This window comes from Cryptomeria japonica, chromosome 9, assembly GCF_030272615.1.
Source record: "Cryptomeria japonica chromosome 9, Sugi_1.0, whole genome shotgun sequence".
Classification (NCBI taxonomy): Eukaryota; Viridiplantae; Streptophyta; class Pinopsida; order Cupressales; family Cupressaceae; genus Cryptomeria; species Cryptomeria japonica.
In genome coordinates, this window is record NC_081413.1 from 515518312 (window position 1) to 515662490 (window position 144179).

A 144179-nucleotide genomic window follows, 5' to 3' on the forward strand; every position below is an offset into this window, starting at 1 on the left:
CAAATGTATTCATGGTGAAAACTATGAATAACGTGTGCTGATTAGTTCATACCGACACTATGTCTCCCCATAAACCCGTTTGATCAAATTTATTTGATCATTTGTAGGGCGTAACCCCTACCGGCTGGGAGCCTTCTGTATTTACAGAGCTGAAAGTGCCGCATGTATGGCCACACGAGCGGATGCCCTTACTAGTACCTCATTGTTTTAGATGCCCAAATCCTTCTAGTTGTTGAGGCAGGAGGTCGGACCTCTGGTAGCGGCCCACACACATACGGTTCTTAGTAGAGATACAAAGTTCGCCATGGGGAGTTTTCATGGGGACTGATGCTTGGCTGACCCGAGAAGTGAGTGCCGAGGGTGGAGCCAGTGAGGTCAAGCATCTAAGTATCCGCTCTGAATAGCGTAGCCTCGGGGGTAAAACCCCATGTGGGATCAACAATTATTGTCCTGGCCAGCCATAAGAATTGTGCTTGACTTATGATAAACATTCAAACAATCAAGACAAAACAGCAAAACATTGTGTCTTTTGTGTCTTCAAGTGTATGCAAAAACTTTTTACATCAAACAACACACTTTTTAGAGTCTAAACAGTCTGCAAACATTGGGTCATCAACACTGTGTCCTCTTGTCACGAAAAACAGTCAAAAAATCAGATTTGGTCACAGCAAAACAAATTCACAGATAGGAAAGATTGCACTAAGGTTACAGAAACGCGTCTGTGTCTGTTAAAACCGCGTCTGTGTCTGATAAACGCGTCTGTGAAGTACAGAATAGCGTCTGTGTTTTTATCAGCGTCTGTGTCGAACAGAGACACGTCTGTGTCTGGAAATCGCGTCTGTGAAGTATACAGGCGCGTCTGTGTCCACAATTGCAAAAAAAAAAAAACTGTTACAGTCTTAGCAAACATCAACAGGAAATCTCAGAATCACGTTTGTGTCAAACAGAATAGCGTCTGTGTCTTCAAACCGCGTCTGTGAAGTATACAGAGGCGTCTGTGTCAGGATTTGAGAAAAGTTTAACAGTCAAGCAAACAAAGAAATCAGTTTCGGCACACTTGAGCTTCCTAGGTTATCTCTTCAGGTTTTATCTAGCATTCAGCCTGTTCTAAGGTCTTACACAGTCCATCATTGCTTCATACCTCATTTTACATTCATACTTGTCTAAACTTGAGTCAAAAGGTCACTTGCTTGTCCTCACTATACTTTGTCAACACACTACATACTACAACACTTTGCTAAGTGGTCCCTCATCAAGGTTTCTTACCTTTGGGTCTCATTTGGTCTTACTTAGAGTCAAGGTCAGCTTACCTCATCAAGAGAAACTATCCTCTCTTTGGAAGTCACACCTACTCTACAACATACATACTTGGTCTTACACTTTGGACATTGCAAGTAAACTTCAGATTCATTTACACTCCATACAACTCTTGGTCTTACATACTCTTGTCATTTTCGTCTAAGTCTCTCACATATTGGTCTAACACCTAGTTCATGGTTGAAACCCGTCTTCAAAAATCTAGGAGAAAAGCTAAAGAAGCTCAAGGGCCCGTAAACATGAGTTCTTATGAGTATGACAATGATGTCTTCTACAATCCTGAGCACACTACATTACCAGACATGAATGTTTATAGACACAATCCAAATATGGAAAGCGCAAACGCTATACACAACGCTACACACAATGATAATGTGGACAATTCTTCAATACTATCAGCAGACATACAAGAATCTATAATGGACCCTCAATTCAATAGATTGGTTGAAGAGATAATGAGGAGAGATCGTCAATACTTTCTAAACATGATGGCACAAAGTGGAGCTAAAATACCACATGATTTTGACTTATCTCAACTTATGGAAAGTAGACCTTCACAACAAACTCAACCTAATAGTGGAGGACCAAATAATATGATGCCAGAGTCACCATCAGTTTTGCTTCAGAAACCAGCAATCCCACATACACAAGCTCAAATGCATGATACTTACACTCAAAGACCATCATGGAGGCCTTATGTTCAAACACATGCTCAAGATATGGGTCAACCAAGACAAATGGATACTCAAGGACTTCCTCAAAATTTTGACACAAGAAGACCTCATGCCAAAATTGGGGGCAACACAATGGAAAATGAAAGGCCCATTGAATATGGTTTATATACACAAAACAGATATGGGGTCCCTCAACAAGAAATTATGCCAAGTGCTCCATACATGTCGCAACAATATCGACCTCCATATGGACATGTCTACGATCAGTATCATCCATATATGCAACAAGCTCCTCCTCAAATGGGTGTTTCAAACATGGGATATGCTACAAGAAATCCATCTCCTCCCAAAAATAATTTGGAGCAACAAATTAGAGATCTACAAAAGAAAGTGGAAGACATGGGCACATCAAAACCCACATATACTATGAGAGATATATGCCCTTATCCCTTTGATAAGAGCATTCCAATGCCTCCGTTTCCTCCGCACTTTGCAACACCGAAATTTGACAAATATAGAGGGAGAGGAGATCCCAAGGCACACATAAGACAATTCTTCACAGCTTGCATTGAGGTAGCGGCAGAAGAAACATACTTGATGAGGTTGTTCCCACAGAGCTTAGGAGATCAAGCGATGGAATGGTTTTCTCAATTACCTCCTGGTATTAAGTCATGGGGCGACTTAGCAGAGGCATTCATTCAGCATTTCTCTTACAACATTGAAACAGATGTCTCAGTTACTACCTTGTGCAATATGAAACAAAAAGAAGGAGAATCTTTTGCGTCATTTTTACAAAGATGGAGAAACTTAGCTAGCAGATGCTCTTGTGAAATCCCGCAAAAACAAATGGTGGAAATGTTCACACAAAATGTTAACAAGGCTATTGGTTATGATCTCAGAAAAGCTTGTTTGTCTACATTTAAGGATGTCATTGAAAAGGGCCTAGCAACAGAAAAGGTCTTGATTGAACAAGGAGTTATCAAACTATTCAAAGAAAACAAAGAGGACTTTAAGGGAAAGGACAAACCAAAGTTTTGGAACAAGAACAAGAACACAGTTAATAATGGTGTTGTTGATGCCAACACAGTGAGACCAAAGTTCATCTTTTCTGGATCAAATTCTACCAACAATCAAGTGAACAATCAAACGGCTGCTAAACCACGAAGGAAGTACACTCCATTGGGAGAACCACTTGAATCAGTATTCAAAAAGCTTGTAGCAAACAAAGTGATCACGGTCCCAGATTTTCCTCCATATGAACCAAAGGTAAAACCGAATTGGTGGAATGATGATGAATATTGTGAATTTCATAAAAGCAAGGGTCACAAGACAAGTAATTGCCATCGATTGAAAAACATTGTACAAGATCTCATTGACAGAGGAGATATTGAGATTGAGGGACATTCATCTAACCAAGAGCATGAGGTGTTTAAGGAACCATTCCCGAAACATGACAAGGGAAAAGGCAAAGTCACAGATGATCAAGCCAATTACACCAGAGCATCTTATAATTATGATTCCACTATTAATCACATCTCAATGGACAATCATATTTCTACCATTACTATCAAAAATAAAAATCCTGAGAATCCTCCTCAGCGACCTAAAATTATCCTAAAAGGTGTGGGATCTTCATTCAAAGCTACCTCTGAATGTCATGTCACAACCCGTCGAGGTAAGATCACATTGCCAAGAACCTCTTCTAAGAATACCAATCTTCCGTCGACTAAGCCTGAGTACGATCTTGTAGAGCAATTAGGGAAAACACCCGCACTCATCTCTATTCTTGAGCTCTTACGCATATCTCCTGCACATAAAGCTGTCCTTGACAAAACCTTGAGAGATACTGCTGTCCCTACTGATCTAAACGTGGACCAGTTTCAAGCCATGGTGGGATACCTATCCGTTCCACACTCCCTCACATTCACAGAAGCCGATGACGCCTCCATAAGTCAGCCTCACAATGCACCTCTACATATTGAAGCCTTCATACATAAACACCGAATAAAACGAGTCCTGATAGATGGAGGAGCAGGTCTTAATATTTGTACATTGAGCACCATCAGACAATTGGGATATTCTGACAAAGCTGTGAATGCTACAAACCAAATCACTATTAAGGCTTATGATGATGAAGAGCGTTCGTCCAAGGGCACAGTCATCTTACCACTAAGAATAGGGCCAGTCACAAAGGACGTGATTTGTCAAGTCCTAGATCTAGACCTCACGTATAACATATTGCTAGGACGTCCGTGGATTCATGAAATGAGAGCGGTCCCATCAACATACCATCAGTGCATAAAATTTCCTCATAATGGAGTCGAGGTAACGGTCAGTGGTGATCCAAATCCATTCATATATTGCAATAACTTAAGATCACATACTGAGATTATTATTCCCAGCAATCGTGAGGCTACTCCTTCTTCAGCATATATTGATCCTGAGTCATTAAATCCCTCGACATCCAAACAAGGTGAACTTAGAGCCAAGTTTCAAGACAAAGGCATGGGAGAATACACTCTGAATCAAACAATGTTCTTACGACAAGTCATGAACTCCCCCAAGGAATATGGGAGACCACATCCTAATAAGCAAATCTCCATCATGCTCCTCAAATGGGATCCTACCGTCTTTCAAAAATGGGGCGAACTAGAGGAAGAAAGTTTATATAAAATGCTATATAAGGACGCTGAAGATGATACACATGATCAAATTATAATACCCTGTGAAAACTATGGTAAAGGTTTCAAAATTCTGCAGAGATTCGGGTATGATGGAAAAAGTCCTCTCGGACTACGCAAAGAAGGTGTCATGGAGCCTCTACAACCTGAGCTAACTACAAGAAGGGAACGCTCTAAGGGGCTTGGTTTTCTAAATCCCAAGATTCAAAACAAGAGAACAAAACAGATATGGCGAGTCAAAGTGGCTGAAGTTCAACAAGAGGATAATTATTCCACAGACTCCAATGAGTGGGAATGGGGTTCAGACAAATCCTCCAGCGACTATGAACTCAATGAGACATTTAGAGAGCCAGATGAACCTACAGAGGAGGAGGAGTTTTACAAGAAATTCAGAGTTGGTCAAGAACCGACCCATAAGGATCCCGCACAAGCTTCGTTTCAGGGCCCTAGGTCAGGATCACATAGGATGAGGACACCTGTCCCTGAGGGTGCTACTAGTGATGATAATTTGGACTCACTCACGATCGACACTGATGAGGAGAGTGCCATTGACGACCTCGATGACTACCTTGACATACCTGAATATAACCACATCTTCACTATTAGCCTTGCGGACTCTAAAAACACTAAAGACCTTCCCCTCGTTCACCCCCAACTCATTGACTGGGATCAGGATGGACCACCACAGATTGATACATTTCAAAATGACGAAGCTATTGTTGATTATCTTGGCATTCGCGATGATCTTCCTCTTGGAGACCATAAAGCAGGATACGCCATAGAGCTAAATAACATGGCATACTTTGGTGAGGGTGTCGGGCCTTCTAGTCGCAAAAATGTGAAAATAAAGACAAAACAAGGGTCTTATGGCGAAAACCACACTGTGGCGCTCTCTGACTCTAAAAAAGTAAAAAGAAAGGACGTATCTGAGGGTGAAAACCTCTCTGAGGCGCCCGAAGATGGAAGGCTTGACATTCTCCCAGCATCATACGAGGAAAAATCATCCATGTTGGTAGAGGAGACTATAAAGACAAACATTGGTACAGCAGAGGTTCCACACAACATATTTTTGGCTCAATCATTGACAGAGGCCGAGAGAGCAAAGTTCATAAGCTTCTTTAAGGAACGACAAGTCAACTTCGCATGGTCTTATGCTGATATGCCTGGACTAGACCCCGACTTAGTAATGCATCATTTAACAGTCAAACTGGGGGCAAAACCAGTAAAACAGAAATTGAGAAAAATGCATCCACAGGTGGCATTGCTAGTCAAGGCAGAGCTGGAGAAATTACTAGATGTCGGATTCATACGCCCAATTGATTATCCTGAATGGATTTCCAACTTAGTGCCTGTTAGCAAACCAGATCGCAGCATCCGAATATGTACAGACTTCAGGGATATCAACAAGGCTTGCCCGAAGGACGATTTCCCATTACCAAACATTGATTTAATTGTTGATCTCACAGCGGGCCATGAGATGTTATCTTTAATGGACGGATTCTCTGGATATAATCAGATCAGGATTGCACCTGAAGATCAACATAAAACATCATTCACTTGTCCATGGGGAACCTTCTGCTGGAATGTCATGCCCTTTGGGCTGAAAAATGCAGGTGCCACGTATCAACGAGCCATGACTACTATCTTCCATGATCTCATGCATGTAAAGGTGGAAGATTATGTCGACGACCTTTTGGTTAAATCAATAGACAGAAATACACACTTGGACATACTTTCAGTTGCTTTTGATAGGCTGGAAAAATACAAGGTAAGATTAAATCCAAAGAAATGTGTCTTTGGAGTAACCTCCGGGAAGCTCCTAGGATTCATTGTGTCTAAAAGAGGAATAGAAGCGGATCCAGCAAAAGTCAAGGCTATCTTGGACATGCCACCACCCAAGAATATCAGTCAACTTCGGTCTTTACAAGGGAGACTCCAGTCCATACGAAGATTCATAGCACAACTTGCAGATAAGTGTAATCCTTTCCAGCACCTGCTACACAAAAACATTAAGTTCAAATGGGATGAGAACTGTCAACAAGCTTTTCAGGCACTTAAAGACTATCTTTTGAACCCGCCAGTTTTGATGCCACCAATTCCGAATCAACCATTGCTACTTTACATATCAGCTACTCCAACAGCACTGGGGGCACTACTAGCACAGCAAATACCTGACGGCAAGGAAAAAGCAGTCTACTATATCAGTCGCACATTGGTGGGATATGAGCTGAACTACACACCAATTGAGCGTGCATGTCTCGTTGTGGTCTTCGCTTCACAAAAATTACGACATTATATGCTTACTAACAAAACCAAGTTGATTGCCAGAATTGATCCACTAAAATATCTACTCAACAAAGCTACACTTACTGGGCGACTGGCCAAGTGGGTAATGATTTTGAGTGAATTCGACATTGAATACGTAGACAGAAAAGCTATAAAAGGACAAGCAATTGCAGATCAACTGGCAGATGCTCCCATGATAGATGATGCTCCTCTACAGTCAGAATTTCCAGATGAGTCCATTCTAACAGTATCACCTGCAAAGCCATGGCAATTATATTTTGACGGCTCATACACACAGCACGGGGCAGGAGCGGGTATACTCTTTATAACTCCCCAAGGCGATTCTATACCAAAGTCATACCGCTTATCATTTCCTTGTACCAACAATATAGCGGAATACGAGGCATTAACAACTGGGTTAAGAATTGCAGTTCAGTGGAAGATCCAGGAACTTCGTGTTTTTGGCGATTCTCAACTTGTCATCCGTCAAGCAACTGATGATTATCAAACAAAAGATGAAAAGCTAATGCCTTACAAACAACTGGTAGATGATCTGAAACAACACTTTGCAAAGATAGAGTTTGAGCAGATACCAAGAGAACAGAATCGTGTTGCTGATGCCATGGCTACAATTGCTTCACTCATTGACCTACCGCAAAATGAGACCTGTTATGAGTTCCTGGTTGACAACCTGCTGATTCCGTCATATGAGATCACTCTTACGGAAATGATATGTGTTGTTGGTCCTGAATCCCAGTTATATGGTTCCATATTCACATACCTTCGCGACAACATCTTACCTCCCGATTTATCGAACAACCAACGCCGCACTTTCATCAGCCAATCCTCCCGATACGTTATCCTAGCTGATATCCTATACCGACGAGGTCTAGATGGCACCCTCCTTAGATGTTTAGAGAGTGACGAAGCTCAGATTGCGTTACGAGAAGTGCACGAAGGGATATGTGGTCCGCATACTAGTGGTCCTACCTTGGCCAAGAAACTCATCAGGACTGGATACTACTGGCCTACTATGGAAAAAGATGCATATCAGTTTGTCAAGAAGTGTAAGCAGTGTCAAATTCATGGAGATCTCATACACGCACCAGCACAAGAACTACAGCCACTTGCATCTCCTTGGCCCTTTTGTCAGTGGGGACTCGATCTCATAGGCAAGATTCACCCTCCTTCTTCCAATGGACATAAATTCATTATCACAGCCACAGAGTATTTCACAAAGTGGATTGAAGCCGTGCCTCTCACGCAAGTTACTGGGAAACAAATCGCTACTTTCATTCTGAACTACATCATTTGCCGATACGGGATTCCTACTTCCATTATCACTGACAACGGGCGTCCTTTCAAGAATCAGGATGTTCGTGAACTCTGTGAGCGATTCCATATCTCTCATCGTTTCTCCACACCATATTACCCCCAAGGTAATGGCCAAGCTGAGGCGTCTAACAAAACAATTCTCAAAATACTTAAAAAGACAGTCGACGACGCTGGCCGTAACTGGCATGTCCAACTCAATCCTGCACTTTGGGCCTATCGTACCAGTGTCCGCACACCTACAGGGGCTACACCTTACTCACTTGTCTACGGTGCTGAAGCCATCTTGCCTATTGAGGTCGAGTTGCCTTCTTTACGGGTCTCCTTGAGAAACATAATCAACGATGAAGACTACAGGGTCTCTCGCTTACAAGAACTAGAACTGCTGGAGGAACGACGACACACTGCTTTTAATCATCTCAAGGCTTACCAACAACGAATGAGTCGCAGTTACAATCACAAGGTCAAGCCTCGCACATTTGAGGTAGGTGACTTAGTCCTCAGAGAGAACCCCAAGAATCAGCAAGATAGAGAAAAGAAGGGCAAATTTGAACCCAACTGGCTTGGTCCTTACATCGTCACAGCAGCATATGGATCTGGGGCATATCAACTCTCAACTACAGAAGGGGAATCTTTGGAGGATCCTATCAATAGCATGCACCTTCGCAGGTTCTACACATAAGCTCTTTTTGAGTATCCTAATGCAAAATACAAAAAAATCAAAAAAATTCAAAAATACAAAAAAAAAAAATTATAAAACAAAAAAACCGTTACTTGGTGAAAACCTGGCAAACAGGCGCCTTGTGACAACAAAAAAATTGCAAAATCCAAAAAAGTAAAGAGAAATAATTTCGTCCAACGGTGAAAACCACTTCGGTGGCGCCCTGGGCAAGTACCATGGTGAAAACTGGGTCACCAGCGCCATGCGTAGGGACTTTGCTCCTCCCTCCTTCAGGATTCCCTTTCATTCTTTCACTTCGCACACACTCACGACCAATTCACTCACAATAAACTTACCCATTCCCATCATGGCTTGTTATTGATCTACCCAAGATTGGTTAGCCATTCATAATAAACCCTCCCTTTTCACTCTCTTTCCATCCATAATAAATCAGATCCTATCTGTGACTACGGCCAATTCCTACGTCTAGTAATGGGTGTGGAACTGAGAACATCACATGTTTCGAGGAGTACAGTTTCTTCTAGTTTCCTTCAAGTCTATCCGCGCGCAATCCGCAATAAAGCAACATTTTGCATCGTAGATCCGCAATAAAGTTCCATCTTCTCCACAATAAAGTATCAGTTTCATGGATTCAGTCAGTTTCCAAGGAGACACAGCAGCAACAATGGGCTTCAACAAAATCAAATCTTTCAACAGACTCAGACAACATATGGTTCAGTGCTATCTATCCTTTTTGTGAAAGTGAACATTGTGACCACAATCAAAATTTGACTTAAACAAGTGACAAGAGACACAAACTTGAGGACTACAGTGGATGTTGGTGTCGAGTCTTGGTTTTCTTTTGATTTTATCTTTTTGGTGACATGTCTTTTAGCTTTTCCGGGATGTCTTTGACTAGAGATTCTATCTCCAGGATGTCTTTGACTAGAAAGGCGAGGATGGGGTATCGTCACCTACTTGCATTTGCTGTCTGTGGATTGTCTTTTAGTAATGCTATGACTTGTCCAAGGATATGAGGACACTGTGAGTCTAGTATGAACTGGGGCATTCCTTGTTTGTGATTGTCTTATCTCCATGCAAACAGGTACAATGACTTTCTGGGCCGAACATATGCCTCGATTGTCATAACCTATTCTGCCATAATAAAGCTCAATGATGATAACGCACAAGAAGCTCTTTCACGTTCATATCTTCTGTCTTCCATCCCCCTTTCTTGATTGACTTTCATTGTCCTTCTCGAGTCCGCGTAGCCCGCTATCACATGACTGAGTATACTGACACACCAAAAACATTTGCATTTCATATAGTTGCACCTGCATCACCACATATAAGCATTTCATACATATAGATATTATAATTGCATCACATCCTGCATACAACACATGTTAGCACATCTCACATTTTCATTATGTAAATAATCATTTGCATTATCATATTCATTTGCATCACATACATTTTCATTTGTATCATGCATCACATATACAACATAAAAGAACAAAAATATATGGCATTGCATCATATAAGCATCCATATCATAAAACATGCATCACATAAGAACATCTCATCACATAAGGTACACATGCATATAGCTGCCGCAAAAGATGAATCATCTCATATATATAATCAAATGTGTCATAATACAATGATGTCAAAAGAATCATATGGCTACAAAAGAATCACCCGCAGGTGTCTACAATACAACAATGATACATCTACTGATACAATGGGAACCCACTATAGCTATGAGGAACTCCCTCCCTCGGAGCCACCGCGCCTCGACGGAGTCTGAGCTATAGATGGACCTGCCCCAGGATCCCCCTGTCCCTCTGGTGGTGGTGGAGGCCCCATAACCCCACCGCTGGATGCCTGTCTCCTGCGGCTCCCTCCCGTAGCCGTCACTGTGTGCGACGATCTCTGGAAGCTCCTAGCCCGCTGCTCTGCTGGCACGGCTGCATAATATAGATCCCTCCAGTAGGCGATCTCCTCTCCGGCTCGCAAAACATATGCGTAGCCTGCCCCTGCATCCTCTGCTGCTTGCCTCCCTGCCCTCAGAGCTGTCTCGGCCTCGGTATATCTCTGGATGGCCTGATCCCTCTCCCGCTCTGTGTCTCGGACCCTGATCCTGAGGTGGTTCCTCTCTCGAACCAAATCCTCAATCTCATCTGCCTGGCCCTGGCAGATCTCCCGCAGCCTAAGCACCTCATCCTCCTCAGAGTCTCCACTCTCCGTCCCTGCCTGTGGCTCCTCCTCTACAGGTGCCTGTCCCTGTGCCTCTGCCTGCACCTGTCCCTGTGCCTGTATAGGTACCTGTGGCTGTACCTGTCTCTGTCCCTCTGGTTGCACCTGTCTCTGTCCCTCTCTGGGACCCTGTGCTGCTGGCACCTGTAGGGGCAGTCCACCCCGTCCTCTCACCACTGGAGCTGCTCTCTCCTGACCTCCCTCCCTCCGAGGTGCTACCCGTCTCTCTCCCACCACTCCCCTCCGCCTCCGCCGGCCCCTACCTGCATCCCCTCCTCCATCATCATCATCTCCTCCACCCTCTCCATCCACTGGCTCTGCCGGATCTGTCAACCTCGGAAATGGATGCTCTGCCCAGTACGCAGAGTACTCTGCGTCCATCCCTGCATCATCTACCTCTGGCCACATGTCCCAGGGCATCGGCATCATCTCCGCTAGCTGCATCACTGCCTGATCATAGGATAGCAGTGGGCCAAACTGCACCTGATCTCTAACCGTACGGGCATACATGCCCGAGCCTCGGGGCATCCTCTGAATCCTGCCATACTGCCTACATACCCTATCCACCAGCTGTCTCTCTAATATATAGGGCGTCCGCCCAATCAGGTACCTGCTCCGGAAGGTGTAGGGCAGCTCCAGTGCATCGTCCCCCCACTCCTCGCACCCCAGGTACGGCCTCCAGATCACCATGTCAATATCGTCAATGACTCTCCTCCAGTGCTCCAATCTCCCAATCCGAGGCTGGGATGTAATCATCGCATATAGGTGCACAAAACTCTGTCCCTGTCCTCTGCCTCTGAAATGAATAGGCCGTGTGATGGGAAGGTGCTCATAGGCCCACACCTGCAAGAGAGTCACACCGCAGCCCAAACCCACTGATCCATGGTATACAAACTGATGCAGCTCATAATACAAATGTGCTAGGACACATGGCCCCCATGCATACCTAGTGTGCTCTGCCATCAGCGTCTCCAAGGCCCCTCCCCAGCCCACTGCCAATCCTCGTGTGGCCCTGTCTGGACACAAGTATCCACTGATAACTCCCCCAACAACTGCCGGCAATGCTAATCCTGTGGCAGTCATGGTGTCCCAGGCTACATGGCCTGCTCGCATCTCCAACTCAGGATCCTGAAAGACCCGTCTCAAGGCCTCCCTGTCACCGTCACGGTCGTAGGGGATCAACTCTCCATCAATGGGAACATGTAATATCCTGTATACATCCTCCAGTGTCACTGTCATCTCACCCATCGGCAGGTGAAACGTGCATGTCTCTGAGTGCCATCTCTCGGCCAACGCAGTCAGCAACCCCATGTTTGCCCGAAACTCGGGCACATAGAGCATATATGTGAGACCCATCTCCTCAATGGAAATCATGTCCTGGATCGACAACTCTGGTCGCAGTCTCTGTGTCGACGGGAATCTCTCCCGTGACTCCAACATCGGCAAATACTCCTGCAGTCAAGCAAATCAATCTTGTCAGTTATCGTGGCATTCACTGTTTATCACAAAATGCTACTTGCTACCTAAATGCATATGGCTATCTACCCTAGTGACACTCACTGTTCATCACAAAGTGTTGCTATTTATCCTAGTAGTGCTCACTGTTCATCACAAAGTACTACGTGTGTGACATTCCCTGTTCATCACAAAGTGTCACTCACATTCGCACTCCCTGTTCATCACAAAGTGCTGCATATCCTGGTGCTCCCTGTTCATCACAAAGTGCCTTGATCTATCCTAATCTTCCTAGAGGACCTGCTTGAGTGTATCCTCTCAGCAGCTTATCCAATCGACAGCGTATGTTCATCACAGAACTGCCGATTTGACCTAAAGGACTAAAACCATGCATTTAAACACACAAACGCACTGTTTCAACACACACGCGCTTTTAACTCATAAACGCGCTTATAGACTGCATAAACGCGCCTCTGAAACACAGACGCGTTTTATGAACACAAACGTGCCTATGCCAGACACAAACGCGATCAGGGAACACAGACGTCCCTGCATTACATAAACGCTTTTATAAAACACAGACGCTGCTACATTTCACAAACGCGTCCGCATTCAACACAAACGCGGTTCCAGGCACAGACGCGCCTGGACCCAACACAGACGCGCCTGTTGGACACAGACGCGCCTGGCGCTGACACAGACGCGGTTGCGCGTTTTTGCACTTTTAAACTATCCTATTCCTAGCGCATTTATTACTACCTAGCATGCATTAATGACAAAACTTGAAATGCGTGAAAGTACGAGGAGGTTTTGCGGTATTTACCGGCTCTACTGCATCTGCTGGTCGCTGGAATCGGCGGACACGGTCGAATCTATGAACGAATGCCATCGCTGCTGACTGCTGCTGCTCTTTTCTCGCTCTGCACTGTGATCTCGTAAGGGTGTGGATGACAATGAGGATGTCTTTTGCCCGTGGTCTATCTTATAGCCTACCCTAGCCCTCGCCCTCATTTCCTGAGTCAGTCTTCCTCATCCCGTGACTTTGTCACTTTATCCAATCAGTCCATTCTATCCCATTTTTCTTATCGAGAGATTGTCTGCAATCTTTCCAGACTTTTTCATCCAATCTCTCGAGGGGGCATATTATTCCCATCCTGGGGCAACTCTGTATCAGTTCATCTTATTTTCTTTGAAACAACGCGACAAGCCGCATTGTCTCAAAGAGGGGCAAAATGTAGACACTCAAAATTGTCATGTCTAATTAAATAAATATTTTATTTATTTAATTATCTAAGCCTAATTCTTCTATTAATTAAATAAATTTTTATTTATTTAATTAATTCATTTATCCTCTTCTAGCCTTATTTCTCATTTAAATAAATACATTTATTTATTTAAATTATCCCTTTCCTAAATTAAATAAATATTTTATTTATTTAATTGTCCTACTTCTTCTATTAATTAAATAAATCTTTATTTATTTAATTAATTCATTAACCTTTTCTACACATGACACATGTCATTCATCTCTTATTTCCTACACTACCTACCTCTTTCATTATTTTGGTATTTCTTATACCTACCCTCTAATCCTAGCCGACCTCTCTTTTTACACCTCTCAATCTTAACCCTCCATTTCTTATTGTGTCTTCTATTTAAGGAGATGCTTTCTTCATTGACAAACCCTAATGACTAATTTTGGAGGACTTAGCTACACTACAATTCTACTTGCAACCACATTCCGTTCTTTATTGAGCTCTTGTGCACATAAAAATCTGAGAGCAAACATATCAAACAAGATCAATGGAGATAGGAAGAATGGAGATCAAAACCCTAGTGGACATGTGATGGTATAATCTTTGTGATTTTTGAGTTATTTTGCATTGTCTTAGGTTATCTTCATATGTTATGGTGGATCTTTGTTCATTGTTAGGCTAGGGTTTGGTGGTTGAATCCATTTTAGTCTTTCAATATTATTGCTTATTGCTATCCATTTTCACCATATACAAGTTTTATGTCCAAAGTCATTCTATATATACTATAGTCGGTTACTACTACCGAAATATTCAGTCGGTAAGCACAGAGCAATCGGTTATAGAAGAAAGTAGTCATAGAGCCTAGTATACACCGAGTTGTCTACCGAGTAACACTCTATGTCTACCGAGCAGAAAAAATGATATACCGAGTGAACACACACCGAGTGAAACGTGTTACCAGATTCATTGAACCTAGACACACATGGGAAACATGTTACAAGATCGAGGAGCAGGGAATCATTATCACTTAAGAAATTGCACCTTAAAGATTTTGTATGATCTTGAGGTCATCTATCCAATGAGATATTTTGTATGGTTATTCATTCGATAAATCATGTTTGTAAGATCGAAGCAATGAACCAGATCACTGACATAAGAGATCTATTTATAAAGCATGAATTGGGATCAGATAAAAAAAAGAGAGGTGTATGAAGCAAGACATGTGTAATAGATAAGGAAGCACTGAGTATTGTGACTGTCAGAGACACAGAGGTCACCGAGAAGGATTTCAGAGAACAGTCAAGGAACAAAGTAAACATAAGGGTTTACTAAGTTATTTTATGGATTACCGAGGTATTCTATAAGCAAGGTCATCTCATTTTGAGCACATAGAATCTGCTATAACATTTCAGATGTAAAGTTGCAGATATTTGTAAATATTTTATTGTAATATTTTGAGTTGTAAGAGAAACCTTTAACAGGGTAAAAGACTCTAACAAAGTCTATAAATTGTAAAACCTTTAACCAGGTGCAACATTTAGAATAAGTGTTGTAAAATCCTTTAGCAAGGTAGATCTAACAATCTTGATACTCCTAACAGGGTAAGCTATCAGAAATAGCTAAACATGTAGCTCTAACCGAGCACCCTTTATTATTGCAGTAGTGAAGTTGTGGGTGCCATCCCCACAACAGTTTTTCTCTCTAACCAAGAGTTTCTGTGTAACCAAAATATATGTGTTATGGAGCGAATCATGTATGATTGTTATTTATTTGTTTTAGCTTTATGTTATGTTACAACAGTTTTTGGTTTATGCATTACAGTAAAGTTATTGTTGAAAAAAGGATTTGAAGTATTGATTCACCCCTCCCCTCTCAGTACATTAGCTTTCCATATTGGGCCTAACAAATACACCTAGAAGAAATTACACACCATTTGGAGAACCCATTGAGTCAACACTCAAGAAACTAATACAAACAAATGTCATTGCTCCTAACCGAGCATATTTGTAAGACCTTAACCGGTCAGAGATTTCTATTATGCAAATAGTGAATCTTGTGGGTACTAACTCCCACCGTGGTTTTTCCCTTTTGGGTTTCCACGTATAAATCATTGTGTTATGGTTGGCATGTTTTATGTAGTGTTTGCTTATGTGATTATTTTCCTTGCATGCCTATTGATTTTAAATTTGTTAAGAGGTGTAATCAGATTCTTAAGGTTTTTGGTTGCACTGATTCACACCCCCCCTCTTAGTGCCTTATAAGTTTATCAATTGGTATCAAAGCCAAACTTCCTTGAGGCTTAATCACTTGGGAAAGATCCCTAAGGCTATCATGGGGGATGTGAGTTACAGAGAGATGTCTAATAAACTTGCAAAAACTGAGGAAGCCCTAGAAACATTGAGAGGCAAGTATAAAGCTTCTCTTGCTAAGAGAAAAGAGCTAACTGAATAATTGTTCGAGGTTTCTGAAAGCAGTTCTTCTGATGAAGCAAACATAGATGCATTGGTTGATAAAGTGGAGAAACTGAATGATGAGAAGGCTAACTTGAGGAGAGAGATAGAAGCCCTAACCATCAGAATGAGTCAAGAACTTGAAGCAAGGAGGTCAACAAAAGACAAGATCAAAGAGAAAGAACATGAGATCTTTAAGTTGAATTAGGAAGTCGATACCCTGTATGCTCATTGGCATGAGGAAAAAGAAGAAAAAGAAGAAATAAAGGCAGAATTGGATATGGTAATGTCTCTTAGAGAGACCCTTATGAAAAGGAACGAATATCTTACAAAGGAACTTGTTGATGCTAATGAAAAACTTGCTAAGTTCAACAGAAGTTCTACCGTGCTTGATGAACAGATTCAATCACAAAGGATGAACGGTGACACAACTAGATTGGGTTATACTACATTTGAGAAAGGTGAGTCTTCCGATACAAAGGACAACATGGAAGAAGGTAAATCTGCACCTAAAATTTAGAAATCCACTGGTAAGAAACCTTATAAACCTATATGTTTCAATTGTCATAAGCCAGTACATACTGCTAATGTTTGCAAAGCCAAATCTAATGTTACTAATGGTTATAGACCTAATTCATATCAAGGATATAAGCCTAGAACTTTTAATGGATATTGTTACACTTGCAATATGCATGGGCATAGAGCTGTTGAGTGTAGGTATGGAGCAAATATTCCAGCACCTCACATGAGTCAGAGCTCTGGTGGTGGTTGGCCAAGAATCTTTAATGACCAAAGAATTCCTAATTGGCGGAGACCCTATGCTAACTGGTCTAGCCCTTATGAGATGGAAAAGAGGATGAATGTGGTTTGCACAATCTGTCATAACTATGGTCATGTAGCTATGAACTACATAAGGACTAGTAGAGGCAATGTTGGACCTTGGAGAGCATCTGGTATGGTTTGTTATCATTGTCATCAACCGAGACATATTGCAAAGTTTTGTAGAGCAAAGATGAATCAACCGATAAATCAATCTAATGAATGAAAAGGGAAGATAAGAATTGTTGTGGAGGTGACCAGAGCTAAAATGAACAAAATTTGGAAAAAGAAGGATGATGAGAAACCATTTGAAGATCCTAACTCTTCACTTAGTGTGGAGAACCCTTCACCGACAAACTAAGCTGTTAAAAAAGCTTAGGGGGAGCTTAATGTTAGATCTATTTCAGAACCCCCTGAAGGACCATGAGGTAAGTTCAATCTACATACTTTGATGCATTATGATATTGAGAAGTGATTTTATGATCAAACTGGTAGGTTTGATTTGTTAAGAGAACTGGTAGTATGTTAAAAGATATATTAGGGTTTTACCTGTAATAACATTTAATGCAAAAGATAGTGGGAAAATAAAAAGAACTTTGTGAATGCCATTTGTCACTTTGGATTCTTGTGAGCACTCAGAGAGCGAGAAGAGCAAAGAAAATTTTGTGTTTGTAGCATCTAACCAGATTGAAAGATATTTGAGGAGATTTGAAATGATCCACGATTATCAATCGACGAGTAAACATTGTCAGTGTTGAAACCCTAGTTGTGAAAGCAGTAAAAGTTGTTTATCTGACAAATCCTATTTTTTGTATCTGAAGTCTAAATCTTTGAGAATGGATACCCTGCATCTAGTAGATGTTACAGACAGACCTCATCCTAAATTTAAAAGGCACTTGTTTAAGTCTGTTGAAACTGATCCCCCTGGAGCCCTATCCAGAGTTCCCTATGGAGTGTTACGTGTAGAAGATGTTAGATCTTTTTATCATTGCAAATTGAAGGACCTTGGTATTTCTGCAATCTTTTACCAATATAAATTACTATGTGGTGAGAAGAGAGTGTTAAAGGAACAATTTAAGAAGGTTATCGAGAAAGGTTTTCACCATGCACTAAATTCCATTGATGATTTTGATGGTGAACATGTTAGATATGTTCTTAGCAGGATTCACGACCAATTTATGTGGCTCAACAGACCACATAAAATTACAAAAGAAGCTATTCATGCAGTAACCAGACTTTGTGCCGCCGGTGAGGTTCCAGTATTGAGATCCGTTCCTAAGAATGACGTTGAAAGGCTGACTAATTCAAGATGGGATGGAAGAGCAATGACAGTGAATAATATTAATGATCTGATAGTTAAATATGCTTCAATGGTTATTGGTTACCGGATATATCATTCTAGCAGGATGAACAACATCCCTACTCCAACCATTCATACCACATACTAGATGATAAAGGAAGATGTTGATTATGATTTGTCTGAGGCATTGCGAAGTCAACTAATGTTGAATCTTGAGTCCATCGAGAAGGATAAGATGTTGAAGTTTAAATTTGGACAGTTGATCATTGGTTTATTTTTCTACTTTTAGAACTGTTTTCCCGGTATTGGTGATGTTCAGTGGTCTAATGACACACCAACACTATTACAGATGAAGAACAACATTAGAATGTTGGGTAATGGTTTTGATAAGATTGTTTGGGGTTATTTTATAGATTTTCAGAAGAAGATGCATGCAAGAGAAAGGTTACCAAAGAGTATTGTCAAGAAACATGAGAATACAATTTGTTTCATGGTTGATATAGATACCTATATGATGGAGGCAGTTGATCCCAGGACAACTTGGGTGATGTCTATGGGTTATGAAGTCAAGGCATATCTTTTGGTGGCATATGCAGATCACTTGTTAACTCAACTGGTAGATACAACTGCAGAAATATTTGGCACCTACAAGGATAAATCTTTATAGGTGCACTTTGAATTAAGTAGACCGATAATTGCTAAGAAAGTGAGAAAGGAAGTGGAGGTATTTGTTGAACAACAAGCTTTTACAAAGGAAGCCATTGTAGAAGCGAGAGCAAGACATGTAACACAACAAGCAGGAGCATCTAGTGCCCCAACTGGTACCTCCATTGGTATGAAAACAAGAAGTGAAGATGCAACGATTAAGAAAGAAATACCTGCTACAGCTAAAAAGGAGAAGCCTTCCAAGATATGATTCAAGAGAAAAGGCAAAATCGTTGACCACCCTGCACCTAAAGCACCCAAGGTGAAAGAAGATTATAGGAAGAGGAAAAAAGAGAAAGAAAAGAGACTGACAGCTGATCAAGAAGAAACTGAATCAGAAGGTGAAAAGAAAGCTTTGAGAGCTAGTGGTGAAAAGTCAAAGGTTGTAGGAGTGTCTATTTTCAAATCCATCAAGAAACCAGTAACTAAGTTTACAGTTTTTGAAAAGATGTTTACAAGGAATATGGAATTCTCAAGGGCTTGGATAAACTGTATGATAAGTTTAGTGAGGATGGACAAAGGCAGATAGAAGATGCAATTGTTTTTATGATGAATAAATATAGTAAAGACCTAATTGAATTGCAAGGGCGTATTCCAAATTATTTGTATGATAAGATTGATGCAAGATGGTAGCCTGCTATGAAACATGATAGAGAATTTATTGAATATATTCTTAAAAATCTGCAACCTAAAGCTACAAGAGATGAGATAGATGAAATTCTTGTAAAGGCTAAATCATCTTTAAGATCAAAGAAAAGGTTGACAAGATTGTTAATTTGTGAGACCCAATTAGTTCACATGGAAACTGAGCTGATATTGAAGAGATTACTGGGTTTGATTCCTTATGAGGAAGAGAAACTAGAGAAGTTTGAGACAGAAGATATTCTGGACAATGTTGATATTAGTGACTTTCAACCTGATGAAATTGTAATGGGAGACCAACTGGTAGATGATCAACCAGTCAACACACAGGCAAAGATAGTTGTCATTGCTAATGATGACACCAATACTAATGATGTTGATGCAACTGATAATGTAAATGTGCAATTTGATGATGTGCAAATGTCTGAACAACAACAGGGACATGAAGAGAAGAAAGAGAAAGAAAACAAGAGTTCTGAAGAGCCGCCAGTACATACACAGAAAGTTGGTACTCATCTGCCACCAGTAAATGATAGTGAAAAGAATAAGGAAGAAGAAAAGACAGAGGATAAACTTGAAGAGCAGAAAAAGGAAAAAGAGAAGAAAACAAAGAAATCTGAACCTAAAGTGACACCTCTATCCTTTACTTCTAAGAAGAAAATAGATGATGATAAGGACAATGATGCATTGAGTATACAAGGACCCATTAATATGGATATGTTGAGTTCTACAAAATTAATGAAGATTGCCACTGCAATGCAATCTAGAGCAAAGAAGAAGAGAATGAGGGAACAATAGAAAGAATCTGAGACAATCAAATATGCAGTTGAAATTTTGTCAAGCTTATTACTGGAGACTGATACAAACAATATTGCTACACCAATTGATAAGCTAGGTCAATTGGTTAATGATGCAGGCGAATAGATGAAATCATTTGAGGATGCGACATATGTTTGTGTAGAAAAGGAGTATAAGAAGCAAAGGATAGAGAAAATAATGAAAGATATAGATAAAGCTAAAGTTTCTTTAACTATTAATAACGACCACTTGATGGAAGCATTGGAGACTGGTGGTAAGAATCTTTCTACTGTGGAAAATTTTTCTTTATTTTATGATGATTTGGTAAAGAAGAAGGAAGAAGTAGAAAAAGAACTTGAAGTTCTAAGTGATTCATTTAAGCCCCTGAATGATTCTGCAATATACTATGGACGGTCGGTTGTTGAACTTCAACATAAGCTGAAAGCTTATGAAAATGAACAAGTAAAGAGAACAACATCCCTACAGGAACTACAAACATAGTTGATACCAAAGGTTGAGATCTTGCAAAGAGGATATAAAGAGTCAGAAGCTATCCTTGCTACCCCAAAGATGAGCACTATAGATTCCATGGAGGAGCTTGCTGGGAAGATGAGGACACATGTGGAGATAACTGACATTATTTTGGAGACCTGGCATAACGATGTGAAGCAATTGAAATCTCATTTTAGTAATGCTTTTTCTAAAATTGCATTGTAAAAATATTTTGAACTCCTATATTTATATATGCTATGCAATTTTGATGTAAATGTATTTATCTTTTCATGCATTTACTGTCCTTTGTCATTGTTGTCAAAGGGGGAGCAGTTGTTGAAAAGAGTCAGTCAAAATTTTGTTAAGGAGTAGTAGTATGAGTCTTGTAATGGTTTAAATTTTTGTAAGAGCATGCAATTGATGGACTTGTAAAGCACTCAAGCGGTGAATCAGTGACACAAAAAAAAACTACTTTAAACACTGATCGGTAGAAATACTTAACAAGTTTGTTAAATAATATGCATGTAATCCAAAATGATATAACAACATCCACAATAAGTAAAACATCCACCATAACACAAGTGCCTATACGTGGAAAACCCAAATAGGTAAAAAAACATGGTGAGATGGGACACACAAGTTAATTATCTGCAGTAATAGATAACTGATCGGTTAAGGTCTACAAAGTGCTCTGCTAGGAGTGAATCCTGTCAAAGATCCCAAAGCTTAGTTAAAAGGTAGTACCTTGTAAAAGGTAGTACCCTGTAAGGAGTAACCTCGGTGGAGGATTTCTGAATCCAAACTAATGGGTCACCTGGTTAGAGGATTTGTATAATGAAGCTTGTTAGAGCTTACCCGATTAGGGGATTTTACTGTTGCAGTGATTAGAAAACAATAGGTGGTGTGATCTAGTAGTAGCACAACTTGCTTGTATAGATCCTCTTCTACGCACATAACATATCTCCTTCGCTCATGGAAAATAATTCATTGTGATGTCAATATATAGACATTTAGATTTCATGTCGGCCTCTAGAAATCATATCACAATTACTTAGGTGCATTATGTCTAGTCAAACAATCATAACACATCACAAAAATACCACCAAAAATTGTCGGTAAGGATAACTCATCATGACTACTGATAACTCATCACATAATCAATGAATACCAGTTGGAACAATCAATATCGGTTAAAGTTAAACATATAAATCATTTATCCTTTGATGCTCCTTTGATAATCTCCACTGGATCTTCATGTTGATGTCGAATTATGTATAATCACTAGTTGTCACCATGTACCGGTTAGATATAAACCTCTAGTATACCAGTTGTAATATAAACAACTTTGAAGTCACACCGATAAACAATATGAACAAATGTGTGTGTATGTGTTTCATCAATGACAACATATGATGAAGTTAATCATTACAATCATCATCAAGCCAACAATAATTGCTAAGCGGGAGTATGTGTCATGAATTGAGTCAATTTTTGTATTGCACACTTAGACAAAAAAAAATCTTAAGTGTTGCCATCAATGCCAAAGGGGGAGATTGTTGGCTTGATGTTGATGTCTTTATGTAAAGAATTGATTGGTGACTTGTTTTATGTTGTCATTGATGGCAACTATGTTTTTATAGTCACATATGTCTTGTAAGCCAACCGGTAAAGCTTAACCGATAGAGAAGACAGTTTTATAGTAAACTGACAAATAAGTCCTCAGCTAGTTAATTGGAACAAAGTTGCATTCAAGCAACTGATATAGGTGATTGATGAAGAGTTGGATGATGCGGTTTTGTAAGAGTGATGGAGACAAGTATTTGGTGCTATATTCACAACTGCATTAGCAAATTTAACAGGATGATCAAGATTTGATATATAGAGCAGGTTATTTGGAAGAACACTTAACCGGTAGTGATAAAGTCACTAAGATCGGTAAACCAGTATAGTTTTATTTTATTTTTGGTTTGTTATGTCGGTGGCTGACATAAGTTCAGCGTGTAATGTTAGTTTGTCTAGATTCATTGAACTTGGGAAATTGTTCCAAGGTTATGAGCCAACTAAGTTGATGTCTATAAAAAGTGCGATGAGTTATGAATGCATGTATGAGATTGAAGGCAAATATTAAGATTATGATTGTGTGGTGATTAGTGAATCTATGTATTGATGTGTTGTTGAAGTTTTGGAGGAACTGAAGCGAATCTTATCAGACACAAAAGTGTTATATGAAGATCATTGAATTGTTGTTATCCTAACAGTTACAACAAAAAAATCCCTTAATTGGGTAGGTCCTGACAGGCCTTAATATGTAAATCCCCTAACAGGGTAGCTCAATATCTTAGTTTAAATCCTCTTGCGAGGTTGCTCTTGTAGACACCTAAAAGTTGCACAATGAATTAAGTGAATTTTTTTCATTTAATTATTCTTAATTCTTCCAATTAATTAAATTAAGATTTAATGAGTACCCATATTCTTCTAAGCCATTTAATTAAATTCACATTTATTAAACACTCCCCCTCTTCTAGCCATTTTAATTAAATTCACATTTTATTAAAAATATCAATTTATCCCCTTTCCCATTTTAATTAAATCTACATTTAATTAAAATCTCTTTTGCATTTAAATAAATCTAAATTTATTTAAAAATCCCCCCACTTGCATTTTCCTACATCTCCCACTTGCCTCCTAAACCCCTTCTAGATTCTTCCAATCACTTCCAATTTAGCCTAATTCATCTCCTAATTATTGTCACATTCCTAAGTAAAGAGAAGTCACTTCTCAAAGCCTCCAAAGTCTTTGAAATGCATTAAAGGCTTTATGTCCTCAACAAGTTAACCCTCAAAGTCTTCCTAACCATTAATGGTTAACTCAACCTTCTTGCATGATTAGAGAATTTCTTTCTAACTCAACCCTCATCTAACCCAAGAGTCTCATCAAGAATTCATGGGTTTAACCTTGGTTATCCTATTAACCCTTGCACAAGAGTTTACCCCTTAGGTAAAACCTCTATCCAATGGATAACCCCAACTTAACCATAACCTTACCTCCTAAGTTAACCTTCATGTCTCCTCAAGCATTTAATGCCTCTTACATCTCCTCTCAAGCAGTCTCTTGTTGACAATTGTCACAATTTCATTGGTGAGAATTGTAAACATGGATTGATTAACTTTCAATCCCGACCCTTGTTAAGATTATCCAACCTTGACCATCCATTGCCCTATTTTCCCTATAAATAGAGCTCTCATTCTTCATTTTAAATATAATCAAGTCTTTGTGCATCAAACTTATAGTCTCATAAGATTAAGCATATTATCTCTCTTTGATAGAATAGCATTTTAGATCATTTTGATGGCATTACAAACTTAGATATATCATGTTAGCTTCATCTTGGTATCATTTTCATACTAGTTTAAGCTTCATATCAATATCTTGCATCCTATCATCATCTAGTTTCATATCTAAATCATCACTAGGATCTTGGTTGCATTCTGTAGTCACATAAATCCGTCTATTTGATTAAATAAATATTTGCTATTTACTTGATTAAAAATCCACTAGCCATCAGTTAATTAAATTAATATTTAATTAATTCATCTTCAAACATTCTCCTATTAATTAAATAAATTATTCAATTTATTTTAATTAATTTATTCAACCAAATTCACACTCAATTAAATGAATAAATAGTATTTATTTAATTTAATCATCTTTCCTCTTTTAAATAAATGAAATAAAATATTTATTTAAATCATTATTCCCCCCCACTTGCATTTTCCTACAAATGCAAGTTGCAACCACAAGTTGAAATAAATTAATTTTATTTTAATTAAAATCCTATTTTCCCTCACCCACCAAACCCACTTGCATTCCTAAACCCCCTTCTAGATTCTTCTAAACCCTTCCTAATTAACCTAATCCACCCCCTAATTATTGTCACGTTCCTAAGCAACTTGGAGTCACTTCTCAAAGACTTCAAAGTCTTTGAAAAACATTTAATGCTTTGTGTGTTCAACAATTTAACCTCTAAAGTCTTCCAAACCACTTATGGCTCTTACATGATCATTTATGGTTAACCCCTAACTCAACCCTCATGTGACTCATGTGTCTCCTCAAGCATTTATTGCTTTGACTATGGTTATCCCTTTTACCTTTGCACAAGAGTTTGTCCATTGGATAAAAACTTTATTCTTTGTATAAAGAATTTATTCACTCAACCCAACCTTGACTTTAACTCCCAAGTTAACCTTCAGGTCATGTCAAGCATTTAATGCTTATTCCCTCTCCTCTCAACATATCTCACATTGACACTTGTCGTCCTGGGATTGGGTTGAAAGTCCTCACATGGATTGAATATCATTCAATCCCGACCCTTGTTGAGATTACTCAATCTCAACCATCCATTGCTCCATTTTACCTATAAATAGAGCTCATATTCCTCATTTTCAAATCCTCAAACATTTAGCATTCATAGCCATGATCCTAAAAACTTGTATGCATTTAATCTATAGTGAATTTTAGAGAGAGCATCTAGCATAAATCACATATATTGTCATTTTGGACTAAAATAAATCTTAGTTCATTTCATAATATATCTAATTAGTTTGTTTTACACTTGCATAGCATAGTTAATCATCCACAATCTTGAACCTCCATAAAGCATCCATAGTGCAAAAAGCTATTGAGAGCTACACTAATTTGGAACTTGGAGAGGAGAGGAACAAAGGAGAAAGAGCTAAGAGCATGTTAGAAGGCATTTGGAGATGCCTTGTGATATTTGTTTCCCTAGTTAAATACTTTAGCATGTTTTTAGTGACTCTTTTGATATGCCTGATTAGATTAGTTTTTGGTTGACTAGCACTAACTTTGATCCTTGTTTCTTGTTGTTTTTGTGTGTTATACGACCACAGGTTTTAATCTAACACTTGTCCATTTCGCAGAGCATCACATTCCATTTAGATCTTAGAATCATTTAAATCTCGTTCTTTAGGTTGTCATCTTAAAGAATCAAGTGCTCTTCCAAGCTGAGAGCCACCTTGAATCTTGAAGATCCTTGGAGATAGAGGAACATGGAACAATTTTAAAGAGTTTAGATTCATTTAACTTGTTTTGATTGATTTCTAACTCTAATGCATTGTTTCATGTGTGTGTTTGAATTGTTTTCTCCTCTTACAGGTTGATACCACATTCCAGGCATACAACTCCTAATAGGGCTCATCATATCAAATCCCTTCACCGGGTGACTCCTAACAGGGCCTGCTCCTAATTAGGCATATTTGCAAGACCTTAATCAGTCAACGATTTCTATTCTATAGATAGTGAATCTTGTGGGTACTGACTCCCACTGTGGTTTTTTCCTTTTGGGTTTCCACATATAAATCATTGTGTTGTGGTTGGCATGTTTTATGTAGTGTTTGCTTATGTGATTATTTTCCTTGCATGCACATTGATTTTAAATTTGTTAAGAGGTGTAATCAGATTCTTAAGATTTTTGCTTGCCCTGATTCACCCCCACTCTCAGTGCCTTATAAGTTTATCAATATAAATATCCAATGTAAGTAAAGACATGTATATATGTTAAATGCAACTCTAAAGAAGAGCTAATCTTCAAAGGGAAAAAGAGAGAACTAGGATGAAAGATCACATATTCTGCTTAAAGAAATAGATTAATCATAAAAGACATACCATTCCACGCAAGAAAGGATATCAAAACATGAAAAATGTAATCCTTAAAGGGAACAACGACACTTTAGATAGAGAAAAAGGAAAAGGATAAGATGCTTACCCCCCAAGTATAGAGGCAAGAATGAACCATGTTGCTGCCCCAAGATGTTTGGTATTGAAAAATCATCACCTCTTATAAAAAAGAGACCCAAATTAAGTTAACCACTAGTGTCATAGGGTGAGGAGCAACACTGAGGGTGAGAAGAGTGCTAAGGTACTACTTTCTCACCAAGAAAGAGAGCAATATCAGTTGAAAGATCTATTCGATCCCTATCAAATTGTTCTTGAACAAATTCCTTAAATGCTTACATTTTCCAAGAGAATGAGAACCACCATGATGAAAAATACAATTCTCACTACCTTCTTTATGCTTTTTGCTTAACTTTACAAAAGGAAAAACAACATTCTTATTATACTTTAATTTTCAAAAGATTCTAGTTGCTATTCTTTCTTGATCATCAATAGGATTAGGTCTTGTCTCTTATGATGTAAGACAAGGATTGTTAGAAGAAGGATTGTCATCTATGATTTTAACTATGCATCTATCAATGAGTCCTTGCATTCCATTTCGAAAATCAGGACAATCATTGGTAGTGTGATCATTAGTTTGGTGATATGAGCAGAAAGGAGTTTTTGAAGAAGAAGCACTTTTAGATGAACGATAAGTTTTTTCTCTTGCAAGATGATCCTTGGAGTCTTGAATCCTGATGAGATCATCCATAAAAGAATTATAACAATGTCCTAGGCCTTCTATGCTAGCTTGTGTAGAAGGGTTTATAGGGAATCTAATTCCTTGTTCAATTTTTTTCAAGTCCTTGTCCTCTAAAACCTTATTTTGATATTATGTTAAAGCCACTCCTATAAGAATCTCTTAATTGGAAAGGAGGGGGAACATTATAATAATTTATTTGAAATATGTAGTCTAAGTGTGTTTGGAAGGAATAAAGGGACAAGTAGATGAAAAAGGAATATCTTGTGGAGGAGGATTTTCCTTTCTATCATCATGCATATCCTCTTTGGTAGATTGGGAAGGAAGATCCTTGTCATCTAAGGCCTCAAATTTTCTTAATGTTATGTTGGGAGATAGATCATGAACAAAATTCTTAACATCACCTTCTCTATATATGTTTTGATGACTGAGATAGGCTTTAGGAGAATAAGGAGGACCTAGAGAGATAAAAACACCAATATTTTGATTTGCCCCCCTTGCGCTAGGGTATGTTTATGAGAAGAAGATGCTACCATGTTTCTCTTCAACTCCATTAGAGAGATCATTGATAGGAGTATTAACTTGTTCTTCATTCACATTAGATACCCGAGGATAGGTACAAGTATTAGGTTTTCCATTAGCATCTCTAGGATTGGAACTACAAAAGCTTTAATATCATCTAAATATGCAATGCATTCTCCTAAAAATATGTCAATAAAGAAGCATGCACTATAAATAAAAGCTTTGAGATCTAATTGATTGAAAGGAAGCAATTTGGAGATTCTAAAAATGCAATATGCCAAAGTGTTATGAATGAAAATAAGTAATGTGAAATGAAAGAAGCTACTATCCAACAAATGATTATGACAAATGTAAGTGAAAGGAAAAGTAATCATATGTGAAATATAAAATAAATCAGATTTATTAAGTGTCATTATTAATGTTTAAAATCATATTTAAAAATTAAAGTGATGAATTATGCAACCCATAAATCCAATTAACTAAAATAATTTTTTTTTTTATGAATTAAACCTCTAAATATATGTAATTTGATTAAAACAAGATCTATGAATGAAAATTTGAAATTTAAAATCTTTTTAAATCAAATCTAAAATAATTTATCCAAATTAGACAACCCACAAGCTCAATTTTAGAATTTGAAAATTAGGGTTTTTGAAGTTAACCTCTAAATTTTTGAAATTCAGTTGTAAATTAAAATTATAATTATAAATTTGAATTTTAAATTGCACAAACACTCAGATCTGAGAACATAAAACAGAAATAAGGGTGTAAGGAGTCTGGCTCACCAAAATGTAATGGTGAAAATATTAGGGTTTCCAGCATAAGGAGGATAAAAATCGATAATTTTTACTCAGGGACCATCACATTAGGGAAAGATAGGAATTAGATAGATCGAAACCTAATAGATCTAAATTCTGATCTAACTACAAGACATATTGAATGAGCCTCTTCTTTCCATTGAGTTGAATTGATTTGTCGAGGATGCTAAAATTAGGGCAAATGGGTTGTAATTGAAGTAATTATGCGTTAATAGTGAGCTACACTCGTCAGATCGAGCCACGAACCTGGATTTGAGGATTATAAGAGTATCTAGACCTGTTCCTAGAAGGAGCTCTTGATTTGTTAGGACTGTAGTGACAGTCACTCTAGTCCTTCACACTTTTCACACTCTAATGAGGGATTAATTCATCATTGTAAATAAAGCCAATTTTGAAGATCGCAGCTCCGTACCTGTTCATGCACATAGCAGAGAAGACAAATAGGTTGGGAATAGGGGTTTGCCTCGGTTTATGAATTAACCTTGAATGAAATATTGCAAATATTGAAATAAACAATGGAAAGATATACCTTAGATTTGTAATGACTAATAATGATGCTTTGCTTCTTGAATGTAATCACATATGTTGCATGAAATGGCATGAACATGATAAAACCCTAATCACACACACATTCTTGCATATGAATGATGTAATTTTCTCCATAATGGTTGAATGAAGGAAATGCAACCTTAAAGATCTCTGGAAATGCTTGATGATGAACGTTTCAATGCTTGAATGCTCGATCACTTGAATGAAATTGCTAGATATGAAATTAGGTTGATCGAATTATTTATATAGGGGATCCTAGGTCAGTTTATTGAGTAGGCTGACCTCTTATGGTCATATAGAGCCATCAATTTCATTTCCCACCGAAGAGATAAGTCACATCCTCCCCTTAAAAATTGGTCCCATTAAGGGGTACCAGGGCACTAACGCCTTGGTCCTCCTTAATCAGGGACCTCAAATTAGCCCCAACGAGAAGGACATAGCTCCAGAGGATCAATTGGCAAGTGTATGTGGCATAAAATTTGGAGTTAAGGCATTGGATGGACCCAAATAGGAGATGAGAAGGAGATGCGCTAAAGTACGAACACAAACATGAGATGTATATTGGCCTGGTGATAATTTACGACTCTACAAGTCTATGTTGTTTCATGATGTTTTTTATATGTTTAAATGTAGAAAAAAACAAAAAACAAACAAACTTTAAAACACTCTCTAAAAGCTAAATAATAAGGATTAATAAATGAAGAGCTAACAAAAAGTTCACCAAGGCAAAGAACAAAAATTAATCACAAAAAAAGTGAATTTCAAATTCAAAGAGCAATCCAAATATTGAGTGAACTCCTAACCAAGTAATGCCTCTTTGCCATTAGAAATTTAGTTTTTGTCGAGGAAATGGCTAATACATGAGGTTAGGGGTGCACTTGGGTTAAGGAAAGTTAGAGGCTCACCTTTGTAAAGAAGAGTTATTTTCAAAGAACAAAGTCAAAATTGCACTACCAAATGGGCCCTTGATAAGGTAGAATCAAGTTGACAAGTATCCACCTATATAAAGAGGAATGATTTGATTTTTCAAAAGGCATTGTGAGATGCACACTTGACAAGGAAAAATGATCACTCAAAGCTTGAATAATTATTTTATTGCCAAGTGTACTCCTCCCAAGGGAAAAGGGAAACTATATTTTAAGTTTGAAATCACATTGATAGGTATGCATTTGTATGAAAAAAATAAACAAAACAACTTTACATTGACCAGGGTGCACTCGTATTAAGAAAGAAAAGTCAAAATTCCCTTATCAAGTGCACACCTAAGTGAAAGGAAGTGGCAATTGGTTTGAAAAATCCAAATGCTTGTTGAAGTGTGCAACACTATAAAGGGAGTTTTATTGAAGTGTTTGAGATGCAAGGCCAAAGTTCAAGATGTGCCTTTAATAGACATGCATGTGTGGTAACACAAAATCAAGTCAAAAAGTCTATTGACATGGACATTATTTGTTAAAGAAGTTCAAATGAGGTCTACTACATATATACAATTGCACACTTAATAAGGATAAAATCAATAGTTGTAATTGTCTTATTGTTGTGCACACCTTGAAAAAGGATTTTGTCATAAAGTTTTAAAAATGTGTTTGTCATGTAGTCAAGTATGTTCACACAAGATTTAAAACTTTTAATTTGAAAAAAAAAATGTTTAACATAAGACCTAAAAGGGGTGAAAATAAAATCAAGAATCCCTACACCAAGGAATGTACTCAAATTGCAAATTCAAAGGAACTTGCCATAATTTTTGAAAAATGCTTTTGTCATGAGGTCAAGCCTGCATGCATGAGAAAAAAAATCTTAAATTAGATTTATCTTTGAAATCCCATTTGCAAAAATATTTGAAAGGAACAAACTTGATAATATTATCAACTAAAAATAAACCTTTGAAATGCCATTTGCATGACAAATTTAAAAAATTGCAAACTTAAATAACCTTGACCAGTAAGTCAAAATGACGCCCCAACAAAAGATTATAGTTCCCATTAATATTAAATGTGTTCATGAACATAAAATTTGGTACTATTCATAAACACCTTAGATTCATTTTTTGCATAGATTTAAAGAAACAAAAACCCTCACACATTCAACTTCAAGGCATAGAATATTGAAGAAAACCATAAACTAAAAAATTCATAAAAACATCATTAAAGAAGCACCCCAAAAACAAAACAACCTTCAAGCTAGGAAACAAAAAGTAGAGGTAAATAAGCAATTACAAAACCACAAATTAAATAAGCACCCACAATAGAGGGTCTTATGGTTCATTGTCCCAGTGAGGAAATAAATCCTCACCTAAGTCAAAAACGGCTTGATGATGACCTAGCAAACCAAGCAACGATAGAATCTATTTCATTATGCCAAAACTACAAAAAATGTTAAATGAAAAAGCATTCAATAGGGCCAAATGAGAAGTAGAGAAATGTATATCATAAAATTCAATAAGGAAGAAAAAAACTTCATACACCCCAGCAAACACCATCGTTGTGGAGAGGAAGAAGTAGCAATAACCCACCGTTGACAAGCATTGCTTTGGTGGAAGAGGTGTAGAATATGGTGCAAAGTTGAGCATGCATTGATGCTTATTGAAATGAATACACAACAGTGATGAACATGGATTGGTGCCTATTGAGACAAGCACTTGAGAAGATGCTTGTAGGCAGTGGGGTGTGGGTGAGTAAGATAAGCGAGATTGTGAAGCATTAAATGCTCAAATGCTTTAAAATTTGACACCATCAAAAATGAGTAAATGGGAAGGGATATGTAGTTAACTTGGTTGATCAGAAGGGATATAGTAAATGACACATGATAAATGTGAGGGAATGGGCGTTGTGAGTGGTGATTTCCTTGCTCACAACACAACATGGAAAACATAGATTAGTATTATGTCACACATGATGATGGGTGGTCCCAACCCAAAATTAGTTATCCATCCAAACAAACAACTATTTCACTCATTCAACCAATCACATATGTACATGTGAGATGTTGCATCCACATTAACTGAATGAAATTTTATGGATCCACCATTAAATTCCTAACTTGACAATTCTTATTTAACATCGAGAGGTGGCACCAAACTTTCTTATTCGTGTAAGAAAAAGAAAATATATCATAAGACTTATCTAATAAAAAATGACATCTTTCCTTATCCAATTGTGCACTAGCAATAAAATATTGCATGCAAATCTTAACTGATAATTTCCTCTATATTTCATATCAATTCTTTGATTTCCTCTTTCATTGTTTCAAAACCTACAGAGAATGAGACACATAATGCGATATAAAATTGGTATGACCCTATTTTTGTATGAATCAATTACAAGAATTGATGGTATTAGATGCTATTTGGTTGCACGATTATGGGAAATTAACTACGCCTTTTTCTCATCTCTGACAGTAACAATCAAATAAATCACTAATTTTTTTAAATTTTCTTTTGCCTATGATTTTGGGCTTTCTAATTGCTATTTTGAGCAAAATGATGTGCTCGAATTTTAGGTAAATATCTATGATTTTTGTCGAAACAATGCCTATAACTTTCAACAATTTCTATAAATTTGGTATTAACATACAAATATGTTATTTTGAAGAAGTCAACTTGAAATTGATTTATTTTGATACTTTTTATTTTAGAGGGATATGGAAGGAGGGTTCAACATCTCTTGTGGTAATATATTCTTTTGCAGTTGCGTGTTTTCATTTCTTGACTATTCAATCTTCTCTTCAATCCACAATTACCTTAAAAAGTCTCTACACTCAGTTCTCTATTTACAATTTTTCCATTCCTTGGTGGATGGGATTGGAAATGGACATTTTAGTTTTTTATTCTCTTAGTAGCATCAATAGTGCTATGATTGTTTATGAACTATTCATTATTTGATTTATTTGGAGCCATGAGATTCATACATCTCCATATTTCACCAAGTCTTTGCTTTCACCATACACATGATTGAGAAATTGACTCGAGAGGGTAACATCATTGTGTAGATTTTATCTATTATTTATAAAGAAATTGTGGAGATTAATTTATAGAAGGCGAAGGGTTGTCAGATCACAAAAACGAAAAAAAAGGATTCCTTTCCTTGTCCTCTGAATCATATATTTTTCTTTCCAACAAAAATCTCGAACCCTTACTAAATTTGTGTGTGCACAGTTCTTTGCTTCGCATGCCCATTAATGTTGGTCTAAGAATTTCTTCACGAGTGTGGATTTTTTGGCCATAGCTAATGACAAAAAAATAGGACATTTTAATACTAAGTAATAGTTGTTAAATTATAAAAAAAACAATAAATTTATTAAACTTGTTTTTAAGAACATTGATAAATGGATTGATAATGATAATAAAATATTATTAACTATATTTGCTTGTACATAAAAACTCAAATATAGTTTTGTTATCTTTTCAAATTTTCAAATTTTTATTTACATGATAAATATAGTATACAATCTTTTGTTATCTTCACCATTCTATTTATTATTGATCTTAAAAACAAATTAAAGTTTTTTTATTGATATTTCTATAATTTAACAATTTCTTTTATATCTCTCTCCAATGATAATGATAAGTATATTAGGAGAAAAAATACAATAGATCTATGAAACAATAAATAGAAACTATTATTTTTAAAACTCACAAAAAAATAGCAATCATTATTTATAAGAGGAACATTAAATAACATCCATTATTTATCAGAGGAACAATAAAAAGCAACCCTAAACTTGAACCTAATTAAACCCTGACCCCAATCCTAACCTGAACCCTAAATCAAAATGAAACCTAACCCTATTCCTAACTCGAACCCTAAAATAAAATGAAACATAACTCTAACCTAACATTAACTTTGAATTTTACTCATAGGGAAGCATATATATTATAGGAATTTATTAGCGAAACATGGAATTTTGTAAATGATTTCCATTAAATACATAAAAATAAGAATTTATAGGAATTTCTAAGAGGAACGTGGAATTTTGTAAATGGTTTTTGTTAAATACATAAACATGAGAACATGCATCTATTCAATAATTATTGGAGACAAAGATGTTAGAACATGCAATCGAGTAATAATTGTTTATTCATGTTCAAAATGTAATAATATTTTGCCCATGTTTTTATGACCTAAGTATAAATTCTACAAATGAAGCTCCTACAAGAGTTATTCATATTGCAGCATTGAATCCTTCCCAGGGTAGATAGACAATAAATGCTAGAGTTACTACAAAGACTCGACTTCACCAGTTCAACGACACAAAAGGAGATGGGAAAGTTTTTAGTTTTGAACTACTTGATTTTGATGGTAGTATAAGAATTACATATTTTAATGCTATTGTAGAACAATTTTGTGATTGCATAGAAACTAAAAGAGTGTTTAAAATAACGAAAGGTATACTCAAACCCACACAAAAGAATTTAGACCATTTAAAGAATGATTGAGAAATTTTCTTACAATGTGATTCCATAGTTCAATTATGTTTAGAGGGGGATAGCTTGATATTGAATCAACACTTCAATTTTAGACCAATAAGTCAACTTGGGGACATGCCAAACAATTCTATGGTTGATATCATTGGTGTTATTTTATCAATCAATTCAATAAATACAATATTCAGAAAGAATGCCACACAAAATCATAAAATAACTCTCCAAGTCAAAGACATGTCAGGATGTATAGTGGACTTCACCATGTGGGGTGGTTTCTGCAAAAAAGGAAGGACACTAACTCCAATTTGACTATATGATTTAGGAACTTTTCCTATTCTTGTTTTCAAGGTTAGACAAATCAATGATTTTGGTGGAATATCTATGGGAACAATCAACACAACCCAACTTCTTATAAATCCAAATATTTCAAAGACACAATAGTTGAGATCTTGGTTTGATGCAATAGGGAAGAACCTCACTTTTCATTCTTTTACAAAGGAAATACCATTTGTTGCACAAGTTGAAATGGCTACAATTGTGGTACAATTTAAGGATGAAGGACTTATTAGATCTAATAAGTCTAATTGGATTGTGATAAGACCTACCTTGTCTTTCATAATGGTGGACAATTTTTGTTACACAACTTGTCCATTGAAGATTGAGGGTAGGCAATGCAAAAAGAAGGTGAAGAATAATGGAAATGGTAATTGGTATTGTGTAAGATGTCGTGAGAGTTTCCTTGAATGTGATTATAAATATATGGTTCAATGCAAAGTGCAAGAATACTAATTTTACTCGGGTCACTACTTTTGAAGAGGTGGGAGAACAAATTATGGGTTCTACAACAATGGAAAAAAAATAGATTGAAGCATGAAGAACAAGATGATGACAAGTTTGGAGACTTTATACAAAAAGTCATTTTCAGTAAATAAATATTTAAACTTCAAGTAAAAGAAGAGACTTATAATGATAAGCAAAGGGTTAAATGCACACACCTAAGAAGAGAAAAAAGTGATTATTCATTTGAAAGTAAATTTTTATTAGATTTTATTGCTAAGCTGTAGGTTTTATTACATTCAATTTTTTGCAAGTATATTTATCTTGTAAATGAGGTTTCAATGTATTATCAATTGATCAATGCAATATGGTCCTTATATCCATCTTATAAATAAGGCTTCAATTTATTATCAATTGATCAATGCAATACGGTCCTTATATTTGCTCTAATTGATTTATATAGTAAATCTTGTCATTTGTTAATATGTATGAATGTTATTTTAAAAAAAATTTGATATATATTAGCGTCATGAATTTTATTACACCAAGAGGCATATTACACTCACATACAAATGTAAAAACCTCTATCAATAAAAACAAAAATCACTTAATTCAACGTCCATCTACACTTTAGAACATCATGTTGAATGCACAAGTTTATCTCTTCGCTAAACTAAAACCTATGAGTGAAGGAGTGAAGTTATCCATAAAAGAATGGAAATTGTACATAAAATGGTGGAAACTATGCATGTACGGGTGGAAAGTGTGGGTGAAGCGATGAAAAGTAACCATAATAAGGTGGAAATAAAGGTGCAAACTCTGCATGAAGTAGTGAAAATTGTGCATCAAGATGTAAAGAATTAGTGTCCAAAATTGAGGGGCAACAAAGTGAGAGATCACAATAGGATGTGAGCCTTTACGACCCTCTAGATATGTCAAGCGACTTCATGGGTTTTGATAAACACATAATGAATTTGAAGAAATTTTTGCGCGAGGATGGAGTGGGGTGCATGTTGGGCAACTGCCATAAATATAACAGTTGTGAAAAATGTGTAGAGCAATATTGTGATAGAGTTATTTGTACCTACAACAACACAAATGTGGACGATTCTATCACCTATGGAGGTTACTCATATTTAATGGTTTGCATCTAGAAGCAAGTTAACTTACTGAAACTAATAACCCCATCTTTTAAAACATTTAATTGAAAATAATAGGTTAAAAATCAAACCTCTTCAAAGTCGTGGGATTTATGATATGTGACCGAATTTACAATTAAGGTGCTAGAAAGCCCATCATTTGATGCAGCCACCCTGTTATGCATGGCATAACTAGTTATAACTGCAAGATACACTTTAGAATGATAGAGAAAGGAAATCATTTAGGCGTATTGGGTTTTAGCTATCTTGGTCACATGGCAGTTAAATTTGACAAAGCTTTTACCCTACATGTGACCATCATCATTACATGCCCAAACAAAGAAAAAGAAGCCAAAGAGGTTTTGTGGGTTGATGAGCTCCTTATTAGCAAAGATGCAAAGCAAATGAAGGAGACAACTAAATCTTCAAATTACATTATTGATATTGTATCAGCTGGTCATTCTTTGCTGCCATTACTCAATTTGCTAAAAATTATTGGAAAACTTGTTGCAGTTGATTTTTCTTCTAAACTCATGGTAATTCCAACTCCTAGTGTTAATAACGGTAAGCAATTCATCTACATATTGTGAGTTCTTACTTTCTTGTTACTCAATTGAAGTTGAAAATATATTAAATTTGTAATCCTGATGTTTTCAGGTCAAAGATTTGTTGCAATAGCTATATTGGTGAAATTAAAGAAATATGGGACATGATGGATTTCTTTGTAAAACACATCTCATGCAAGATAGAAAATATATCTTTTGATTTTATCAACATAACAATGGAAAGGCTAGAGAAGGGAGATGTTAAATACCACTTTGTTATTGATAATGCAAAGAGTTCAAGGATTTAAACTATAAAGCAAGATCATTTGGTCTGCAATTTAGGAGTGTTTAGAGATGAAACTTGTTGCATTATATTTTTTTTTGAATTTTTGAATAGTAAGTTTGAGATGATGTTATGATCTACGCTACTCAGATTGTTATTTTATATGCCTCTTTTGAACAATCCCAAAGTTTTTTTCTTTTGTTTTTTGGGATGGCTACTTTTATGTATTTTCTTTCATTTATTTGCATTTAATAAGTTAAAAGCGAGATTGTTAGGTTATTGATTTTTTGAATTGTAATGTACAATAAGTGAAATCTAATACTTCTATATTGTTTATCAATTCCAATATTTGAAGGACTTATTATCTTTAGGGTTTTAATCCACAACTTATTTTTCTAATTGACAAATCTAATACTTCTATATTGTTTATCAATTCCAATATTTGAAGGACTTATCATCTTTAGGGTTTTAATCCACAACTTATTTTTCTAAGTGACAAATCATAAACTCTTCCTCTAAACAACGACTATGGGCTATATAAGTTTGACATGTTAAATACCTTCTTTTTGGATTACAATTCCAAGATGATTTTAAGATATTATTTTAAGATTTAGAATTTTAAGGTTCAAGAAATAAAAAGCTGATTTGTTGTTACCATTGATTGAGAGTAATTGTAATTAGTTACGAATCTTGAATTTTAGTGATATTAATAAAATTTGTATGAAGATCTTTTTAGAAGTTTCATCTTTAAATATCTACCTTGGGTCATGGATCATGAAAGTTTTAAGTCTTAAATATTTTTTCTTGTTTCTCAAATGAAAAATCTAATAGAAGTTAAGTCCAATTGTTGTATTTTAGAAATCAGAGTTATCATTTATATTTTAATGTTTAATAAAATTCATTCTATATGTATTATCTCATAGATAAATCATAACTCAATTAAATATCAAAATGCACATTTAATAAAATTGGGTGAGATTTCTTCTAAAAAGTTATTTTTTAAAAAAGTATTATATTCTTTTAATTTAGATTTCATCTTTATGATTTCAAATTTTTATAATTTTTTTCAAGTATATACTCTTTTAATTTACATTTCATTTAATAATTTTAATTTTTTTTAATTTCTATTTTAAAACAAGACAACATAACCAGCACGATGAGAATGGAGCTGATGATAACAGAGAATGCACTATAAGAACATGCCGTATGCTGCTGCATAGACTCTGCCTTCTGCGAGAGGAGTTTTTATCGCGCTTTTGCAAAACGAGAAAATCCTTCAACAATTTGGATCCCCTCTGAATTCGTAAGCTTTATTCACTATTTTTTTCTCTTCACTTGTTATTATATACAACACCTTCAAGTTTATTGAGTACAGCGTTTTTTTCTCCTCGATTTTGTTTTCCAATTTGATGATTTCGTCAGGAGAGATTAAAAAAGGAGGCAGAATGTGGAGACGGGCAGCAACCCATCTAGAAACCCTAGCTCTGCTTAAACAGCGCGCAGCTGTTCCAGGATCTGGCGGCGCCCAGTATTGCCACAGGTTCCTGTCGTCATCATCGTCGTTCGTTCAGTCTTCGGCTACTCCGTTTAACAGAACAGGTGCTCTTTTTACCAAACATATTGCCGCTAAATTTGCTCATTTTTTCTTCAACATATTGGTTACATAGATTGCAGTTTTGTTAAACATTGCTCATTTATTTCAAATTCGTTAATTTGTGCCCATTTCTTTGCCGCATTTTGATATTTTCTCTGTTTTTTTTGGTTTGATTTGAGTTTGGCATTGCATTGAATTTAAATGGAACGAGTAAACGATGGAAATGATAGATGAATGGGTGCGACAATGAGATTTTTTTAATAGGGATCATTAAATGGATCTAGAGTTTTTAATTGCTTGGGAAAAAAAAAAGCTTCTGTGAGACTTATATTCATGAAAGGTTTTATTAACCCAAGCACTGTCCATCTTACATCTCCATTTGGTATATGGTGCTATCTGTACGTAGAAACTATGCCTTCTTTGTGGCATTGCTCCCTCGTTGCCCTCAAACCAAGCTTGGCTTCTTATATCACTTAGGTGCGCTCAAACCGAGCTTTTTTCATTTGGGATATCACTTTGTTCTTAGCCTTTAGCCATGGTTGCCTGTTTTGCGATACGATGCTGCCCTCTACCCAAGCTTGTTTTCTTTGGGTTATTACTTTGTTCTTACCCTTGAGCCAAGGTGGTTGTTTTTTACGATGTCAATCTGCCTCGTCCCCATGCCAACTTTGTCTTTTTCGGGATGTTACCCAATCATTGCTCTCAAGCCAAACCCTTGGCGATTTCACTCTATCATTGCCATCAATTCAAGCTTGTTTTCTTTGTGATATAACTTTGCCATTGCCCTCAAGCCAAGCTTTGTCTCCTTTGTGTTTTGCTCTCTCTTTGCAGCCACCAAGAGCTAATCAGATTATCCAGATTCTATAATTATTAATATATTTATACAGGTAATTGTAAGTTTGTAACTTTCACTTCGATATCAATTAATACTAGGAAATGGACCTTTTCCAGTTTTTTCCCCTAAACCAATAGAAGTTGGCATTGAGACACCCACATGAAATACCAATTGAGGTTGAGGCCAAAACAAGAACAATGAATAATGATATGTACTATTTAAAATTGTATGCACATGGCAACTGGTGCCAAGAATGCCTGGTTAAACATCCAGTGTTAGAATTGTGATTAACAGACATTAAACAAAGGAATCCTTTTTTGCATGCGTAAACTATCCAATATGAAGTTCTAGTATTCAAGTCTTAGTTTATGCCAGAATAGAGTAATTACAGGTTTACTATCTTAACTTCTCGAGGGTGCATTGTTTAAATAAGAAACATACAAAACAAAAAGACCCAGAGAAGGTAAGTGCCCTGCAGCTTGTCTTCTTGAATCTGCAAAAGTGAGGGAATGCCCTTTTGGTCTAGAGCAGTCAGCTCCTGTTGTGATGTTGTAGACATCATGGTCATAAGAGCAGCCTCCTACTATGCTTCGCAGAATGCAGCATCCTTCTTTGAGGGGTGGCCATGGCCTTTCTTAACCTTCAACAGTGAAGGAAATTGGGCTACTGGAGAAAGCACATCTTCCGATGAAAGTAGTGCAGGACTGAGGCAAGGTGCAGGCCATCTCTATTGATGATTGACTAATCTATCTGGATGACCATTGGTAGGCATATGCATTCAGATATCTCCTTAGTCTACATCGGTGCTTGTGAAATACTTTTACCTTACTACCTTTTATCAGGGATGGATGAGGGAATTTATCTTTAATACAAGGGAATGCTCTTTTAATGCAAGAGAATGTATAGTGAAACTCAAATCACATATATTCATAGAAGCCATATCTGATGGCACATTTATTCTTTGAAGCCACGTCTGATGGGCTTGTTTGAAAACACCCAGTGGCGAGCATCATCCTGGGGTGGTCCATTCAAACACAGCCATATTAACAGGCACAACATGTTTGGTGACCTTGAACTTGGGTCATTGTGACAATCGCTTAACCTTACCATTAGCTTTTGGCCTGCTGGACTTAGCCTCCTTCGTTGGAAACTTCTTTTTTGAATTGATAATAGATTACCAAGAATAGAGCAGAAGGTACAATACAATTTACAATATCAGAGACATTGTCTCAAAATAGCATTACATTACCAAACAAAATCAATGCTGCAAATCAGCTGCTTCTGTTCTGATCAGGTGACTCAAATTTACTTATCATGCAAATCTCTGAAAGAAAGATGCATTTCCAGTGCAAAGAAACTGAAAACCCACTGTCCATTTGCTGTGATCCCAATGCCAAGAAGCCCTGAACCTGTATCATACTACTACCTAAGAGCAACATGCCCTGAACCTGTATCATATCACTGCCAAAGATCATCTGCTTTGCCCAAAGGAAATAGATATATCACTCCACCTCAGAAAGAGTGCCCAAATCAGACCGTATCAACTGTCAAAAAGCATTTATACAGTCACTCACTGAGTAGGTATTCCAATCAGGACTGTAACTCCGTGTCTCAGGCAATTTCTAGTCAAAAAGAACAAGGGAAATGTAAAAAGGGTTTAGATGTGAATCTATGGATTTCCATCTACGTATACAGGATGTATATTGTAGATGTTTATACACAATAGAATAATTAAGTTGTTAGCTAGGCTTCATGTAGATGTTGACAAATGTCTAATGCATATGGTGTGTGGTGCAGGTGGGTGACACAACACCAAGTGTCAAACCGATAGTGTACTAGTTGTATTGTTATATCATGTGACTTGGATGTTGCTAGATGTGTATGGTGCTATTTGTATTGTCATGACTTTTGGTGCAGAAGATGCCACATGTTGTGCATGTATGGTAGCATAATATGTGGATGTTCCATGTGTTGTGCATGTATGGTCTGACTTGGCACAAGCATGTGTAGCCTTGTGTAGGGCCACACTATGGGCACAGGCAATGCTGCATGGTTGCGTGCAAAGTTGTGTGAATAGTGTTGTCTGGAGATAAGTGAGTGCTACATTGTGCGCATTGAGAAATGTTGAGTGCAATGATGAAGTTGGTACATGATGCTCCACTAGGATCATTCGAAACACCTTGAGGAGTGATGATTGGTAGTGAGTCGAGGACATTATGCATAGAGTTGCCAAAGAGTGTACAACTTAGTTGAATCTACATATTGTGGATGCACATGTTGAAATTTAGAATAATTAAGAGAGGTAGTTGAAGATATATCAACCTCCTTGTTGTAAACCAGCATAACCTTAGATTGTGCATTTGAAGAACACCAAACCAACTATTTTCACCTTCACTTTCTAGTCCTTGACAATCAATGAAACACTAATCAGGAGTGAGAAAGGAAAGGTAAATTTGCGCCTAATTGGTTAGGTCTGTATGTCATTATCGCTAATAGTGGATTATGTGCATGCAAGTTAGCCATGCTAAATGGATAGGAGCTTAATGACCCATGAATTTCATGCATCTCAATCCATTTCATACCTAAAAACACTAAGCAAGATGTAACATGTCTTCATCTTTTAAAAATAGAAAACTTCTTTTCAATTCATTTGTTCTCTAATGTTTTGTGCATTGTTGATGTGTGAATTGACGATGGTGGGTGGAATGGATGGGATGGTTGCGAGGGATTTTGGGATGTATTCTTCAAGGATGATGGGTCCCCAATTTGTTATGTTGAAGTGGTTACCAAAGAAGAGTTGACATGTCAAGATTCAAGATGTCTAGAAAGCATGCTTCAAAAAAATTTCCATGGAGCTGGGAAATGAGGATGGATATGATGGAATGTTGATGAGAGATGACTAGTAAATTGCAAAGGATTTATGGGATGAACTTGCTCCCAAGTGAAGGGTATTTTTAGGTAATAAATTTACTTATGATGCTTGAGAACAACTTTTCATCAAGGTACTTGCCCAAGGCGCAAGAAGAATGGTTTTCACTATCAGACCAATGTTTTTCTCTTTATTTTTTTGGTATGAAGGCATTTGAGATGCATGATGTTCATGGGGTCATTAAGCTCATGTCCATCTAGTGTCACCAACTTGTATGCTTCTGATCCAAATTTAAGAATGATGACGTATAGGCCTAGCAAATTAGGCTCAAATTTGCCTTTACTTTCTCAGTAAGCTCAAATTTGTGTTCTGTTGATTTTTATTGAGCATGAGATCACCAGTTTCAAATTCTCTGTATTTAATGTGCTTGTTGTAGCTACTACATAGCTGGTTTTGATATGCTTGCAAATTATTCAGTGCATTTTTATTACCCTATTAAAGAATCTTCAGACATCTTTGCTTGGTCCTATACTGATTAGCTTAGATTAGATCCATTTCTTGTGGTGCATACCTTGTTGTGCCGGATGCTAAACTAGTTAAATAGAGACTAATAAAAATGCATCCTAAGGTGACCCTTCTTAAAAAAGGATTACAAACACTTCTAGAGGTTAAGTTTATTTGACCTATGGACTAGTTTGAGTGGATTTCCAATATCATTTTTGTCAGAAAAAAACCCACAAACATTAGTCTGTACTGAATTTTGTGACATCAATGAGGCATGTCCTAAAGATGATATTCCTTCACTCGATATTGAAATGATTGTCAACCTAATAGAAGGCAATGCAATGCTGTCACGTCTCTTATGGACAATTTTTCAAGATATAACTAGATTAAAATTGGAGCCAAAGATCAACATAAAACAACATTCACTACACTTTGGGGGACTTTTTGTTGCCAAGGCATGCCTTCTGGCTTAAATAAATGACTATGCAACTTATCTAAGAGACATGACTGTTAAATTCAATGACATGCTTCATGATATTGTCAAGGATTACTTGGTGACATATTGGGTAAATTGAAACCTAGAGTAGGCTATCTTGCCATTTTATGATGGATTTTTGAAATATTGAGAGAATATAAGGTTTGCTGCAATCCAATTACTGGTATCACATTAGGAAAATTGTTGGCAATGTATTTACATGAGTTATTGAATTTGATCTTGCAAAAGTCAAGGTCATCATAAACTTCTTCTTGAAATTTCAAATAACTTTGTATTTTACAGGGAAAGCTTCAAGCAATTAGAAGATTCATCTCATAGCTCGCTGTTAAATGTCAATCGTTTTCACATTTATTGAAGAAAGATCTAGTCATCATTGGGATGAAAAATGTAAGCAGGTTTTTGAACAACTTAGACAATATTTTTCAAATCCACCTTTGTTAGTTTCACCTACTCTAGGGAAAACCTTTTCTACAATACATCTCAGTAATTCAGTTCACCTCAGGGGCCCTCTGGGCTCAACATGATAGTCAAGGAATATAAAGCTGTTTATTTTCCCAGCAGAGCTTTAGTAGCATGTGAACTCTGTTATTTCTTCGATGTGCTGTATGTGTAATCAATCTGCTGTGTGTTATCACACTACTGTGTGTTCTCCTTCGAATAATTCTGGAGAGGGAACCGATCTTGTTTATACCCATACGTGGGTGACTCTTCACCAATGGGTTGGTTCTATTCAAACCCACACGTCTTTCCTCAAGGGTGGCGGTCTTTCCAAGTCGGCCCACTTAATAATAAAATACTTTATTAACAAAGTGATTATATTAAACGGCCCATACAAATATGTAAAGCCGAGAGGCTAATTACATATTTGATCATAGTCGGCTAAGGATTACTCCCGCCGTTACAATCGAGAACACTCCCTCTTAGCTAGGGAGGAATCCTTCCTGATATCTAAGTCATGAAATGACATTCACCATGGCTACTCCCAGAGGGTGAAACAGAGTTCATCACGGAGGCACTCAACGTGATGACATCCATCATGGCTACTCCCATGAATAGAAATGAATATGTACACAAGTGCCCATCACGGAGTCTCTCAACGTGATGTCGTCATCTCATCATGACGGTCACCATGGCTACTCCTAGAGGGTGAACAAACACAAGTGATGTTGTCATGGAGTCTCTCAACATGAATGATTCAATAATCGGATGATTTATTCAACAATATACAAACGTATATAAAGAGATTACAAGGACGACGTTCTAAATTAAGAACAAGTCATTTAAAGTGAACTACTAAAAAGCTAAACGCTAAATAAAAGCTTGAAAGCTAATTAACTAAAAAGAAAAAGCTAAATGATAAATAAAGCTTAAAAGCTAATTAACTAAAAAGCTAAATGACCATTAAACATGGAACTAAATATAGGTGACTAAAATATAATTAAATATTCTAATACCCTCCCTTAATGGTCATTCTATCTACTAACTACCCTACAGAAGACATTGCAGGTCTTTTGATCACAAATGAAAAGAACACTCTGCTGCAGTGGAGACCCTCCCTGGATCTAAAAAGTGTTAATGACCAAGAATACCATAATCCATCCATCTCGACGTTGGGTAACCAAACTAAAACCTGAAACCATGATTTTGAGGAAAAATCGGCAAACCCTCCAAAACTGAAGATACAAATCATCATTTCTGTGGAACAAAATGGTAAAAACCCTTGAAACGATTTTTGTGGAAAAAATCGAACAAAACCCTGAAACTTCGCTTGGCAAGACCCAAAACACCACATGGGTAATACACCAAACATCACGTGGTAAAACATCAGACATCATGCAGGAAAACACTAGACAACTTCACGTGGTAAAATACCAGACATCATGTGGTAAAACCCTGATTTTTGAGAAAAAAAATCAAGCAAATGCCCTCCCATGATTTTTTATGGCGAAAAATCAGAAAACCCACGCAAGCATTGCTGATGATAGATAATCATTTTTAAGGAAAAAATTCTAAACCCTGCGCACAATTTTTGAGGAAAAAAAATGTGAAAACCCTGGGACCTATAGGACGAGGTCTGGCCTAAATCAATCTGATCAAGGCATGAGACAGAAGAATCTGATTCAAAAATCAGAATAGAAGCAGCTGCACAAAAAATCTGAAACCTTGGAGGAGAATTTTGGCACGAATTTCGAGGTTTGGAAGAAACCCAGAAATTAAAAAATTTCTGCAAACTTAAAACAGCATAAATGGTGCCCAGAAAACACCAAAATTCCCAACGTCCATAGAATTAGCAGAAATTGTGGACTGTTTTTAAATTCCAAGGCAAATTCGCTGGCACAAAATTTGAGGCACGAAAAATGAGGTACCCAGAAAAATCTGAGACCAACCCAAAAAAGCTCTCGAAAAATCCACCAAGAATCTGAAATCAGTATGCAGATCCGAAGGCTCAAAAATTGAGGCACGGAAAACGATGCACCTTGACAAATTTTACGATGACCCAGTTGAGGTCTCGAAAAACCCACCAAGAATCTGCAACCAAAATAAAATTTTGACTTGAATTGAAGGGTCAACCCTAGTCGAAAATTGTAGAAACCCTAGGAAAATTTTCAATCTGCAAAAAAAACCTTCAGGTTGCAGGCCCGAAAATCTCCAGAACCCTAAAAAAAACATGAACTGCTGCCCAGCACAAAGAAATTCTCTAGCTGTCTCTCTTCTCTAATGGCAATTTATTGATCGGCTCACATGCCCGCGCTTTACATTCTCCAAAGGCATGGACTCTAGCAAGCTAGCTCATAAGTCAGTCCGTCTCTGTGTCACAATCACTCATTCAATACTGCGTAGACGAGCCTATTTTAGCACAACTTGATCTGCACACTGTCTATGTGATGGCACGATTCAGCACCACTTTAGACTCAATTACACAATCTACAGCAAGTCGTGGCAATACACACTAGATCGGCCTCCTGTGCAGCTCTTGGACGTTGAAACAATTGAAAAGAGATATCTCAAGACTATTGGCAAGGATATCAGATAATTAAACTTCATAAATTTGAGGAAACACAGCGTGTTGACAAGGTCTTCATCAAATCTTAGTTCTGCACCAGATTGGCCTTGATGTGTATAAATTGACCCTACAATGCTGAACGGTTATATGGAGAGAACGCAGGGGCTTCGAAACCACCTTTAATCGGCCCACCAAAAGGCTGCGATCTAATGAACCACCGCATTCAACACCAGCAAGGACTTACCAAACTATATATTTCCCAAAGGCATGAGTTCTAATAGGAATACTCGCATATTTCACACTAAAAACTTCTCAGACACAATATCACATCCCAAGATTTAAAGCAGTCTGATACCATGTGTGTTATCACACTGCTGTGTGTTCTCCTTCGAATAATTGTGGAGAGGGAACCGATCTTGTTTATACCCATACATGGGTGACTCTTCACCAATGGGTCAGCTCTATTCAAATCCATACATCTTTCCTCAAGGGTGGCGGTCTTTCCCAGTCGGCCCACTTATTAATAAAATACTTTATTATCAAAGCGATTATATTAAACGGCCCATACAAATATGTAAAGCCGAAAGGCTAATTACATATTTGATCATAGTTGGCTAAGGTTTACTCCCACTGTTACAACTGACAACAAACTCAATTATACACCTCTTGAGAAGGCATAATTAGCTGTTGTCTCTGTTTCTCATAAATTAGGGCTCTACATGCTTAACAATAGGACAAAAATCCTTGCCAAAGTTGATCATCTTAAGTATCTACTATCAAAATCAACTCTCATAGGAAGAATAGTGAAATGGTTCATGTTGATCAGTGAGTTTGACATCAAATATTTAAATGAGAAAGCTATCAAAGGACAAGTAATTGCTGATTAGTTGGTGGAAGCACCACTATTAGATAAACAACTTTTGCATAATCGATTTCTAGATGAGTCAATTATATCTCTTGGTGAGTCACCTGAATGGAAATTTTACTTTGATGACTCCTCCACCACTCATGGCTTGGGGGTAGGTATCGTGTTCCTTACATCACAAGCTGATCTCATCCCTTAAGCATTTAGAATTGGTTTTCTTGCACTAATAACCTTGTTTAGTATGAAGCTCTCATCTTAGGTCACAAACTAGCAATATAGCGGAACATTCAATACTTGCTAGTTTTTGGTGACTTCCAACTTAAAGATGTCTTGTAACATATGAGATATTTTAGGCCTCATAGGACGCATTATAAGGGAATTCTTTTCAGTTGTAATTGTTTCGATTGTACGCAGTTACTTCAATCAAGCTATTTTATTGAAGTTGAAATGTAGCCGGGAAGGGTAGAGAGTAGTAGTGCTGTATAGATGTTATGGAATACTCTTGAATGTGTAAGATGTTTGTGAAGGCCTTGATAAGGCTATAAGCCTTTGTAAACCAGAAAGGAGATAGTGGCATGAGAAGGAGATCCCTCACCTTTCAGGTTTTTTTTTTCAGATCCCTCACCTTTCAGGTTTTTTTTTTAATCATTTTATGTTTCTCTAGGCCAAAAGCTGTGTAGACTACTCCATTTTATACTGGTTCGTTCTCTCAAGTTGGCTGATGTATTCTCCCTTTATGTGTGTTTGCACTCTACAAATTTAAGACACAATGACTTTTTTTCTGGACTTTTATATAAGGATTAGCAACTTAATTAAGTGAAAACACTATTAAATTAGATAAGATTTGTTTTGGTCAGTTAATTAGTTGAATATCCACACTATTTATAGGTCAGGGAATCGAGCAGTCCTTTAAAACTCTATGAAGCATCAGCTTGAGTGTTTAAACCCATTGAGATACAAAATGTCCACAATTGGACAAAAGTTATATAGCAACCATCTTCAGACAAAAGGAACAAAAGGAGGCTTGCCAAGGTCCTTGGGTAGAAATGCCATCAAGGTGGCATAACAAACAGCTGATTACTCCATGAATGCCTGCACTCAAATGAGGAACTTGCTAGCTCGAAAAGATTATATCACTTGGAATTCCCACAAACTGGAGTCCTCTATGTCACCCTGCAGAGAATAGTAGAGGACTCAGGAAACAAAGCAGCTGTCAATGCTACAAGTGGCCATCAAGTCTAAATTTTGCTGGATGCTCATCTGATATCCTATTTTCTGTGCACATGTTACTCTTATGCATTGCAGTTTTATGCCTACTTTTAGGCCCAAAAGATCACTCCTTGCTTTCATAGTGGACATAATTGAGCACTCAAGTTTCTCTTTTGTGTATTCACCTTGTAAGGGCTTTGCGAAGTTATGTTTTATTTTTTTCTAACCTAGAATTTTTAACAATTCACTACTTTTTTATCAATACATAAATTTCCTATGTAATTAAAAAAGCTGACATTCGTAATTTATGATGAATGTGATCAATGAACTGAGGATTTATTTATTTTATCTGAAATAGATGGGCCTGGCTTAATGGGATGCTATGGAAACAATGTATGGGGCAGGTCATCAGCATTTCTGGAGTCAATGTGCCAGCCATCTGGCGGATTGGATCAACTTTTATCTCAGGTTTTCTGCGAACTTACCAACTGTTTGTGCACTTTCACTATTCAGTTTGGCATATTTATTCATTAGAAAATTCTCCATCATCAGGTGGTCATAGGATTTATTGGGGGACATGGTTGAGTTTCATTACCTAATTTCTATCATCACTCCAGTTTGTTGTCATTGTAGTTTTGCCCTTATGTTGCATTTATATTAATGAAAAGATAATGCATGGTCCCACATTTCACTTTAGAACTCAAATGTTGCAAAAAATGACCACATGGTGCATGGTCCATGAAGAAATAAAATTCAAGACATCAAGTAACACACAGGCTTAACATTATTAAGTCAATATTTATCCATACATGCATTCAAGAAACATTTTCATTTAGGAAATTAGATATGAATTAAGTTAAACTTGCATATGTATTAATTACAATGATCCACCAAGTTTTCGGTACAGGATGGCAGGGGATGGGGGAATGTTTTTTCGAGACGCAATTAAACAAATTGGGAAGTTTTAGAAATATAGGAAATTTCAAATATTCATATGGCAAGGTATTCAGCATATACATTATAGAACATTATTACATAACATTAGAGCTGAATTGAGATTTCACACAAGATCGACACACAAATTAGCAAAATTTCATTGCTTTGATTGTCAATTTGCATTATATTATATAAAAATTACAGCAAGTGCTCAATAGTTACAAGTTCCAACTACAAAATTTCAACAACTAAAACTAATCTAAATTAAAATTAAAATTAAAATTGGCTACATAAAATGAATACTATATTTCTAACACTTTATTTATCCAGTAAGAAACAATTTACTATTAAAAATAAAATCATGTATAAGTTTCAATCCACTATGACCACTAAATATACATAATTTTTAACCTCAAAAATCTGCTACTTTAATGCATAACTATGTCACAAGATTTGCTAAATTTCAGCCATGAAGTTTGAAATTTGGCAGACTTCAAAACGTGATAAAAAATTGTTGAATTTTTCTCTAGATTTGTATAGGTAGAGGGCATAGTTTTTTTAATAAGATATATTTTAAAAAGCTATCCATATACAGAGCTCTGGATGATGATGGTGGATGAACGTTAACAAAACTACTGTCTTGCCTCCATAAATTACAAAACCCTATAAGTGAAAGCTTTGCCTTGTCGAATTGTTGGTCATAGGAATGGGTGGACCAGCTCGAGCTTTGAAACAAGGTGCAGAGGGGAAGTGAGGTAGTAGTTGACCATCAAATAGAGATTAGAGGCATTCATTTGAGGAACTAGGCAGGCTTGAATTGGTAGTAGTAAAGAATAGCTACCTGCCTCTTTGCACTCATCCGGTCTTGTCACTTTTGATCGGTTCTACCCATCTATTCCTTCCCCGGCATCACATTCTCTTGAATGATCCCCTCCATTAGCGTTCTTTCCCTCTCGGCTCCTCCTATGGTCCCTTACCCTCACCCCAGGTGCACACGAAACTCTTGAGCTCATCCCTCTATTAGGTTGGCTTTTTTAGGGCTTTTTCACAAAGAGGCCTTTTATTTTTTAAGTTTTGTTTTTTTTAAATAACTTTTTTATATTTTATAGTTTAAATCATGTCATTTTTTAATTTAATTTTGTTTTTATTAATATATTTAAATTAGATTTTAAGTATAATATATTTATTATTTATTTATTAATAATATTTAAATTAAATTTTAAATATATTTATGCTATAATATTTTTAATTTATTATAATTGTTTCAAATTTAACATAATATTGTTCCATTTTTTTGGATTTATTACTTATATTTAAAAAAATCAAATTTATATAAGGTGAACTTAATCATGATTTTTTTTTCAAACTTTTTTCCCTGACTGAACTTCATTCGAATTTTATTGTTGATGACCATGAACTTGAACTCAAACCTTGTGACATAGATGTATAGCATTAATGGAAATAAAATCACATGGTAGGGAAGGGTAGAAAACCATTTTGAGAAATGGTGTGTATCAAATTCATTGTATTTCCACAGTCCATGTTGATATTATGCAAGATTTCTGGATTAAACTGTGTGAAAACTTTTGCATCAACGTTTCAGGTCACACTCCGTGAACCATCATTAGGATGAGAAGAACAACTGGGAGAAAAATGATAGATTGCAGACCAAGACTGAATAAAAAGACCAGAGGAGAGGGGGGGGGGCATAGTTCAAGGTGAGGAAAGAAAAGATTAAAAAAGACCCATAAACCAAAAAACAATAAAAATAATTAAAGAACCAAATACAAACAAAAAAATAGATAGAGAAACAATACTAACACCTAATAAAGACACACACACACCTATATATATATCAGAGTTCCGTGACTCGCGGTGAGTCACGCGAGTCAACGGGCCGGGTGACCCCTGCCGGGTCACGGTGACCCTGACCCGGGCTTGGATGGGTCAGGGGGCGTGACTCGCCTGACTCGCCGAGTCAGCGAGTCACTCCCTGACTCGCCGAGTCCGAGGGTCGTGACTTGGCCGGCGTCACTTAAAAAAGTGCAGTCAAAAGTATATATTTTCATTCCATTGGAGGCATTTTGATGTTTATTTTGCATTAGGCATTGCCCTAATTGGAGCGCTCACTTGAGAGGAGCAATTTGGCATTTTAGAAGGCGATTTCTTCATTGTCTAGGTTTTTCTTTAACCCTAATTCGTAACAGCCCTTGGGGCAGATCTGAGCGCCACATTTGGAGCAGCATTCTTGATGGTTTGTGTTCACTTAGCTTTAGGGTGACATTTCAAGGGTTTTCTTATTTTGCCGAGTCGTTGCCGAGTCCGAGTTGAGTCACGAGCCGAGTCATCCTTGCCGAGTCAGAGCCGAGTCAGAGTCTTGGAACTATGATATATATATATATATATATAATTGTGTGTGTGTGAGATTGTGAATACGAGTGTATATAAACAAATACAAACAGAAGATGAAATAAAAATAATAATAATAAAAGAAAAAAAATAAAAATGAAAAAGAAATGTGCATAAAATTATAAATAATAATTAAAATGTCAAAGCGTTTGTGAGTATGTGAGAGTGAGTACAAATAAAAATATCTATGCGCATGAGAGTGTATAAATGTGTGTGTGTGTACACACTGTGTACATATATATATACACACACACAAAGTATATATGTATATATATAAAGTATATGGTGTGTATTTTATAGATGGTTTTTAAATGCTAGAGAAAATAGCATTTTGACAATTAGCATCAAATACAAATTTTGAATAAATCTTATGAGCTGGATTGTGAGATGTTTTTCATTATTTGAACTTGACATGTACTCCACTATTGGAAAGGTGGGATGGTCTAACATGACTCCACAGTCCCACCAAATCACATCTTTGGACAGCTTCTGTCTTCCATGTGCTTTTTTCTTACAGTTTCCTGAATTGTATGCAATACACATCCTTCATTTTTATGCATTGCCCATTGTTTCGGAATCTTTATTACCAGCACCACTATGTGATATTCCTTAGTGTGAGTACAAGCCTGGGCCATAGCTGTCCCCTAACACTTCCTCCCATTTCTGATTTATTTTTTCCTGTCTCAAAAATGTTTCCTTAAATTTTTGAGAGTTGGGAATGGCAGGAGCATTGTTTTTTACCCTTTCCCATGTCCCCAAATCTTTCTATCGATCAAAAAATATAAGGAATGCATCTCTGGGGTACATAGATTAATTATGATAAATGTCTCTTCAATAATATCAATATAAGAAGCACTTCTAAAATGCTTTACAAGATAAGTTTTGTGATTAATTATGATAAAATTCTTTGAAGAATAAGCACTCTAAAATGCTTGGCAAGATAAAATTTGTCTTCTGCTAAAAGATTGCAAAATAATGTTTTGAATCCAATGCTAGTACAGTAGCATATATACATTTTCAATTTGTAAAGAACTATATAGTAATACTACAGCAAATTTTGTCGAGCAATAAATTTAAAATCCTCTAGACTCTGTATGACAAACCAATAGAATTTTCTGAAGAAGGCAATGATGCTTCCTCAATCTTTGTTTAGAAATAATTAAAGTTTATTATTTCTGAGACAACTTTTACATTCATTCTGGTTGTGGGTTACTAAAGTTGTATCAATATACCCAAGTTGATCTGTTATCCCAAACCAAAATATCATGAAGCTTGGCCTTCTTATTATTCTAGCAAATAGAAATCACACAACATGATGTACCCTTTTGCAGATTGTTTAGTTTTTTCTTAACCATATGCAAGCAGTACTTTTGTGAGTTTGTCTATGGAAGCTAGATTCAACACCATCTTTATACTCTATTTATTTACTTATAGAGCACTGTTTCTCTGACAAATTGCCAACATAGAATGAATATATTGAGACCTTTGAAATAGGCAATGCAAATTTGCTTATTTAACATCAGAACAATATGTATATCAGAAAAGAAAGGTTTAAGTTACATTCTTTCAATTCTAAAATACATTTGTGATAAGCTCAAGGGGAATGCATTTGATGTCGACATCAATAAGATAATGTTTTGCCAACTTAACATTCACACAACTCTTCACTGCTATAAAAAGGACACATGTTTTTTTATATCAAACTACTTGGCAGTGCTGGGGTTCTTGTATTGTGATTTTCCAGTTCTTCCACTTTTTACGAGGACATCTTACCAAGTTATGTTACATCTCCTTCGAAACAGTGAAACCATAGCATTGGCCATTGGATGCCAAGGATAGAAGTTATGGCAGGTTTCTTAGCATGCTCATCCCTCTGATTGGCTGATTCTGCCTTGTGAACTCTTCTCAAATTAAAGGAAACATTAAAATACAATCGAATGATATGCTGACAGCTGGATTGTTAATGCTGTGTTCTTGTGCCACTGTTGTATGCCACAAGGTGCTTGAAGCATTAGGAAATGAATTGGAAGACACAAAGTATGAATTTCATGATCAAGGTCCCTGTTTCCAGCATAATACATTGTATTATCTTGTTCTGCTAAGTTACTGGCTTGGGTTCAGATTTGAAGGTTTGGTTCGTGGGTTTGGTCAAATTTTTTTTGGCGGTTGGGTTCATCTATACAAAAACATATAAAAATCAGAAATATATACATATTTGCAGCAGTAATTAAGTTCAAAATACACTATCATATTAATAGTCAAATAATATAGCAAAATACACTACTTTATTAATAGTCAAATATTAGTCAAACTCAAAATTCATGATATATATTAAACTTCAGAGTTAAAAAATAATAATTTCAAGTGTCTACAATCAGCCATCATTTATCAAATATCATATGGGTCATCAAAAATATCGTCATCATCATCATGATATTAGATGATCTATGTTGTGGCAAATTAGAAGAACCACAAATAGTGCCACCACTAGGATTGACATTACCACTAGCATTGGCATCAACACTCTCAAGCTCACTGGGTGCCTCATAGTCATCATCAAGATCAAGTGCAGCAAAGTGGGCAGTGGAAGCATCCAAGTCTACACGCTCTGGCTCGATATCCCACTTCTTTGTCTCCCCTTCCTTTGTAGCCACTTTGTTTATGTGTAAGGAGCTGCAAGTTTGAATGCAGATATACAAGTCCTCTACCTTTTTTGAGTGTAGTCTATTGTGCTTTATTGAGTGGATTGAAGATTATGTGCTCCAATTCCTCTCAGATGGAGATGAACTAGTGACCTTAAGACAAAACCAGAGAGTTAAGAGTTACAAAATTATGAAACTTACAAGATAAATTATATATTTTTTAAAAACTTTTGATAAAATTTTGATTGCAAGAGGTTGTAGGTGTGTGTATGTTTTGCCATGGAAGTACCACTAAATATGAGCATCGACCATATACTTGTCTTGAAGAGCATCAAGACCATAGCTATTGGAGCATGCAAAAACCATGAATTCAGTCCTCATTACATCCCACATGTCATGATCAGGGAAGAGTTTGTGAAGTGCTATCTTGTACCCTTGAGCAACTTCAATATCTCTATATGGGGCAACTCTTATGGCACAAAAAGGAGTTTAGAACTATAATATTTGGGACTCAATGCAAAGGCAAGAAGATGCAATGGAGTGGTCATTTTGTTCCATCTCTCTACAATGATTTGATGTAGTTCTTTGAAGAATTTTTTTCTTCAAGATCTTGCTCTTTTGCTTTATGATGATTTTCATCTTCTCAATCATTGAGTCAATACCATCTTATACCTCACCCAAACAAGGCATATCCATGTTAGTATAATGGATCATGCTCAATATGGGCTTAGTGAAATTGAGGAGATACTCATAATTCCACCAAATGTCTTCTAGGATCATTTGCTTAACCTTCTTTGCCCCTGTATTGGTAGATTGCCTCCGTATGGACCAATTTGGGCTGATTACCGTGTTAGAAAGTGCCTCATGAACCTTCACAAGTCATCTTACCACAATTGTGTTGTAGGCAAAACGAGTCTCAACAACTTGCTTGAAAATCAAAAGAATAAAATAAAATTTTCAAAAATTAAAATTAAAAAGTTACTAAAGTGAAACATTTAATTATGTAACTTATCTTTAGCAGCTCCAATTTTGAGAATGTTCTAAATATGTCTTCTGACATATGGTGGTTGGCGACAAACATTTGGATCTCTTTGGCCTCATCATACACTTGTTTGATCCAATCAATTTTGGTGCCAATTCTTTGTAGCATTAGGTTGAGGGAGTGGACAACACAAGGTGTACAAAAAATGTGTGAATAAACGTTCCTCAACCAATAACCCAACAGCCCTACAATTTTTGGCATTGTCTGTTATAACTTGCAGAACATTTTAAGGGCCCACTTCCTTAATGGTTTGACAAAGAATGTTAGCAATAAATGCACCATCCTTACCTCTCCTTCACAATCCACTGCTCTCAAAAACGTTGTCCCTTTAGGGGACATTGCAATAACATTGATCAATGGCCGATTTTTGGCATCTTTCGGTCCATTAGAAACAATGGACACCGCTGTTTCGATCCATGAATCACTTATGGGCTTCAAGGAGCCCTCTACTAATTTCACCTCTCAATTTTCAAAGGGGAGAGTTTGGGTCTGTTTTGAAGCAGGGTTGGTTCATGTAGCTAGAAACAGTTGCTATTGTAATACCTAAGACAACAAGTTCAACAAGCAACACATTTGAAGAATTGGAATAGATGAAATTTGAAAACAAAAATATATAAAACAACTTAATAGTTAATTCCTTTTAACAAAATAAGCATGTATATAGATACCTAGAAGAATGAAAACAAACCACTTCAAAACAAAACAAGAGAGTTCATTTGTAAAAATGAAAAAAAACCAAAAATTCAAAAAACCTACCTCTTTCGAAGAAATCTTCTTTTATGATCTCGTTGACAACAAATGAACACTTGCAAATGTGTAGGAATTGCACAAGCAGCTTGGAGCATTCAATGATCAATCTTCAACTCTATTTGTGCAATGGCAAGCAAGAAAATAATTTTGGCAATGGAGGAATTTCTTTTTGTTTTTCATTCACAAAGCAGCTTGGAGCATTCAATGATCAATCTTCAACTCTATTTGTGCAATGGCAAGCAAGAAAATAATTTTGGCAATGGAGGAATTTCTTTTTGTTTTTCATTCACAATATAAAAAATGGGTTTGGTTTTGCCTTTTAGAGTTTTGAATGTCATAGATTAGGGTTAGGGGGACAAATAAACCTTTTTGAAAAAATAGAAAATAAATTATATAAACGCCAAATTTACTGTTTCTGGGTTTGACATGTCCAAATACGGGTTGGGTTTGCCCAGGTCCATCTAGGTTGGACCCATAGACTTTGGTTGGAACCCTGTCTAGACCCACAATGCACCAGATCCAGACTGCAATCCGGGTTTGAACTGGCTTGGGACCCAACCTCCTAAGCTTGCGGATTGGTAACTTTGTTATTCCATGATCCTCAACATATTCTATGCGAGCAAAAGTTTTATGTATTTGTTCAAAGATGTAGAAGCTTGGATACAAGCTGTGATGTTCCTTTGAGGATAGAGTGAGTTAATTCTCTTCTATAGGGAAGACTCTGTAAACCTAGTCCAGCAGTGAACAATAGACAACAATCATTTAACAAGCAAATATGTAAGTAAAATATGAAGTACCATCAACCATACGTCTTTGATAAACAGGAGGAAAGTTAATTAAACAGTAGATTTAAGAGACTTGTTGCTCAAATAATTTAGCTAGCAGACAATGTAAAGCAGTTAGAAGAAAACTACCTAGAAAAAAAATTGCAGTAAAACAAGAGTGATCTATAAATTTGTTTAACATTTTGGGCCCCAGGGCTCAATTTGGATTGGTGGTGTTGAAGATGTGGTCTCTGGTGATCAAGCAGGTTGAAATAAATGTACCATCCTAGTTAGAATAATAAGTAAAAAGTAATGAATCCACGAGAGCATTTATACTTGCTGGGAAGATACATCCAGAATCCAATATTGTTCCACCCAAAATGCAAACCCTTTACGTGAGAGTCTAGAGTCCTTAGTGGATAAGTCCAAGCCGATCTTTTGAATGAATTATAATATATGAATCACTTGTACAAAGAGATAAATAGACCAAGGTTGCTTGGGTATGTGGCAGCAAGTAGAAGGCATGCAAAAAAGTAGTATGTGTTGCTGATCAGTAAACTATCGGAGGTGCACTCCTAGCGGTTATTAAGATACAGATTTCTTAGTGCCAACCTTGCAACACACTTTCAACACATTGTTTTCAACTCGTATATTGCAGATTATAGCCATAGTAGATTTTCATCAAGGTTGCAGGGAGATGTATCTCCAATCCCCTGGGATGCATCTCCCATCTTGAAGACGCAAGCAGAGGTGGCAGGGGGACGTTTCCACACGTTTATGCCAAAAATGTAAAAAAAACTAAAATGCAAAACTTCGTGAAACAAAAAAAATAGGTTGGGGATGACTGAAAATGCGACGGATGAGGAAGATAACACCGTGCAAGGGTTTTTTTTCAGGTTTTTGGAAGACGCGACGTCGCAGGAGGAAGGCACAAAACATATAAAGTCGATAACATAGTCTATGTTTGTATTTTTTATTTTTCTTATAAAATAAAATAATGGTATTTAGTTGTAAATAAAATAAAATAATTTTTTTTTATAATTTATTTTGTACTTATCAGATATCTCATATCTGTATAGAATCAATAGATCTATGATAATAATTGTGGATTATAAAATTATGAAATTAAACTATATTAGTATTACTATTATAAAAATCCACAAAATTAATAATAAATTATTGAGTTATGTTAAAAAAATTTGGCGCCTCCAATTACCCGTCTCCTATTTTTCAAAAATAGATGTACCGGTACCGGTACCAGTATCTTGTACCAGTACCAGTTTTGGTCTCCTGGCAACCTTGATTTTCATTTTACTTGACATGGAAAAATTGTAAATGGAAATCAATTTCTCAGATTTAATATGGAAAAAAGCTAAAAAATGGGTACTATTTATAAAAATAAAGAAAAAATTCAATTTTTCTATTTCATGTCAAATGCAGTGCATATATATTAAATTAGATATAATACAATGTAAAAATGCTAATCATTAAAATATGTATGGGATTAAGTAAAATATTCTATATACCCAAGAGGGTTTATGCAAAAATAGATGGCCGGTTCTGAAGTGGTAGGATTCTCTGCCATAAAATATGGCCCACCATTTTAGGGCATAGTCCATAATTTATAAGAACATCCTCTAATGCCCTAATGCTAAAAAAAATTGCTATCTCTACCTACACTCTATTTTTTGGTCCCAAATTGTAAACATAAGTCAAAAAGGTAAGTATGCATAAAAGAACATCAGAAATAGAACCACTTTTTTTTTTGAAAACTATGGAAATGACATTGGCAAATGTGATGGGTCATGATTGCTTGGGAGTCTTTGAAGTGCTATGCTACCTTGATAATGACAATTACCTTGGTCATTTTATCATCAACAACATATAGAATGCACAATAGAAAATTCAAGTACAAAGGTTCATAACACAATGACTAGAACATACCATATGCCTTGGAGAAACCTTGAGAGGGAAAATCTCCAGCACAAGTAAGCTTAGAGTTCCTTATTCGACTATCACCCAATCCATTCAAAGCTTCTATAATGTCCCCCTTTTCCAATGCCCTTGTTTTTGCGCTAAAATCACAATCCCAAGTAAAATAAGGAATGAAATAGAGATATCATTTACCAATTAGATCCCAATTGAGACTGCTCAATCATGTTAGATATAAAATCGATCATTCCTAGTAGGGTTAGGGACATTATCCTCATTATTATAATATACACGTGGAATTCCTTTAAGGTTCTGCCTAACAGCCCATTGTCATTTTGGAGCACCGGTTGGGAGACCATACGAGGCGCCTCGAGCCTTTCCACCCAGCCCAAGAGCACGAGATGACAATCTTCTTCCGGCCTCCTAGCCCCACTGGGGGTGTCTCTACCAACGTAGCTTCCTAGATACTTGAAATCCTTTGTATGTACCATGTCTCCCGTCCAAAATGAGATGACTAATTGGATATAAGCTTTAAAGGAGCCTTCATCATCATTAATTATTCATATATATAGTAATGATAATAATATATAAATATATATTAACAATAATATGTTAATTACATCCATTTCTACATGGATGACATAATAGCAAATCAGTAATATTATGGTCTATGCATTATGCATCAGACCCAAACACTTATATAATGCACCGGGATTGTATGCTGAATATTATTCATTTATTCAGATTTCTAATTGATCTCTCTTGATGATCCAATATTACTTTAATGTACAGATCTGAATGTGTAGATCTGATATAACTCCCGTTGTCACAAAAGTGTGCACCCTTGATGAACTCTCAAGCTCATAAACTCTGTGACACATTGAGACAACCTCCAAGTGTGGGACCTTGCATAATGTGAGGCCGAGTCTCCGGAGAAGGCCGACTTCCTTATCAATCTGATGTAGGTGTTTGTCTAACCCAACACAAAATAAATCCTAATCTATTGATTTTGAGGGGGAAAAGGGGAAGAAGGAATGCTTGAAATGGAAAAGGTTTGCACCTAGATTGAAACGTGATCTTCCCTACCTATAGCTGCACAAAACATCAATAGAACAACCCAAAGGTATGCACAAAATCCTATTTTGATTAGTCTCCTAAGAAAGAGTGAAGGTTGGAATTCTTGCAAGATGGCAAGAGGAACTGATTCAGTCCACAGATGACATTTACAAAGGGATCAACACAATCACCTATGCTAAGGAAAACAAATTAGAATGCATCCGAACAACAAAGTAAACAAGTTACACAAATTGTGAGAACCGAATGAAGGCAAAATAGGTAAATTTAATTCATGTAAAGGCAAGACAAATTTACAAATACAGAGAAACATAAGTTTTCTGCAAAAGAAAGAAAGAAGATCCCTAAAAAGGGTTACAAAATTGTCTTTGTAGTTCAAGCATAACTCAGATTGAGCTACAGTTAAGAAACCCTAACTCGCTAGGGTTAGGCTACAAATTATCAGAAGAAGGAAGATCTGATCGATTGATCTGATGGCATGCATACAACATCTCTGAAAATATCTTCCCCTACTGGGAAGAAGCAAAATCCCTGCAAAGGGAGAAAGTCCCTGCGTACGAGGCATCTGGAAAGCACTTGCAGAGCAAAAGTCTTCATTCGCATTGAAGAGCCGTAGGTGCCGTCTGCAATGGAGTTGCAGGGCCATGTTCGGAGTAATGGCAAAAATCCCCGGTGTTTGGGCCATAATCCGATCAGATCTGGGCTGCCAACGAGACAGAACTGATTGTCAACCATTAAAATCGACAACCACTCTGGGCAGCCATTTGAATTTTATTGCGCTCGTGATTTTGAATCTGAGCTGCTCAGTCTTCCCTGTCGCGCGCAGATAGATGCCTTAGATTGTGCTACATAGCCCTCCAAAGGGCTCAATGAAGTTTTAAAATATGGCCGTTGATCGGCCCATGTAAGTGAAGATCCACGACCGTACGTATGCCACGTGGTGGGCTGGTCCCACCTTCTTACCCTGTGTGACCACCGCATTGGTCTTACCACACGGGATGGCGGGGAGCAATAATCTCCATGTGTATTTGTTACCCCGCGTGGTCATCTAGCTATGCTTCGTTCGGTGCAGGATGGCGGGGAAACATGTGCCTCACTGTGTTTTGTTACCCCGCAAAGTTCCGTTGGCCCTTGGAAATTGCCTGCGAGATGGCGGGGAATCCATATCTTCTTTGTTGTTGTTACCCCGTAGGGTCCCGTTGAACTTTTGAAATTGCATGCGGAATGGCGCGGAAACCTGTTGCTCATTGCGTTGTCAAGAACTCCGCTAGTTGGTAGCGGGTTAAAGGGGCCGGTCTTGCCATGAAAAAGGAACCCTCCAGCCGGTAGACCTTAAGTGATTTGACCGCTTGAGCCGGTCAACATAAGAATAGAATTTCAAAGCCTGAATAGAATTGTAAGGGCATAAAACCCCTAGGGCTTAGGGTTTTAGGGCTCTCAGGAGGTTTTTTTTTTTTTTAGTGTTTTAGCTAGTGAAGATTGGTCTTAGATCGGATTTCAACAGGGTTAAGGTTGACAAGAATTTAGTCAACAGCTCCCTTTCTTGGCCCCCCCAGACCCCTTCCCCCCCTCAAATGAGACCTTCTTCCCTTTATATCTTCCATTGTGAGGGAGAAGTCACACCTCTTCATTATGTCTGCCCTTTGCAAGAGTCACAACCTTTCACAATTTCCACCCTATAAAAGAGTACAACCTCTCATAATTTTTGCCCATTTGAAATATTAACTTCTTTATTTCTTCTCGTTCTTTTCTATTAATCATTCTTTGATTCCTAATCTCCATTCTTTCTTCCTTTAGTATTGTTTGGATGAACGATACTTGGATCCCCTTCTCAACTGAAATGATCTCCCCTTTATACCTCCTGTTTGAGGGAGTCACAACTCTTCATTTCATACCCTATGACCATTCATTAAACTTAATTAAATTTTAATTATATTATATTTTATTTTTTATCTTAATTTATTAATAAATCTTATTTCAATATTAATAAATCCTATTTCAACAAGGGGACATTACAGCTTCTAGGGCAAGAAAGAGCCATGTCTTCACACACAACAAGCTCAAGCATGCACCTGCAATGTATTCTTACACCATGGAAATATTCATTTTCTACTCACAACAATCTATATGAATCAGAACATGAAGGATATCTAGGGGTTCACCCCTCATATTGTTTGGAATGTGTGTTAAATTTGGTGATCAGATTTATAATTTCAAAGTTATCTGACAGTTGTCAAGATTGCCCTCTAAAAGAGATTCAACTTGGTTCAAACCCTAGGTTCAATTTGCTTTGTTAATGGTGATCTGCTGAACAGTGTGATCACTTCACAATGATAGAATTTGCTCTAACTGTAACTGATATAATGCAGATTGATAGGAGATATAATGTATGCAGAACAAGGAGTTCGATCTGCTAATAATATTGTATGATTCTGATATATTGAATGCAGACTATATTTAATGATGCTATCTTCTGCTGTTGATCGATATCGAGGTGAAGGAAGAGATTGAATAGATATACGTAGCATTATATCTAATTCAAACAACACGACTTCCTTAGTCATTACATCTCTTCCTAATCATCACGACCCTCCAAGATCAATTAGACAACAAATACGTCTAACAGCAAGTTAATAACAAACCGTTTAATCATTGCATCCGTTCAAGTGTTAACATGTCAAAGATAGATTAGTTAACATGGAATAACAAGGGATCGATTTATACTTTGACATTACATAGAATCAATTAATATATGAATCGATTCATATGTAATATGCATTACATTAAATTGATTAATATATTAATCTATATATGTTAATTGTCCAAGAGAATCGAATCATATAATAGTCGATTCAAGTGCAATGTATATTACTTATTAACCTAAGTTGTTTAGATGACTCAGTCAGATCAGATTACTAACTGACGCTATTCTTCAACACTCCCTCTTAGCTAGGGAGGTAATCTGCTCAAGATCTGAGTCACAAAGGTATCACCTCACTGTGATAACAAACAGTATGGCATATCCATAGACATCACCTCATGTGATGTCCACCATTATGGCTTATCCATGGATATCACCTCACATGATATCCACCATAGAGATCTCCTCAAGTAATATCCACCATTATGGCTTATCCATAGATATCACTTCACATGATATCCACCATTATGGCATATCCATAGATATCACCTTATGAGATATCAATCATTATGGCATATCCATAGATATTTCTTCATGTGATATCCACCATTATGATTTGTCCATAGATATCACCCCATGTGATATGAACCATTATGGCAATCCATAGATATCACCCCATGTGATATCAACCATTATGGCATATCCATAGATATCACCTCATGTGACATCCATCATTATGGTTTATTCATAAATATCACCTCACGTGATATCAACCATTATTGTAAGATCGTCACCTCACAATAATGGTGAGATGTACAAGTGTTCATCATTGTGAGATCGTCACCTCATGATGATATTCACCATGGCTCATCCAGAGGGTAAACACACAAGTACAAGAAAATCATCACGGACTCCCTCACGTGATGTTTGTCATGGCATCACACACATGACATCCATCGTGAACCATATCAGAGGGTGTAGATAAGGGCTTTCACCTTAAGTCTCTCTCAAAGAGAAATGCAATCACAAGAGTTTACACTTTAATACATCTTTTGAAAAGGAGAATACATTAGTGAATAGCATACCTTTCCACCATGTCTCTAACATAGTGATACTTGATCTCCACATGCTTTGACCTTTCATGAAATACAAGGTTGGAGTCTGCATCACTCTTGGTGTATTCCAAGCTCACCAAGTATTCATCTATTCAGGAATATCATGACCTAGAAGTCAGCATAAAGGCCTTCCAGCCTACATAAATGGGACTTAATCTCATGAATCATGGTCCTTTGACTGATCACTAGAGAAACCATCTTGACATGGTCCACTCCCTCTGAACCAATATAACCAAGATCCTCAAATATCAATAGAAGCACATCTTCTTAGCTACTCCCTTTGTCACGAAAGCATTCCTTGCTCACATGGTCTCAATCATGGCTTTGTAACTCTAGATGCTATCATTACCAGCACAAGTGCCTCTATGGCTTTCACAAGTGAACCGTTGCACCTCTGCAGATAGATATTTGTTTTATAAAAAAAATGGAAATGCAAAATCTCAGAATCTCCACTAAAGTCCTTTGCATGTTCCTCTTGAATTTCAATCTCTTCATTACAAATAGAACTTCAAAACTCTATAGCCTGAAAAACAATAGAGTGTGATTCTAAAGATGTCCTAAATGTAAGGGACAGATTTCTCATAGTAAATTAAAGAAATTTAAAACCCAAGATATCCAAATGTAGCTTGTCGTAAGCGAACATCTACTGACAAAGTTGTTTTACAAATAACACGCATAATGTAATTGCATGAATTAACAAAAAAACTACATATTAAATTCATGAACATTATTCAACAAAAAAATAAACTTATCTCTCAGAATATGAATCCATCTGAATCCTTTTGTGGAATAGTCTCACCAACATCCGCAATGGAAGCTTGAGGCATAGTCCTGGTTGGACATTTCATTGCGTAGTGACCATATTTGTCACATCTAAAGCATTGGATTTCTGAAATGTCCTTCCTTCTTTTGTGTGTAGGAGCATCATTTGATTCCTTATCTTTCTTTCTTTTGGAGTGTCCCTTCTTACCCTTCTTTGAGGAGTGCGCGGCAAGAACATGAATATCTTCATTTGTGGAGCTTTGGCCAATACCTCTTGTAGCCAATCTTGACTCTTCTTGAATGCAGTCTGTCTTCAATCAATCAAACTTGGGGAGTTTTGATCTTGCGCTTATCCCTTGAATTAATGTCTCCCATGATGAAGGAAGACCATTAAGAGCCAACATGGTTAATTCTTTGCCATTGATAGTGTGTCCAATGGTAGAGAGTTGATCTCTCAATTCAGTAATCTTCATGAAGTAAGACATGATGGATTCTCCTTTTGTCATTTTGATGTGGTTAAGTTGTTGTTTCAGTGTGAGAGCTCGACTTGTGTTTTGATCTCATACATCTCCTCTAATGTCTTGAACATGTCACATGCCTTTGTCAACTTGGAGATGATTGGCACAATGTGATCTTTCATAGAATCAACCAACATTTATATTGCTTTGTTGTTCTTTCTCTTCCATTGAAGCTTCTCATCCTCTTCTTTTGGTTCCGGTACGGCATCCTTCACAAATTCGTCTAATTCATTTTCCCCCAAGGCAAGCATAACTCTAAACTTCCAAGATACAAAGTTTAATGCTCCTTCAAGTCTGTCCTCAACTCTAATTCCATTCACCATCTTGACATTGATAGAAATAGATGAACTTGAAGACAATAATAGAAGATAATCTAGCTTATATCAATCTGATCTTGATCTTTGCTCAATCCTGCTCTGATACCATGTTAAATTTGGTGATCAGATTTATAATTTCAAAGTTATCTGACAGTTGTCAAGATTGCCCTCTAAAAGAGATTCAACTTGGTTCAAACCCTAGGGTTCAATTTGCTTTGTTAATGGTGATCTGCTGAACAGAGTGATCATGTCACAGTGATAGAATTTGCTCTAACTGTAACTGATGTAATGCAGATTGACAGGAGATATAATGTATGCAGAACAAGGAGTTCGATCTGCTAATAATATCGTATGATTCTGATATATTGAATGTGGACTGTATTTAATGATGCTATCTTCTGCTGTTGATCGATATTGAGGTGAAGGAAGAGATTGAATAGATATACGTAGCATTATATCTAATTCAAACAACACAACTTCCTTAGTCATTACATCTCTTCCTAACCATCATGACCCTCCAAGATCAATTAGACAACAAATACGTCTAACAACAAGTTAATAACAAACCATTTAATCATTGCATCGGTTCAAGTGTTAACACGTCAAAGATAGATTAGTTAACACGGAATAACAAGGGATCGATTTACACTTTGACATTACATAGAATCCATTCATATGTAATATACATTACATAGAATCGAATAATATATTAATCAATATATGTTAATTGTCCAAGAGAATCGAATCATATAATAGTTGATTCAAGTGCAATGTATATTAATTATTAACTTAAGTTGTTTAGATGACCCAGTCAGATCATATTACTGACTGACGCTATTCTTCAACAATGTGTGCATATTTTGCATGATTTACACCTCTAATGGACTGTATACTCCTGTGGGCTTGTAGCAATATCCTGACATTTTTTAGGCCTTTAATGTGTGCATATTTTGCATTATTTACACCCTTAATGGACTGTATACTCGTGTGGGCTTGGAGCAATATCCTGACATTTTTTAGGCCTTTTTTCAAAGTGGTTAGTTGACTCATGATCTATGCCCATTGTTTTGTAATGCTGTTTGCTATTGTGATGTGTCCATAGTTAATTGCAAATGGATATGGGCTAGGAGCATCTTATTGTATAAGGGAGTTCATAGAAAGCTTAAGCTAACAGATTGACTCTAGAAGATAAAATTGAAGGTCTCCTATATCTTTTGTTTAGACTTGAGAGCATTGATACGCTGCAGTGTATTGTAATCCTATTAGTGAGATTAGATACATGGAGTTGCCTTTGGAGGCTGAGTTTTTCCCAAAAGGGTTGTTCTAGGGTAGATCTGATGTCTTGTGTTATCGCTTAGTTCTTACTTTGTTGAAATTTGTATAGATATGGAATTACTTGTATTGTTTCTCTGATAGGTTTAATGTGGACTTAGTCTAGTTTCCTTTAATAAACATCTCTTACAAAGTATTTATATAGACTCCTCGCAACCTTCCCTAGTGCCAAAGAGAAGATCCAAAGTAAAAAATGTGAAGAGACCTCTGAAAAATACTAAAGTTCCAACTCCAGTTTGGGTGAATTTGCTGCTTTCACTGGGTTGTGTTTTTGAAATTACCATGACTGAAGCGTTTTTTCTGCTTTTGCCAGGTGGCAGTTCACAATAGCTGTATATCAACGTTTTTGCCACCTGCTTAGTCTGGCAAAATTGTCATTTTAGGTTTTGCACTTGGTTTAAATTTTAAATATGTGCACATCCTATCCAAATTAGCCTTGAAATTTTCCAGACCATTACAAACATGAATTTCACAGAAATATAGAGAGATAAATGACAAAATTCACTGCAAAGAGGCAGTTTCTTTTTCCCATGGTTTCAGGTCATCTCCTTAGAGTGAAAGTGGCAACTTTGATCCGGTTCTAGCATCTTTAACTTGTTTTATTGGATCATTTGTAACTTCAATTTGACTCATTTCTTGTATGTGATTACTGAACATTTGTCAGATTTGAAGTCTAATGTCATCTATATGCCTTATTTCCTTCGGTCTTTTTTATACCTCTTTTGAGCACAAGGAAAATCTATCTGCTACTTTGCTTAAAATAGCTATTTGGGGTTGATTGGGCTTGACTATAATTTTAATGATTAGAAAGCTTAAGGGATTTTTGACATATTTGATATGCTGATTCTTTCTTTTATTTTAACAGCAAAGAAGAACATTTATACAGATGAGAACCAGTCTTAAAGTCGTAGATAACTCAGGAGCAAAGCGGGTGATGTGCATTCAGGCCCTCAAGTCGAGAAAAGGTGCTCGACTAGGGGATACAATAATTGCATCAGTAAAGGAAGCACATGCGCGTGGCAAAGTCAAGAAGGGAGATGTTGTGTATTGTGTGGTTGTGCGTGCTGCTATGCAGCGACTAAGATGTGATGGAAGCCATATCAGGTTTGATGACAATGCTGTGGTTGTAGTTAGTAAACAGGGAGAGCCTGTTGGAACTAGAGTATTTGGTCCTGTACCCCATGAACTTCGAGAACGCAAGCATTTGAAAATTTTGACATTGGCAGAACATGTAGTTTGAGGCACGTTCAAATTTTCATTAAGTTTTAGTCAGTATACACTGATGCATGTACATTTTTTCAACTTACATAGAGATTTATTTGGTAATATACGGATTTGTTTCCTCTATTTGATGTGCTGCCATGTGGGTTCATAAAAGCTGTCTTATTTGTTTTTAAACTCGTTTTTAAGTTTGCCAGCCAAGTTTTTAGAAACTTACAGCTATATTGCATGTTTATTTATCTGACTCAGAGGAAACAATAAAGTTCAAAAATGATATTTTTGTCAGAATTTTTTTTTTTTGTACTATGCTAAATTTAAAGAGTCATTAAGCTATCAGGGGCGTCATAATTAAGACATGTAAATCATGGTGATGGGAGTTTAGACTGTAGATGAGATATGGACGATGCTAGCATAGGATTAGTTTCTTCCACTTGAATTTTTGCTTTTATAGATATGGTTTAATGGTTGATGGAAATGACACTTGATCTGATTATCACGCTTTATGTATATAATTTAATTGATGAAGAATTCAAGGAGCATGATGATGGCCATTACCAACTATTGTGTCAGTTTCGTTAGAATAAATGTTGAAGTGAAAGGGAGGTCAGAATTGTAATTAACATTTCTTTAATTTTTATAAAATGCTAATCCTACAAAATTTGCAATAGGCAGGTTATAATATGTGTTTGAATCAAACCCATAGATAAAATGGATTCTTCCATGTGGGCCTCAGAACAGATGCACCTACTATAGACCTGTATCCAGTGCACACCTATGGCAGTATACATGCACTGCATAGATTTTTCTATATATTTTATGTTGAGGATGATGAAATGGATTTGAATGAGGATTCTAGTTTGATCATGGATAAGTATGTCAACATTTGTAGTGTGGTTGGGTTGAAATCTTTAATTGAACTAAAAAACTTACTTGATTCATCCTAGCATAAGGTTTCACTGGAACATTATGCTTTTTAGCTTGAAGTTCAAGAAGACATTTTTCCCATGATGATTTAGTGAAAGTTAGGATGTACATCATGCTCCTAAGAAGATTACAGGTGTATTTGCATATGGATGATCATAAGAATGGCTCCTACTACTCGTGGTTGTCATGTTCATGTGACAATCTTTTCCACTTCTAGCATGATGACTAGAACACTAGCAGTTTCAATGTTCATGCATGCAAGAATCAATTTTTTTGAAGCTAGGAGAGGGATGCAGTATTGGTTTGAGGGAGATAAACACTTTCGATAGGCTTGTCTTTGATAGAGACAAGTTGTTGTGGTAGTTTGTTTGTGGCCATGTTCCATGGATCTTCCTTGTAAGGTACAACCTGCAATAATCTTGTAAGTCTTGTTCGTAGCCTTATCTCTAATTCCTTGTGCTTCCACATTATTGGCTAATGGTTGCCTTATCTCTAATTCCTTGTGCTTCCACATTATTGGCTAATGGTTTTTTGTCTTGTACATATCATGTCTTTTCTGGTTTCATGTTGCATTGTATATACCTTGTGTCTATGTAGGCATGGCCCTTGTTTATCATGATGAAGTGTGTACTGGTCCCACTTGTTCCCTTTTTTAGTCTTCCTGGAGATTCAGATTTTTTTTTTACATACTAGAGGCACGTGTCCCTAGATAGAGCTTGTTGGGACTTAATCCCACAATGTCATTTTTTTCTTGAGTCCCTTCCCTTTTTGTGCATCTTGACCCTACTTTGTCCCCCATTTATAACTAAACTGAGAAGTCTTAAGTGTGTTTACCTTGTCCAATATTTCCTACAAGCTATCCACTATTATTCTACATTTGCCTATACTGTGTTACAATTGATAACTCTCAAAAAATGTCAATTAGATGGGTTGTTGGTTAAAACGTCTATGTCTGTGCAAAGTGTTAGAGTTGTCAAAGCTCCCCTACCAAGCATGCCTTTTTACCCACTCCCACTTCCTTTGTTCCTTATTAGGATAGAAGACTTCTTCATCTCATCATGTCCACCTATTTGCCACTTTCACCCCACTTGCCATTTGTAGTCAGAAGCATGTCATGCCTCCCTCTCTTTGAACACTTGTCATGTGGTAGTGCTGAACCCTAATCCCCATTGTATCCCACTACATTTTTTTATCGATATTCCTTGGTCAAACTTCCCTCCATTTATCTACCTTAGTCGTATGACTTCCATGTCTCCTTGACCCCTAAAGTGTAATACTCCCACCATTTTTCATTGTCATGCTCACCCACTCCCCTACATGTTTGGAGGACTATTTATGACTAGGGTTGATGTTATCATAGTCCAAATTAGGATTTCTCCTACCTAGAAACCATTGTTCATCAAAATGGGTGCAAAATTTATGCAACATTTAGTGGTAAAGGAAAAAACAATTTAGAAACACAATTGATTCGGAGTTATATGGCTATTGGATATGATTAGATGGTGCCTAGATTCCATTTTCTAATCACCCATATATTGATTTGGAGATATTTAATTGAGGGACAACTTGTATTACAGTTAATACGGTTGTTAGGATTTCATAGCTTAACATTTGCTACATTTGTAGTATATTTCACAAGCTTCTTCATGCCCTTTCATGCTAGATTCAATGGTGCCATGAATGAAGAAACATCTTGTAGGTCAAGGCAACATTCTTACACACCTCTTGCAGTACTTTCAATATATTATCCAACAATTTTTTTCACAAGAAATTTCATGTCCTCTAGTGTGGAAAGAAAACCATTTGAAATTAAAAGTGTCTCTATGTCACTCAACCTAAATAAGAGGTTAGGAGCTTTGACTAATGTGAGTTGATGTTCGTACATTACTCTTGTAAAGGATTAATATTTTATTAAAAAACTGTAGTGGTAGATTCAAGGAGATCCATTTGGTATCAAAATCCCTAAGAATCTTGTTTCCTATGGCTATTACCTCAACAAATTATTTAATACCCTTAAGGGATATTCTTGGCTTTCTCCCCATTTACCAATAGTTTTGAAGCTCAATGTTAGGTGGAATGTCAAATCTATTGCTCCTTAATGACATGATAATTTCAAATATTTTGGTCCACTCTTATGGAGCCCAAGCTATGTCATTTTGCTCTCTGTCTCCTTTATTAGAGTCTTCCAATTGGATCTTGTCTTATCCACTTGCGTGTTTGTATTCTCCTTTGTCTATTTTGTGGACATGAAAACTTTCAAGCACTTATTTTTGGTTTTGTTGCCCCAAGTTGCATGGATGAATTCACAATTTTTGTTAAGCCTTTCTAGCTAGAGCCTTTCTTGGGGGCATATGATTCTTTCAAGAGATTGGACCAAAATGCTAACAATACACAATTTGGTTTGGCGTGCTTCTAAAGTGGAAATTGTCTTATTAGGTTTTGTTGTAGACAAATATTTTTGTTTACACTAAATCTAGTATATTGTGTAATCCCATATTACAAATATAGGTCTAGGCTATTGAAGTGCCTACAAAAGTTTTCCACTTGCAGAGTCTCATTAAGTACTAGGCTAAGGCCCCTTATAAGGTTGCTCATTTGCCACCTTCTCTTGCTAGTAGGGACACTTATATCTTCCATGGGTGCATGCCTTTTTGCCATGTGGGCATCATCGTGGTCAAAACCATAGCTCCATACATGGCTCATTGGACTCTCCATATTATAGACATCATGTTTGGTCTCCTTGCTACACAACAATGCTTCTACCTCTCCACACACTTTTAATGGCCAACTTGAAAGCAGTAAGTTTTGTTGCCCAAAGTTTTTTTAATCTCCTATGTAAGTAAACCCTATTCAAGAAGAAAAAGATAGAGATGATACCATTTTGAGTAGGGAGTGTTGATGTGTTTTTTATGCATTATGCAACATAGAATAAAATACTAAGTATTCAATCCTCTTTGAACAAAATCATCCCGAGTGTTAAACTACGTGATAAAATGAGATGTCTCCAACGTTCTGAATGTTAGGTCTTGACATGCTCTTGGATAGACTCAATAAGTGTTGATGTGATATTGTTGGAATCACAAAGGGGACTTACGTTGAACTTGAATGTTTGAATGCCATTGGAATGTGGAAATTTACTTGACTTAAAAAAAAAGGACAAAAGAGATAGGGTTTAGGAAGTTGATCTAATCCTAGATTGTAAAAGACTATGAATGATTTAGTGAAATTCAACTAGACTTCGCTTTGCCATGCAAAGCAACAACTTGACAAAGTTTAGTGTGATCTCCTAAGATAAGCTTATGATGTTCAAATCACTACCAACGACACAGATACCATCAGTGCAATGCATATAAATGAAGAAGTAGCAATTGAAGTTAAGCTTCGCTAAAATGAGTCCAGTTCACTACGCAAGGTACCTCACAATCAATGAAATACTAGTAGTATGAACATAAAAATTTCATCACAAACCATTCACAATAGCTTCAATCCATCTTGTTGGTTCCCAAACCAACAGTCCTCGAGTCCTAGAGGAATTGCCACTAACTCATCGATGGACTTGGGGAAGGGTTTGGCCAACGAACGAGATTCAGTCACAAGACTGAGATCTCCTACTCTTTTGGCTCTGCGAGACTAAGGCGGGTGAACCTATGCAGTGTCTAACAACTTTCAACTTCACAATACTCAGGACACTACAACTTACAACAGATCATCTCAATGAAAGATACTAAGGAAGATGGATAAACTCCTAGTTATGACTTTAACCTTAGTTTGTAAGCATCTAAGCACTCATTGAGAAGGGGTTTTTCTACACTAATCCTACTCCTAATGCTGAAAGGAAATTCAGGAATAAAAGATATTGATTATAAAATGATTATGAGAATATGGATAACACATAACACCAATGCCTTCACAACTGGGCATCAGAGTCTACTTTCAGAAAATGGCTTTATACCCAAAGAGGTTAACTTGTAAGCCAAAAGATCTAAACACCAATGTCTTGCATTGATAGTCATCAACTAAGCTCTCCTTGTAATCATACTTAATGATCCTGCATGCAACAAATATTATCCAACATCCTATTTCATTGGTTTAATATCTTCCTTGAAGAGAACAAAAAAAACAAGATGAGCACCAGACTTGTTGGAACAAAATTGAACAATCCTTGATCATTAACTTCATAAATAATATTGTTACATAATGGAGACAACCACTAGAACAACAAATTTTCATTACGTGCACTGTTGATTACAACTATTCCAAGCATAAAGCACTACAAACTGAGAAATATCATCTAACTGTCATTATAGTCCTCCACTGTACATAAAGCCAAGCTTCCAGAATGCTAAGGGAAATTACATTCAAACTCCTCTCTACTAATGAGAAGAAGAAAAGATATACATCAAAAGAAGACCTAATCAAAACCCTAAAGGCATCTTTAGAAAGTGACATGTCTTCCATCTTGAAATTTGCATCCTGAATCAACTCTCTTCTTCTTTCAAAAATTACCAAAATTGAGCCACTGCACCCTACTGGAAAATGTTGAAAATATGAAAATACCATCTTTGGTTGCATTTGTCAACTCACCTCTGCACCCCTCCCAAAGTTTTCCACATTTGGTTGTTGTCCATCTCTAACTGAAAAAGATCACCTTTTTCCCTTTGTTCTCAGAACTGAAAAGTTTCCTCTTCCGTGAAAGTCAAAATATTAACTTTTAGCCTGCATCTCCGCTCTATCCGAAAATAGAAAAATACTTCCTTAGCTGGAAATAACCTTTGCCTTTTACTGGATTTTCCCCTTTGAATCAAAAGTGGAAAATTTTCTCCCTCTCTGCTGAAAATGACATGTCACTGGCATTTTATTTTTCAAAAATTCCGTCTCCTTTGCATGCTACTTTCATGCATTTACTCAGAAATAAAGATAATCCTCCTTTGGTGAAAATAATTTCTGAGCATATTGAAATTTGTTAGAGTGAAAAAAGAATCACTCCCAAGTGAAAAGCCAACTTTCCCAAGAAAATATTAGATTTGATAAAATCCCCCTTTTTACTCTCATCCCCTGCTCATCACAGTTTACCTCTTGGTGAATTAATTTTACCGTGAAAAGAAATACTTTTCCCTAGAAAAATTTCATTATTTACCTTCGCAAAATATCTACTCATCTCTGCTGATTTTGAGAGTAAAAATTTCCCCTCTTGGCTATAATAACTTTGACATCGTTTATCCTCTGCATATTTTCATCTTTTGTAGAAAATACTCTTACTCGTTGCATTTTACTCTATTTGAGAAAATAATTCCCCAATTGACAACTAATTCTCCATGTTAAATAAAAATTCCACCACTTTGCAGAAGGTAGACTTTGGGCAAAATAACTTCTCAAATTGTGTGCCCTTGTCGCTAAAATCCATTTTCTCAGAGATAACTTAAAACTAGTACCTTTATGCACCTCTTATGTTCCTCATGGCTTGCATTGCAAGCATACTTATTATGCTTTGATGGATATCTTTAACTTGCTCTAAAGATCTTGTGACCTCCTCAAACAGTGCATTTTCTATGTACCTAATAGTTGTTGAGACATGGACCAGCTAGGACTCGAACCTAGGACCTTCCATATGCTGCTAGAGTGCTCTACCACTGAGCTACTGGCCTCTCTTGGACCAGTCCATCGTCGGTCTGGGTATGGCTTATTTCCAACACCAACACCCCCCCTAAGCCACACCTCTCGTGTGGTTGGGGCTCCTAGCCTGGACCTGGCTTTGATACCATGTAGACATGGACCAACTAGGACTCGAACCTAGAACCTTCCATACGCTACTGGAGTGCTCTACCATTGAGCTACTGGCCCCTCTTAGACCAGTCCATCGTCGGTCCAGGTGTGGCTTATATCCAACACCAACAATAGTTTCCCCAATTAAAGCCTCAGTCGCTGCCCCTACTTGTCATGGTATGGGAAATACTGGGAAAAGCGTGGGGTTGGCTTTACACTCGGCCAATGCATTTTCCTGCGATTACTAATGCCTTCACAAAAACCAAAACACCTCTTACACATAGTGCTAGGGCGTTTTACAACTGTGGAAGCAAAGCATTCACTGAGAACTTAGCAGAGCGCCACAAACTATATCTTGCAACCAAACTACTCAACACTTCTCTCCACATTGGCTATCGACTGTAATAGCATAGTAATTCAATGATATTGCTGCCTACACTGGTCTTCATATTGTGTTAGCATGTTCCACCATGTTGTTTCACTTACTAGCCGAGGTTGATCATATTCAAAAATGACCCATCTCTGTGCATTTAATCATTCGTTGTGCCACAAAAATCCTTAACAGTGCACGCACCCAGACGGTTGCTCATAGCTATTAAAAACATTCAAATTTTCTTTTATTAAGTGGCCGCTCAGAATGCGGTGGAGATGGCTTGCAGACTATAGGAACATATTCAAACTTGGCTTACTGGGGAAGGCACGATAAGCACCGTGCCCAATCTGTACATAAACCACTCTGTGCAAAACTAGCAACTGTAAAAGCCTATGAGGGAACATCACTCTAAGGCATTTCACCAATGAGCCTTTGCGTGCATCCCTCAAATACCCGCGTGCCTTACGCCAATAATTGGGTTACATTTCCATTTTCGCAGCAGTCTAGGCAAAAGACAGACCACAACCTAGCAAAAACCTTTACGGATCACAACAATGGAGGAAAAACACGAGCAAGTCCATACATCTGACCTTTGACTTCGATCCTTATCGACCCTCGATTATAGAAGAAATGATAAAAATCGCCCCTTTGCACTCATATTATTCTGCCCTAATTCTCCTCCCTTATTTCCCGGACTGTGCACTTTTTTTTTCTTATTCCTGTGTTTGAGATGTGTCCCGCGACTGCTCTAGGGTGCCTCACTTTATGCGCGGGATAACAAAACTCCCTCTGATGATCAATCTTTGTCCTGCACGATCCATTCGCCATCCTCGTGAACATGCAGGATAAGCATCTCCACCCCCGCGTTCATTTGATTTTATCCCGTGAGGGTTTGTTTGTCCTCGCCCAAGCCCGTGGGATAACAAGAAACTTGTCTCTACTTGCCCCAATTCTTCTCCCGCAGGTTGCACACGCACCCCTTCACATCGCGCGGGATAAAGGCAATGCAAATGTCCTTCAAACATTTCATATCCCACATAATGAGTGGCAGTCCAAGCTTATGTGTGCAGAGAAAATTTTGATAGAACTTTTCAAATATCCCTCGTTCTCCTTGCCAATTAAAAAAGAATTTCTCGGAGTAAGAAATGATTATGCCCACCCTGTTCAACACGGCAATGGCTATGCAGCGGACAAAATGGCCCGCTCATGCCATGCCTTCCCCTTTCCATGCCCGCATGCCATACGACCCCGTCCCTTTAAACGGTCCAATCAAACGTACATCACCGTACTGGACTATCTGCAGGGGTATCCGTGTTGATGAGCATTAAAATTTTATTTTTATTATTAACCTTTAATGTTTTAAGTTATATTGTTTTAAGTTTTATTCGTTTAACTTTTTTTAAAATTTTATTTATATTGTTTATGTTTTTATGTTTTATTTATTTTTTCTTTTTATTGTTTTATTTTTATTAAATTATTATTTTACTAATATGTTATATTTTTAAGTTTTTTATTTTTATTTATTTTAATACAATTGTATTATAATATATAATTATGTGATTTTAATATATATGTAAATTTTAATATCATTATTTTATAACTTTTTAAAATACATTAGGTAAATAATAGTTTAATTTTTAAATTATATATTTATTTTTTTAATAATAAATCATATGTTTAATTTTTAATGTTAATTTGTATTTATTTATTTTAATATTTATTATGAACTAAAATATCCATAATATATTGTGTTTTTAAGACATTTTAATTTAAAATTTTGATAATATTATTATTTTATTTTTAAAAAGTACATATTAAAAACATTAAAAGTAAGAAGTTCTTAATAAGTATAATTGTTTTTGTAAAACGAAGCTTTAAAAAATATAAAAAATATGTGTAACTTAGTTAAATATTTTTAACTATCCTAATTACTTATTTCCTTTTATTTTTAGTTTTAGTAAATTTTTTGATATTTTGATATTTATATGTGTAACTTAGTTACTTAAATATTTTTAACTAAGTAACTTAATTACTTTTATTTTTAAGTTATAATAAATAAAACATTAAAACATAAAAACATAAACAATATAGATAAAATTTTAAAAAAAGTTAAACGAATATAACTTAAAACAATATAACTTAAAACATTAAAGGTTAATAATAAAAATAAAATTTTAATGCTCATCAACACGGATACCCCTGCAGATAGCCCAATACGGTGATGTACATTTGATTGGACCGTTTGAAGGGACGGGGTCGTATGGCATGCGGGCATGAAAAGGGGAAGGCATGACATGAGCGGGCCATTTTGTCCGCTGCATAGCCATTGTCGTCCTGGCCCAAGCCCGCGGGATAACAAGAAACTTGTCTCTACTTGCCCTAATTCTTCTTCCGCAGGTTGCACACACACCCCTTCACATCGAGTGGGATAAAGACAATGCAAATGTCCTTCAAACATTTCATATCCCGCAACATGAGTGGCGGTCCAAGCTTATGCGTGCAGAGAAATTTTTGATAGAACTTTTCAAATATCCCTCGTTCTCCTTGCCAATTAAAAAAGAAAATTTTTGATAGAACTTTTCAAATATCCCTCGTTCTCCTTGCCAATTAAAAAAGAATTTCCTGGAGTAAGAAATGAATTTGCCTGCCTGTTGAACACTTTGTCCCCTTCGATAAGTGGGCCCACCATAAAATTTTAAAAAAGTCTACTCAGTTTGTTATTAAAATAATAAAAGATGAATCAAATAGCTCTAGTGATTGATTACTTCAAAAATCTAAATCGTTATAAATGATTTACTCCCCCCTTTTATCAAATTTACTCATTAAATCATTGGGAATGATTTAATACGTCTTAGCTTTCTCCTTAAAGAATCAAATAAATGTTTTAAAACATTCATCTCCATATTGCATTTAAATATAATACTATTTTAATCAACTAGATTAAAAATAATATATATTTAATCCTTTTAAGCCCTAAAATTCACATTGTGTATTAGCCTTAGTCGAGCCCCAAAGTTGGCCTTGCTAAAAAAAATTCGTTTCCAAACCACTGACTTAGTAGAAATGCTCTGATTCATTGACATGAAGTGTCCAGGATTTGAGAAATTGAGTTCAGAATCTTCAACTTTGTCATTTTTGCAACTTTGAAACTTACCCAAAACATCTGAGTAGCTCTTGAAACTAGCTTTAAAAATTGAGCAAAACATTTGATCAGACCCTGGGAGCTGGCACATTGATAGACTGTAAAAATGAGAATCCAGGGCATTTGGCGGATCGTCATTACGACATCCGAGGCAAAAAAATTTAACCCTCAAAGTTGCTAACTCTGAAAAACTGGAAAATGCACTTGTTAAAACCTGAAAAAGTGCATTTGGAATGGGTCCCAAAAAGTGGTCAAATGACAAGCTGGGGGGCTACAAGCTTGGAATCTAGTAGACAATTTTACATAGAATCATGGGGTACATTCCTTTTGAAGTGCAGGTCAACTGGGCTCAAAATATAAATTATCAAAGTGGGCCGCAAACTGCTGCTCGACAAGGTTTAGTTTCAGAACTTAACCTTTTGCAAATGGAATCAACTTGTGAAACTTGTCAAACGGATTAATGGAGCTTAGCCACTTGGCATAAGGCTTCAAAAAATAGCAAGGAATCATAGACAACTATATGTTTGGCTTGAAAATTAACTAGCACAAAGATATGATGTCTCAAATAGGGCTACTCAGAAAAGTGGAATAACTGCAAATCAACAACCCTAACTTCAGGACCTCCGAAGGAGACTTCACAAACTCATAAAATTTGGTCCAGGGAAGTTGCAAGCAGGTATATGGCATCTCTACAAGGTGTATAACAATCCCCAAAGGGATTTCTCTTGACAATTCTCCGGTGCAAAAATATGAGCTCACCAAATGAGCTACAAAGGCCTGCTCATCAAGGCGATTCTGAATGCAACTTACAAAATTTTGAGCTAGGATCTTCAAAACTAGACAATTTTTTTGAAGTCCTAACACACCTAACCAACATGAAAATAAACGAGAAGTAGAGACCATGCAAAATATTGAATCAACACATGAAGTTCACCATATCTTCAATGAAATTAACATGCTTCTTGCAACAATGACTTAACAACAATCTCACTTTTCTCCTACTCTACTCTAGCTATCTGCTATCTAACTATTGATTATTAACCTTTACAATGAGAAAATTGAGCCTTATATAGATAGCTCTTTACAATGAGTGGCTTAGATTGATTCACAATCAATGGCCAAGATCAGAAGATAGAAACTCTAGTTAGGATTTGTTACACCCATTACATAGAATTTAATGCTTAATCAATGATAAAAGTACAATAAATAGGACACATGTCCTTCCTTGAATGATTGACCAATAGATGACGAGGGTAGGTGCATCAAACTTTGTGCCCACATGTGGTAGATATCTACCTCTTTGGATGAGTTAGATGCATTGAATTTAGACGCGTTATCCTGGAATGATGTGTAAAGATGAGTTGGTAATGATTGGGCGCCACCTCAGCTTATTCCTTGTAACTCATCACAAGTTGTAGGTGATTGAGGGATATCTCTTGATACTCAACATTTCCATTCGCTTGCAATAATTGAAGTGGTGGTGAGAGATGATCCCGAATTGCATCATCTTTCTGACTTGATCACCTTCGCCTTGAATCTTCCATCTTGGATTACTCTTTTATACTGGCAATGATTTCTTATATTTTTGAAGAAAATTCAAGATACTGGTAAAACTCTTACCTTTTGGACCTACTCTCATGCTTGATCTTTCGTGTGATTGATCTTTTCCTTCCATGACATCCTAGATAGAGCGATCCTAAATTTTCTTTGATGATGTTGATCTTGTCCTTTGTACTACCGAGGTATCTCCATTCATAATTCTTCTTGGAAGTCCCTCGCTTGGATGTTGCCTTGGATTATGAATGATTTCCTTGAACTTTAACATCCTGACTTCCTCACGTAGTTGGATCTTTGAGATTGTGAGGTCTTTATTTCCATGTTCTATGCCTTTCCACACATTGCTCCTGAAAAGAAAGAAAACATCATGGATTAAAATTGTGAATGTAACCCTATGTAAGGAAAATGCAAGAGATGATGATCATTGTTTAAGGCTAACATTAAAACTCCACCAAATATGCTTTGCAAGCCTTGTTCCTAAATCTGCAAATGACATTTCCACGTTGATACTCCTCTGAAATCTTGTTTCAGGTCTAGAAATTATGTTCTAGATTTGAAAAATTCACATTTCAACTTGGAAAATAAAGGATTAGACCTAGCAGTGATCACTTTGCTAATGAAATTTGTTCGAATTAGAATTGTTTCACCTCTCAATTGACTAGAAGATTCACCCTTTCCTTTATTTGATTTATGTGTTTAGAGGTCTTTGCCTCTTAGGTCAGGCTTTTAAAGGTCACTAGAAGTACATTGGGTTTGGTTGGGGTTTTGAGTACCCACTGACAGTAGTCGGGGATTTAACCCTTCACTAACAATTCTCTCTACAAGTTGTGGATTTAGTCTTCCAGTGGAAGTGATAGTGGATTTAGAGGGTCATAGGAAGTGACTCCAAAATGTTAACTTTACTTGCTCAATTGCTTGCGCAAGACCTTTCCACTCTTTGGTAGAATATTTCACCCACCTCAAGCATCATTATCTATAAAAAATTTAAACATTCACCTTGACCAATGTTCATTTTGCCAAGTATAAGGACTTACTCATCTTGGTTGAGCTTTTCAAGGTGCATTGACAGTGATGCCAAGCAGGTTGAGGTTTTAGCCCCCAAGTGGAAGTTTCATATACTTGGTCATGGTTTTTGGGGTTCCACTGACATTGGTCATGGATTATGTCTTGAATTGGAAGTGGAAGCAAGAAGGTCGCGGTTTTGGCCTTGTACTGGAAGTGCTACGTCAGTTTGTCGTGAATCTCAGGTGTAAGTGGAAGTGAGCATTAGCTTGCTCTAGGAACCATTCAAGGTGCTTCCACCCCCCTCTTAACTGACTTAAGCTAATCTCAAGCAAGATTATCCTTCAAGTCGCTAAGTATTCATCTTAATCAACATTGATTTCAACAAGAGGAAGGAATATGTATTCAAGGCATCCTGAAGTTTGTGGATTTTATAAGGCATTGGAAGTCAACCAAATGAGGTCATGGTTTTGGAGTACCATTGGAAATGACATCTTTCTCCTTCACCCTTTGCACCTCTCATTAACTTGATTTCTAATTTTGCTTTAGACATTGAAACCATTCATCTCTAACATTAGCAAACATATCTTCATGTGCTTTGAGCGAGGCTTTGAGTGCTAATTGGAAGTCACCAAGGCAGTTCAGAGATTTTGCTAGCAAGCGGAATTGGTCAACAAGTAGGTCAAAACTTTGAGGCTCAACTGGAAGTGAGCATCCAACTGGTCGTGGATTTGACCTCCAATTGGAAGTCCCCATTAGCTTGTCGTGGATTTCACTAGCAAGTGGAAGTGACTCCTTCCTTAAGTCCTTGCATGCTTTCATCAATTTGATCATCTACTTGTTTTCCTTGAAATCAGTCACCTCTCGATGACATGAAGAAATCATCCACATGTCCTTGGACATGGTTTTTAGGTCAAGTGGAAGTCACTAAGAGAGATCAGAGATTTGACCACCAAGTGGAAGTAGTCAAAGGTAGGTTGGAGATCTAGGGGGTAAGTGGAAGTGACTCCAAAGCATGATTAACCTGCTCAACTAGCATTCCATTGTGTTTTCTACTTACGCTTAGCAACTTCACTCATCTCAAACAACATTAACTTTCAAAACCCTAAGCATCTCTTAATCAACGTTCAACTCACCAAGAACAATGACCTATTCAGTCTAATCTGACTTATGACATGCAATTGGAAGTGCCTGGAGAGGCTGGTCAGCGATTTTACCATCAGCTAGAAGTATTTGAAGAGGCAGGTCGAAGATTTTGGGGTCAACTGCAGTGACAATGAAGTTGGTCGGGGATTTGAATGGTCACTAGAAGTGACTTGATTTCTTCCATCTTGCTGCTTCATTTACTTACCCCATCCATTTCAAGGGTTTTTCCTTCATTAACAAGGTTTATTCTGCCTTGACTACCTTCTTCTTGAACATTTCACTCTCTTTGACAGTCTTCCACACTTAGACTCAACATTTCATCCTTGATCTTGAAAGCATATGATGTTGAGCAAATGGAATGATAATCTTAATCGCTCATTTCTAAGGCATTGAAAGCTAAATTGACCTCAATTCCACCTAAAGAGAAAGACATGACTTGATCACTTCCTAGCAACCTAAGGCATTGCACCTCCTCAAGTGAAAGGTTAATAGCTAAAGACACTACTAGACAGCTAGACTAAGACAACTAATCTAGAAAGCAAAAAAAAAGTGGGGGTCCCCATTTGCAATGGGTATGTGTGAAAACGTCACAATAGGGAGCCCATTCTAAATGACAAAAATCTCCTAGTTAGTTGGGGCCTTTGACTAGATCAGGACCTCTATTCTCTTTCTCATACAATCCTTACAACTAATTAGTGTAACCATTTTTTAAATTTTTATTTTTGACTTAGACTTTAAAATATGATTCCATTCCACCCATCTTTTAATGTAAATAATATATTTTAATTATTTCTATAATATAAAATATGTAACATTATTTATTTAGAAAAATATATTTTAGATCTTTTAATGTTAACTAACCAAATTTTAAAAGCATCCAAAATAACATTACCAAATCAATAGATTATGTAACTATCAAAATGTAAAGTAGGTGCTCAATAGAAACAAACCTTAATCACTAAAAGGCAATAGTGAAAAGTGTATCTTTCCTTCAAAGTTCCAAGTGACAATTGTCAAGTTGCAACAAGTTCCCAAGTGTTAAAGAAAAAAGAGTGTTTTAAGTGTATTTTAAGAATATAGCTTATATAAGAGAGGAATATTGCATAGTTATGATTTAGTTGTTAGGAGGTTGTTTGATTATGGAAGCTAAGTATATAATAAAATCTAGTCATAATTTGTATGATAAGGTTGAATGGGAGAAATGTTGTTGAAATGGTTAGTCTTACTCTTTTTGGGTTGTTGCTTGTTTTTTTTGGGTTTTGGGTTTGTATCTCTTAGGGTGTGATGTTACTTGTTTGTATTTGGATATATTTTGTTTTTCATTTTTTTTTATATTTAAAAGAGTTTAGATTTTTTTATTTTTTTAAATAATTTATAAATTGTATGAATTGAAAGTTGAAGTAGTGATTAATTTATACTTCTGAAACAATCAATCATATTGTTTAATAAAATATTGTGAAAATGTCTTTTTTTATAAATCTTAAATTCAATTTAAAATCATAAATAAAATAAACAATTAAATATAAAAATATGAAAGTTTTGAATCACACCTTCTTAATAATATTGCCCTCTTATTTGCACGGAGCTTTCAAATGTGGATCTAAAAAGTTATATTTACATTTGCCATTATCTCCTTTCTAGAAGTATAAAAAAAATTAAATTATTTTATAATTATTAAATAACAATTTATTTATTTTTGATAATTTTTTTTTTTAAAAAAATGTTAATTGACATTTTTTAAGGTGCGGAACACTATTGATTTTCAAATCCACGAGCCCACCAACCCAGTGAATCACCAAGCAAGAATTTTAACTGCTCTACTACATGGGTCACCCCATTAAATAACAATTTTCTTTAAAGAATATCTTTTGGAAAAAAAATTGTTGGATTATTTTAATTTGTTTTTTTCCTAAAAATTGAATAAATATCTTGTCAGAGAAAGTATAATAATTTATATAATAGAACTTAAAATATTGATAAATCTAAAAATAAAAAAATATTCATTTTTGACAAAGATGATTGAGATGCAAGTCAAGTTACCTTTAGTGAATATTATAGCATAGCTACCTTCAGAGAAATATAAGTAAACTAGGCCAAGATATCATATATTTGTTCTTTACTCCACTTTAAAAAATATTCTATTATTTTATAATTAATACGAAATTATTATTATAATATGATATTGTAATTAATATATTCTTATTTTATATTTTTATATTTACATTAAACTCTTTACAAAATAAAAAAAAATTTAGCATCAAAGTATTCTTTTTATTCTTTTATTATTATATTTCAATTTCCCATAATTAATAATATTAGATTGAGATAATTACAAAATAAATATTGCAAGTGAGTGATAATTGAGAGGTGAAAATGAAGATATAATTAGCATTAAATAATTATAAATTATTTAATTGAGTGCATTAAATAAATAAATAAAATTAAATTAAAATAATAATAAAATATTTTTCTTTTGTAGCTTTTCATGCATATAAGTGTCACAAACATGTCATTATTGATGGACATTTTTGCATCCATATGTGAGTATAATATGCCTTCAATGTAATAAATATTTATATTTTATTTTGAATGATCATAACAAATTTCTTTATCTTTCTAAGTGAATCCCTTGAATTCATTATTTAATGATGTTATCTTTGAGTCCTTTATAATTGTTGAAACCTCCCCTAATTCTAGACCACCTCTTCTCTTTGGAGTAAATATATTTTTTGTATTGAATCTTTTTGGAAATGAGTTGTATGTTCAATAAGCAAAAAGTTGTAAGAGTGACAATTTTGAGCCTCAACTTGATTATGACCTCTTCGATGGGCATAAAATTTGTGTACTTAAAGCAATGAGACTTATGCTCATAATATAGGCACATGCATCATTGGCCACAAGACCCTTTAATGTGAATAAAATCCTTCCAAAGTTTCCAAGTATATAACGAGTTATCAATTATGTAGTATAACTAAGCCCAACAATCAAGAGCTTGGTTAATAAAAATTATTTCCTATGCCCAAGGGGCCATGGGAGAGCATCTCCATGGACTTCATGGTTGGATTGCAAAAGAAGAAGTTATAGACCAACTTAGTAAGATGTGATTTTTAATGTCTTACAAAAATGCACTATCCAACAATGATGCAACTAAGTTATTCTTCAAAAATATATGGATGAATTTTTTGGACCTTTGAGGAGTATTATATTTGATAGAGATGCTCATTTTTTGAGCAAGTTTTAGTGCACTCTTTGAGTAGGATAGATAAATTTTTTTTGAAAGGTCTATGAATTTCCATTCCTAAAGGGATGAGAAATAGAGGCAATGAATAAAACCTTGGTTACAATTGTTTTTGTACAATAAATGATATCTTAAGGACTAGGATGAATACATGACATATGCACAACGAGCCTATAACAAATATCCACCCAATTATAAATTTGTCTCCTTTTAAAGCTTGTTTTGGCTACTTGCCACCTATTCCCTTTGATGTGTGTTTGGGATAGTTAAGAGAAGAGTTATAAAAATGAGATTCATAGGTGAAAAAATATAACAAGTTTACTAAAAATTTGGGTAAATGCATCTCTAGAGGATAAAGAGAAACTTAAATAGTCATGTGCCAAGTATACAAATTTATATAATAAACATAGGGTTGACTACAAGTTTTTTATTGGTGATGAGGTGTGTATATACTTACAGAAAAAAAGATTAAATATTTGAGATATGGTTCTTTTGATATCACATAATAGATGGGATGGAATTCTTTTAAGTTGAATTTCCCTAATTACATGAAGATCTTTCCAATTATCAATGTGGACAAGTGAACCTATTTGGGCCTTACTTTCTAAATGAAGAGGATATGGTTTTCTTACAATCCATAGATGCTTTTAAAATTGACGAGCAAGGGGATATAGAAGATGGTATTGTTCTTGGTTAGAGAGTGAGGTGCACTAGGCTTGGGAGCATGAACTGTGGTCGATAAATCTCAAAGTGTAGCTCTCAAGTAAGGTCGAGTGGGTTCAAAAGAAGAAACAAAAATAATAATTTCATATTTGATTAGTACCTAGTCTTTTGAGTACAAAAGGAATCTCAGTGGGGAAGAAACAAAAGGCAAACATGATAGATTTGACAAACAAAATCTAAGGAAAGTTAGGAATGGCTCATGGTATGGATGGCAAGGGCTACACACATATGAGGCTTATTATCATTCTCATAATGGTTGGATTGAAGGACATAAGTGACACTAGTTGGAGGTTGGAACAAAAGCCTAGAGCCCCAACGTTTTTAATAAAAGATACTTTCAAACCAAGGAAAACGGATTCCTAAAGAAAGACAAGTGGCTATAAGTGTGAATAAAATCCCTATTATCCCTAAGTTACTAGGATGATGTATTTCTTTTAATCTTAGAAATTGAAGCATAGATAAAATTGTATCTAGCTTAAGGGAAGTTTTTTTTTGTCTTTTTTTAAATGGGGTGGTCATTGGCTTACTTTCTATAAGTTGCGGCACTAGTGTGACATACAAGAATGTAACTTTGAAAGCCCTTTGAATGGTTTCTTTTTGGTAGAATACCCTACCAAAACTATCAAATGAAAGATTCTAAATGTTTGACCATATATGATAGAGGGATCTGGTTTGTTTATTAAATATTGGAAATACAACTTTAACCCTTCAAAATAAGATATCATAATATTCCCTATTTGAATCAGCTTATACAATTTACCATCTAAATACACATGAAATCTGGAAGAAAGAGATTATGAAATGTATGCTAGGATCTATACAAACATTAAACCCCTGCTGCCTATCCCAATAGAGGTAGACTTAATTAATTAAAATATTTAACCTAAACAATTAGTATATTAAATACATGGAATTTCAAGATGATCAAAAGTCTTAAGATTTAAGATTTAAAAAATTAAGATGGTCAAAATCTAAAAATATCTCAACAGACCAGACACTATTTCTTTTTTAAATTTTTAAACGTCTCAATTTCCAATTAACAATCCCACACTTCTGCATCACCTACTAAGAGGAAGCATTAAAAACTCTAATTCCCCACAACAAACAACTTACCAACGGTATATTTCCAGCACAATAATTCCTCTGGTACAAGCGAAGCAGATAAAAAACAATAATGGCGGGCCCGTGGGAGCGTGGAGGAAGGAGGAGATAGATGGAAGAAAAAACTTCTGCAATTAGATCTGATATGATACAGAAATGGTCCTACCTAGGGCTTGACAAGGCACAAAAGAAGTAAGTTTTTTAATGCTTTCTTTTCGTTTGGCGTAGCGTGCAACACTGGGCGATCAGAGTTGGTGGTGGGATGCGTGAGAAGCAAGTGCACGGGAAACTCCATGCTTTCACACTTTAAATACCATGTACTTACTCCTATTTCTATTCCTATTCCTATTCCTACAATTCATTAAAAAATGCAAGATCTAGATTGAGTCTTTTGTTCTCTGAATGAAAGCCCTCAATCATTTAGGGTTAACTTGTGCACCTCAATCTGACATTTTGTGAGAGTCATTCGGGGGGAATGCATATCTGTGTTTTCGGAAAGACCTAGAATTCTGTTATTTTGTTCTTTGAAGAAGATGGCAGACTTACAGATCTGCATTCTCCTCAAATGACTACTGGAATGTCTGAAATTTTTCAGATTTTTTGTGTTTCAGGTATTTTTCTTTGTTTGGTTTCTTTTTGTAATCGGAAATTTTCTATATATGAATGTCTGGTTGGCTTGCATTAGGTGGTCTGCTATTTGGAAGTCAGATGTTCAAAACCTGCTGAAACAGGGAAGGTATTTTCAGGTTTTAGGGGTTTTTGCAGATAGATATCATAGATTGAAAGAGTTTTTTTATCTATAATTAGATGAGTTTGATTTTGTTAGTAATTTCTTCAAAATCATCGTAATACTTGAATATTTCAAGTTGGATTGTTTGACTTATTAACAACTGATATTGATATCTCTAAAGATGATAAAGTAAGAACAATTTATGATGGTTTTTATATTTCAAGTTGGATTGCTTGTCTTATCAACAACACCATTGCTATCTTCAAAGACGATGTAAGAATGATTTATGGTAGTTTTTGTATTTCTAGTTGGATTGCTTGTCTTATCACCAACTACCAACTGCCATTGCTATCTTCAAAGATGATTAAGAATGATTTATCATAGTTTTTATATTTCAAGTTGGATTGTTTATCTTATCAACAACTGACATTGCTATCTTCAAAGACAATGAAGTAAGAATGATCTATCTTTTGTTTTTCGAAATTTAAAGTTAGATTGCTTGACTTAATAACAATTGCTATTCCTGATTTCAAAGATGATGAAATAAGATTGTCATTCCTGATTTCAAAGATGATGAAATAAATATGATTTATCTTTGTATTTTGACTTATTAACAAGTGATATTGATATCTCTTAAAATGATGAAATAAAAATGATTTATCATGGTTTTTATATTTCAAGTTGGATTGCTTATCTTATCAACAATAGCCATTGCTATCTTCAAAATGATGAAGTAAGAATGGTTTATCTTCCATTTTTTAATATTTCAAGTTAGGTTGCTTTTCTTAATAACAATCATTGTTGCTGTTTTCAAAGATAATGATGTAAGAATGATTTCTCTTTTTTTCAAGATTTTAAAGATGATGAAGTAAGAATGGTTTTTAACATTTCAAGTTAGATTGCTTGTCTTAATAACAATTATCATTGCTGTTTTCAGAGATGGTGATGCAATGTAAGAATGATTTATCTTCACTTTTTAAGATTTCAAGTTGGATTACTTGTCTTATTATCAACTGCCATAGTTAGCTTAAAAAATAATGGAACAAAAATAATATATCTTTATTTCTAATATTTCAAATTAGATTACTTATCTGTTTTAACAACTGCCATTGCTATCTTAAGAATAATATATTTTAATAATTAACATATGATTGTAACTATGTGAATGTGAATATAGATAGAACATGGTGATAAAACTCATCACTGCAATGAAAAGATGCAGAGATTCCTGTTCTTCTAAGGACTATTTTAGATAAAGAACTTAAAACATTTTTAGATACAAGTGTAGCATGGGCATGACTCCAACAACAGCATTATAATTAGAATAGGCAATAAACAGAAGGAAAACGATTATATAACTGCTTAGAAAAGCTCCTGAAATTTTTGGAATCATTTAAAAGCAAATTTGAATGAAGCAATGCAATTGCATATATCTTATTTACAGAAATAGAACAGAGACATATGGGTTAGTCATTATTTATGTCAGTTTGGGTGATGAAATGAATTGTGCAATTCGATTATAAATTTGATTAGAAGTTAATTTATTTTTATAAAAAACAATTAAATTATATAGATATCAGTATTTTTGTTTTTATCATATCTGAATTAGAAATAACTGAAAAATGACAAAAACATCATAAATAAATAAATAAAAGATTATAAAAGAATATTTCTAAACTAAAAATCATCCAAAAACTAAACTGTCACAAATAAAAATACTACAATTTCTAAAAACTCCACCATGTAATTAACTTAATTTACATTTTTAACTTTTTCTGAACAGAATCTAACCTCCAAAAACAGGGCAGGATGATCCATAAGAATTCATCCTTGATTAAAATACAAATTTGTTTATTATGTGTACAAGGAGAAAGTTGAGGCCATAGGAGGATGAGTAAGGAGAGAAATGCTTTAGTAGACTGTTATCATATACGCACGCATGCAGATGCAGATGATGATGATTCACGCCTGTGCTTTAAATATGGCAAGAAATGCATGAGCACCCAAGCATGCTCAACATGCCCAAGTTCCACTCTGTCCTTTCCTCCAATGCCACCTAAACATCTAAGCTCACACGGTATCTTTCATATTTACTGACACCATAATTTCAGAAGGTCGATCTCAAAGGTCATGTAAAGTAGACTTAGCTCATCTATCTGGATTTGTTATTCTATTTCATTTTTCCATTAAGCACGGATTTTTTTAAGGATTCAGTTAAAGCACAATAATGGTTATTTAGTTGGTATATTAATGTTAGTCAGATCACCTTCGTAAAATCTAAGGACTTTTATGGGATTGTGTTTTATGATTGGTAATGTTTTAAAAAGATACGTCGTAAAAAGCTGACACGTTGACTGGTTTTTTAAGCTCTTTCTTTTAGTTATTTAGTCATCCTATAAGTTTTATCATATGTTTAAAAAGGCAAACTATGTTTATGGTTAAGAAGGGAAGATTGATTTTTATTATAAAAGCAGCAAAATATGGATGTTAATCTTATACAAAGACAAGTTAAGAAGGCTACTTACACAACTGGTCAAGAATAGACCATTGATAGCACATGTCATAACAGATCATTTATAACATATTAGCAAAACATCTAGCAACCCACATCAAGGGTGGATAGCAATTTCACTCATAACTTGAGGAAGAGTGTGGGAAGAGGAGGAAGAACAATCTTTCCTCCGTTGACGAACAACAATCCAAGCAATACTATCATTTGGAACACCATCACAAAGGGGACCAAGAGAGGAAATCCCTTTAGTGAGACCGTTGCAATATGTTGACCACGCAACACGTCATCCACCAAAGGTTGGAGCAAAATAGGAGCCATGATGGAGTATGTTCCACAATGCCAGAGGGGACCACACCAGTAACAAGAGGCAGAGTAGTATCCATATGGCCTAAAGAGGCCACACCAGTAGTAGGAGGCAAAACATCATCCTAGGAGTCATTAGCGTATGAAGAGTCGTCAAGGAAGAATCAAAAGCCATGACAGTCAAGTGATCACCATTATCCTCCAAGTGGTATTACTTTTACAGTGTGAGAGAATAATATGTAGCCAAGTGACCGGTAGAGAAGCAACGTCGACATCGAAAGGGGAGATCCTTATAATTCAATGACTGAGTCCATAACCTATCCCCAACCATGAGAACCACATCCCTAAGAAGAGGTATGGAGATGTTAGTATTGATTCGAATGTGTGCAATGGTAGAAAGGTCCATGGAGGAAGGGAAGCTTATTATAAAAGAAAGTGAACACACATTTTTTTTATAATCAAAACTTTTCCAAAAGATAAATTAGTTTGGTAATGGCAGTTACACTGGTATTGAATTACTACTAGAACATAGATATAATAAATTTTAAATTAGTATGGAATGTAATATGTCTCTTGATTAACTTGGTTACATATACACATGATATGATAAAAATTGAAGTTCTATTTCTCAATATTCTACATGATTCAAATATATCTTTCATGATACAATTAAACCCCTCTTGTTTATAATTAGATGTTGGGATGTCTTGATATAATATGAAGTTCCATAAATGAATATGGAAGGAGAAATATTGCATTATTTGTTTCTAATGCAAATACCTCTTAGGAGTTGCAAAATCTTACATCACCCAAACATATTTTTGTTATTAGTTTGTAATGCACAAATCTTGTGCTTGTGCACCTTGTTTCTTCTAATGTTTCCTTTGTCAATGCTCTATGTTGTGGATGATTTGTTGATAATGAACTTGTATAACTATTATGCTTGTATAAAAAGATTCTTTGTGCAACTCTCTTCACTTACTTTCATGAGCACAACTTTGTCATACTACTCAACAACCATTATGAGACTTTAGTTAATCTTCAACATTATCGTGCAAGTTGGAAAATTAGCGTTGGATCAATCTGCAAGTTTTTATGCATCACTTTGTTATTCACACATGCACCTTTGCACTTGCTTCCACGTGTCACATCTTTGTGATTTCCAATTTAAGACATTACTAGTTGACTTTGACATATGTTGAATTTCTCTTATGCGAATGGTCAAGAAGTGGTTAAGAGCTTACTTTTGAGAAATTGTTCTACTTCATCTAGATTCTAAATTGGCATGATTCAAGCTGGTTCTTGTGACTATTCGCCTTCTTCTTGAAGTGAAAAGTTTCTATATTTGTTAACACAACGAATTGATCATTTATTAAGGCAAAGATTCACAATGAACGTCCACTTAACCATGCAATTCTAATGAGAAGGGGAAGGGGATTGGCTACTGATTGATCTATGGGGTTAGATTGTGGCATGTAGAGAATCTTTGCAAAGGTTGGGTATTTCATTTTGATGGGTTGCATCCTTCTATAGAGCATTCATGTGTGTGTGATTTTTTTATAATTAAATAAAATTATTGTTTCTTTGTCTCTATTGTTGTCTTTTATTTGTTTTTATTGTAATTATGTGTGCTTGTAGTTTGTTGGTCATTTGACTTGCTTATAATATCACATCAAATGATATCAAAACATGTGTCAAATTGATAGAAATAAGATTTGTGTGCACTCCATAGCAATAAGTATTATGTTGTTGCGTTGTAAGTGGTCCAAAGAGCAATAACCCAAAATTGCGAAGAGAAGATAGAAACAATAGAATAGTTAGAGGATTGTGCCTAGTGAACTTTGCTAAATTATGAGGGCCCTTCAAATGAGGCTTAGTACATGGAGATTGGATGGAGAAACAGAGTGGTTCAACCAAAAGACATTGGTGGGGATGAGAGAAGTTGAAGTTACATGAGGAAACATATATGTTTCAATTTTGATGAGTTATTGCAGAAGATAGGTTTCCACAAGTTATGGTGAGAATAATTAACATTTATCAAGGTTTTATTTAGAAAGCTATTTAAGATTCTTAAATCTGGAAGAACTATTGGATTAGTTTATTGAGCTAGAGAAGTAGTTTGGTTTAGGTTTAATCAAAGACCCTGAGAAAGTGAAGTATGCCACCACGAAGTTGAAAGGGCATGATGCCTTATAGTAGGGCTACATACAAAAGGACCATGTTCAAAGGAACAAGATTTTTTTTTGCAAGAGTTAAAGGGGAAATTTATGCCAACCAACTATATGTTGGATTTCTTTAATGAATTTTAAAACTTGTACCTAAAGGAGATGTCCATCAAAGAATACACAAAAGAGTTCTCTCCACCAAACATCTAAGTTGATCATATGGAAGAGTATGAGATAACTTCTCTATATGTATCGATAGTTTGTGCACTTATATTCAAGATGAAAGTTGTTTATTCTATATACATTCCATGGAGGATGCCTATCATCTTGAATTAAAGCAAATGAGAAGTTATATTAAAGACGACAAGGCATGCAAGGCAAGTGGTGGAAAGAGAAATCAAGAAAGTGGAAGGAAGATTTTTGCATAAAAGGAGATTGCAAAGTATATTTATATCACATAGAGCTCAAAGTTTAAGTAGTTTCATAGTAAAGGTGAACAAAAAGGAAAGAGGTTGTCACAAAGGCATTCATGGGACTTGCTTTAGGGGTGGGCATTTAGGTCAATGGGATATTTAAATAAAAATTGAAATTATCTCAAAGACAACAAGGCATACAAGGGAAGTGGTGGCAAGAGAAATAAGGGAACAAAAAGGAAGATTTATGAAGAAAAGAGATTGCAAAGTCTATTTGTACCACATAAAGCTCAAAGAGTGAGTAGAACTATAATAAAGTTGGACGAAAAGGAAAGAGATTGTCATAAGGACTTTCATGGGACTTACTTTAGGGGTGGGCAAGTAGGTCAGTGGGATTTTGGATATGTAAACATTATGCATTATCAGTGTTACATAGGGAGAATATGAAGAAAATGAAGCAAAAAGCATAACCCTAGAGATTTGGGGCAATTTTATGATGAACAATGTTGTACTCGAACTTTTAAAAGAGGATAACAAACTATGGTTAAGGAAGAACATTCTTCTACAATAAGTGCAGTTCATGTGGTAAGTGTTGTAAATTAATTATTGATGGCGATCGTATGGATAATTTAGTGTCCACAAAAAATAGTTCAAAGGTTGAGGTTGAAAATAGTTTCATGCCCTACACCATATTGAGTCTTGATTGCAAAAGAGACATAAGCTCACTATGATAGAGTAGATTCAAGCTCCATTCTACATTGCAGGATACCTAGATGATGTATAGTATGATGTGATTCACATGGATGTATTACATACCTTGTTAGGGCTGACAATTGCGGCATCTATAATCGAACATCTTCACTTTCATAAAGGATGGCAATAAGTTTCAATTAATTCCCAAGGAAGAAGAGGAATACATAGAGGACAAGATGATGATGCTATTAGCAAAAGAGTTTCTCCAGAAGGTGAGGGACTTGTAGGAGTGTTATGTGCTAATAGTCAAGCCCATAGAGGAGGAGGAAGAATTGTCTAGCTCAAAGGAACTAGAGGTTGATATATTTCTCAGGGAATTTGTTGACATGATCAACAATGGAACTCTAAAAGGATTGTCATTAATGTGCAACATCTCACATTGCATGGATTTGTTCCTAACATCTAATTTTTTGATCAAGGCATTGAACAAAATGATTTTCGTTATGAATGTAGAATTGAATAGATAGATTGAGGAACTATTTGAAGGAGATCTAATTAGGGAAGGTGTGATCCATTGTGTACTCCTTGCTTTAATTGCACCAAATAATGGTATAGAGTGGAGAATATATACAAATTCTCACACAATTAACAAGATCACCATCAATTATCATTTTTTGTTAATACCATGAATGGATAAACTCATGGATTACTTGAGTGGTGCACAATTATTTTCCAACATAGGTCTCAAGGCAACATCACCATCAAATATTAATTTTTTTACTATGCATGGATTAACTCAAATATTAATTGAGTAGTGCACAATACTTTTCCAATATAGATCTCAAGGCATGATACCTTCAAATCCAGATTGAGGAGATAATTGGAAGATTGTATTCAAAATGAAGGAATACCTATACAAATTGATGGTAATACTATATGGCTTAATGAATGTCCTAAGCAACTTGACAAGGTTAATGAATAGAGTTTTGAAATAATTTTTGGGCAAGTTCTTGGTCATGTATTTGAATGACATATTAGTGTTTAGAAAAATAGGGGAGGAATATATTTCATGTCTTTAGGCCTTTATGTAGCAAAGAAAAAATAAGTTGTGTATTAACTTATATCCTTAGAGATTCGTCAGATATCAAGAGGTTTGAGTGTGGGCCAATAGAAGGTAAATGTGATTGTGGAGTTGTTAGAATTAAAAAGTCAACAGAATTTATAAATTTAATTGGTTTGTGAATTTTTATACAAGATTCCTTAAGAGTTTCAAGGGGATTTGTGCTTAACTCACTACACATGAGGAAACATGGATTTAACAGTTGCATTATCAATAATTTTAACTCTCAAAGAAGGTAGTTGAGGAGAAGGTCTTAGAAATCTCTAATTTTAGAAACAAAATCCAAAGTTAAGTGTGTTTTTAGTAGTAACATAGTTAATCATGTTGAGTCAAGAGAATAGATTGGTTACTTATTTCAAAGAGAAATGAAGTGAGGCTAGGAAAAATTACTCTATCTATAACTAATTATTCTATTCCGTAATAAAAATTTATGCAAGTGAAGACACTACTTATTGCCTAAGGAGTTGTTATGTACACAAACCACTAGGCGTTGAATGTCACCAACAACCAAGTAAAGCTTTGATTAGAGGCACAAGACATGGGTAGAAAATATGCAAGGTTACCCCCATATTAATTCATCACACTAGAAAAACCAATAAGGTTACAAATGCCTTAAGCTAGAGGTAAGAATTATTGTGTACAATTACTATTGAAGTAGTGGGCATGGAAATGATGAAGGATTTGTATGCCACATATCTAGAATTTGCAAATGCATAGAACCATGGGCTAGAGCCAAATGTCTATTTGAACATTACATGTTCATAGGGTAAGATATGCATTCCATAGGTTTCTATGAGGGAGAAGCTCATTCATGAGTTTCATAGTGGTGTACTCATATGCCACTTTGGCATAGAAAAGATACAAGATAGTTTGGAGGAACATTATTAGTGACCTAGTTTGTGTAAGAATGTGAGAATATTTGCTAAACATTGCAAAACATGTCAAAGAGAAAATAGAGGTGGCACAAAACATTGTGTTGTACAAACTGTATGCGGGAAAAGCGGTTCAATGAAACTCAATATGTGAAAATATTCAAAGGACTTGTCCACACACCCATGGAACTCTTGGTGCAAGTTATGGAGACATGAGGAATGACTCAACTTCCCAAGGTGGGTTCCATGGTTCTCTATCTCACAAGGTCCCTCAAGCCAATGCCTTTGCTCTCAGATCACTGAGCAAAGTGACTTAGGGATGACGAATGCAAGAACGAGGGATGCTTTAGATTAATTTTAACATGAATGCATCCTATTTATGCATGATTCTACAAATGAGTTAAACTAGATGATAAGATGACAAGGTTAGTAAGTATACTATCCTAACATGATATACTAGTTATATGATTTAAGCTAAGGATAATAGAAATGCTCTAAAATGTTTATTAGATCAATTCCTATTACAAAGAGAGGCTAGATGTATGCTAAAATTGAGTATAAGTGTGATGCTAAAAAATTGGATCTAAAAATGGAGGAATGAGGGCTCTATTTATAGAAGAAACAGGGCAATGGATGGTCAAGATTGGGGGAGTTTATCAAGGGTCGGGATTGAAAATTATCAATCCATGTTTATAATTTTCACCAATGAAATGGTGACAATTGTCAACATAAGACTGCTTGAGAGGAGAGGTAAGAAGCATTAAATGCTTGAGAAGACCTCATGGTTACCTTAGAAGGTAAGGGTTAAGGTTAGGTTAAGGTTATCCAATGGATAAAGCTTTTACCCAAGGGGTAAACTCTTGTGCAAAGGTTAAAGGGATAACCATGGTCAAAGCAATGAATGCTCGATGAGACCCTTGGATTAGAAGAGGGTTGAGTTAGGCAAAAGTCTCTAACCATGTCACTAAGGGTTAGTTAACCATTAATGGTTTGGAAGACTTTGGGGACAAATTTGTAAGAGTCCTTCCAAATTTGGGGGTTTTCAACAAGTTAGCTTGTTGAAGGCATAAAGGCTTTAATGCCTTTGGAAGACTTTACTCCAAATTTGAGAAGTGACCTCCTCAAATTTAGGGAAAGGGGATAATTGAAGGGTTTTACGTTAATTGATTAGGATTAGAGGGATTCTAGAAGAATTTAGGAAGAGGGTTAGGAGGCAAGTGGGAGATGTAGGAAAATGCAAGTGGATGAGGGATAATAGGATTTAATTAAAATAAATTGTTTTATTTCAATTGGTTGCAAATTGGGGATTTAAATAAATTAGATTTATTTAATTGGGGTAAACTATTTAATTAAATGTAGATTTAATTAAAAAGTAGAGAGAAGGGATTTAATTAAATAAAATGATCTATTCAATTAAATGATATAAAGGACTTAAGTGAATTTAAATAAATAAATTGAATAATTTATTTAATTAAATAGAAGAATGTGGATGATTTAATTAAATTAGATTTAACTAAATAGAGGAATGAGAATAAAATGAACGTTAAATATTCATTTAGGAATATGGTCATTTTTATACGTCTACATTTTGCCCCTCTTTGAAGTGACGTGTGTGCACATGTTAATTCAAAGAAAAATGATGTGTCGTCATGATTTGGTTATGATCGGTGTGATGTCGTGTCGAGATGTTCATGTTGTGCCCCAGATTTGATAAATGATGTTGATAATGCCCCCTCGGGAGATGAATCAAAATTTTGAAAATTTGATTTGATTTGGTAAAGTTTGTGGCATTTTAAAATTTTGTTTATGTTGAATGTGATAAGTTGATTCATCTCCCAATAATGATGTTTGTTGGGGTTAGAATAGAGATCACGAGCAATTTACGTGCTTGTCCACGCAACCCTAATGTTCATTTACCCTATAAAAAGGTAAAAAGTGATTTATTTTGTCTCATTTGTGTTTGTTGACTTTGGAGAAAGTGACACTTGGAGAAAAAGACAAAATGTTGATTCCCTTTGCTTCTCATCGATTCAAGCATGTTCGGAGGTATCGGAGGCCCGCCACGTACGGACCACCGATAAGTCATCATTTTTTACACCTTTTTTATTTTTGTTTTGTCATTTTTAGTCAGGTTTTTCATTTTTTGCACGCGGATTTAACGGTTTAGCGCGTCGGGTAAAAACCGTAGCACATATGATAAGTAGCATAGCGCGTGGGATTTTATGAACTAGGGTAGCGTCCGGTATAGCGCAAGGGTGGGTTAGGGTAGTGCATTGACATAGTTTAGCGCATCAGGTGTACAAGGTAGCGCATAGGGGGAAGCGAGTAGCGCATCGTGTAGACCTAGCGTGTAGGGTTAGTCGGGGGTCGCATGGGTAGTTATGGTAGTGCGTAGGTGTGACCTAGCGTAGAGGGGTAGGCTTGCAGTGTAGGACCAGGGTAGGATAGTGCATGGTCGAGGGTTAGCGCTTAGGGTATTTTAGGTGGCACATTTAGAAAGAAGGGTAGCGCATAGTTGCAGGCTAGTGCTTAGGGTTAATGGTGTAGTGCATGCAGAAGGTTGGATAGCGCATAGCTAGCAGCTTAGCGCATAGATAAAACTGTTTAGCGTGTGGGCAGAAAAATTTGGGGAAGTAGGATTTTGGTGAGGATTATGAGATGAAGAAAGATATGTAGGTGTTTGCCAGTTTTGTCGGGATGGGTGTGATAGGTAGGTTGCGTGTCTGCTGTTGTTTGTTTTGATAATTTGTCCAATATGAGTTCCGATATGGTTTGTTTGATATGGATTTTGGAGATAACTTGATTTGATTTGCAATGTTTCAAGTTGATGTTGATATATTGATATGATATGATGTGGATTTTGATATGAACTTGATTTGATATGCATTGTTTCAAGTTGATATAAATGTGGAACTTGAGTTGTTTTACAAGTTGATATGATTGTGGAACTTGAGTTGTGTTACAAGTTGATATGATTGTGGAACTTGTGTTGTTTTACAAGCTGATATGAATGTGAAACTTGAGTTGTGTTACAAGTTGATATGATCTGATATGGATATGGATTTGATATGATGCGGAACTTGATTAGATTTTCAATGTTTCAAGTTGACATGAATTTGATTTTGATATGAATTGATATGATGAGGAAACTGATATTGGACATGTTTTGTTTGTGATAGGAGCGACTTGGGTTTGTGCAGTCACGAGAGCGATTTACGAGACTGTGGTCGTTGATACCACGATTGATACAGGCAGACAGAGATATCATTGAGAGGTGTGGCCTATCCTCTTTGTTAGAGATGCCCTGGTATATCATTAACCGAGGTTTATTGACAGCTTTGGCCGAGAGGTGGCATAGTGACACCAACACCTTCCATTTGGCGCCAGGTGAGATCACAGTGACACCTAAGGATTGCTACTAGATTTTGCGGATTCCCGTGGTAGGTGCACTTTTACCCTATGAGCAAACGGAGGAGGGTGGGACACAGGCACTTCGCCGGATTCTGCATGATGAGCATATTTGCAGGTATGAGATCCCATGGCATGAGTTTATTGATTTGGATTATGCTCCTCTACCATTAGTGCTAGCAGGATTCATAGGTGGGTTTTTATGTCCCGACCGTAGGTCGAAGGGACTGGCAGTAGGATGGGGGTTGGTCTTGGAGGACATGGTGACACAGGGTCGCCGATTTGCATGGGGGTCTGCTATGTTGGCCCACTTATACAGGGATCTGCATCAGGTGGTTTACTTGGGATACAACAGTCTATCAGCTGGGGTTACACTGCTACAGGTATGGGCGTGGGAGCATATTCCCGCAGCCAGGCCACTTACGGACAAAGATAGGCATGCTGGGTGCGCTTAAAACATATGGATATCGAGGGATAGTTGTCCAGCATAAGCTGGGAAAACTACAGCATTGGAGGCGAGTGCTAGATGATATTGATACGGTCATCTGGAGACCGTATATGGATTGTGAGGTATGGGCAGAGGATGGGATGGAGATGCCCTATGTCTACATGTCTCGATTTCTGAGAGGGCGGACGCCCTTTGTGATTGAGAGATTTCTGCACAGCCGAGTGTTACGGTAGTATGGATGACAACAGGGGATTCCACAGGGAGCATGTTTGTATGCTCGACGGAGGCAAGATGTACTAGAGTGGGGACCTACTATCGATAGCGCAGTGGCGGTTGAGGAGTTCTTTCACCTAGCCGACCAGATATGGGACTATGCCTATGGTATAGTGGATGCGAGGATGACAGAGGAGTTCGTAACACTGTTTGCGGCGCATGTTGTGGCTAGGATATCAGATCCAGCGGAGATGATTCTCATTTTTTACGATGATGAGGATGAGCAACCCGAGAAGCTAGGGAGACGGGGAGAGGATGGATAGGAGCTGGATGAGGGAGGTGGGGATGGTGGAGTTGATGATGGTGGAGATGGTGGGGGAGGTGGCTGAGGTCAGTGAGGGGATAGAGGGAGAGGAGATTGGGGGAGGAGAGGAGACAGAGGTGGAGTTGTGGTGACAAAGGGATACGGGTGGAGAGAGTTCTGCGGTAGGCTGCGGAGGATAGAAGGAGAGGAGGCTTGGTTATTGGAGCTGGGGGTGAGGAGCGGGTAGGAGAGGTGATAGCAGCGGTGGGAGGGACAGATGAGTCTAGACAGTCGGCCCAGAGGAGGAGGTCAGATGTTTTACCCCCACCAGCACCGAGGATAGGGGGAGGGATAGGGGTACCACTTCACAGGTACCCATCCAGATGTGGATTCCGACTCACTGAGAGGACGCTTAGATTAGATCCTTACAGTTATCAATGCAGCACCTGCAGACACAGTTACTGGCGCATCAGCAGTAGATTACACAGTTGACCACTGAGCGGGATACAGTTTTGGAGCAATTGGGTCGAGCTGAGGTTCAAGTAGAGACCTTGGAGAGAGCGGCGACAGGTGGCTCGATGAGAGAAACCCCTAAGAGAGTTGGCTTTGAGAGCCAAGGAGGCGGAGTACTACCAGAGGCATTATGAGGATGCGGTGCCTAGGGAGCGCTGAGTTTCGAGTTTCATAGCTACGAGATCCAGTCGATCCAGGCAGACTGGGTCGAGGACAGAGAGCAGAGGCGTGACAGGGCTTGCTCATCAAGATCCACCTAGGGATCCTGGTGCCGAGACATCTGCTGCAAGACTGTCACCCTCAGGAGATAGTCATACCTGAGAGACGTTGTCTTCATTGTATTTTGATTATTTTGTTGTATTTGGCACATACATGACATATTCTGTACATTTGATCATTTTATATATATATATATATATATATGACACCATTTTCCTTGATCCTCATGTGATGTGTTATGGATGATGCTTTCTATATGATTTTGATGTTTCTATGATGATGATGCAATGCTTAGATTTATGTGATTTGATATGTGATGAATATGATGTGTTAATGCATGATGTTGTGAGATGTATCTTGAAAATGAGATGTATCTTGAAAATGAGATGTATGATATGATATATTGTGAGATGTATCTTGAAAATGAGATGTATGATATGATATGCAACTAATTGTAAAATGATATGCAACTAATTGAGCATCCTCATTCTTCTGTTTATCATTCCTGTATAGTCACATGTTTTTGCTTTCTTTGTAGTTATCATCATTGAGCATTTATTTGTTAGGATATGTTGAAAATTTATACAAGCATAATGGTATAATTGAACCATAATGACCTGAGAAAAATTTACATGATTTTTTATTTTGCAAGATAGCACAAGCGTCAAGGTATAATTGAACCAGGATGACTTAAGTGTGGCTTGCGTATAAACAGACAAGATTAAACCATTTGTATGCGCAAAGTGGAATCATGTCTTCAGTGATATGCTTTGAATCACGTCTCGAGACAAGTATTTGCACAGTACAAGTGATCGCCTCACAGACAGAAAACTAAAAAATATTGGAGTCCCTATGACTTTCTCTAGCTTGATGCATCGTTGAGAAAATGTAGAGGATCCAATAGTTCAAAAAAATAAGGGCAAACCAACATTTGATACTTCAGAAAATCATCCATCATGCGTTGTGAATCCTTTTAAGTGATCAATGTTTGCTCGCGTGATTTGTTGATTTGTTTGTTGGATATGATGTTCTGAGTTTGCTGCAAGTTTTGATTGAAGACGAAATTTTAATCAATGTTGCCCCTAGCTGAGTTTTCCTCTTAATGTGGATATGTACAGTGATTACCAAGCCATGGTGGGATACGATGAAAGGATATGTGGATAGGTAAGGACAGTGACTACGTTAAGTATGTCCTGAAGAATGGTATTTTGATAAAGTGTTGGGTGATGGCTGATAATGCTTGATTGTGGATATAAAGGCTTGAGAGTATAGATAGATAGAGGAGCTATCCTCTCACAATAGCGCATGCTGCCAGGTTTTCACCAGTTGCTTTTATTGTACCTTTTTATTTGCTTTTTCTTGATTTTTTATATTTTTTGATATTTTTTATTTTTCCGTGCAGTAGACTGCTCAAGTATAGTATTTCTTCAAATGGATATTGTTAGTTGGTTTGTCGAGCACATCTCCTTCTGAAGTTGTTAGCTGAAAAGCACCTGATCCATAGGTTGATATGATAACATAGGGACCTAACCAGTTAGGTTCAAACTTCCCTTTCTTTTCCCGGTCCTGTTGATTTCTAGGATTTTCTTTGAGTACTAGATCACCAATTTTAAAAATTATGGGAATGACCTTGTGGTTGTAGCTTCTGCACATGCGTTGTTGATATGCTTTGAGGTGAGTATAGGCATGTTGGCGCTTTTCATCTAGAAGTTCTAGCTCTTGCAGTCGGTTTACTCGATACTCTTCATCGAGAATGAGGCCTTTCAAAGATACTCTTTTGTGTTGTCCCCCATCTTTTGTATGGTTTTGTTGTGTTTCACTTGTGTTTAGTTTCATTGGGTGGACTTTCAGGATTATCTTAAGGTTCGGGTTTCAGGTCCTTCCAAAACTTGTTTTGTATAGGGTTTCAGGTCCCTTCAAAACTTGTTTTCCCTTAATCAAAAACTAATCAAATCCCACCCTTATGCTTGGAACAGGTTTGAATTTTCTAAGACTAAGGGTTGGACTTACATTTTGGATACCCAAATTTGTGTTTTCCAAAGAAGATAACATGTCCAAATTTTCTCCTCATTAAGTTTACATTTTTTATAATGAAATTCCACAAAATCACTACCACAACATTAATCTACTTCTTAGCTTTCTAATTCTATAAGTTTTCTATAGTTTGAATAAATTAAGGTATTTATTTTTATTTACTTTTAATGATGTCTTCTAATCCTCAGATATGTATAACTTAATTCTATAAATATTAAAAATATTTTTTTACTCATGTTGCTCATGTTTTGCAGCAACAATTTGCTCTTGTTTTGCAACAAAAGTCTACTCTAGGTGTTGACAAACACTAAGGGGATTTTCCCCCTTGATCCCACTTGTAATGATGTTCCTAATAGTAGTATTGCCTGGATTGTTGTTTATCGTAGGCGAAAAGGTAATTATCCCCCCCACTCGCACCCAAATTCTTCTGAGTCGAGTTGTGGGTGATTCTTCCCACTCTTAAGTTGGGATCCTAGCTTTCTACTAGTGTTTTGTTGATGGGTTGTTTGGTTTTTATTTTGTTAATAGTGGTCTTCCCACCTGTGGTCTATTCAACCTATGTTTGTAAAGGGTTAGCACCCTTGTTTTGTTGTCTTTCTTTTATGTTGCCTATGAGCTATTTGTATTCAGGGTTAGCACCCGTGATTTGTTGCTTTTAATATCAAAAGTATTGAAAAATATATTTGTACCTTTTTTTTTGTGAATGTAATGTGACATCAATTCTCAATGATTAATTTTTTTAGAGACATCCACTTTGAAAATCCTTAAAAATCAATAAAACTTGTACTATATATTATTATCTATCTTTTCGTCTATTGGTTTAAAAATACTCAACAAAATAAAAGAACATGGGGGGTGTGTATGGTGAAAATGGATAACAATAATAACAATATTGAAAGGCTAAATAGATTCAACCACAAAACCCTAGCCTAACAATCAACAAAGATCCACCATAACATATGAAGATTACCTAAGACAATGCAAATCACATGAAATCAAAGATTATACCATCACATGTCCAATAGGGTTTTGATCTCCATTCTTCCTATCTCCATTGATCTTGCTTGATATATTTGCTCTCAGATTTTATATGCACAAGAGCTCAACAAAGAACGGAATGTGGTTGCAAGTAGGATCGTAGTGTAGTCAAGATGATCATTAGAATGCTTGATTAGAATCCATCATTAGGGTTTGATAATGAAGGAAGCATCTCCTTAAATAGAAGACACAATATGAAATGGAGGGATAAGATTGAGAGGTGTAAAAAGGAGGTCGGCTAGGATTAGAGGGTAGGTAGAGAAAATAATAAAATAATGAAAGGGGTAGGTAGTGTAGGAATTAAGAGATGAATGACATGTGTCATGTGTAGAAAAAGATAATGACTTAATTAAATAAATAAAGATTTATTTAATTAATAGAAGAAGTAGGACCAATTAAATAAATAAGATATTTATTTAATTTAGGAAAAGGATAATTTAAATAAATAAATGTATTTATTTAAATGAGAAATAAGGCTAGAAGAGGATAAATGAATTAATTAAATAAATAAAGATTTATTTAATTAATAGAAGAATTAGGCTTAAATAGTTAAATAAATAATATTTATTTAATTAGACATGACAATTTTAGGTGTCTACAGGGGGTAATGCATACTAAACACTATTTTTTTATGTTAATAAAGATATGTTTTAAAAAGGTCCAAACTATTGTATAGTGAAGCAACCAATAGGAAAATCAAATGAGTACCATGAGATATGGGACAAACAAGGCCCAAGGAACTATCCTAAATTATGTCAAACTCAAACCTATTCAATCCCACACCCTTCACCTTAGTATGAGACTAGGACATAGATTTGGGAAGACCTTTCTGTCATCTTTATACAATTATCCAAGAAATATTACCTTCCAAATCCTTAGATCTAGGGGAAGTAGGGAAATTTCCCCATATATTTCCCATCCATGGGTACAATAAAACTAGAGAAATATTGAGCCAAAGAATCCAAACATGAAACAATTATCTTTGGAACATACTAAAGTTGAGCCAAAGCTAAAGGAGTAGGAACCTAAGGATAACTTGAGTGACAATATTCATATTCCATTGACATTGTCTCTCTATTTTTGCAAGAGCCTCATGAGTTACATTGAAAGGTAGTCAAGTTAATTCTCTACTGCGTGCAAGGTAATTATATTTATGAAAATCATTATACAATAGTAAAATGGTTTGTCTCTTTGTCAGTTCATTGAAGATTCTTTTTCAATCTCATAATGAATATGTAGATGTGTTGGGTTCTTGGTGACTATTATACATCTTAAGGATAGACCCCTTATGTGGTACCACCAAGTAGGTTGAGGTAAGGCCAAAATTTATAAATCAAAAAGTACATATATTCTAAATAATATAATATAATGATACATATTTTTTGATAAGATGTATGAGGGTTCTCAAGAGGCTTCTCAATGAAAAAAATTAACTACATAAATTTTTAGCTAGGTAGAAGATTCTAAGAATACAAAATATAACAAAAAAATGGCCTATGAGAAAGCTACCATAAGAACATACAAAACACCCCAAAAAACAAAGAATCCAACCCACCCTCACGCCTACTCAACAAGAAGGACCTAGGTCTCCATCTTGCTTACAAACCACCAAAGCAACTACATCCAAATAAAATTTACAAACAATATTTGCCATCATAATTTTCAAATTAGTAAGAAAGTGGTAAGATATGCCAACCTCTTGACAATCCTCCCACATCGCCACCCAGAAATGGTCCAAACTTATAACCAAATCTTGACCACAAAGAGCCAACATTTTTTTCAACAAGGTCTACAAAAGATCCTACAACCACTTCAATCTTGTTGGAGGCAAATCCTCATGGTGGAGAACTTGTACTCTTGAACGAGATATCACAAGTTCAAATCTTACAAGGCATAGGCTAGTACACCGCATATTTGAAGCAAAATTAGGTGTCTCCTACATACACGAGGAGTCTCATATATTGTAAGTCATTTGTAGACCCAAAAACATATTGTTTGATATTGTAAACTATAAAACAAAATCAACTAGTAATTGCATCTTGGTGTGCAATTGGTATGCCAAAGAGGTGTGGAAGGTCAATTAGAGAAAATTTTGGTCTATTTTTTGCATAAATTTGTGTAATTCATGAGGTCAATTGGTAGGCTGATGAATAATGATGAACAGTAAATACCCAACAGGTACTAAGAGGGGGGGGTGAATCAGTACACACAAAAACTTCTTAAACAACTTAAACTGCAAAGACTGCACTAACTGGCAAACAACATCATCAATCTAAATCAAGACAATACCGATAAAACATAGTATGACTGTAAAAGACATAAACCAGTAACATCTAGATCTTCTCAAAACCTAATATCTCATCTCAACTTCACCCATATGCTTAAGCAAGTAATACATAAAAAATACAATGACTATTGGATCAGCTTGCATTACTGCTTAACAGAAAACACTAAAACATCACATGAAAAAGCATCACACATAACACACTGATTTTTCACGTGGAAACCCAACTGGGAAAAACCACGGTGGGGATGAATACCTACAAGTTGTTCTTGAACTCTTCTAAAGTCTGCTCTGTTAGGACCCTAGTCCGGTTAAAGACTTTACAACAGGTTCTGCTAGAAACCGATCCTGCTAGGGATCACCCGGTTAAGGGATGGCTAAATACCCGGTTAGAGGGTTAAAGGTTAACTTGTAAGAGGATTTGAAGAACTTAATGATTTTGAGTCACCCTGTTAAAGGATTTACAAAAAGCTTGTTAAAGCTACCCGGTAAAGGGATTTTCCATCTGCTTAAATGGTTAGAAATCAACAAGTAATACACTGATCTAATAACAGCACTTAATGCCAAGGCAGATCCGCTTCAGTTCCTTTACATCTGCAATCACATGCTACAGATCTCTACTCACTTCTCCGATCTGGCAAGAATCACTTCACATACATTCATTTGCCAACAACTTCAAATGAAAATCATCACTGACCTTATAGACAACAATTAGGTCGATGGCCAAAACCTAAAACCCTAAGCATCTAGGTTAACAATACAGTCGGTCCAATCCTGGCTGTTTAAACTCATTACATAGGGTAAAACAATCTTGAACAAATCTCAAGATGTTCTCCATCATCTGTTCTTCACTACTGATAACCCATCACGCGCTCTCCACCGTTTACTAAGATTTTGCACATTCTCGAGGTAGATAGAATCAATCTTCTTCATGCAAGATCCTCAAGGAAATTCTTCACACGCACAAGGTTGACGTGGCAACACGATCTAATCTTCATTTCAATGCTAACTCATCACAGGATATTGTCGATCGAATCACACAGACATGGAATGCATCAACCGGAAACCCTGAAGCTGAGAATACCAACCGGTAGTCATATAAAATGAAACCCCGATACAAACTTTACATATACCAGTTCACACTCCAACATACCGGTTCACTTTTTGCATATACTGGTTCATACCATCATATCGGTTCACTTGCCAGTTTGCTTACTTCAATATACCGGTTCATACTTCAACATATTGACATCAATGACAACATACAATCCCATCATGTCATCAAACTCTGCACATATGCCAACAATCTCCCCCTTTGGCATTGATGGCAATACACAAAGATATCTCTACTTCTTCATCCATATAATATGTCTTCAATACTGCAAATATCTTCTATGCTTCACATCTTCTCCCCCTTTGACAGCAATGCCAAAGTGGAGGCACAAACATCCATGATCTACTATGTTGCTCCCCCTGAGGAGCAGCATCCTTCAACACATCAATCCTGAAAAAATTTGACAATGCAATACCTGACTGATGTGGAGCACATACCTTTAGTTCACCTCTTGAAGGGGCAGCACCCCTAATTCACCTCTTAAATAGGTAAATGTAGCCTTCGGTAGAGGCTTGATGAATATATCTGCTAACTGCTCTTTACTAGAAACATGTTCCAATACAACCTCTTTGTTCTGAACTTTCTCCCTCAATAAATGATACTTGAGCTCCAAGTGCTTGGTTCTAGCATCCAACATCGGATTCTTGGAAATATTAATTGCACTTGTGTTATCACAAAATATACTCATTGGTTCAGATACATGGACTTTGAAACCACTTAATACATGCTTCATCCAAACTGTCTGAGTGCAGTTCATAAATGCTGCTACATATTCTGCTTCTGTTGTGGACTGAGAGATACAACTCTGCTTCTTGCTCATCCATGAGACTAGTCTACCACCGAGAAAGAATGCACCATCGGTTGTGCTCTTCTGGTTGTCCACATTACCAGCCCAATCAACATCAGTAAACACTTTGAGATTGAAATCATTATTGTATGGATACCACAATCCATAATCTATAGTTCCCTTCAGATATCTAAGAATCTGCTTGACTGCTACCAAGTGGGATTCTCTTGGATTTTTCTAGAAACGTGCAACAATGCCCAATGCATGTGCAATGTCTGGTCTGCTATGTACTACATAGTGCAACTTACCAATCATTGACCGGTATTCCTTCTCATTCACCAACGCTGAGTTATCTTATTTTGACAATTTACAACCGGTCATCATCGATGTACCAACCAGTTTGTTGTCTTCCATGCCAAAGGTCTTCAACGCCTCTTTGACATACTTGGACTGAGTGATAAAGATACCATCTTTCATTTGTTCAATCTGTAGTCCAATAAAGAACTTAATCTCTCTGATTAGTGATGTCTTGAATTCCTTCTTCATTTCATCTGCAAACGCATGGCTCATCTTATCATCTCCACCAAAAATTATGTCATCAACAAACACTTCACAGATCAGAATCTGATCTCCTTCTTTCTTCAGATAGATATTGTTATCTTCACTTGTTCTTTCAAATCCAATCTTCACAAGATGGTAGTGTAAACGTTCATACCATTCTCTAAGTGCTTGCTTCAATCCATACAAGGCTTTATGTAGCCTACACACCATATCACTGTCTTCTGATAGGGCAAACCCATTTGGTTGCTCTATATACACTTCTTCTTCAAGTATTCCATTCAGGAATGCAGATTTTACATCCATCTGATACACTTTGAATCCCTTGAAGGCTGCATATGCAAGTAGCATTCGAACTCCTTCCAATCTAGCTATTGGAGCAAAGGTTTCTCCATAGTCTTCTCCTTTTTCTTGAGCATATCCCTTACATACCAATCTTGCTTTGTTTCTTACCACTGTACCATCTTCATTCAGCTTGTTTCTAAAAACCCATTTGGTGCCAATAACATTTTTGTGCTCAGGTCTGGGTACCAAAGACCATGTACCATTCTTTTCTATCTAGTCAAGTTCCTCTTCCATAGCCTTAATCCAGTCTTCATCTTTGTATGCCTCTTTAAATGTTTTGGGCTCAAATTCAGAAATCATGCAAGAATTCTCTCTGACCTTTCTTCTTGTAAGTATTCTTGCATCCTTATCCCCTATGATCTTCTTTGGATCATGATGTAGCTTTACATACCTAGGAATGATCTTAATTGATTCCTCTTGCTTTTCCTCTTCATCCTCATCTTCATCAGCAACTACTGGTGTAGGAGCACTGTTACTTGTACTTGGTTGTTTTGCAACTGGTTCCCAGAAGGTTATATCGGGTTCATCTACCGCTCACTCGCTGCTGGTTTCCTCAGGTTTCTCAGAGGTTTCATCAACTCTAATATTGATACTTTCAACAATTCTCTAAGTCCTATTGTTAAAACACTTGAGAGATTTGCTCTTGGTGGAATACCCTAGGAATATTCCCTCATCAAATTTTGCATCAAACTTGCTCTAGTATTCACTTCTCTTGATATAACACTTGCTACCAAACACTCTAAAGTAGCTTACTACTAGAGTCTTATCGTTCCAATACTCATAAGGAGTTTTATCCTTACCTTTCTTGATGAGTACCCGGTTCATAGTGTAGACTGCAGTGCTCACCGCTTCTCTCCAAAAAGTGTGAGCAACCTTCCCTTGAATCAGCATCGTTTTGGTTGCTTCAACTACAATTTGGTTGTTCCTTTCTGCTAGACCATTCTATTGTGGAGTCTGGGGGACAAACAATTGCCTCTTGATGCCATTCTCTTCACAGTACTTATTGAATTCACCAGAAGTGAACTCACCTTCTTGGTCGGTTCTAAGGCATTTAATCCTCTTACCGCTTTCCTTTTCAACTAGTGCTTTGAAGGCTTTAAACTTTCCAAAAGCTTCAGACTTGTCTTTCAAGAATGTGACCCACATCATTCTTGAGCAATCATCAGTGAGAATCGTAAAGTACCTATATCCCTGAACACTCCTAGTTTTCATAGGACCACACAAATCAGTATGCACAAGATCAAGTAAATTATCTGTTGTGAAAGATTTACCTTTGAAGGTTGAGGAAGACATTTTCCCCAGTTGACATTCTCTGCACAAAGGATTCTCTGGTTTATTCAGCATAGGCAATCCTCTAACTGCCTTGATCTTACTGGCCTTCACAATATTATCAAAATTTACATGGCAGAGTCTCCTATGCCATATCCAACTATCATCAAACTTAGCCATTAGACATTGACTGATATTTGTATTTAATTGAAATAAGTTACCTTTGGTCTGCATACCGGTGGCCATCAGTTCACCACTCTTTCCTTTTATTTTGCACACTCCATCTTTGAATTCCAAAGTGAGTCCTTTATCATTCAGCTAGGCAACACTCAAAAGGTTATTCTGAGACCTTCTACCCAATACACATTATCAGCACTATTTTTTCCATTTAGAGAGATGGACCCTTTTCCTTTTACCATACATGGTGCATCATTACCAAATAGGACTACACCTCCATCGTACTCTTTCAGAGACAGAAACTTCCTCTGGTCACCAGTCATGTGGTGAGAACATCCACTATCAATAATCCATTGATTAGAATTATCAAAGCGGGAGACAAGAGCCTTCTTTTCTGACACATCTTCCGTAACGGCTACAAAAACTATGTCTTCGCTTTCTTCATCTTCTGATTCATCATCAGTGACACCTTCATCGACTGCAACAAGACAGTTTCTCCTATTTCCTCCTTTGAACTTTTTTAACTTCTCTGGTTTGTCCTTATTATCACTATTGGGATAGTTGACAACAATGTGTTCTATCCTATTGCAAGAAAATCATTTCAAAGGGAGCTTACCTCTATATTTTCCAGTTCCCTTAGGAAGTCTCTTGGCAAGAAGAGCTTCAAACTCCGTCAGGATCTCCTCATCATCCATATCCCCGCTTTGTCTGGGTTCACAGCTAGTACCAACCTCTTTTCCCTTTCTAGATAGTGCAGCAGATGCTCTAAAGGTTGATTCAGTCTTATGAACACTGCCATCATAACTGTTTAGCTCATATGCGGTCAACTTAGAAATGATGGAATCTAGGGATACCTTTGTCTTGTCAATATATCTCAACTCCTAAATAGCGACAACCCTTATTGCATAGACCGGTAATAAGGATCTCAAAACTTTGCTAACAATGGTGGGATCGTCTATTTTGTCTCATACACTCTTGATGTCTCCTACAACAGTTTTAATTCTTATCCCATATTGTTGAATGGTCTCTCCTTCAACCATCCGCATGTCTTCAAATTTTCCGCTAAGGCTCTCTTCCTTAGCTTGCTTCACATGCTCATCACCACCATAGATAGTCTCTAGAGTATCCCATACATCTTTGGGATTGTCTTTATTCTAAGCATCTATAAACTCAATATTAGATAGACTGCTGATAAGAGCTTCCATGACTTGCCCATTCTCCTGAATTTCTCTTCTTTGATCATCGGTGAGAGTACCAATAGGGACAACATAAGTATTCTCAACATAGTTCCAGTGTTGAGCACCCATGCTTTTAATGTAGATCTTCATTCTGTCCTTCCATATCTTAAATTTATCTCTGTTGAACTTAGGACCTTCCCTCTTCATCATTAGAATGGGATCTTTTCCTCAAGTGGTTAAGCTTATAACACAAAGGACCTGGAGGACGCTCTGATACCAATTGATGAATAATGATGAACAGTAAATATCCAACAGGTGCTGGGGGGGGTGAATCGGTACACATAAAAAACTTCTTCCACAACTTAAACTGCAAAGACTACACTAACTGGCAAACAACATCATCAATCTAAATCAAGACAATATCGGTAAAACACAGTATGACTGTAAAAGACATAAACCGGTAACATCTAGATCTTCTCAAAACCTAATATCTCATCTCAACTTCACCCATATTCTTAAGCAAGTAATACATCAGAAATGCAATGACCATTGGATCAGCTTGCATTACCACTTAACAAAAAACACTAAAAAATCACATGAAAAAGCATCACACATAACACACTGAAACCCAACTGGGAAAAAGCACGGCGGGGATGAATACTCACAAGTTGTTCTTGAACTAAGTTCGCTTTGTTCGGAGCCTAGTCCAGTTAAAGACTTTACAATAGGTTCTGCTAGGAACCGATCCTACTAGGGATCACCCGGTTAAGGGATGGCTAAATACCTGGTTAGAGGTTAAAACCCTGTTAAAGGTTACCTTGTAAGAGGATTTGAAGAACTCAATTATTTTGAGTCACCCTGTTAAAGGATTTACAAAAAACCCGTTAAAGCTACCCGGTAAAGGGATTTTCCATCTGCTTAAATGGTTAGAAGTCAACAGGTAATACATTGATCTGATAACAACACTTAATGCCAAGGTAGATCCGCTTCAGTTCCTTTACATCTGCAATCACACTCTACAGATCTCTACTCACTTCTCTGGTCTGGCAAGAATCACTTCACATACATTCATTTGCCAACAACTTCAAATGAAAATCATCATGGACCTTATAGACAAAAATTAGGTCGGTGGCCAAAACCTAAAACCCTAAGCATCTAGGTTAACAATACAGTCGGTCCAATCCTGGCCGTTTAAACTCATTACATAGGGTAAAACAATCTTGAACAAATCTCAAGACGTTCTCCATCGTTCGTTCTTCACTGCTTTTGGAAGCTGATAACCCATCATGCGCTCTCCACTGTTTACTAAGATTTTGCACATTCCTGAGGTAGATAGAATCAATCTTCTTCGTGCAAGATCCTCAAGGAAATTCTTCATGTGCACAAGGCTGACGTGGCAACATGATCTAATCTTCATTTCAATGCTAACTCATCACAAGATGTCGTCGGTCAAATCACACAGACATGGAATGCATCAACCAGAAACCCTGAAGCTGAGACTACCAACCTGTAGTCATATCAAATGAAACCCCGATACAAACTTTGCATATACCGGTTCACACTCCGACATACCGGTTCACTTATTGCATATACCGGTTCACTTGCCAGTTTTCTTACTTCAATATACCGGTTCATACTTCAGCATATTGACATCAATGACAACATACAATCCCATCATGTCATCAAACTCTACACATATGCCAACATAGGCCATTTATAAAATAATTTTGTTTGTAAAAGAAATGTCTCAATGGATAAGTGATAGCCTCAAATGAACTATTATCCACTTACAATGATCTAATCTTAACTAAAACAAAACTTTTGAATTAGGAAGATAGTCAAGTTCCTTTGCAATAGAATAAGAGGGAGAGAAAGGTAGAGATAGAAGGGGGAAGGGAAAGAGAGAGGGGTAAAGAGATAGAGATAGAGAAGAAGATAGAGATTAGAAGGCATCTCTATCTCTTTATCTCTTTATCTCTTTATCTCTTTCTTATACACTCCTTGCCCTTAATATCTCCTACTCTATCTTTTTATATGTATCCCTCTCTACCTCTTTATATATCCATCTCCCCCTCTCTTATTGTCTCCCTCATTCCATCTCTCTTTCTCCCTATCCCTCTTCCTCCTCTTTTCTCTCCTTCCACCTCCCCCCTCTCTCTCACCCACTCTATCTTTCCTAAGTTATATCTATCTCTCCATATCTCCTTTATATCCCTATCTCTACTTCTTTATATCCCTCTCTCCTCTCTTCTCATCACTCCCTCTTTTTGTCTCTTTACTTCTCCTCTCTCTCTAACACATATACAAACTTCTTATTTCTCCCTCCCTATCTCTATATGTATCTCTATCCCCCTCAATATCTATCTCCCTCTCTCTAAACCTTTCTCTCTATTATTTGTATCCACCACCTTCTTTATCTCACACTCTTGTCCCCTATATCTCTATCTACATATATCTCTCCCGCTCTTTATCTATATATTATTATCTCCACCTATCTCTCTCTTATTCACTAAATCTCTCTTGTACAATATCTTTATCTCTATTTCTCTCTATCTCCCTCTCACTCCTCTATCTCTTTTTGTACATATCCCTTTGTCTATCTATATTTTCTCTATCTATATCACTCCCTCACCCTCTATCTATTAATCTCTCTAACATCTCCCTATCTCTTTCTATCAATATCTTTATCTACCTTTATCTCCTTATCTCTCTCTCCCCCCCCTCTCTCTATCTCATTCCTTATTCCTCTCCATCTATCTCTCTATCTCTTTATTTCTTTCCCTATCCCTCTCCATCTTACTATATTGAACCCTATATCTATATCTCTCCCTCTCCCTCTCTATATATTGTAATATCTCTCCCTCTCTCCTCTATATAATAGAGCCTTGCTTTTATAGGACTACTCCATTTTTTCTATTTTTATGACTATGCACCCTTTGTTCATCGCTATAAGTCTCTTCTTTCAGTTTTAATTTAAATATGTATTTTTTGAAAAGGACTTTTGTATAATTTGTTCAAACTTGCCATCATCTTGTTGTCTATTCTTCAATATGCTTAGTTCCTTTGCTATAAGACTCATAATTTATTCTCCCACTTCTTCAAAAGTAGTAAGCCAAGTTAAAGTAGTATGGTCTTGCACTTAGCATTAAAGTAGATATCTATAATCACATTCATGGAAACTCTTATCACATCATTCACAATACCAATTACCATATCTAATATTTTTCACCTTCTTTTAGCATTGCTTACCATCAATCTTCAAGAGGCAAGCAGTGTAACAAAAGTGTCTAGCTTTATTGTCACAACCCTCCTCTATCACTTTTGATTTAAATACAATTCTATTATATTTTTGGATAAGCTATTTAAATGATTGAATAAATGTTATAAAAAGAATGAAAATAATAATACACACACACACACACACACATGGAGAATATAAATAATTTTTATTTATTTATTTTCCACTCCCAATTATGGCACATGTTGTAGGAAGAATAAGAAGCTTCTAGATGAATCTCCACCACCTTGCATGTAACTCCCCCCACTAAGTTTAATCAATTTGCATGAGTCCAATATTGGAAAAGAATCTCTTTTTTAATTAAATTTTCTAGATAGTGGAATGGAGGGAATTTTCTTATAAAATTGTATGCAAGTTTCAAAGAAGGGAGTTGATTATGTTTTTTTGAAGGAAATTTCCCAAGTTTTAGAAGTAGATCTTCTTTGGTAGTCTCATTTTCGTTGCAGGAATTTTAAGTTGTTGTCTAAAGGATTTCTCTCAAGTTGCAAGGAATGATCAAAAGGATAACCAGTGGATTCAACATCAAGCTCGATAAACTAGGTTCTCTCCTTGTTATTTCACATTCACTTATGAGGAATTCGTATTATCAAAAAAAAAAATAGTTATAGATCTTCTTTTATATAAAGAATTTTTTTTATTAGATTGTAAATCTTTTATTTAGGGATAAATAATAATGATAATGCTTTCATATAGTGCATGTAAAAGATAGTTATTTATTTATTTTATTTCCCTTAAGAAAATATGCACATGATCTTGCTTTTTGTTTTTTTTTTCAAAGATTTTAGCAAAAAAAATCATATTCCTTTAATTGTTTAAAATCTCTTTTTTTGAGATTAAAATTCTTCCCTGTGTGATTTGAATCTTAATCTTTATCTCTTCCCTCCAATTCATTTCTCTGGTTCTTCAAATGGAAATCCGAATCTCATTCTTTAATCTCTCTGTGATTATTAGTTAAATAATTCTTTCTGTGATTATTAGTTAAACAAATCTCTCTGTGATTAAGTTAAATAATTCTTTCTGTGATTATTAGTTAAACAAATCTCTCTGTGATTATTAGTTAAATAAATCTCTCTGTGATTATTAGTTAAATAAATCTTCCTGTTAGATCTCTCTGTGAATATTAGTTGAATAAAATCCTCCTGTGAATTCTGGAAACGAATAGTGGAAATAAATAATCTTCCTGTGAATATTAGAAATAAATAATCTTCCTGTGAATACTGGAAATAAACAATCTCCCTGTGAAAACTGGAAATAAACTCTCTATCCCCCTGTGAATACTGGAAATAATAACCTCTTGTTACTGTAAAATCAATCCAAAACAATTGTTTGATTATCTATTTTATTCATGTTCTTATTTTCATAAATGAATACTCTTTTTTATATATAAATATATATCATTAAATAATTGAAAATGTAAACTATATATATATAAAATTTATTTCGAATGTTAAAGATATATTAATGTCGCCAGAGATTAATATGACACGGCCTCAAAAAAAAAATTCCGCATAACGCATGGTGTACAGGGGGGCGGTTATTGTAACCGCCGGAGGGGGGCAGTGGTACCCTCCACTACCCCTGATCGCTCCACTACCCCTGCGATCACTGTCACGGCAGTGGCCGCAGGGGAGTGAGGGGGCCCGCGGTGTCCCCTTAACCCTACGGGCCTGTGCATGCAGGACTGTAGGGGTGATGGGACCCATGGTCTCCACCCTTCACCCCGCCCCCCCTCCCCCCTTATTTGCTAAAAAAAAAAAAAAAATCGCCCTTTTTCTTTACATATTCCTTTTAAAATTTCAATTTGGAATTTTAGCAGTTACTTTGGGTTAAATTTTAAGTTAATTGCTAATAATTATTTTAGTTTAAATTTTAAGTTTAATTGTTAATAATTGCAATTTAGGAAATGTTAATTCTTTCCTTAGTATAAATTTTAAGTTATTGATTTTAACTTAGAAAAAAATTATAAATATTGGGGATTATTGTGTAATAAATTCATAATTAATTTATCCTTAGTAAATTTTATATTCGTAAATTATATTATATCAAATTCTTTTAATTAGAGTTATTCAATCCATTTAAGATCCATTGGGGCACTTAGTTGGCCTTTAGCAATTAATTCACATTAATATGATTTGTATCGAATGCCTAAATTAATCACTATTTTTGGATTGCTTAATCATGCACGCAAGTTACACTATTCTTATATCATGCAAATTACTTATAGATTAACTACATTTATTGACGTTATCATCTCCATGCAAGTACACATGTAATTATTAATATGCAAGTTTTCATATGCAAGTTATATTTCAAGTTATGGTTTCTATTCTACATAATTCATCACGTAGTTATTTCAATCAATTAAAATTATGCACATTCAATTAGTAATTGTTTTCAAGCATGATGTTTTCATAGCTTCTTAGTTAGAAAACTAAATAAAGGAAGATGGAAACCAAAACCTACTAGCGTTCGGTATATACGGTGCCTCTGGGTCACACTTACGGGTAATGTCGTCATGTTGAACTACTGCACTTAACGCCTAATAAAGCTACATCAATGACGTATGTGGCATCGTCCCTATAAATCGTCGGGGAGTAATAAGGGACACTTGGAAGTTAAAATCCAAGGGGTGGGTAATCCCCCTTGGATCGACAATCTAATAAGATAATTTTCAAATGATTTTACATTCGTTGAGTTAAACCATAGTAAACCCCCTTTAGGGTTGGTTAAGTAAAATGCTTTTATGAAATTAATTTTTGAAGAGATATTGGTGATCGACAATTTGGTCAAGGGTGACGCTTATGATAGGTGTTAGGATGCAGTTGATTTAGACCACAAACAATAGGCCATCTTGAACCTTTGTTTAAGTGCTACCACCGTGGGTAGCAACCGCAGAGAAACTGTCTGGGACATTGACCCTAGAAAGGGTTGCGTACCCACTAATCAGTTTACATCAAACCATAGAGTAGAAAATAGAACTACATACTTTACGCCTTGATCCCGTGCCGAAGCGGGTATGTAGGCAGTCTTGGGACGGAGTTGTCCCTTGTACTCAGGCGTTCGCGGGTGGGGTCTAGGCTTGGTATAGAAGGATTGAATAGAATCATAATTTGAAAGATAATTAAAATGGAAAAAGTAATTCAATGCATACTTGGAAGGAATCCCGTATGGATTCACTTGACTTCCTGAGGCTTTAAGCCAAATTCCGAGGCGGAATTCGAGCTTGTATTATGTTATTTAATTACTCCTAAGGACGGCGACCTCGGTGCACTTCTGTTAGAAGAGTGTAGTACTTAGTGAGTGGCTCAAGACCCGGATGGTCCCAATGAGTCTAAGTCTCTGGCCAGAGCACCTCCTATCCCGATTGGATAGATGCCTACCCCGTATGGGTATATGCCTATCCCGTATTGGATAGATGAAATCTTATGTCCCGTATGGACAAGTGCCTAACCCGTATGGTTAGATGCTCATCCCGGATGGATGAATGCCTAATCCAAATGGATGGATGCCCAGAGTATGTGATTGAATCAAACACAACGATTAAATTAAACAACAAAAAAAAAAGAATGGTCAATTTTGTTGAGTTAATTATGGTGGGTTATTACATTTATGAAAGATAAGGTGGCTTGTATCACAATCTAATCAGGGTTATTAGATCTATTGAGTCCATCATCTGTAATTCGTGCAACAATTTTTATTATTTAGACTCGTTTAACAGATGTTATTTCCTTTGTAATAGAATGAGAAGGCAAATTCTTCCCTTCTACATCAAACCAACTTCTCAATTGCTATGACTGTGAAAGATCTAGATTTATAAGAAATTGGCTCATAGTGATTGTTCCCACAAATTTTCCACCAAAATCATTGGTTCATGCAGCCTTCACAACAAGAATGAGAGAAGTTCCTAAATCACATAGTTGTTGGACAAGTTGACCTTTCTTATTGCAAAAACCACCCCACATTGTCAACTTCGCTCTACAACCTAACATGACCTTCAATTGGAGAGTTCTTTTATGAGTCTTTGTCACATTCCTTCTAAATGGTGTACTTGATGGATTGATTGATAAAACAATAGAAATAATATCCACCATAGAATTACTTCCCATGTCCTCAACTTCACTTATTTGTCTAAAACTAAAGTATTGCTTCGATATTGAGTTATCCTCTGCCACATACACTCAATTATATAATTGCTTTGTAAGAATTTTTTTGAAGTATTCTTTAAATGGTTGAAATTCTTTTGTGCAAGTTTGAGGGTGCCTTTTGAGATTCTAGACTAGTCTCAATGTGATCATCGAATTAATCTACAACAACATTAAAACATGTTTCTCTTATTTCACCACCATCAAAATCATCAATTCAAAACTAAAAACTTTTTCATATCCATTTGCATTTTTAGGACAACAAAGTTGACTCTTTGTAGTAACTCTAGCTTTTATTGTCCATCTACCCTAGTAAAGACTGAATGCCATAATAGGAATAATTCTTGTAGGAATCTCATTTCTTGCAACCAGTCTATTAAAATAGATAGGAGGTGGCTAAATGGATGAAGAACAATTGGGTGACCATATGATTTGTTGGGAGGATTCATGTTTCTGTCATCAAAACACAAACAAAATATTACTCATTATACCACCTTTAAAATATTAAAGATATATGATTGAACAAAATATTCTACATTTTTTTTAATCGGCAAAAGGCAAAGCCAAAATTAATATTAGTAGAGATTAATTAATTACAAAAATTAACAGTCTTCAAGTCTACCAAGCCTGCCATGGTAGGAGAAATTCTAACTTAAACTGTTAAGAACCCACAAAATTTCGAGAGTTCGACAGAAAAGCCAATAGTCTAAAAAGTTCAACAGTACATCTTTAAACATGAAATGAGAAAGTTTTTTTTTTTTAAAGAGAAAAAAAACTAAAGACAAATGCATATCTCTTTGTTTAAAAATGTAACTAAGGCGGAGACCCAGGAAAAGAGCTTGGTGAAGGCGGGTTGCGACTGCCACCACCTCTGCGTCCACGACCCCAACTCTACCTCAGCCCCTTTCGCGGTCGTGACCATGACCGCCACATTGGTTGTGCTGCCCGCAACTGCTACCTTGGCCACGACTCTGTGATTGAGATGGATTGTTTCCATTGTGGGTTGGAGCTTCTTGTTCATCTTTCAAGGAAAGAAAACCATTGAGAATAGCAAAATCTCAAAATTCCTCCTCTTTATCCAGGTCTTCACTTTGGTCTATGAGAAATTTCCATTTTAAAAAGGAGTATGCCATGCCAACAAATTGTATGTGTTTCATTAGAGCAGGGCTCTTAAGGTCTAAAAGGAAAGGATAAAATGTGAGTGCTTCCTCTGCATCTGAAACCGAAGCAAGATCCCCTGGCCTAGGGAGGCCAACCCCAAGAATCGAATACCCCAAGACTTTGCCAAAGCCGACCAAAAGATCCAGACCAAAAAGACTTTTAGCCAAGTCTCTAACCTCAACCTTGGGCACTTGATCATCTAGCAGAGACTCCACAAATCTGGAAGAAATTTGGGTATTCTCTATAATACTCCTTTCTTTCAAGGTGGCCCCTGCCCAAAGTCATTTTCACAACCAAAATAACCAGTTCATCCGTAGTGTGAAGAATTCTCTTTAACCTCTGGTCTGATATTTCCTTGAAATTGGCTTGTCTAAGTGGACTTTCTAATGAAATCGAAGTGTCCACACCGAAGCATGATATAGGATATGGAAGCCGCCATTATCGCCTAACCCAGGGAGGAAGTATTGTAATCCAAACTTCTGAGAGAGAAGACAAGGCGTGATGCAGAAAATGAAAGAAAGCAACCAAATTAGGAAGGTTGGGCGATGTGATTGCTCTCATTGAAAGTTGGCCATCATACCCAAGAAAACCTGCCGCATTTAATGCATAATGCCTTGAAAGAAGATATTCGACTATTGATAGAGAATTTGGAATAATTGTCCGTCGGGTGGCCTAATTTAATGGCTAAACAATAGGAGCATACATCTCTCCACTTAACTCAAAGCAATAACTTTGATTTTTGGCGGTGATGGTAAGCTCGGTAGATGCCATCCGTACTTGCCATAAAAGCTTCTTGTGTGAGATAATTAAATTAAGTACCCAGCCTTTCACCTCGATTAATTCACAGCCTTCTTTAGGCACACTCCGACCAAGATTGAGTCTCATTAAAAATGGAGATGGCGTATTGTCAAAATCAATCGTAAATAATATGACCTACCAACTCAGTTTCCCACAGGACCACGTCCATGAATTTGATGATGTGACAACAAGACAATTTGACTCAGGCCACCAATGACACATCTTAACGTTCTAATTTCAAATTCAAATTCAAATCTGGAGAGGGGAAGAGCTCAGATGTCACTTCATCAACCTGCAAGGTGACATCCATGTATTTGTTGAGCTAATAACAAGGATAGGTCTACATAGGCAACGGTTGGCATTGTTTAACGTTCTGATTCAGTTCTTGGTACCCAATAAAAGATTGAGTTTAAAGTTGCAGTGGCGGGAAAATGCTTCATGTAATGGGAGCTAATTGAACATGCAAAAAATTATCTTCAGATAAAGAAAGATTCTATTGAATCTTGATTTCATCTGCCCACCACCTAAATTCCAACCCTTCAGCCACTGATTTGGAGAGAAAATCTGCTTCAGAATTGGCTTCCCTATAAATGTGCTTGCAAGAGAAATTATCAAACAAATCCAAAGTCGATAAGATCTTTTCCAATATTGTTTGTAGTCACCAATTAGGGGTTCTTGCAGCTCTGAGTGCATGTATTACTATAGCAGAGTCGCCTTCAATTTTAATATCCTTGATTCCTCTCTTTGAGCACTCAGTAAGACTCAGTAAAAGGGCATTGAATTCAACCACATTGTTAGTGTCCGGGGAGATAGGAAAAGCTAGCTTTCCTTTAAAGATTCCATTATGGTCCCTAATAACAGCCTATTCCAAATGGACTTGGGTTGCCTTTTGAGGCACCATCAAAATTGAGCTTTAACCATTCTATCTTCGATGAAGACCAAATAGCAGAGCTTCTATCACCATCCTTATTTCCAGTAAATGGGATAATTTTAATGCCATTCCATCTAAATATGATTCAGCCATCCCAATCTATGAAAACCTTTTTGGGATTGGGGTTGAAAGCAAGCTTGCAGTTGATATTTTCTACAATTGAGCTTTCAATGGAGTTAAGAATTGATTCTACCTTCCTTGCTTTATTTTCAAAAATCCTCTTATTTCACTCTTTTCATATCTTCCATATAAGGCTCGAAGGACCGATTTCCGATAAAGGGCTGAGAAGGACCATCTTTAGGTCTGATTGGTCGTCCTTGGAAAAGGGAAATAATGTCATTAGGAAGAGAAGTGATCCATCCCAACTTAGCACATAGCCATCTCCAACATTTGGTTGAGAAAGGACAATTGAGGAGAACATGATCCACGGATTCCTCTTGTACTTTGCAAAGAATGCATCTTGAGGGGCCTTCAAAACCCATTTTCTTGAACCTTTCTATAGTCGTAATTTTCTTTCTCATTGCTAGACAAGCGAAACCCCCATCTTTAGGTATAAGTTTGCTGCTCCAGAATTTTTTTTGAGGGATTGCAAGGTCATTGTTCTCAAACTGACTGACTAGAAGATTATAGCCTTCCTTGGCATTGTATTGGCCTATTTTAAACGGGGTCCAAATCAAGGAGTCATGGCCATTTCTGAAAAACAATTGGCTATTCTTGATGGTATCTAAGAGTTGATCCACTTCATTAGGAGGGAGAGGAAGCCCCTCAAAGCTTTTCCAAGCCCAACCAAAATTAGAGTCTTTCTCAATGAAAACTACATAGTCCTTGATGTAGATACCCCAATTTAGTTTAAGCCAACCGCTTGTGGATTGAATAGAAATCAAATTGTCAATGCTTGGGTAGCCACCCCAAGAATCCTCCCAAAATAAACATGAAGAGCCATCATGGACATCCTAAGAGATATAATCTGCCACTAGACGTCTACATTTGAGAATAAAATTCCAAATCCTAGATCCTTTAGGAGGGTTGTTGACTCTCATGAAGTTACTTGAGTCACCATCCGCAATGTATTTTGCATGCATAAGTTTTACCCATCTTGTTGTTGGGTCCTTAGTCATTTTGCACACAAGATTGGCCCCTAAAGCTTGGTTTTGAAGATGCTGGTTATGGATTCCCAATCCATCCAACGTCTTTGGTTTTCAAATTGTATCCCAAGCTATTAGAGCTATTATATGCCTCTCCTCTGAGTTTTTTCAAAATAAATTTCTCATCTTTTGAATTAGGAAAGAGTTCATCCCTGTTGTTAGAGCAAGGTGTGAGAATAGGTAGATAGGGAGTGTTGATATAACCGCCTACAACATAACCAATCTTTCAGCCCATGAAAGCCATTTACCTTTCCATGAATTAGTACTCTACTCCATTCTTAATTTCAAGGGATCCCATAGTTTTGAATTTCTCAAGCCTCTATCAATTAGAATTTCGAGATAGATACGAGGAAGGCTACCTTTCTTGCAATTGAAATTTTTTAAAATTTTGTTTATTGTTAAAGGAGATGTTGAGAAAAAATATATTTCTGATTTTGCTCTATTAATAACCTAACTTGAAGCCTTACCATATGAAGATAGGAGGTTTTGAAAATGAGTTGCTTCTCTTGTTTTGGCTGCCCCCAACAAAAGATTGTCATCAACAAACTACTGATGTGTTGTTGAGAAGTTTCTTGTTATCTTGATGTCTTTTATTAGGTCTATATTATGCATGTCTTTGATAGCCCTACCCAAGGCCTCTGCCATTATGATGAAAAGAAATGGAGACAAGGGGTCTCCTTGTCTTAAACCTTTGGATGATTGGAAGTATCATTCGGGGTTACCATTTATAAGAATAGAGAACTTCGACATTGAAATGCATTCAAAGATCTAGTTAATCCAGCGGTTGTGAAATCCAAAAGCTTGCATTATCTTGCAAAGGAAATGCCAATCAACATTGTCATATGCCTTTGATATCTCCAACTTTATAATCATCCCAACTTTATTAGTATTTTGGAGTGAATGAATAGCTTCTTGAGCAACAATCACACCGTCTAGAATTGATCTTCCTGGAACAAATCTTGTTTGTTCTTCTGAAATAATGTTGTCAATAAGGGGTTTGAGCCTATTAGTGAGCACTTTGGATAGAATTTTGTATATGATGTTGTAGAGAGATATTGGTTTGAAATCCCCCAACCTAACAGCTTTCTCTTTTTTGGGGATGAGAGCAATGAAGGTATTATTGATTTCCTTAAGAATGTTTCCAGATTTCCTTGAATACTCAAGTGCATCCACTAAGTCCGACCCTAATATTTGCCAGCATTTTTTATAAAAACCAGTAGGGAAGCCATCTGCAACAAGGGCTTTATCAGAAGGAAGTTGGCTTAATGTCATTGATACTTCCTCCATTGAGAAGCTTTCATTTAGCCGCAAATTTTGCTCCTTTGAGATGATTTTAGGAATAGCTGAAAGAAGTTTGTATTGCTCCCTTAAATTGGATCCCTCCTCATTATTAAGCAGGTTGGAGAAAAACCGAATGATTTCAAACTGAACAATCTTTGGATCCTCTATGAACTGATTACCTTGGACTTCTATTCCATCAATTTTGTTTTTGTGCTTTCTTTGCTTGGTGACATTGTGAAAGAATTTTGTATTCTTATCCCCAGCTTGCAACCAACCTTCCCTAGACTTTTGTTTCCAAAAAAAATCTTCTTTAGAAAGAATGTCTTCATAATCTGCTAATAATTCATTTTCTTTTAAGAATTCTACTTGGGTCATTCCATCTTTTATGACTTTCTCATTCAGCTCCTCCAATTGAGATTCTATATTATTCTTAAATTCAAAGATGTTTTTAAAGTGCTCAGCATTCCATTCTAACAACTTCCTTTTGATATATTTCAATTTTGAAACAAAACGGTTTAGTTTAGAGCCCTCAAAAATGCCTTCTTTCCACCATTGATCAATGAGAGGCAGGAAATTCGGGTCCTTCATCCACATGTTCTCAAATCTAAAAAGAGGCTTTGAAGAAAAAGAGGAACCTTGGATATTTTAATTGTAAAGGGAAATGGTTTGACCTCGAGCATGGAAGGACTCCGCACTCCAATAGCCAATGTTTATCTTAAGCAACCCTCTCAATTTGAACTATAGATGGCTTCCATATTAAAAGAAGGCCCCCAGACAAAGAAGTCTTCTTTTGATCCAGCATTTCTTGTTAGGGGCCCCAACATTCTAAGTTAGGATTTTCAATTTTTTTCACAAAGGGTTGGACCCTTCCTTACTTTCAAGATTTCAGTTATTTTAATCCTACATTAATCCTATGAATAAAAAGCTTAAATATTAACTTAAAAAATATTCAAATTTGAAAATCAACCATAATTGTCATGGTTTTTAGTTTTCAATCTATTTATTTGTTTTCAAGCATCAAATATTTTCCCACTACATTGATGTAGAGACCAAATCAAAATTATGCACAAATAAAAAATGAGCAAAGCATTATAATAAAATTGATCAATGGCTCTTATTTTTACATGAATCACATGATCAAAAATACCAAAATAATTCCAATATTTAGAAAGACGTAACAAAAGGAATTGCATGGACTATTGTTCTTTTGATGACTCTAATAGTAATATTGCCTACACTGTTATTTGTCGCAGGCGGAAAGGAAAGTCCTCTTCACCCCTCCAAACCCCTCTGTTTCAGGGTGTGTCTTCCCCCTCTTGAGTTGGGTTTCGAGTTGTTGCTGGTTTGGCAGGCTTCTACAATGAACTTCTAGTTTGTTATTTTTGGCCAGTTCAACCTTGTTTTGTTTTGGGTTAATTAATACCATTGTTTTGTTGCCTTTCTTTTGCTGCCTAGGGACTGTTGTACAAAGGGCCAGCACTCTTGTTTTGTTCCTTTCTTTAATCAAAAACAAAAAGAATTGTTCCCTTCTTTTAAATACGTGTCTGAAATCAACTCTTTAACATCTTGGTTTCCATAGCAGATATCAATTTTCTAATTTGATTTACTTATCAACATGACAAGAAAATTGAATTTAATAACACTCCAAGAGGAGACATCTTTGAAAACTTCGATTAAAAAACCTGTTTTGACAATTTTTCACATGGAATAAATTAAATTTCTATGTATATGCACACATGTGCTCACATTGTATTTGAATATTTCAATAACAAATCCAATTTATATCCACAGAAAGTTGGTCTGTCAAACTTTGATCACATATTATAGCACTTTTAATTACACAGTTTACCGGTGATGCCCTGATTTTTTTTTTTTTCAGTACGCCAGGAGTATCCCTGCGACCCAGTCCAGCGACCCAACCTGCCTTACCTTGGGCTTACTTTTATTGCCAAGTTGAGGTCAGGAAGGGGCGAACTGAGACGAGACTAGAGGTGATGCCTTGATTTGCATTTTGAAACCTTACATTTTTTTTTGTTTCAATTTGATTTCTTTCTTTGGCCATAAATGTTCTATTACAAAGTATAGATAAAGCTTAAATGCATCCAATATTTCAAGGATGGGTTAGTCAGTGACGAAATCTTGCATTTGAATGCAATCTGGTAATGCAGACTTGTTGTCACAATTGCTTCTCTACTGATATTCTTTCCTCTTAGCTGCTGCTCTCTTTTGCCTCCTTGCTGCGGTTATCTTTAGCATCTTGTTGGTTATTCTCTATTCTTTGCATCATATGGTGTTTACCGTTTTTGAGTTTTTGAAGGGTGGGTTGAGACTTAATACCTTTAACTCATTTTAGGGTCAGCTGAGAAAATGTTTTAATTTATGAGTGATTATTTCTCGCTTGATCAAAGATTCTTGACTTCCTTGTCTATGTAATGTTTTTGATACCAAAAACCCTGCCCTTCAGCGACCCGAGATTGTTTTCAGGCTACTTAGTTCTATGATAGCTGTTTTGCAGCCAAGTAAAACAAATCAAGGCACATTTCTCAATAAACATTATTTTTTAAAGAAATATTTCTCTCCTGAAAGGAAGTTGTTCAGACTGAATAACCAAAGAAATATCAGGTTGCAGCTACAAAATATTTCCAGTGGTGAGTGCAAAATTCACGTGCAGAAAGGAGAAAAATTAACTAAGAAAATATCTCAAATGGTCTAATTTTTGCTCTGCGACTTCAAATCCCAAAAGCAATTCGCCTAAAGACTTTCTGTTTTGGTGCCCACGATAGATTAAAATCGAAGTATTTCAATCTGTGCATCCTTTAAATGCATAGTTTTAATTGCATCCTTTTAAACCAATTACAACAATAACAAAATCTGTGATGAACACCTCCATAAACTGTATGAATGTGTAAAGCTGCACCATAAATGTTAGTCAAAGTAGCTGTGCTCCGCAACAGTCACTATGTCCTCTGGTTCATTTGCTCAACATCTCTATTAGAAGAGGAGGCCTTTTTCGAAACCTGTCATGATACCTCGTTTTTAAAGGATCTTATGGCTTTTTCATCCAAGCCTCATCTTTGTTTTAGTTTTTGGGGTGTGATTTTATATCCACCAAACTCTTATTATAAATATGTACTATTATTTGCTTTTACATAGAAGGCGGCTGGATACTAAAAACTCCAAATTTCATGTGAGGTGCGCAGAATCTCCTGTCCTTTGTTTATTATAGTAGAGTTTACAAAAAGTGGATGGGCACTAAAAAAAGGTAATGGAGTGCTGGAGGTGCATAAGTTCCACAATCTATTGCATTAATGAACTTAACAAATGAAAGATGAGTGGAGAGAAAATTAGAGAGGCCTTTTTTCGAAACCTGCCATGATAGAGTGTCAAATCCCAAAAGCGATTTGCCTAAAGACTTTCTGTTTTGGTGTCCATGATAGAGTGAAATTGAAGTATTTCAATCTGTGCGTCCTTTATATAGTTTTAAGACTTTATAAGGTGTAATACTAATATTCTTTTAAATACAAACTGTATACAATAAAGAAACTGTGCAACAAGAGTAACCAAGAAATAAGGGAATAATAGTCATAAGATCTTTTGCAACAAAAGAAGATTTATAGAAAACCAGTTACAACAATAACAAAATCTGTGATGAATAGCGGATACCTCTATAAACTGTACGAATCTGTAAAGCTGCACCATAAATGTTAGTCAAAGTAGTCACTATGTCCTCTGGTTCATTTGCCGAACATCTCTATTAGAGAGGCCTTTTTTGAAACCACCTGGCCATGATACCCCATTTCTAAGGGATTTATGGTTTTTTGATCCAAGCCTCATCTTTGTTTTAGTTTTTGGGCTGTGATTTTATAACCACCAAACTTTTAATTATAAAATTGTACTATTATTCTCTTTTGAATGGAAGGAGGTGGGATGCTAAGAACTCCAAATTTCATGTGAGGTGCACGGAATATCCTTAGTCCTTTGTTTATTATAGTAGAGTTCACAAAAAGTGGATGGGCACAAAAAAAAAAGGTAATGGGATTCTGGAGGTGCATAAGATCCACAATCTATTTGATTAATGAACTTAACAAATGAAAGATGAGTGGAATGAAAATTAGAAAGGCCTTTTTTCGAAACCTGCCATGATAGAGTGTCGAATCCCAAAAGCAATTCGCCTAAAGACTTTCTGTTTTGGTGCCCATGATAGATTGAAATCGAAGTATTTCAATCTCTGCATCCTTTAAATACGTAGTTTTAAGACTTTATAAGGTGTAATACTAGTTCTTTTAAATACAAACTGTATACAATAAAGAAACTGTGCAACAAGAGTAACCAAGAAATAAGAGAATATTAGTCATAAGATCTTTTGCAACAAAAGAAGATTTGTAGAAAACCAGTTACAGCAATAACAAAATCTGTGATGAATACCTCCATAAACTGTATGAATGTGTAAAGCTGCACCATAAATGTTAGTCTAAGTAGCTGTGCTCCTCAACAGACTATGTTGTCTGGTTCATTTGCTCAACATCACTGTTGTTATTCCAATATAACTGTCAAGCAGTTGAAAAGGCAATAACAGTAGGGATAAGGTTTGTAATGCACATTCCTGCCTACAAAGGTCATTATGGCAGTTTGCATTTATTTAAATCAAGTGGTTAGTGGAAAACCTGCTGTCGTGTTTTATTCCATAACAAGAGGTCATCGTATTGTGGGAACAGGATCAGCTATGATTTTAATTTATTACAGGAATTTAAGGAGATGTTTTTGTTAACATGAGTGAATGACACCCATAATGTTATTTGTGGTAAATGCCTCTCGGCTTAACAATATCAATGACACCCATAATGTTATTTGTGGTAAATGCCTCTCGGCTTAACAATATCAATGTCAATGTTAAATGAATTAGCTACAACATTATGCAAAATGTTGCCAACTAAAACCTTCCATTGATTAGTGACGTAGATGATATTAAAATTTTCAGCCTTTTGCCTCAATATACCCCACAATTATATCATCAAAATACATATAATTTTATTAGTCTAGGTAGTTAAAAGCATAAAGAGCAGGTACAAAGTAAATCTTCGGGGTGCTATACAATAGAAACATGTGGATTAAAAATAAAAATAAAAAATTAACAGTTGAATATTATGCCTGGGCTTTATCTCCCTCCTGCCCCTTGAAAGCATGGATGATTTTTAAATTAAAACCAACAACAAAGCACAAAAATAAAGCAATAGTCTAAATACTAGTGAACAGTAGAACACTAGAGACACTTCCGGTAAAATGCTGGAAAATGCAGCAGGTAAAACATGATCATTTTTTCAGGCATACTCATTGCCCATTATTGAACAAGAAATAATGGTGTCATTAACTGAGAAACAGCATTCTTACGCACATTCTCTTGGCTTCCAAACTGTAATTCAGCAGTTTGTAGACCCATGCCATTGACAGAGAAACAGCATTTGTAGCAGAGAGGTAAGAAATGTTTTACTCAATTTTCACATAAAATACACATATTCCACGGAGTTTCCTGATGGGGAAACAGGAGGATGTGGGGACAAGTTTCAGGGACGGGGACTGTTGGTATGTGTTTTATCATTTACCGAACATTAAAATAAAATATCCAAGGATACTCTATCCTCTCCTGAACAAAATCACTACCTGTGCCAAGATTGCGAGAAAGACCACAAGGCGACTCTAAGGTCTATATGTGCAAACGGGCGACTTTGTGTTGGATAGCTCCTTGGTTATGTATGCTGAAATACAAGGGTACTTACGCTTGGCTCGTTCAATTCACAATGGAGATTTATCGTTTGAGTTTTGGATCAAGGATTTCAAGAAAACTGAAAAGGAGATGGGGTTTAGAAATTCTAATCCATTCCTAAGAATTCAAGAGACGGTAAAGATCAGGTGAAACTAATAACAACACTTTGTTTCACCACACTTAGGACAACTACACAAAGTATGTGCAATCTTCTAAGGTTGTGCTCAAGATTTTCACATGGACTAACTTCACACATTGAATGAAAATCATCCATTCAAAAAAAGTATTGAGCAAAGTTTCACCAATCTAAACTATCAAATCCTTCATTCATCTAACAACTTGAAATATGATAAGGGATAAGAACCATGCAAACACCAAAATAAGGTAAGTAATCATCATCAATTCGAACTATGTGTTACTTATCTCAACATATTTTGCAACATGCTCCCATGATTTACAAATAAGGGGTGAGCTCAATTTATAGGCTCCCCAATTACAATTCAATGGCTAGGATTGATTTACAAATAACGGTCGAGATTACAAAAATAAAACCCTAATTAGAGTTTGTTACAACTAACTACCCTTCGACCAATGAGAAAATTACATTTGAGGACACTTGTCCTTCTTGCTAAATATAAACCAATAATAAAATAGAAGGTTGTTGCATTGTTGAAACAGGTATCAAATTGTTGAAACTGTTGTTCCTTTAGCCATGGGCAAACTTGTCACATTATTTTATCAGATTGTTGAAATTGTTGTTCCTTTAGCCATGTGCGAACTTGTCACATTATTTTGCCAATTTGATCTAGGTGAACTTCCTATTTCCCAAGCTATTTGCCAATGGTGGCGTGGTGGACTTCATGAGAGTTTGGACATCTTCATGCCTCACCCATAGGTCATCTGGTTTAGGCATCATCACATATTCCATTTATGCCTAGGCAAACTTGGAATATCTTGCCAACTTGTGTTTGATCAATTTACCTTGGGAAATTTCATCTTTTCTTTGGACTTTGGATAGACACATGTTTGGACATCCATCTTAACTTATTTCCATGTGTATTGCTTTTGTTCTTTGTAAGCTTATCTTCATGGGGGATTTGGAGTCTTTTATGCCAAGTCGGACTTGGCCGATGTTTTGCCAACTTAAATTTCCCCTACGTGGACTCTTGACTTCCTTGGATGTGCTTTACCTCTTGTCTTCATGGCAGACCTTGATGTGGACAAGACATGGCGGACTTGGATGTATGTTGGATGTGCTTTAGGAGAGTGGAGTTGGAAGTTAACTATCCATCTTTGTTTGGCTTTTCAATTGTTTTGCTTTGATCTCTTGCAACCTACTTGGGTGGAGTTTACCTTCCATTTGCTATCTTTCATGTGGCTAGGCAGAGTTTATCTCACTTTGAACAAGTTTCATCATAGTTGGGTGGAGTTTGTAGAAGTTTGGACATGCTTTATATGTCATGTCTTGGGCGGACTTGGAAAAGCTTGGACGTGCTTCCAAGTTGATCAAGCCATCTTTGTTTAGGAAGGCAAAGTTTGGGATTGATGTGCCATGCTTTTTAAGTGCCTTGGCAGACTTGGAAGACTATTGGACAAGTCTCTCATGCATGCTTGTCTTGCTTTTCCAAGGGCAGACTTGGACAGCCTTGTGCCAACTTTGTCAGAATGAAGGTAGGAGTTTGATGTTTGCTTGCCAATTTTGTTTGTGGGTGGGCAGGGTTTGGAGAAGTTTGGCAAACCATCCACACCTTGGGCAGACTTTGTCAATGTCCTGCCATGTTCTCCTTTGCTTGAGCAGACTTGGATGTATCCTTGCCAAGGCAGACCATGTTCTCCTTTGCTTGAGCGGACTTGGATGTATCCTTGCCAAGGCAGACCATGTTCTCCTTTGCTTGAGCAGACTTGGATTTGGATGTATCCTTGCCAAGGCAGACCATGTTCTCCTTTGCTTGAGCAGACTTGGATGTATCCTTGCCAAGGCGGACTTGGCATGTGCTTGGCCATGTTTCTCTTTGCTTTGATCGAACCTCTTACTCCATGCCTTCCACTTTGAGCAAATTTTTCATGTGGACAGCCATGTGCCTACTTCCATTGTCACCTTTATATTTGATCAGCCATGTTCATGCCATGTTTATCTGGAACAAAACCCTAATTAGGGTTTTCACCTTGCTTTTTGTACTTGACATAATTTTTCAATTTTGAAGACATGGGCACTGATCATATGACATGGGAAATGATCTTCTAGAACAAACCCCTAATTAGGGTTTTTACCCATCTTTTTACACTTAAGATGGCAAAATTTCTTAATTCTAACGACATGGGTAGTGATGATATGACCTGAGGAACAAAACCCTAATTCTACTTTCAAAAAGGCAAAAAAAAATGAAAAAAGCAAAAAGGAAGACAAAAAAGTTAATTCCCAAGTGTGCTCAAAGTGCCATAAACAAAACTTTCTACATTTAGAAACAAAATAAAAATTCTAAAAATAGAAAGTTCAGACTCTGATCTATACACTTTGACAACGTCCAGACACAGTTCTGAGCATGAATTCTCTACTTGGCTCAAGATGATCTCTCAAAAACTCTAACTCCTGAACTGTGCATGAATTCTCTACTTCGCTCAAGATGATCTCTCAAAAACTCTCCTCATTGCAAAAGACTGGTGATTAGCAGTTGTGATGCCAAGGCAAAGCCCTAAAAGGCAAAAACAAGTGATCCCCATTTGCAATGGGGCGATGTGTGAAAAAGGTCACAAGAAGGACCAAGGGCCTAATTTGGGGACAATGGGGACAATGGGGGGTGGGGAACTGATATACAAATTAAGGTGAATTAAAATCTTCAAGGCAAAATCTGCAATATGACATCTCTGCAAGTGCCCCATGAAAAGCAAACTAGTATTCACAAAGTTGGAAGTTGCAATTAGTATGCAATGGCATGTGCCATATAGCAAGCAACCTGGCGACATCCCTGGCAGAGGTGGCAGGTTGGTGCTATGTGAGGACATTTCCCCCCAAGTCCCCCAAGTCTCGAATATGTCCCCATAGAGAGGGCATGGGGTTTTTTTGGAGGGGAGGCATCCCTGTGGAACACTGAAATTAAAATGTGATCACTTTCCAGAATTTGCTGGGGTTCATTTCACAGGCCCCTGGCCAGACCGGATACACACCAAAACTGAATGCAGGCTACAGGCAAGTTACTAACATCAATATAAACTTGTATCAGTCACCCAGGATTCTGTGTGAATTTCAGATCTGAAACTTCTTTACTATCAATAAAAAATGTCTTGCCAAATAACACTGTTAGTTAAATATGGCACTCAATGTTCAATAGTAATGCTTCATCCAAATGGAGACAATTCCTCAATTTCCAATGATATCATGTCCCATTGTATTTTCTACTCTTTACAACTTATTGTACACTATAATTCTGAAGTTCAAATTTGCATCAACATCAGTTACCAACATAGATAAACCAATGATAGATAAGTAAATCAAATTATATAGGATCCAGCCTAATTTACATAGCATCCCATGATAAAAGAGATAAATTATTGTTCCATCAAATTGATCTAGGAGAACTGGGCATTTCCACAGCCGATATACCAGGTCCTATAGAGTGCTAATGCACTTCTTCAAATGGTGAAAGGGGGCCCAAAAACAACCTCAGGCTGTCACAAGCCTACCAAAGTCGAAAGAAAAATAGTTTTTTCAAATAATAATTATTGATATCGAATAGCTTTTGACATCCTGTAAGGAAGGACAGAAATTGGTGTACTCTCAGTATTTACACAGCCCAAAAACAGACGACCCCTCTATCTACAGATATGAGTAGACAAAATCAGCTTAAAGGAATATAGTAGTTCTTTATCACGATGATTTTTGCTATACCAAGTTTTGTGCATCTTGAAACAACAGAACTGGGATACATGAACATTTGTACCCAAAGCCCAAAAACAGAGGAACCCTCTAACTACAGAGAAAACCAGTCCACCTAAATCAACCATGACAAAAACATGTAAACAAAAACTAACAATAAACAGTCTTTGGCTTCTGTAAATTAGATGAATAGATAACCTAATACAAAACAACCTATCAAACTATCCTCCATAATATAGCAATTGCAGTAAATATTATTCCTGAGAAATCATTTAAAGCAAATATGATCAAGCAGCCTGACCCTTGTATTTATGATAAATTTCTAGTAAAACTACTTTGGCGTGAAAAGAATTTTAAACTTAAGAGCATAACTTTGCACAAAATAAAACAAATAATAGAACCAGGCTGATGTTGCATTAAGAAATCCTATACAAACTATCAGTAAAATAAAATACATTTTGGTCTTACAAAAACATTTTTCAAAGGAAGTCATTACAAAATTCTGTTGACAGTAATCCCATTTAATTGTTTGTTGAGATAATCAAAAAATGACCACTGAGTTCTACAAAAACCTTGCCAGCTGTCTCAACAATGGCACAAAGAAATATAAAAATATAGATCTCAATAAAATTCCCTGATAATAGCCTATCAAGGACCTGCAACCTATCGGTAACGTCGAAGAGAAAGACTGTTGTTCCTCTTCCATGTAGCACGCCTAGAAGGCTGATTCTTGTGGAAGAGGTGTCCTCTTCCTCGGAGACCCCTGTACTTCTTCCCGGCAGATGTTAGTCCTCGAAGTTCCCTGTGCTTGTGAACAGGATTGCATATCCAGTTTATTCTAGGATCATTTCGGATAGCCTTGTGTGCTTCATCAACAAGAATTATTTCAAAATATTTGTAGGTTGAGTCCTGTGTTGCAAAAACATTGTCAAAACTGGGCCATCATCAACACTCCTAGTAACTCACATATTGAAAACAAATACTAAGCATGCCACCAACATCTCTACAGTGATGGATGATCACATGTAACTTTCCAAACACAAGAAAATACCTCCACAGACAGGACAGATTGAACCATGTATCCCAAAATTAATTGTTCATGTGCATGTCATATTATACCTGATTTATCCAGTAAGAGTTCAAAACTCTTAGTCCGCCAAGCTTACGACCAGCTCGCTCCTCTGCCACAGATCTCAAGTTGCGCTGGAATTTGAGCTGTGTAATACCTTGGTTGGTTGGTTTACCATAAACAATACCTTTAGGAACAGGCCTTTTCCTGCCGCCACGTCTGACTCTCACACGGTAAATGACATAACCCTGCACATATTTCCTAGAAGTCAGCCAAGATCTGGTTGTGTATATTGATTAAAAATAAAAGGTATTACATAAATGGAATTCAAAAACCAAAAAAGTAGGACATGTTACACACATCTAGTTCCACTATATTTCATGTTAATTACACAACAGATCACACTTGCTGATTCAAATGCATACACCAAATGCATCAATTTAACTCCACTCTAGACGCAATAACAGAGATGGAAGGCTAGCGTTGGGAATCCAAATCACTTATTTAACACTGATGCTTTGCATTCTAATCCATTGATTAAGTTACCACTTTAAGAGAGTACAGAAATGCTAGCCAGCACCTTTGTCACCAGATCTTATGCCCGTATCACTCTTGTTTGAGTTTTCAAAAAATTCATAACCAAATTCAACATCCTTAGGTTTAGCTTTCATCTACCATACCCTGGTTTACCTGTCGTAGCCTAGATGCTCACCTATTTTGGCTTAGGATTACTAGAGATCACAATCAAGCAACAAAGGCAGCAGCTAGTAGTACTACAAACCCCTTAACAGACAACAAGCCCTAACTATAATCAGGCAGGCCCAGATCATAAGGCACACAAGCTAGCTACTTATACCACCAGCTCAGGCCTTTAGATTGACCTGGATGTCATCTGTGAATAAATGGCCACAAGAAACAAAATAAGGCAAGCAGACTTCAAAATTTGCAACTAAATAAGCACATCAGAGGACTAATCCTTTTTAACTTGTGAACAGCTGGCCATGTGGTTTAGGTTGACAATCCAAAAAAATTTAACAATAATTATTAAGTGAGATATTTTTAAAAATCTTGTCATTAAGATCAAAAGAATGGATACTCATTTTATTATATTAAAATGACCTGAATAAGAGGCGAATATGAAACCATGAAATAATTAATTTGTATTTTTTTCTGAATCTGTATTTTACCAAGTTGTACAGGTCATACCGGAATCAAGTGAAGTTTGAGATACCTATGGAATCAAACAAATTTTGGGTTTGAGCATTAAAATCATGTGGGAAATGGTGCAGGGCAGAGCATACTCAGTCAATTCCACAGTGGATGTGTCAATTCCAAACCAATTCCAATGTTAGTTGAATTTTTCAGGACAATTTTTTAATTTTTTAGTGATGAACAACTCTGCAAAAAACATGGCGAAGCCCACTGAATTGAGAAAACCAAAAAGGCAAAGTACAAGACGCACATGTTATTCATACTTCATAGTGTACAAAGTAGACACGACCTCGTCAAAAAGGGACAAAAGCTTGTTGTAGAAGAAGACGTACACCTTGGCATCAATTCCCAACATTCACTAGAGAGAGGCCACCTCCATTGTTGTGCACCCATAGTCGGTTGCCATGATTCAAACCCTAGATGTACTGGATCACCAGCAAGTTCAGAAAAGTAAAACTCGCATGCATTTGTGGAATGAGAATGAAAACCTACACACACACGTGTATGTATCATCATGTTAATGAAATAGGATATATTCTTCGCCTCAACACAAGACATGGTCAAGCCTTTGCAGGACTAGAGAAGTATGATGGATCTGCATCATTTTATGGTATGATCTCCATACACCTGAAGTCTAGCAGCCATATTAAGTCTTAAGATAAGGAAGTAAATGGATAAATGATCGATAAATATTTCACTGGTTGAGAGATAGGATGAGAAAGGCATTAACGTGAACATCTGGCCCTCACTGTTTATTCTTCCTCTGCAATATTAATAGTTTGTCATGGAGATAGTGTAAGGACACGCCATAGACAGCCATATTAAGATAAGTAGATGGAAAAATGATAAATAAATATTTCATTGGATGAGAGATAGGATGAGAAAGGCATAAACGTGAACAGTTGGCTCTCAATGTTTATTCTTCCTCTGCAATATAAATAGTTTGCCATGGAGGTGGTGTAAGGACACACCATAGACAACTGAAAAAGATCATGTATGTGCATATAGTAGAGATCATGATGAGGAGCGTACGCACCTTGGATTAGATGACTATATTTGTATTTTTTATGTCATCTTATACTACATGATGGATGTTGACTTACATATGAATGCGGTACCCAATGATAAAATATGCATCTTGAAGGAGCATCTTGAAAAAGAAACTTAAATCAGAGAACAAGGTAATGCATTTTGATCATACCATGCTAACAAGCAGCTTGATAGGTGACTTTATAGTGTACAGTCTCCTGATCTAAGGAATTCAATAATCTGTGATTCTAATCTTAAACATTTCAAAGTGGAGGATTCCTGTTCAGAATTTTTCTGATCAGACCATCTATTACTGAACAAACTCAAATAAAATGGTTTGACAGTTTATCAAAACTGCAGCCTAATTTATTTAAGTGAATTTCCAACATATGCAAATATTGAAGGTTTGGTCACTTCAAACCATCATTTGTAAAATTCTTAAAAATCATCCTTTAATTATTTGATTCTCAGACATTCAACTTCTTATTATACTCAATAGTTTCTCAAACCTTGAAAATTTCTTCTCTGTGACTCAACTTCTCACCATTATTGGTAATTTCTAAAACCTAGAAGAACCAAACTTCTTCCTCTGGTTTAATATTGATTTGCAGTGTCTTGTTTATGCATAGTCAGCTGTTACATGAGGCAGCATTTGGTAACAGGCGAGGTGGCATCAGATTTGTTTTTTTAAATCTCAAAGTAAGTGCACACAGACATTTCATCAAAGACTGATAGGGAAATTGCTCTATTCTTCCTTCTCAAAAACTCCCTTTCACTGAGAGCTATGTCATTTGCTCTGCAACAGAGTCATAAAAATATTCAATCTGTAAATCAAAGTCCTCAATTTGAAACAAGACTTCTCAGACATAGATAGCAAATATTGGAAGAATGGTCAAATAGTTGATGGTTGCGTTTCATACTAAATGCATTGTGTAGGTAGGATAGGATATATAATTAAAGAAACGATTCCAAAATTTTGGAAACAGATGGAATATATATGTCCCAATGACTGCCAACTTATAAGGTAAATGAATTCATGTAAACTTACCTGCTTGGCCTTGTAGCCAAGACGTTGGGCCTTAAATCTAGTATATCACATGAAAAATGAGTTTCCCTATAAAATTGATGATTTAAATATTACATCTTATGATTGGTGATTTAAATATTACATCTTATGCTTGATAGATATAGGCCGTTAAACACATGCAGACTAAAAATTTATTGACAGCTTTATTATGTAGTCTTTCATGTTACTCAACTACTACTTCTGACTACATCTTATGTTCTAACTAATAGAAGTCATATGGTGGTTATAATCATATTCACATAGAAATGATATTCTTATACATTGTTAAACTTATAAGGTAAATGAATTCATGTAAACTTACCTGTTTGGCCTTGTAGCCAAGACGTCGGGCCTTATCAGGCCTTGTGGGCCTGTTCGCCCTCACTATGCCAGGAAGTTGTCGATATTCCCAGCACCTCACCCTCTGCAAGAACCTCATCACATCCGATTGCTTCTTCTTCCATAGCTCCTCAACGTACTTATAAGCCCCTACGCACACACCGCCATACATTTTCATTACTCAGTAAAGAGTAAAATACTTCAGACATTCTCGGAGCTAGAAAATAAAGAAACCAAAAAATATAACATGTAATGAAAAAAGAAGATAAAATAGATAGAAAACAAAAACTCGATTTTGCAGAACCCACAATCAAAAGAACAAAAAGAACAAATAAATCATCCCATCAAAGTCATTATGGCAGCGTTTTGACCAAAATAACTCCATCGTTACAGAATAGACAATCCAAACGCATAAAAAGATCTATGTCCACCAAATAGAATGATATGTTTCTAATAAACTGAATACTCAATAAGCCACTACAGATCACCAAAATCCCTTTTACAGCTTTCATCATGCATTCTACAAACTTAAGACTTCCTTCCAGAAGATGAAACGCTCATTATAACAGAATCCAAAATCAAATGAATCGGGAAAACGAGATTGCATGAACAAACCTAAGGCTTTGGTAAACCTAGCATTGTGGCAACGTCTTGTGGAACGGATACAATTAGACTCCAATACATTTCCACACAACAAGATGTAAAATAAGCAAATTAAAAAATTATTTTCAAAACATTTTCTTTCTTTTTTAATATATGTAGATCCATTACATGACCTCCGAATTTGCTCACACATTTACAAAATCCATTACATTTACGGCTAAACGAACCACAAACCTGAAAGTGCCTTATAAAACTGCAGAAACTTGAAAATGTCTCATAAAACTACAGCATAAAATGAGCAACGGGAGAAAACCTAGTCCGAATACAGCAAAGATTAATCCAATGACAACTTACCCATCTCCCCTCCTCTCCGCCTGTAATTTGTCAACTTCGTATCACAAAGAACGTTTGGTTGAATGGAAGAACATTTATTTCTAGGGTTTACCCGAAACCCTAAATGTCATTGAGTGCCATCGCTATAAGTCATTCACATGTGCTATCGCGATAACTTTTTAAGAGGATGATGTTGTATTACCATTCTATAAACTAATAATTGCACCTTATGGTTTCATGGGCACTTGCAAAGATGTATTAACGATATTTTTATTGTAAATAAAATTAGCAATTGCACCTTGGTGTGCAATGGGTACATCAAAGAGGTGTGGAATGTCAATTGTTTTGAGAAAATTTTGGTCTATTATTGTATACATATGTGAAGTACATGAGGTCATTGATAGGTCATTTTATCAAAACCTTTGAAATAGGAAGATAATTAAGCTCCATTACCAATAGGATCATGTTAGGGAGAGATAGGGATAGAAAGGAGAAATAGAGAGGGAAGAGTGAGAGAGAGGGGTGAGAAGATATAGATAGAGAGGAAGATGAGTATAGATAGAAGAAAATAGATAGAGAAATAAGGAGATAGAGGTGGAGAAAGATGTGAATAAAAATAGATAGGGAGGAGTAAGACAAAGATCCAAAGAGAAATATAGACAGAGATATAGAGTAGGAGAGAGGGAGGGAGAGAATTGAATGAGAGAGAGAGAGAGAGAGAGAGAGAGAGAGAGAGAGAGAGAGAATTAATATGGATAGAGGGAGATTTATAGTGATAGGGAGAGAGATCTAAGGACACACACACAACACTTGGGAAAGATAAAGGGGTATGAAAGAGGGATAAATATATAGAGGGAGATATGGAAGGAGAGAAAGAGGGAGAGGGATAAATAAAGATTAAAAAAAAAAAAAAAGGGGGAGGCAATGAGAGAGGGGATATAAAGAGGTAAAAAGATAAAGATATAAAAAGTAATATATACAAAGGTAGAGAAAGGGATATATAGAGGGGGAAAGAGTGAAAGATGATGTGGGTGATATAAACAAGTAATAAAGAGATAGAGGGGGGGGGGGGGGGGGGGGGGGGTAATGCAAAAACTTTTATAGTTCGTTACAGTAGTTACAGAAACTTAATAGAAATAAACAAAATATCATGCATACCATAACACAGCAACACAGTGATCAACGTGGGGAAAACCTTTTCGAGAGAAAAACCCCACACTCTGAAAGTAGCTCAATATATTATTAAGCAATCAATAACAGATTACAATATACTTGCAGAGAAAGCTCTTCACAGGCGTACCACTAATCACAGACTTAGAGGTAACTCAATAGCCATAAGACTCTTACAGACAACCTCTATCTCACGCACCTAATATATAGGAGATACAATACAAGAAATTGTCAAACAATATTACAAAACCATGGGCTAAAACCACCCAATAAAGTAGAACCAACCTTATCTCCATTCTAGATGTCCTATGACATGTCAAAACACACATCAACACGTGTTTCTCCCTTTTTACAGCTCATTTTATGTGTCTGATGCAATTTATATTTCCTATTTCAGGAGTCCAAACTTTTGGAGGCCATAACTTGTGAACTGTGTGTTTGATTGACGAATCGTTTGAAGCGTTGGAAAGCTTGTGAAGTGCTCTATCACTTTGTAAATTTCTATGCCATTTACGCCCACTTTTTAGGATGTTTTGGAGCCTCTAAAGTCCTTGAAATTAATTTTAAACCTTTCATCGCAGCCTCCAAAAATGAAAACTTTAATATCTTCAAAACTAGCTATGATCTTGCGATGAAAAATTTACTAGCATGCTCATCTAGCCAACCAGAAGCATCGGGGAGAATTTTGCACCATTTCATGTTCAAACAAAAACTTACTATTAATAGTAACCTCATGTAAATGCAAGGTTGAGACACCATTTTCCCAACATTCTCCCACTTGTCGAACACCTTGCAAGAGCAAAGGGAGTATCAACATAATAATTTAATTGTTGGGGGTCACGAGGCCCATAAACTCTGAAAACCATTTGAACTTCTCTATGCTCACAATCTTAGTTAAAGAATTTGCAACATTCATCAAAGTCTCTACCTTAACCAGCTTCACCTCGCCATCTTCAACCATATCTCTGACAAAATGATATTGAACATTAATGTGTTTGGTTCGAGCATGAAATGTCAAGTTCTTAGCTAGGCAGATCGCACTCTAACTGTCACAATAAACTATTACAACACCTTGTTTTATTCCAATATCTGAACATAATCTTTTAAGCCAAATGGATTCTTTACAAGTATGAATAGTTGCCATATAATCTACTTCTGTAGTGGACAAAGCAACCACAGCTTGTCGTTTACTCATCCAACTAATTGCACCACCAAATAAAGTAAACACATAAGCACTGGTAGATCTTTTGCACTATTAATATCACCTGCCCAGTCTGAATCCACATAACCATGAATATCTAGAGAAATCATGTCTCCAACCAAATTACCTTGATAACACAAAGAATACTCTGAGGTACCCTTCAAATATCTGAAGACTCTTTTGACTGCATCCCAATGAACTCTACTAGGATTAGACATATATCTGGAAAGAACTCCCACTGTTTGGGCAATATCTAGTCTAGTACAGACCATAGCATACATCAAACTGCTGAATATCTGGGCAATTTAGAGGGGGTTGAATCAATTGACAATCAAAAATTCTTTTAGACTTAAATAATAGATCTGGAACAATTAGCAGAATTGATAAAACGTGAAAGTATATACAAAAAACAGATCAGACACAAGAAACACTAGAATTTACATGGAAAACCCAGGAAGGGAAAAACCACAAAGAATGCTAATTCTCAATATATAAACACCAGTTAAGGTGATTTTTACAAAGGATGTCTCACTGCAGATGGGATCACTGCCCAAAAGGGCTCACTATCGGAGGGCTCACTACCTAGAAAGACTCACTACCAAAGAAGAAAGAAGCATAAATAGAATTCACCACTGAAACACAATCTGCACTACCGGAACTACTTTCAGTAACAATCTGCAACATTATACTCACACAACAACTAGATTCTTTCAATCTCACATGTCTTCAACACAAAAGCCACGCTTCAACAACATCAAATCATACACCTACATTTATTGTCTCTAGAAAAACATGATCCTCAATGTCGACTGAGACAAAGATCTAAAATAGGTCTCCACTAATCGTTCTGGTGGTGGGAAGAAATGAGAAGTAGACCTTAGACCTTATTATATTGTTCCTCATCAAACATGTTAACATGTTACATATATCACCAAAGTCAAACCCCAAACATTATATGCATGCTATATAATTGCCATTACACAACTTCAATGTCTGGTACAAAAAACCTCTAGCTCTGAACCAATCCAGACCCAAAAGTAGCACTGTAACATTTTTCAAAAAGTCAGAACATCCAGCAAATCCGGAAAACCTTCAAATGCTCAACACACCTTATCCAAATACTTCCTACACAACATACCACATTGGGACCACAACATTTAACATCAATGACAACACCTAACATAATGCTAACACAAACTTCCAACTGCACTCTAGTAAGGCACTCTGCTCATGTCTTACATTTGTGATGGAGATGTAGGACAATCCAAAACAAATAATTTTGTTCCAACTAAGAAGAGAACACATAATGGTTTACAATATTGCATGTTGAACCTCTGTAATACTAAATTCACATACTTACTCTGGCCTAGCCATAGCTTTCTATTCACTTTATCTCTTCTAATTTCCATCCCAAGAATGTGTTTCGCTGCACCGAGATCTTTCATTTCAAATTTAGCAGCAAGTTAAGACTTTAGTTTTGAAATCATGCCATTCCCTTTACCAATGAATAACATATCATCAACATATAATGCAATGTACAGGAAATGATCACCATCGGATTTATAATAAACACAGTGATTTGATTTAGAACGCTCAAATCCCAAACTCAACACATATGTATCAAATTTTTAGTACCACATCTTAGGACTCTGTTTGAGGC

At 36.3% G+C, this 144179-nt stretch overlaps 2 protein-coding genes, 1 long non-coding RNA gene and 1 pseudogene across 3 annotated transcripts; 3 read left to right on the forward strand and 1 right to left on the reverse strand.

Moving 5' to 3' along the window:
• Nucleotides 1-19993: 19993 nt before the first annotated feature.
• Nucleotides 19994-37634, forward strand: LOC131066874 (probable mannitol dehydrogenase; annotated as a pseudogene).
• Nucleotides 37635-38756: 1122 nt separating this feature from the next.
• On the forward strand, nucleotides 38757-68566 carry LOC131066929 (large ribosomal subunit protein uL14mz). Its single transcript, XM_058001826.2, has 4 exons — nucleotides 38757-38912; nucleotides 39032-39208; nucleotides 49344-49453; nucleotides 68085-68566. The coding sequence occupies exons 2-4, from the start codon at nucleotides 39055-39057 to the stop codon at nucleotides 68457-68459; spliced, it is 639 nt and encodes a 212-aa protein (XP_057857809.1). The 5' UTR covers nucleotides 38757-38912; nucleotides 39032-39054; the 3' UTR covers nucleotides 68460-68566.
• An 18751-nt stretch (nucleotides 68567-87317) lies between these two features.
• LOC131066927 (uncharacterized) lies at nucleotides 87318-88362 on the forward strand. The gene is made up of 2 exons (XR_009111748.2): nucleotides 87318-87726; nucleotides 88095-88362. It is a non-coding gene; the product is annotated as an uncharacterized LOC131066927 (long non-coding RNA).
• A 46518-nt stretch (nucleotides 88363-134880) lies between these two features.
• Nucleotides 134881-140374, reverse strand: LOC131066926 (large ribosomal subunit protein eL15z). The gene is made up of 4 exons (XM_058001824.2): nucleotides 140170-140374; nucleotides 139196-139362; nucleotides 135617-135814; nucleotides 134881-135406 (listed from the first exon to the last, which is right to left on the reverse strand). Exons 1-4 carry the CDS (start codon nucleotides 140171-140173, stop codon nucleotides 135161-135163), a joined length of 615 nt encoding a protein of 204 aa, XP_057857807.1. The 5' UTR covers nucleotides 140174-140374; the 3' UTR covers nucleotides 134881-135160.
• Nucleotides 140375-144179: the final 3805 nt, after the last annotated feature.

Coding starts and splice junctions, on each gene's coding strand:
- LOC131066929 (XM_058001826.2), top strand. CDS start 39,055: ATGTGGAGACGGGCAGCAACCCATCTAGAAACCCTAGCTCTGCTTAAA. Junction 39,209..49,343: donor TACTCCGTTTAACAGAACAG/GTGCTCTTTTTA, acceptor TATCTGAAATAG/ATGGGCCTGGCTTAATGGGA. Junction 49,454..68,084: donor TGGATCAACTTTTATCTCAG/GTTTTCTGCGAA, acceptor TTATTTTAACAG/CAAAGAAGAACATTTATACA.
- LOC131066926 (XM_058001824.2), bottom strand. Junction 135,815..139,195: donor TTGGCTACAAGGCCAAACAG/GTAAGTTTACAT, acceptor AAATATGTGCAG/GGTTATGTCATTTACCGTGT. Junction 135,407..135,616: donor ACTCTTACTGGATAAATCAG/GTATAATATGAC, acceptor TTTGCAACACAG/GACTCAACCTACAAATATTT.